This window comes from Phascolarctos cinereus, unplaced genomic scaffold, assembly GCF_003287225.1.
Source record: "Phascolarctos cinereus isolate Bilbo 61053 unplaced genomic scaffold, phaCin_HiC Scaffold_3;HRSCAF=262, whole genome shotgun sequence".
Classification (NCBI taxonomy): domain Eukaryota; kingdom Metazoa; phylum Chordata; class Mammalia; order Diprotodontia; family Phascolarctidae; genus Phascolarctos; species Phascolarctos cinereus.
Genome location: NW_027555736.1, coordinates 186,499,075 through 186,620,970, shown reverse-complemented (window position 1 = coordinate 186,620,970; position 121,896 = coordinate 186,499,075). Strand labels below are relative to the sequence as shown.

Here is a 121,896-nt window from a genome sequence, read left to right as displayed (position 1 = left end):
GACTGGTGACTCAGTAGGGCTTGAACCAGATGACCTCTGAAGTCATGGAGTCATAACTTTAAAAGCTAGAAGACACGTTAGAGATCATTTCATCAGAGCCCTCATTTTACAGATCAGGACATTGGAGTCCAGAGAGGTAAGCAATTTGCCCAAGGAGAAAACCTGAGGGGCCAGGATTTGGCCTGAGATCAGAGAGCCAGAGATTTAGGTCCAAAAGGTACCTTAGAGGTCATGATGTCCAACCCCTTCAATTCTATAAATAAGAAAAGTGGAGCCTAGAAAACTTAAATGATTTATCCCAAAAGGCACAAGTAACAAGTGGCAGATCCAGATTTGAACCCAGATCCTCCAACAGTGTTTTTCCCCCATTATACCAATCCCATCCAACCCTAAGACCTTATACCTTGGCCATTACTTCCTGTTTATCTCCTTGCTTAGGAATAGCCAACATCCTAGGAACAGAATTCCTGAACACTTACTCCCACACTCCCCTGTCACTACCACTGACATCCACACCCCCTCCCCCTCAACGGGAAAGGGCAGCACTGAGATCTAGGCTGAAGTGAATGTAAACCATAAGCTCAGTAATCCTTACAGAAAAATGGGATCATCTTTAGGTAGCTAAGAAGAAAATGGTTATACTATAGTCTTTATCACAGGATACTAGAAGTCATAGGTCTGTGCTCTGTCTTAGCACCAACAAAAATTAATAGGATACATGTCTTAGGGCTTTGATTCTTTATATCAAATATAGTCCACCCATTCAGAGGAACCAGTCTGTGTTCCAACTGCTTTCCTCTCATCCTTCTTCTCCTATCTCTCCATCCTTCTCCCCAACCCTGTCACATGCACACACATGCATATATACACATACATACATACATACATACACATGAATACATATGCACAAACACACACGGAGACACTTCCCAGATGACCTCCCACCACAACTGGTGAGTGCTATGGGCTGTCTGATCTGGCATTTCACATTCCCCAAGGAAGAAAACAGGGGCCCAAGCCTCCTGCCCTCTCCATGGAGGGGCACATGAAAATAGCACAGGATGCACAGCTGCATTGGGGTTGCTGTCTTTTCTTTTCCCTGGTGGTTCGAACAGGTATTTTTGATAAGGCGTGCTCCCTGGGTCTTCATTTCTGCAGCACCCTCCCCATGGTTCTCCAGAACTTCTTGCTGAAAGTGGTAGTAGATTCAGAAGCAAGCTGACGTGGACCTCATGTCTAGGACATTCCCAAGGTTTGGCCACAGGGTATAAGAGCCAAGAAGGCCTCAACTAGATGGAACTTGGGTACCCAAGAAACCAAATCAGTCCCCCCACCTTTGAAACTCTGGAGTGCATGAAGAAGTCTGCAGGTTGAGGGAGGTGAGGGGGGAGGGGGTGTAGGATGGCAGACCAGAAGTCCAGTTCATCTGGTCGCAGTGGTCCGAAGCAGCTGACCTCCCATCATGACTGCCCCTGACCATTCCGCTGTCTCCTCCGCTGCACGGCCTCCCCAAGGGCCTGAAGGAGCCGCTCTCGATTGTTGCAGATGTTATACCGGGTGAGGCTGAGTAGTTTGTCCACATCCTCCTCGCTGTACGTCACCTTCGTGTAATGATAAGGGGAACCAGAAGAGGTCAAGTTCACCTCCCCTGCTGCCAGTTCCTCAGGCTTCCGCTGGACGCCTGCAGGGAAGGGACCACCATGATTAGCGTGGGAGAGGAACATTGCAAAGGAAAGGGACACAAGAAGGGGAAATGTGTGTGGAGGACCACTGGGGAAAAGGATGGAAAAGGAAGAAATACCTAGGGCCAGGAGAAGACAGGAAGAAGTGTTGGGGCAGTGGGTGGGTGTTACCGAGGATGAAAGGTTCCAAGAAGGTGCAGGGGGGTCTCACCAGGAGCTGAGTGATGCTGAAAGGAGTCATTGACCAAGGGGAAGTGGAGCACAACAGGGGCAGCTAGAGACTCAGGGTCAGAAAATCTGTGGCATTCCTGAGGCAACTCCTGGTCCTCCGGACTCAGAGTGATGGGGGGAAGGGATCCCCTGCTGCTGGCAGTACCGGCTCACCAATTCCAACTGCTGTTTGAAGTGAGCCAAAAGTCAGGCACAGGATGTGACTTACAAAACCTCGGCAAGGCCAGGGTTGGGTTAGTGAGAAATGTGTGGTGACAAGCTTCACGTGCTAAATACAAGCTCAGATAAAACCGAAATCCAGACAGGGGACGTCAGGCTAAACCAGCTAGTTTTAAAAAGTAAAAAGAGTCTTACGTTTTATTTGGGGATATTTTGAAACTGACCACCCCACAGGTAGAAACTCTGTGAGTCTAAGTTGACTCAGATTATCAGAGGTGGAAGAGACCTTTGTTGTTCAGTTTTCAGCCGTATCTGACTCTCCATGATCCTATTTGGGGTTTTCTTGGCAAAGATACTGGAGTGGCTTGCCATTCCCTTCTCCAGCTCACTCTGCAGATGAGAAAACGGAGGCCAACAAAGTTAAGTGACTTGCCCAAGGTCACACAGTTAGTAAGTGTCCGAGGCCAGATCTATACTCAGGAAGATGAGTTTTTCAGACTCATCCACTGTAGCTGCCCAGCAGCCCAGAAGGGATCTTTGGAACCAATTTAGTTCAATGTAATCATTTTACAAATAAAGGGACTGAGGGCCAGAGAGGCTGTGAGTAATCACACATTGAGTAAGCAACACAGCCAGACTTCAAACACAGATCCCTGACTTGTTCTTTCCTCTACACCACAATGGGAAACACCAAATTATGAGCCTCTTCCTAATGCTGATGTTGGGATGTTGAAAACTGTAAAGGGGCCTGGCGGATATAGCCAGTCAATCAATAACATTTAGGAAGCACCTACTGCATTCCAGGCACCTGTGCTAAGTGCTGGACATACAAAGGAAGAGTCTCAAGGATCTCACGGTCTAATGGAGGAAACACAGGCACACAACTGTGTACAGGCTGTATCCAGGATGTATTGGAGATGATCATCAGAGGGAAGGCACTAGAACGAAGGGAGATGGGAAAGGCTTCCTGGAGGTGGGATTTTTGCTGGGACTGGGGGATGCCAGGAGGCAGAGTTGAGGACAGAGAGAGTCCCAATGTTACCAGCAGTCTAGGTCCATGCCAGGGACCGTGACTGCTAGAGGGGCCAGGATTGTTGTTGTTTGTCCTTCATTCTTGAAAACGAATCAGGAAAAGGATTCGATGTCATGCAAGTGAATTGGATTTCGTGAGGCAGGGCTGTGCAAGGTCACCAGCCTTACTGTCTTCTCCAGAGCCATCTGGGTCCAGAGGCCAGGTAACATATCAGGATGACTGGAGATGGCCCCGGATGTAGTGGGGAACCTTGGCCTTTTTAGGTTGAAGATTTCCCCAGGTCTCAGTTTGTATGAAGCAATGCCCATACAGCAATTAAAAGCTAAGTGAGAAGAAATGAGGCAAAGAATGATCTTTTTTTACCTAGCCTAAAAATAAAAAAATCAACCTAGGAGGGGAAGACCCTGGGAGGGTTTCTGGCCCAAGCAGAAACAATTGCTATTTACACTCACTCTGAGCCATGGGAGCCCAAACAATAACCAAATGAGGCTTGGGCTGGGATCTGCTGCTGGTTAATCAAGGGGAGCCAGAGTGATTTGGGTTTAAGGCACGGTCCTTCAGAAAGAAATCTAGCCTGCAAACCCCAAGGTATCTTCTGAGACTTCAGCGACCGAAATTTATATTCCTTTGAGTAGAGCACCCGCAGGTAAGGGTAGGATTCCCTGTAAAGGGAGAGGAGGAAGGAGGAAGAAGGGAGGGAACTGCATTGCCCAACTGGACCTGGCCAGCTGGATTCCCAGTGGGAGCCAGGAAGTCTTGAAAGCAAATACCAAGAAATTACCAGAACATTCTCCTCTCCTCTCCCCAGGAGAATTAGACTACGCCTTTTTTTTTTTTTATATGGGAACGCCCTTCATTGATGCCTATCAGCAGCTCTTAGGTAATTAATAGTCTTAGGAGCTGCCTGGGGCGCTGAGGCGTTAAAGTGACTTAATGGTGATCACACCGGCCAGCAGGTCTCAGAGGTAACACTAGAACCTGCATCTTTCTAGCCCACGCTGGCCCCTCCATCCATGCCGACTCTGTAGACAGAGGGTAAAGGAATGAAATGTACTCCCATGAGTTTTTATGTGCCCTGAGTGAGGTCCAGCTACAGCTTTTGTCAAGGGCAACCTCAGTCAAGGTGGGGATGCTGGGTAAAGGGTGCCCCATCTGATCTGGCCAGCTGATCTGGGTTAGCCCCAGGAGGAGCAGCAAGGTATAACTGTGGCTAATTGCCACTAGGTGGTGCAACGACTAGAGGTCTGGACTTGGACTCTGGCAGACCTGAGTTCAAATTCTACTTCAGATGCTGAAATAGCTGTGGGACCCTGGACAAGTCACTTTCAGCCTCAGCTTCCTCATCTGTAAAATAAGGATAATAATAGTACCTACCTCACAGGATAATTGTGAAGATGCTTTGCAAACCTTAAAGCTCTATGTAAATGCCAGACATTATTACTGTTGTTGTTATTAGACTCCCAGGCCTTGTCTCCCAGACCTTCTCTTCCCAGGAGTCCATCTGTCCCATCAGTCCAGTCCCACTGATGGGGATGAGGCGTGGCTCTTTCCTTTCTAACCTGAAAGCGGCCTTGGAGGTTGTAGTCTAATGACAAGATAAGGTCCACTTGGCGGGTGGGCAGCAGCAGAGGAGGGCAGCTGGTGTTGATGAAGTAGCCGACGTCCAGCAGGCAGAGGTGTGGCTCCACAGGCGTCAGCTGGTGAGGATGCCCATCCAGCTTGGTGCCTGGGGTAAAGAGCAGAGCCTGCTTACAGCCATGTTACGGGCACCAAAACCCTCCCCCTTCACAGGGATCGTCTATCACAAGGGGAATGAGAGTATCTCCATGAATACTCCAAGAGAAAGTATCTCTAGGAGGATCCCAGATGAAGAGTTGGAAAGGACACTAAAAGTCACCGAGTCTAACCCCTCCTCCCTTATTTTACAGATTAGGAAGCTGAGGCTAAAAAGGTTAAGTGACTTCATCAGATGCAGGATCTGAACCCAGATCTTCCTGAATCCAGGACCAGCCTCCTATCCACTATACCACACTGCCTCTCAAGAGCTGGCCCAGAATGAATCAGTCAGTCAACACACATTTATTATGTGCCCACTTTGTGCCAGGCCCTGTGCTGAACACTAGGGAAACAGCTATTTTAAATGACGCAGTCCTTCCCCTGAAGCTCCTCCATCCCAGGGCAGGCCTCACAAAGAGCAGCCGTCACATAGATCAGGTGCAAGAGAAGGGGGAAAGCTCATCCTGATCTGAGAAGAGAGAGCAGGGAAGCCGGGACCTTTCCAGGCAGAGAAATGCGGGTGCTTGAAGTAATCCCTGTGGAAATGCAGCCCATGCAGGAAGTTGTGAGAGGCCGCAGCCAAGGGGCGCAGGGTTAAAAGGTCCGTAAAGAATTTGGCAATTTTGCTTGTGGTGGAGGGCGGCTCTTCCATCTTCAGAGAGGGTGTTCTCTCCTTGTCTGCACATTGGAAGCAGAAGGAGGTCCTCAGGAAATGGAAACTCCCAAGGTCTCCATGTGCTATGCTAGGAGCTCACTTCTCTCCCCCCAACTCCTTCCCCAAGAAGAAAGGGGGATGGGAAGGACTGGGACCAGGACAGGGTTTGGAGAGAGTGATGGTTCCTAAGGGCCACGGGTCTTCTCTTCACAGGGGCCTAGATAAGCTATATCTCACTTCTATCTAAGTGCCGACCCAAAGAATGCAGAACTTACCCAAGGTGACTTGATCCTGAGCCCAGCGATCCCAGAATTGGTCAGGCTCTGAGGACCAGTATAGGCTGTCTTGAAGATTAGCTGCATAAAGGTTGCTCCAGATGCCTGTGTTTGTAGGAAGGAAGGAAGGAAGGAAGGAAGGAAGGAAGGAAGGAAGGAAGGAAGGAAGGAAGGAAGGAAGGAAGGGAGGGAGGGAGGGAGAGAGGGAGGGAGAGAGGAAGAAAAGGAGGGAGGGAAGAAAGAAGGAAGAAAAGGAGGGAGGGAGGAAAGAAAAATGAAGGAAAAGAGTAAAGAAGAAAGGAAGAGAGAGGGAGGGAAGAAGAGAGAGAAGAAGAGAGGGAGGGAGGAAGGAAGGGAGGGAGGAAAAAAAGATCTCCATTTATTAAGCATGGTGCTAAGCACTATGGATATAATAGAGAATAGAAAAGCAAAGGCAGTCCCTCTCAAGAGGCACAGATTTTAAAGGGGGAGACAACACATTAAAGAGGTTTCAACTGCAAGGCAGCTGGAAAGCCCCATGGTCCTTAGGGAGCAGCAATAAGGCAGAGGGTAATGTCATTTCTTTAATGCCATTTCCATTAACAAAACCCTAAGTAAGAGAACCATAGGAGGCACTGCAGACGCCCCAGACAAACTTCGACCCTTTCCATCTGCCTGAAGCCCAGGGAGCCCACAGGGATGAGGAGCAGTTCCAGAACTGGTCCCGACAAAGAAGGACCAATGATCTCCCCCATCCCAGCCCCAATCTCTCCTGTACCCCCTCAATCTTCTCGATTCCCTGGGATTCCCTTTGTTGCCCCTTACCTTCCAAGAAGCAGATCCGGGACTCAGGTAATCGCTTCATCAGTCGCCCCATGAAGAACTGGGAGCCAAAAAGCTCAGCAGGGACAAAGGCACCGTATTTGGGAAAGCCAACCTCATATGGGGAGAACTCCACCCATTCTGTGGGAAAGGCAACATCTGCACTCACCCACAGTGGTGGGAGGTGAAGAACTGCCTGAGTGAGAACCGTAGTCTTGTTGGTGGGGGATGAGGGCAGGGAGCCATACGACCTCTCCCACAGAGAAGACAGGCCCTGCTCCAGGGCCAAGCCAGTCTGTCATGGGGCTGGGACTTAAGCTTGGAGTACAAAACTGTCAGCAGCAAATGGGTGGCAGAGGGTAGACTTAGAGAGAGAGTCTTTTTCTTTCTTTCCTTTGGACCCCTCCACCCCACCCCCAGTCTGACAGAGCCTGCTGTCTCGCTTCCACCTACCTCCAAACTCAAAGGTGCTCAGGCTCTTCTCCTTGGTGTTGAGGGCACAGTAGATGGGCAGTGGGTTCTGACCATGCTCCAGGGCCTCCTGCTGGTCTGACAGCTTGTAGTCATGGGGCTGGATGGAAAGATTACTGGGGCCTGAATTCCATGTCCTTCTAACTACCCAAAGCACTCATCATCTTTCTCCCCTCTCCGTCCCATAGATCCCTATCCCCCGTTGACTAAGGGCTGGGCTCATTCTCCCCGGTACCCTTCCCTACCCTGAGCCGTGGGCACCCCTCACTGTCCCATCCCCCTCCCCACCTCATCATGTAGCAAGGCCTCATTAAGTAGGGACCATAGGTTAGTAAAGCAGGCAGGGTAGCCCTGCTGGGCGCGCTCCTTTAATTCCTGCCGATACTGCCGTAGCCGGGAAGGGGCCAGTATGCTCAGTTTGCTCTTGGTCACTTGTGCCCTCACTGCTTCTGTAGGCCCTGCCAAGTCCTTCTGGGACCAGTCTGGATCCTCATATAGGTTGGCCATGGCCCTGTGAAAAGACAGAGGCACGGGGGAAATGGGGGGCTGTCATCTCAGGACCACATACAAACCTCATGCCCACCAGAGAAAACAAATATCTGCTCCCTTCCCTGGCTAATTCCTCCTCTGAGGAAAAAGAATGGTAGAGCATAGACAGACACTTTGAGGACAGGGATTGCTTTGTTCTGGTCTTTGGATTCTCTGCACCTACCATAGGATCTAGGACTTGGTAGGTACTGAATAATGCTCATTGTTGAATGAATGAATGAATGAAAAAATGTATTAAGCTCTCAAATTTTTGTTGATAATAATATCTAGTGAAAGGAAGGAAGGATGGAAAGAAGGAAAGCAAGAAAAGGAAGAAAAGAAAGAAAAGAACAGAGGCAGCTGGGTGGTGAAATGGATAGAGCGCTAGGCCTGGAATCAAGAGGCCCTGAATTCAAATCCGAACTCAGACACTTACTAGTTGTGTGATCCCTGGGCAAGTCATTTAAGCTCTGTCTGCCTCAGTTTCCTCAACTGTAAAATAGGAATAATAACAGCATCTACCTCCCAGGGTTGCTATCAGGTATCAATGAGATATTTTTTAAAGCACTTTACACAGTGCCTGGCACATAGCAGGCACTTAATAGACGCTTGTTTCCTTTCTCCTTTTCTATTAGTCTGTGCCAGGCTTGTGTTAAACACTGAGGATACAAATACAAGCAAGCCAGGACCTGCCCTCAAGGAGCTTACATCTGAATGAATGAAGCAAACTTTCCTGGATATGAAACCCCACACCTCCCCTTCTAACCAGTTCTAGCGGAGGACTAGAAGTATTCCAACAATCTTGTAGGGTCAAAGAGATCTGAGAATTTCCCAAAGGTGATGTGCCTTCTTATGAGGCAGCAAACTCCCTGGAACATCCTCTCCCTATAATGTGCATGTTCTCAGTTCCCCTGGCCTGGGCAGGAAGCTACATTCCTGGAGGGTGTTGAGATAAGCCAACAAGATAAACCCCACGGGGCTGGCCTTGCCCAACCCTCCCAGGTGCCACCCAGGCTAATTCCACCCAACCCAAACCTTTGGCTCACCATGTGGAACCAGAGGCTCCAGTGATGTAGGAGACACAATCCAAAAGTCCCAGCTCCTTCAGACCTGAGAGCTGCCCATACAAGGAAGTCATTGCCCGGATCCCTCCGCCTGTGGCCATGATGGCCACCACTGGAATCTGAGAATGGAAGGAGCCCTGGTGAGGCCTCTGAGGAGCAGACTCTGAATTAGCCCAGTCCAGCCACTCAAAGAGCCCTGCAATTCACCACGGAGCTAGGGCTGATGGGATGAGAACTGCAAAGAACCTCAGAAGTTATCTAGTCCTACCCCCTCTTTTTACAGATAAGGAAACTAAGGCTCAGGGAGGTAAACACATCTTGCTTAGAGTACCCAAGGTAGTAAACATCAGAGGTGAGATTTGAACTCAGGTCCTCTGACTCCAGAGCCAATGATTTCCCACACAAATTCCAATACAACCCTCCAGGTTCCCATCTGATTTGGTCCTTCCAGGAGAGAACTGGGAGGATGCCGAGGTCAGCAGGAACTCCAAAGGGTTTAGACCAGCCACGAAACTTCCCTATTCCTAAGAACCCTACAAAGACCAAACCAGGATGATGTCCTCCTTTACCTCCTCTCACCCTTGCCCCACATAAAGGGGGCAATCTTCTGCAGTCTAGAATCCCCAGACTCACCTGCTGGTCCACTCTCAGCCTTCGTGTGGAAAGGTAAGAGCTGGAACTGGTTTTATCCTTCTTAAGAGATGACCCAGAATTAGCCCAAATTTCCTGGGACAACTCCCTATGGAAAAAAGATCTGCACCCTCAGGTGATTCTGGGATTCATTTCCAAAGTGGATTTCCAATGGGATTCACTGTCCTCAAAGCAGTAGAACAACTACTTAGCTGCTCTATTAGGAACTCCAAAATGGAATCTTATAGAGAGGCATCAGATAGGACACAGGGATATGAAACTGGAGTTGGAATTGGCAGGAAAGCTATGTATACTGTGGCTTCCCAAATTCGGGGTGTGTGGGGGGGAACCTATGATTTCATCATTGCAGCGAATCCCAGTGTGGGAATTTCCTCTGCTGAGGGATGAGCTACCAGCCAGGACCCCCCCATCCCTTCCTTTCTCCCACCTACACCCCAGCTGGGTGAGTGGGAAAAGTGGCATGTTTGCTCATACCACACGGATGAGCTGGGAATAAGACGCAAGCTTCAGGAAAAGGGAGCGCTCTCTGGCCTTGCTCTCCACGTTGTCTTCTTGGCACTGTGCCCGGACCATACCACCTGTCCTGCTGCCATGCCCTCAGATCCCCAGGGCACTGACACCTGGCCCGCTGATGGATCTGCTGCTATTAGCCCTGCTGCATCGAGCTCAGAGCCTCTCCCCAAACTCTCTCGGGTATGTGTCATCTTCCCCAATTACAGTGTGAACACCTTTCCAGCAGGGAAGCAGGGTCGGTCTCACATTTTCCTATTTGTAAACCTAGCAGTTATAGTAAATACTTAACAAATGCCTTTTCATTCATTCATTCATTCCCATAGATCGGCTGCTAGACTTTAGAGAGCTGCCTGGGATACTGAGAAGGTAGTGACCTGCTAGTGTAAGTCAGAGGAAGGACTTGAACCTGGGTCTTCTGACTCCAAGACTGGCCCTCTCCCCATTAGGCCATCCTGCCTCTCTCCTAAATCACAACCTCTGAAAAATCTCTCAGGTGCCTCAGACAAAGCCGTGTGCTCATTAGGCACTCGACAAAGAGGGGTGGGGATAGGCTGAGACAGACAGAGAGCCAGGGAGCCGGCCCGACTGGCAAGGAGGTGCCTAATTTGGTTACAGTTCTGCCCTGCAGTTCACTGGCCTCGAGCGCAGGGAGGATTTGGGCTTGGTCAGGTTCCAACATTCAGCCCTGGTGCTTCAGCCCTGGCTCACACGGCCAGGTAGGGCCCCACCCCACCTCCATGCAGGCCCAGCCCTCAAACCTCATCCTCCTGCAGCTCTTCCTTTAATTGCAGGGCTTGTTTCAGGGCTTTGGCCACCACCTGCTTCCTCTTCCTCAGGAACACCCGCTCCTCTTCACACAGCCCAAAGTCCAGGCGCACTGCCAGCTCCTCAGGGCTACGACAGGCAGGTATTGGAAGGCAGCACGTCAGTCCAAGTGCGCAGTGTCAGTGGGGGCTCTCTGAGTCCCTTTCTCAGGGAACCTCACACACCTTTGAGAGAGGGAAACTGATACCCACTCCCCAGCCCCGGTCCTACTCTATTTCCTCACTCCTTTCTTCCTTCCTCAGCTCTCTTGCTGGAGACTGTAAAGTCATCTCTGTAGATACAGACCCACACTCCATAACAAATGGCACCTTGCAGGGCTGGGAAAACACTGCCTCTTCTCCCTCCTAACCCTCCCCACCCAGGCTGACTTCAGAATCCTCAGTCATAAACATACAAGGAGGTAACTCACCCCCTTCGCCCCCCCTTCTGACCCTACTGTGCACTGAACCAAAGAAAAAAAAAAGAGAAAGGCCAAATATTTCTCTTTAGATCTGGGGTCCCCAACCTCTCTGAGGTAAGGAGCTTCCCTCCCTACCATCTGAAATGCTCATGAGCTGTAGAGAGTCAGATGTGGTGATGACTACTGGTCAGTAACCAAGCGCATCAGCTTAAGAATCAGACAGTTCAGCTCAGGGACCTGGGCTTTCAGTAAATGTGATGTAGGATTTACTGACCGTGCCTGTTTTGTGCTAGCTGACTGCAGGTGTCTAGATAGCAGAAGACGGGCCTTCCTAACTGAATTCTGTGTACAGTAAAGGATCTGGTAGCTGAGAGGTCCTCAGTATATGCTAAATGATGGAGGGAAGAAACCAAAAGGCTGTTTCCTCCCTCCTCTGTGCCTCAGTTTCTTCCATCTGTGCATGCTTCAGATGCCCCAGTAGGAATTTAGGCTCTATCCTGGTCCTTCCTCTGTACCTACTCATCTGTCTTCTTTGTATCCCTGTTCCAACTACTGCTAGAACTCAGAGAAATAGAAGACAAGAAGCTTTAACTACCACAGGTCGGTTAGAGTCCTTCCCACATCCTGTGGACAGAACGATTCATACTCTTTACTAGCTTTGAGAGCTGGCTAGACATTAATTTGGGCTGTGGCAGCCTCCCCATCTAACCGTGCTCCTCCCACCTTGATGACTCTCCATTGCCCAAGGATTCCTCTCTTTCTCCCCAAGTTCTGTTTCCTTTTATCTCCATTTCCTCTTGCCACAGGCAACCAACCACTCACCCTTTCTTGGCTTTCAGCTGCATCATCAGTTCCTGAAAAAAATATTCCCATCACATACTGTTGATCGAACTCAAGCTCCAGCATTCCCACCCCTGCCTCCCTTTTTATGGCAGCCCTGAAACGCAGTCACAGAGCCTTACACCCTGACTTCCCCAAAGCCCAGCACACCACCTTCAGGGATGGCCACGGCCTGGGGGCTGATGATCAGGGCTGTTTAGAGGACACTCTTCCTACAAAACCAGGGCCCTGGAGATCTACTCTGAGAGTACTGTCCCGTGGAAAAGAAAGAACACACAAAGAGAGCCAGAAAACAAAGTAGGTGCCCATAGACTGAGAATGGCTGAACAGACTGGCATAATGAACTCAACGGAATTATGGAGCCACTGAAAGTGACAGATACCAGATATTCAGAGAAACATGGGAAGACTTGCATGAACTGACTCAGGGTGGAGAAAGCAGAGCCAGGAGAACAAGATACACATTAAGCAGGACAACAGTAAAAGCAAGCTGAGGTCAGATTAAAGGAAAAGAACCATCTCCAGGCAGAGCTGGGGCGGGGCGGGGGAGAGAGGGGGCACAAGCGGGAGGGGAGAAATAATGGGTATGGAATGCTGCATACATGGTCAGATGTGGTGACTTTGTTGATCTGTTTTGCTTAACTGTTTCTCTTAGTTACAAGAGAGAGTTCAGTGGAGGCAGATAGAGGGGAAGCAGAAAATGCAGAGGAATGGGTCAGGACTAAAGCATGCAGTAAAAAGCCAAGGGCATAACCAAAACTTTACAGAGAAAAAAAGAAAGGCGGCTAGGCCTTCTGGGGCCCAAGCAGATCATCTTTTGTCACTTGAGGGGAAACAATACTGGGGCTCCTACCTCTGTTGTGGGTAAGGAGACCCTCACCGCGTGACCGGAAGGTAGTGACTTCAATGGCACCTTCAGCGCCTCCTGAGAAGTTCCCTGAAGGAAGTAAGGATGAACTACATGAAGGAACAAGTTATCACCTCAGCCCCAACCTCATTCCAACCTGATGGAGGATGGGATGGGAACACAGTAGAAACACGAGGAGGAAGGACTAGGGGAGTCACAGAGCCATCAAGAATGGGTGATCCTCTCATTCTCTATGATGGGGAAGGGCAATGGGAGGGGAGAGCAGGCTAGAGAAGAGGAAGAAAGAACTGGTAGTAAGGCTGGGGCAGAGGAGGGTCAGGAGACACCATCATCCCCAAAAGCAATCCTTGCAGAGATATGTCTACAGGTACTGCAGACCCCCCACCTCCTCTGCAGCCTTAGCCATGGAAAACCTAGAAAGGAACATTCCCACCACCAAAGTCCTTTGTACCATGAAATGGTTCAACATCAGAAGCCCTTGTGGTTTCACCAGTGGAAATGACACTAAAGAAGATGCATTACCATCTCCTTTGCTGCTCTGCCTGAGGACACTGGGCCTTTCCAGCTGACCTGAGGCTAAAACCTCCTGTAGATGTCATCTACCCCCCTTTTAGATTGTGTGCTTTTTAAGAGCAGAGATACTCTTGATTTTTTATTTATGTCCTTGATGCTTAGCATAGTACTCTGCACATAGTAAGCACTTAATAGATACTCATACATACATACATAAACACATACACACACACACACACACACACACACACACACATGTTCCTGTCCTCCTGGGAGGTTGAGAACATTACCTGGAGCTTAACACTTAGCTCTGACTCCCAGCAAGCTGGAGAGTGGAAGCAGATGGGGTTGCTGCCTGGGGTGACAGTCTGGCTGCCCTCATAGGACCCCAACACTAGGGCTTCGACTCCACCATCTGACTCTGGAACACGGAAAACACAAGGAAGATTGGGGGGAGAGGTGAGATGATTTCAATCCTCCCTCTCCCTAATGCCAGGAGCTCAGGGGGTGCCCTGGGAAAGCCCTGTTCACAATGGTCTTGGTCAGCCTGCTGCCAACATAGGCCAAGAATGAAGGGCTATCCACCAGTAGGAAGATGAGGGCTTTGCAGTAGATGGATGACCACATTCCCCAGCCCCAGCCCCAGCCCCTCTGTTCCTAACAGAGAAGGGGAGACACAGGCTACAACAATCTAGATGACTCTGGGAGCCAGAGGCTGCAAGCCTGACTCTTCCTAGGATCAGAGATTTAGAGTTGGAAGAGACTTTAGAGGTCACAGATGGATTCTATGATTAGAATCCAATCTCCCCATTTTTCAGGTGAGGAAACTGAGGCCCAGAGAGATTAAGTGATTTGTATTATGTGGCAGAGTCAGGATTTGAACCCAGGTCTCTTTCCATGGCACCATGCTGTCTGGGTTCCCTCCTAGAGATGCTGACTCACAAGGGTTGAGAGTAAGGGTTAATGGAAGCAGGGGCTGTATCCCTAGGGTAAATAAAGGAGGCTTACCTGAGTTATCTTGTATGCTCCCCATCTTTTCTAGCTGAACATCCAAACTGGAAAGCTCTCGGGCCTGAGGTAGAAACAGAATAGCTCAGATATGAATTCCGAATCCTTCCATGCTTCATTCTCAACCAGCTCATTCCCATTCCTGATCCCTATTACTATACTATCCTTGCCTGAAGGTAACTAGGGACCTTTTTCAGGTCCTGGATGGGTGTAGGTTTTGAACCAAGAGCAGGGAGGGTAGGAGGAGCTATGAACCATCTGTGACATCCCTGGACCCAGCATATGTGAATACCTGTGGCTTTGGGACTACATCTTCTCCTTTTGTTCTTTCTTTTAGTAAGACAGAAACTAAATGCTGAACTAGGAGGCCTGGTACACCTCTCTATCCTCTCCCACCCCATCTCATCCCAACTCATCCTATCCCATCGCCTCTCATCCCTTCCCACCACAAATAGGGACTTGGACCTATGATGTCATTGATAGAGGGAAGCCTCATTCTACCAATGTAGGTTGGTATCTTCTCTGCAACTTACAGCCTTAGAGAGTCAGAGACAACTTGGAGGGCTGTCTAGAGCACTGAAAAGTTAAGCAACTTGCCCAGGGTCACCCAGCCAGCATGTGTCAGAGGCAGGATTCAAGCCTGGATCTCCCTGGCTCCAAGGCCAGCTCTCCCTCCACTATGTTATGCTTCTCTGGGTCCTCTCTCAGAGGCAACCTCAGGCAAGGGGTGGTGGGGAGGAGGTGACAGGGAGGAGGAAGGGAAAAGAGTCCTTAGGAGTCTCAACCCTTCTGGCCTTGAAATCAGGAGGACCTGAGTTCAAAGCCTCAGATACTTGACACTAGCTGTGTGACCCTGGGCAAGTCACTTAACCCCATTGCCTCACCAAAAAAAAAAAGTCTCAACTCAACGTACTTGGACAGACACTTACCACAAGGACACCATTGGTGATGAGCTGTTCAGGGCATGCTGGCCTGAAAGGAATAAAAGATCTGATTTCTAAACCTGGCTTTGCCACTAGCTTTCAATGCAGCACCCTGGCCAAGCATTTCATTCCCTCTTAAATCTCTTAAGATCCCTTTCAGCTCCGATTTCTATGATTTAAGAAATAGCCCCATAAAGGTTCCCCTACTGAGACTCCATGCTCTCATTCCCAATGATCAATGTCCCCTCCCTATAGAAAAAATCTCATATAGTGCGTGCCAACTCCGGGGGTGGGGTGGAGGAGGGCCCTCTATCTAGTGACAGAACTATGTCAGCCAGGTAGCCCACGGGGCCTTCCCAGGAAGTCCTAGCAGGTCAGTGGCTCCAGGCAGCTCCAGACTCACAGATTTTGTAGCCAAAACTCCACCTCCAGCTCTTCCTTGCCCTTGGGAGAGAAAAAAAAGTCAGTTGGGAAAGGGCAGGGTGTGTGTGTGTGCGTGTGTTTGTTTTGGGGAATGGGTTTGACAATCAGAATCAGAAGTTTACTCCATCACTGGTTTTGATGGAGAAAATGGTCTGGATGGAGTTCCATGTGGGTAGAGAGAAGTGAATAACTTTCTTTTTTCGTGTGTGAGGCAATTGGGGTTAAGTGACTTGCCCAGGGTCATTCAGCTAGTAAGTGTCAAGTGCCTGGTCTGAGACTGGATTTGAACTCAGGTCCTCCTGACTCCAGGACCGGTGCTCTATCCACTGCACCAGTGAATAACTTTCTAACTAATTCTCTCTATCTTTCCCCCTGATGCTTCCAAGTACAGCTGCCCCTTGAGCACAAAAAGAGATGGACTTGGAGAAGGGCTTCCCTACTTACCACGAAAGCCCTGAACACAGCCTCACCTGAGGATTAAGGGTAAAGCTCTCCCGCTGGCTCTCCCCAACTTTCAGAGTCCCCACATCAAAGAGCACAGAGAATACGGGGTCATCTTTGGTCAAATGGTCCTGGTCAAATACTTTCAGCTCCAGCATATTCTGAGAACAATAATCACACTTAGATAGTGTTTTAAGATATTAAAAGTGCTTTACACACATCATCTCATTTGACCCTCACAAGGACCTTATAAGAAGTAGGCTACTATTAAAGCCATTTTGTAGGTGATGAAACTGAGAAGGGAGGTAGGGAATAAATGAAAGGGTTCAAAGAAAGGGTCTGGGGTGGGGGAGGCAGAGGAGAGAAAACAAATGAAAGAGAAAACAATGAAGTTTGACAGGAGGAAGACCAAGGAGATTAGGAGCTTGCAAATGGGTAGAAGGAAATGTTGAAATAAATGTTTACTGAATGAATGAAAGAATGAATGTTGACCCCTTTCTTCTTTGCAGAAGTCAGGAACTTACTGCATATACTATCAAGCTTGATCAATCTGTGAAATCAGTGTTGCTGAATTGCTCTCTCTCTCCTTTCTCTCACCCTCCCTCCCTCCCCTTCTTTTCCCCCCCCCTCCTCTTGTCTCCTTCCCTCTCCCTGTCTCTCCCTGTGTCTCCTTCTCTCTCTCTCTCATCCTCCTATCTCTCTCCTTCTCCTTCTCTCTCCTTCTCTGTCTCTCCCTTTTAATTCTTTTTATAAGAAGTAACTCCCTGAATGGGGAGGAGGGAAGGGGGGAAGGATACATTTTGAAATGAAGATGACAAAATAAAGATAGCAGTAAACCAGTGTGTGTGTGTGTGTGTGTGTGTGTGTGTGTGTGTTTAAAGAGAAGGGCATGTTGAGTGGGGGCACTGGGAATTGTCTGTGGCACCTTGACGTGGTGATGGATCCGGAAGCAGAAGGTCTGGTTCCAAACAGGGTTACTGCAGTTCCTTACTGTACGTGTCCGAAATTCTTGACTTGAAGCTGTGGGCAGCCATAGGCTCACATAGCTGTCAGAGGGGGTTACTACAGAGGAAGAGGGAACACCATTCAGAAAATCATAGGATCATAGAGCAAGGGCCAGAAGGGTCCTAAGAGGTCATCTAGTCCAACCCCACCTTTTTTTTTCAGACTAGGAAACTGAAGCTCAGAGAAGTTAAGGGACTTGACCAAAGTCATATGGGTATTAGACGGCAGAGGCCAAATTCAAACTCAGTTCTTTGACTCCAAATCCAGTACTCTTTCCACAATGCCTTGATGCCTCCATGAAGTAGCAGTGCCTCTGGGATCATAGGTTCCCATTTCTTCCCTTAAAGAACCCAAGTCACCTCCCTCCTGATTTGTCAGAGCACTGGGTTCTCCAGAGACCTATGGACATTTGCAACCAGAGCCAAAGGGAGAAGCAAGATCAGCTGAGGCCAAAGTTCCAAACGTCCACCAGCCTGCCCTGGGAGCATCCCTTGCCTGGCTGCCTCAGCCCTCTAGTCTCCTCACCATCCCTTGGCCCCAGTCCTAGTCCTGGCCCCCAGGTGGAGTCAGGGCCATCAAGCAGACAGGGAAGGAAGGGGCTAGGAAAGGAATTCTGTACTCACATATGTCTTTGGATGGAAAGCCATGGGCCTTTAGGACCCGAACAGAGAGCAGACTGCTACCAGGGGTGGGCTAGGAGTAAGAGAGGTAAATGAGCAGTTGTATGATTATTGGAGGTTGATGTAGACTGGGGTGACCCCTTGCTTTTTTCAGCCTGACACCAAAGGAGTGTACCATAGGGGACACACTCACACAGGTATTCAGTCATTGCCTTCCCCTTGGACAATCCTGAATTGGGAATGGAGATGAAGCTGTTGATGCAGAATCTCCACTGCCTTCAGTATAGTTTGTTGTCTTTCTTGTTTTCTTTCTTCCTTCCTTTCATATCTCACTCATCCTCCTTTTCTCCCTCCTTCCCCTATCTTTCATCTTATAACTGAGCCCAGATTATCTGCTGGCAAAATTAAGGCTGATCTGGTTGTGAGGGAGGCAGGGAGGATTTGCTTTGGTGGTAAGACAGAAAGAGTAGAGTGGAAAAGGTTATGTCAGATGCTGGCTTGGCCCTGGGTCCCTAAGTCAAATTAAACGGTTAATTGTTAGTGGTGGTCCTTTTTCCCTGACCTTTGGCCAGATTATAAGCCAAGAAGAAATGGATTCTCTCCTTGAGAGCAGGATAGCTTCATTCCTTGTATTTGTATTCTCAGTGCCTAGTAAATTCTTGTTGATGGATTGATTCTGTCTCTGTTAGAGGGATTCCATCTTCCCAAGTTTTGCATCTATAGCTTCTCCTGCCTCATTCAATTACCTTCTGCCTTTGTGAGGCTTGCCTTGGGAAGGAGCTTCCCAACCACAAGTACCCCCAGTGGTATATCGCCTGCCCTGATATGCCCAAGAGGTGCTGGGGTGCTACCTACCCCTCCCTCTTATCTTTAGACTACCAGTGAGTGACAGCAGGGACAAGAACTCCCTCTAGAGAACAAAGGAGGTTTGGCCCATGCCAGCCCTAAGGCCCCCACACCCCCAGGAGTTGCTGAGTCACAAAGGATGATCTCTAAGGCAAGTCATTCACTTCCTTCTGAGGCCCAGAGGCCTCAGATAGCATGGAAACCAAGTAAGTCTGGTCCCAATAAGCTCTATCTGGAGTCTGCTTGTGGATACCCAAAGGCCTTTCTAACTTTAAGTTTGACTCAGGGCATATTCTGGAGCCCCCCCACACACACACTTTGTACCAGACACTCAGAATCCCCGATTTGGAAGGGTCCTCGATTGCTATCCAGTCTGAGTCATACCCCCAAAGAATCCCCACTACAATATATCTGACAAGTGGTCTTCCAGTTTCTGTTTAACAGCCTCCAGTGGCAGGGGAAACCTACCCCATCCTGAGGCAGCTCATTCCACTTTCAGAGAGTTCTAACAGAACCACTGAATAGCTAATATCAAGACTAAATGTATATCTTTGAAATTTCTCCCATTACTTCCAGGCTTGCCCCTCTGAGGCCAAGCAGAACAAAATCTAGTTTTTCCACATAATGACCTTTCAAATATTTGAAAAATCTTCCACATCCCCCTTGAATCTTCTCTTCTCCAGGTTAAGTTTCCTTAGATCCTTCATTCCAGCCTCATATGGAGAGTACCTGACTCTCCTCCTCTCCCCAAACCCCATCTCCTTCTGTAACAGTACTCTTGACCCTGGGCACAGGACCAAGAGAGAGCTTCTCCTCCACCTAGGGAGGCAGCCTCTCTAGTTACTCCTGGTCCAGTGAGGAAGAGAAATAGGCTTATACAAGGTCATCCCTGGAGCTAGAGAAGCCTGGCAGTGCAAATTGGTGTGCCAGGACCCTGAGCCCAGCCACCAGGAGCCCAATTCCCTGATGGGTCCTTACCAGAGCCATGCCTTTCAAATCCTGTGGAACGCCGGGGAAGATGTAGTCTCAACCACAACGAAGCCTATGTATGCAGGTACGCTGGGGCCAGGGATGTCACAGATGGCTCAGAGCTCCTCCCACCTTCCCTGGCCTTGGCTCAAACCCACACCCATTTCTGAAATAATCACCTGCGCTATGAATGAGGCAGGCAATACACACACACACAGAGCTGAGCCAGATGCCAAGATTCCTTGTCTGGTTCATCCTGGTCCTCCACTTCCTGGATCTTGGTTTCCCAACAGATGGGAGGCTTATGTTCTATCTAAGGCTAAGGAAGCTGTCCCCTTCCCCAGCTGAGGTTGCTTCTTTGTACAGATCCCTCCCTATCTCTGCTAGCAAAAGGCCAAATGTCCAGGAGTTTGGAGAAGATACTAGGTGGCACTTGAAGGAATCAGCAGGCCAGGAAGGGAACTCCAAAAAGGACACATAAAAAACCCAAGCTCCTGTTGGTATTGATAAGAGCCTATGTTTCACAATCTTCCTGTGCCAGCAGGACAGGAATCCCCAGCCCTAATTGAAACAGCTGATTTGAGGCCCATCTAAGAAGAGTGTGTCAGGCCCAAGTTCTCCCATCTTAACAAAAAGGAAGAGCTTCAGCTTGCTGAGGTAGGCGGGAAATGGGCTGTGTGAGGTCTTCAGGGAAAATAAGGCAACGGATTCAGGCATCTTTGCAGCTGCAGACAGATGCTGGAAAGACTTAATGTGATGAACCCAGAATGGAGGTAGGGTCTGGGTATGGTGTGTGGGTAAGGAAGAAGTAGAAGGATGGACAGCATGACTGTGGAGTCCAACTCCTTCCCAGAATGTCATCGTCATCAGGCAGGTGTCTTCTGTTTGTGAAGAATGGCTCTGGGAGGTTGGGAACAGCTTCTCCCAACACCATCTCACTCCCTCTGCCATCAGCCCAACCCTAGAACCCAAGACCATATCAGATGAAGTTAAATAGGGGTTACCTGAGGGCTGGCTCCATGTCTCTGAATGCTGTCATGTGGAAGAGAGATTGGATCTGTTTTGTTAGGTCCCGTGGAGCACAACCAGAAGCAGTGGGTGGAAATGACAAAGACTTGGATGTCGGGGAAATCTCCTCACAACTAGAGTCATCAAAATGAGCATGAGCTGCCTTGGGAGATCTTTGTTTCCCTAGGCTGGATGACTACTTGTAAGGTAGACTAAAGTGGAGATTCTGTTTTGGGTATGAGTCAAGCCTCCATGGAGGCAGCCGGTGGCATGGGGGTTAGAGTGCTGGGCTTAGAATCAGGAAGCCCTGGATACAGATCTGGCCTTGCACACTAGCTGTATGATCCTTGGCAAGTCGCTTAACCTCTAAATGCCTCAGTTTCCTAAACTGAAAAATGGAGATAACAATAGGACCTATCTCCCAAGGTTTTTATGAGGATCAAATGAGAATGTAATTGTAAAGCACTTAGCACAGAGCCTAGCCCATAGTAGGTACTATAAAAATGCTTATGCCCTTTGCTTTTCTACCTGGCGGCTGAGGTATTCTTTAACTATAAATTCCTATGTGAACATGACTGTTTTGAGATTTTGTGTCTTTGTTTTCATCTTGCTCTGAATTCATTCAGAAGGTTGACCTTCAATCTTGTCACCTTGGATGAATTAAGAAAAGGAGGATTTGCTGATGTCCTAGACTGAGACCAGGGTCTCCATCAGGGCTCCTGGGAGGAAGGTTAGGCAATGGCTCTGGAGATCAGCAGAAGAAGCTGAGCCCAAGAGCCTAGTAGTTCTTCAATGAAGATGGAGCTAGGGAGAAAGCTGTCTCTTTCCCCATCTGAGGTTGCTTCTTTGTACTAATCCTCCGTAGCTAGCAAAGAGTCAAATGTGCAAGTGCCCCACAGAGCTCTGTAGGGTTAATCTGCAGCATCAGTCCTACCTTGCTGACAGTGGAAAAGAAGAAAGAAGGAAGACCATGTGACATCAAGGCTAACAACAGATTTATAGGAACTCAACCAAACAAGTCCCGGTTAGAAGGCTGCAGCTGAGGGCTTCACAAGGCAAGGGGAAAGGGCTGGAGTTACTGCCATTCTCAGAGGAATTTGGTAGCAGGAAGGTTCTCACATGTAAGTCTGGTCCTAGCACCATCTCCCCTCCTCCTCCCTCCAGCCAGCCCCTTGAACATCTCCATCAATCCACAGCCCCTCACCACACCTGAGATGACTTCCCACAGGTCCTTTCATGTCTCTGGCTGGACTGAGTTTAGATCAGCTTGGTCCTGGCTCATTCCTGGGTCCAAATGCCATGCCTGTTTGGCAAAACTGTTCTAAATGGAACCCTATTCATACCCTGTGTTTATCTAGGAAAAGTCCTTAAAACCCCAGGGGCTTCTCTGGACTGTCTTAGAGTGACCCATCCAGTGAGCTCACAGAGGGTCCATCCTAGCAAGATCGGTGGCCTTGGAGAGGGAGTCCAGAAGCTGGTAGTAGCTGTACTTGAGGTCATATTCCATGTCATACCAGAAATTCACTGTGGAGAAAAGAGGATCTGATCCAGCCACTAAATCCTCTCCACACCTAATCTGGACCCAGTCCCCAGGTCCCTGCAAAATCCCAGTCCTCCTCGCCCCTACCTACCCTTGGACTCCTTACCAGCAATACAGCCATGAGACTGGCGGACGTGATGAAACCAGAGAGCCGGCAAGTAGAACATTTCTCCTGCTTTCACTGTGCAGTGCAGGGGCTGGGCCCGCTTGTACAATGGAAATCGGACCAGGTCTGGAGCCAGGGGATCTAGTGGGATCCAAGGTATCTGCAGGGAACAGTAATTACCACGGGACAAACACCGCAATCCAAAACCTTGCCATCCCTCCTCCCGTCACCTGGATATCCAGCAATCTCTCTGACCAACGAGGCAGGAGATGAGGCAGGAATCATAATAGACTTGTGCTCTCCAGGACAGAGCCCTGCCCTTCCCATTCCTATAGGTCAGGAGGTGTGTGGTTGTATGTGTGTGTGTGTTTTGTTTATTTATTTGCCTTCTTCCCATGACCAGTCCCTCCCCCAAGCCTACAGGCTGGATGCAAGACAGGCACCTTCTCCATGGCCTCCTCATCCACCATCTTGAAGGAGCCATCCGCAGACATGTGATAGGTTGCTGGCGTATACAGCTCTACAGCAGGAAGGATACAGGGTTAAGAGGAGAAAGGCAGGGTCAGAATGAGGCAAAGTCAGTCAAGGTTGAATAACAGCTACATCCACCCAAATCAATCAATGCTCCCTACCTCCTTCTCTCACATCCCTGTGTGGGATCCATTTTCCCATCACCACCTCAGGCTCAGAGTGTCAAGAGGATGTGAGCTGCCCAGATAGATAAGTTGCAGCGCCCACCCTTCCACACTTAAGACCAGAAGTATTAGGATAGCTCCTTACTGGCCAATACATCACCACCCTTTTTTAATCTTAATTCTGAGTCTCCCCACAATAGTCTCATTCTGCCACTTCATGTACCATAAGGGATGAAAGGTCGGTCACTGGGAGGGTGTAAGAGGAACTGCTTCTCCCCAGATATCACACAGTACAGGTTCTCATAGTGATCCTTGTGCACTGAAAAATACAGGGAAGGGTTGTGGGGAAAAGGTTTAGAGTCAGAAAGAAGGCCTCAGAAGAGAAAAGATGGGTCCATTTTGTCACATGCTGGCACCCCGCCCACTCCATCGCTGGGCCTGCGGAATAAAGCCTTTCCTTTTCATGACCAAGAATCAGAGGCCATGGGAGGCTGGGGACAGCTTCTCTCCACATCTGTCTCACCCCCTCTGCCACCAGCCCAACCCTAAAACCCAAGACCATGTCAAAAAAGATGAAACAGGGATTAACTGAGCGCTGTCTCTGTGTCTTTCAATACTGCTTTATGGAAGGGAGATTAGGTCTGTTTGGTTTGGTCTCACAGATCACAACTTGGAGCAGCGGTAGAAATGACAGAGACTTTGATTTAGGTGAGTCCAACCTGTCCACCAGAGTCTGGTCCCTTTCCCATCCTGGCCTCAGCTTCTTCATTCATTGGCCACTTACTCCCTGACTCTCCCGGTACTTACAAGATGTCACTGCTGCTTCTTCCCCCAGCCAGAAGTTCACAGCATCAGGCATCTTCCCTAGATAGAGAGACATTAAATATGTATGTATGTATGTATGTATGTATGTATGTATGTATGTATGTATGTACGTACGTGTGTATGTATGCATGTGTGCACGTACATATGTGCACACACATATATACACATGTATATCTGTATGAATGTATGTATGTATGCAGACATGCATATATACATATATACATATACATGTATACATATGTATATGTATATACATAGACACACACATACATACACACACACACACACACACACAAACATGTATGCATACAACTTACTTATTAAGTGTTTACTATGTGCTGAGCACAATGCTGAGTTCTGGAAACGTTAATACAAGCCAAAAAGGCAGTTCTTGCCTTCAAACAGTTTACGTTCTAACTGGAAATCCAGAGGGAAAAAGAACATGAACATGGACTCCCTTCTTCCCCTGCCAAGGGCAGATGTGGGAATCACTTCCAAAGAAGAGTGGGATAGGCATGACCACACACAGCGTGAGCTAGGACAGCAGATGAGGGTAGGATAAGGGTCTGGGTGGAGGCAGGGTCCTGGTGGACAAAGAGGCCTGGGCACTGGAACTGGGGACAGCAGGAAGAGCTAACAATCCAATAAGGCCCTTACATAGAAGAACCTTACCTACAATTGATATCACAAGAGGGCCGGGGAACTCGAGCCTCTAATAAGGAGGGGTAGGAGTGGGCAGTCATTGCTCAGACCAGACTTCATAAGGCCAAGAAGGCGGGGGCCATAAAAAGCCAAATTTACATACTACTTTGTGTTTGCTGGGCACCTCCTTCACCACAGCCGTGAGGTATATGGGGCAAGTATGACTATCCTCATTTTACAGATGAGGAAACAAGCTCAGACAGAGGTTAAATAACTTGCCCACAGGTCATATAGTTAGGAAGATCAGAGTTAGGACCCAAACCCAGGTCTTTCAAGTTCGGTCCCCCTTCCTCTCTACCCCATTGCCTCTCCATTCCCACTGAGTAATGGAGATAGCAGGGAACGGTGGAAATAGTTCCGGGTTTGGAGTTAGAGGGCCTGGGTTCAAATCCCAGTTCTGTTACTTATTACCTGTATGACCTTGGGCAAGCCCCGGTCTTCAGTTTCCTCATGTGTAAGATGGACTAAGTGGCCTGGAAGTCCTTTCCACCTCTAAAGCCTACCATTTCTAAAGGGTAGAATGTCTTCTATGAGGCATCAGCGTCTACCACTAGTCTTATAGAGCTAAGCGATGAATAAAGGGTCAGGGTCCTGAATATCTGAGTTCCAATCATGGTTCTACTTTGTTCTCCCGCTGATTCTTCTTTCTCCCTAGATACTTCTCTACTCTACCCCCACCCCCCAACTACCTCAACTTACCCAGTGCTTCGCTGGCCCAGGGCACATGGGATTCAACATCAAGCAGCAGCTGGGGCAGCTCACAGGAGAGGTTAGAGCATTGCTTCTGCACATAGAGCACCCCAGGGTGACAGGCTTTGCCCTCCAGCACATCGATCACTGCTCCCAGAGGCAGCCGCCGCTCTGCAGGCATCACAAACCGGTCCCCACGCACTGCATCCGCATAACCATCTGGCGTCACAGCGACACTCACCTCCGTGCTGCCCACGGTGGCCCTGCAGGAAACTGACGATCAGTCCCCGGGCCACGGCTCAGACTTCCCAACACCTAGTGGAACAGTGTCCCAAACCCATTACAAAAAGAGGCAGCTCCCACCTGAGGTAGGAGAACGTCCACTTCTTAAGGGCGGGCCAGTGTTGCAGGGCATTACGGATGATGCAAGGCCTGTTGGGACACACCCAGTCTCTGCAGAACTGGAGAGGAGTCGGGGGCCCTTCCAGGTAGGGCACAGCGAACGGCACGTTGAGCTCTGAGAACAGACAAGGGCTAAGACATCGGGGGTCGGGGACTCTGACTTTATTTGCTAGGAGAAGGAGAACGAGGAGCACTACCTTGTATGGTCTGCACTGTGTCCCCCTGGCCACCTGTCCTGAATGCCCAAAGGGCCCTACCCTGGCTTGAATATGGGGAAAGGGAGGCAAATCAAGGTAAAGGACAAATGAATACACCTGTTCAAGGAATCGAGAGGGTCACTCATATCCTGGGGCCTCCTGCCCATTTGATCCAAAGGCAGCTATGTGGCACAGTGGACAGAACACTGGGCCTGGAGTCAAGGAAGACCTGAGTTCAAATCTGCCCCCAGCCACTTACTAACTGTATGACCTTGGGCAAGTCACTTAACCTCTGTTTGCCTCAGTTTCCAGCACCTACCTCACAGGGTTGTTATGAGATATTTATAAAGCACTTTACCCAGTGCCTGGAACATAGTAGATGCTATATAATGCTCATCCTCTCCTTCCCTCCCTCCCTCTTTATGGATTTGCATAGATTCAGTCATACATATCAGCCTCAGTTCTTTCTGTCCCAGCCTGACGCAGCCTCCTGGCTCATCAGGATTGCTCTCAGTGACCAATGCAGTGTTGAGAGCCTTGAAGCTAATGACAGCTCACACTCAACACAGCACTTTGAGGTTTGCAAAGCACTTTAAATGCCTCCTCTCCTCAGAGCCTCACAGCCATTTAGTGAGGTAGGTTACCATCTCCCAATTTTACATTTGAGGACACTGAATCTGGAGAGGTTAATTGATTTGCCCAACTAGTATGTAATTAAGCAAGGATTCAAACACAGGTCTTGCTGACTCCAAGTCTTACGAGTTATTAACTAAGCAGTGTAGGTGCATTTCCTGTGGATTCCATCAAGGTACCAGTGCCGTGCTAGGTGCTGTGGAGACATTAAAGAACCATTAGAGAACAGCCCACAAGGAGCTGGGTGGGGCAGGGGTGGAGAGTGTGGGGATAAGCCACATACAAAACAATAATAATCAGAAAACAATGCAGTCCCCAAAGCTATTAAGTCATTCTTACCCTCTGAGTCTGCAATATCACAGGCCTGCATAAAAATCAGATCAACAAGGTGATCAATGAATAAAGTAAGGCATTTATTCAGGGTCAAAGAATTGAAATTTGGAAAAACCCCACTATCTTAGATGGGAAGTTCAGTGAGCAGAGTCACAAATAAGCACTCAGAAGGAGGGCAGCTGGGTAGATAGATGGAACAGTGGTTCACAAGTTACTCTTTGCAGGGTTATAGCACTTTCCCAGAAAAACCACAGGATTGGGTTTAAGGTTTCTAGCCAATAGAGGCAGGCCACTGACCTGGACCCTAGCCAGGGTAACCCATAGGGTCATCAAAACAGCCAAACTGTAGGAAAGGAGGGGTTGCAGAAGTGTCCCAGACTTTCCCAGGGATTGGTGTCTATAACCCAAAGAGGTCACAGAAGAAAAGGACCCATACACACAAAAATACTCATAACAGCTTTTTGTGGTGGCAAGGAATTGAAAACTGAGGGGATGCCCATTCAATGGGGAAGAGCTGAACAAATTAAGGTAAAGGAATGTATTGGAATACTACTGTGCTGTAAGAAAGGATGAAGAGGACAATTTGGGAGAAACCTGAGAAGATTTATATGAACTGATGCAGAGTGAAAAGACCAGAATAAGAACAATTTATATGTGCTCTGTGTGTGTGTGTGTGTGTGTGTGTGTGTTTGGACATGGCCAATTCAAGAATTTGTTTTGCTTCTCTATACATGTAATTGGTTTAGTTTTTATTGCTTTCTCAAAGTGGGGAGTGGAAAAGAATGCAGACTTAAAGTAAAATTGAACTTAAAGAGAAAAGAAGACAATTCAGCATTTCTCTGTGGAAATCTAAGTATCACTATAAGGGCAGTGATTTCTGAGGAGAGAGATCAGTGTGAGCTGAGAGATCAATTGCAGAAGGCTTCATTCATAGAGGAGATAAAGACTTGAGTTGGGCTTTGGAGAACAAGCAAAATTTCGTAGAGGGGAGAAGGAGCCGGGGAACCATTTAAGCAAGGCCATCTCTATTTTGATGTCCCACTATCACCTCAACCTCAGTATGTCCCAAAGAGAACCTAGCTTCCACACCACCCCCACCCCTCCAAAAAGTTTCCCTTCCCAGCCATCTCATTTGTAGTCCCATTCCAGTTTCCAAAGCTACGAATTTTGAATTCATGTTTTACTTCTTCTCTTCCTTCATATGGGGGGTGGGGGGCAAAAGTCTTAGGCTTAACAGCTTTAAACTGCACTTAAGACTTTGGGGACCCACTCTATAATGTCTCACCCAATTTCTTCCTTAGGAGCATGGACTTGGAACGGAAAAGGACTCGAGGTCATCGAGCGCAAGCACATTTTATAAAGGAAGAAACTGACAGCCAGAGACACTGTATCTGGCCCAAGGTCGAGTAGTAAGTGGCGGGATTTGAAGGCTGGTCCTCCTCCGACTCCAGATCCGGTACCCCCCCATTCCCAAACTCCCATCCCAGCTGGTCGTCACTCCGCCCCTCCCTCCGAACCATCCTGTCCATCATCATCACACAGCTTGCCTTCCTCGGGTCTTGGGGAGGCCTGGGCCGATCTGAAAGGCCCTGGAAACTGCGGGGATGGCTGGGATTGGGCTCGAGGTTCCTTTGGAACTTGTTTCTGGAGAGTAAACTCCATGAAGGCAGGGCCACCGTCTTTCCGACCTCTCCCCAGAACACAGGGAGGGGCTTACGCAATGATTGAAAACGGGTTGTTTCCATCCTGCACCCTCCCCCCCAAGTCCTCCAACTTCCCAGCCCGTCTCCCAGAAAACAAAGCTCCCACCTCCCCCAGGCCTTCAGAGCCTGCACTGCTCTATGACCCGCAAGGGCTACACAACTCCCAGGATGCACTGCGCCTGCACCCTAAGAGTCCACGGCAGCCGGAACCTTGCGGGGGGTGAGGCCCACGCCCCAGGACTACTAATCCCGGCGTGCACCGGGTCCCTGTCCTGGGCAGGACTACAGAAGGCCGCCGTAGCCTCGTAGTAAACCCCACTCACCCCGCGCAGCATTTGGAAATTCTGATAAATGCTTTCGCACGGCGTCCAGCGCCGCCTCCGCCATAGCCACGCCGGGCCCACGAGCCCCTCCCAGCCCCGAAGCCGCACCCCCGGGCAGGAGCAGGCCCCGCCCCCGAAGGCTCCTGGAGCCCGCCGCGCCCCACCCCCCACCCCCCGGAGCGCCGCACACAGTAAAGCCGCTCGTCAGTAACAAAGGAGCCGTGTTTTATTGACTCATTCGACACGGATACAAACGGAGACGTTAAAAAGGACCCCAGCCCCGCAGGGAAGCACAGGGAAAGGGGGGGAGAGCGAGGCCTGGGGCCGGAGTATAAAAGTTATAAATAAGGGGTGTTCAAAATGTCAATAGACAAGGGGCAGTGCCAAACCTCGGGCATGCAGAGGCGCCCGGCCCAGCTCCGGCCGCGGGCCGAGGGCGGTAGAGGCTGAAGACTACAGCCTTTACTTAGTAAAGTGATAAGTCCCTCCTCCTGGGAGCGGGGAAACACAAGTGGGAATGGAGGCCTCCACTGACCACGGGGAGGCCCCAGGGAAGGGCAAAGGTAACTCGAGGTTCGCGGTCTGGAATTAACTGCAGCATTGGACCCTGGCTGGCCTGGTCTGGGAGGCTGGAGTGAGGCTTCGGCGGGCAGGGGCAGCTTTGGAGTGAATTTTGGAAATGGGCCGCTGCGGTCATGCGTGGCAATCCTTCCCAGGTTTCTGGTCTCACTGATGTGTGGCACACATGCCACAAGGTTTTCCTAAGGGTGGCTCATGCTGATGTCAGTGCTCGGGATGGTGGGGAGGGGAGATGAGCTTGTGGGAACGTGGAAGTGAGAAGATGCAGGAATAATCAAGCACAGCTAAGCCCCAGATTGTCCCCAAGTCTTCTGCTTAGATTGACCAGGATTGCAGGGCCTTTTTTTTGTTAACACGGGGAAGCACTCTCTACACGGAGCTCCTTCTCTACAAGGAGCCAGCAACAGAGGTCCCAGAGACAAACTCTCATAACCCTCAGTTCTTATATGAAACCTACTAGGTCCTACTTTTACATGCCTGCCCTTCTACTTCTCTCACCTCCACTCATAACCTTCCTTTCTAATACTCAGCCCCCTACCCTACACTACTATTTCTAACCTCTCTCCCCTAAACCTGTTCCACTTACCTTCTTCCCAAAATGTCTCTGAGCCATTGATTAGATTCATAGCTACCTAAGCCTCTGTCCCCTCAACATCAGAATGTACTAAGGACCCAGTGATGGCTACACAACACTTCTGAAGAAGGCCTGCTTTCCAGACTATATGGCTTTAAGTGAGATCTCCTGTTGTCCTATGGGAGCCAGGGAGCCCATCCTGTAGCTAGAGCAACAATTCTGTCAAATCTACCACACAGAGCTCTGAGCCCACACCCTTTCATGTGCCACTTTAAGTTTCATCAGACAAAATGAGGAAGATTGCGTTGAGAGTCAATGCAGGGGGCAAAGCCAAGGACTGCAAGGGCAGTAGCCACAGTTGGAAGAATGAGTAGTGGGGAGGAAAGGGGATCATAGTATGAGGTTCCTGCTTCTGAAATCCTTGAAGGAAGATGGACAGTTATGATGGGGCTAGCACCTTAGAACTGCCCTTCAAAGGCAGATGGGAAGCTCCAGCCCTCATCCCCACAGACTTTGACCAAGCACCGAAGTTATCAGAAAAAGAGGATATGCTTGGCTTCTACAGTCTAGAATTCAGGAATAATATAAAGGAGGAAAAGTGGGATGGGGGATGGGGGGAACAGAAGAAGGAGGAGGAGACCAGAACTCCATGGTACATAACACCCAGCCTGAAGACCTTACTGACCTGCAGTAATAACGCCTCATAGAACTGGCCCCACATACTTTGGGAGATAGGGAGAAGAACACTTCTTCCTTGGCGGGGAATGTAATCAATGTTGGGAGAAGGGCCCTTTGAAAGGGGACAAATTATAGGGGAAGAGGTATCACTGACCTGACCATTCTTGTCCCCTAATGGTTGAGTACCATAGATAATAGGTCCAGAGGATTTTGCATGTCTGAACTGCAGGGGAACAATGGTGACAGTGCCAGCCACTGGGACCTTCTACTCATGCACTGGAGAAGCCTAGCTAAGTTTCAGGGCACGGGGGATGGAGGCAGGACTTCCTGCCATTGGTGAGGTGGGGCAGGCACTAAGTGCCTTTACCCCACTGAATACCCTGTATTTGCTTCAGCCCAGGGAGCTGATCCCTGCAGTGTTTCAAATGGCTTCAAAGAGAGGAGGGTCTAGGACCCCTCCCCAGTTCCCCTGAACCCAATGGGATGAACTGCTTCCCAACTCCCCACAGCTTCCATGCAGCACCAAGAAAACTTTGGGCAGTCTTCAGACATGCTCCAGGAACAAGCATCTGGAGGCACTGTGGAGGCAGAAGTCAAGAGTGGGACAAATGTCAGGAAAATAAATTAATAAATAGGTCCAGGCAGCACTAAGGAAAATATGGGAAAGCTGGGTCCCCCATTTTCCATCTGAAGGCTGCCCAGAGGGTAGACCCCTCAGGTTTCAAGAGTCTTGACACAGGTCTATGGGGAAGAAGGTGAAGGGGGGACAACACCCCTTTGGACAGGTGCTCTGGGGCTCAGTGCCTTCGCTCCATGCGTCGTTCCACAGCCTGAAGCAGCAGCTCTGAGTACTGCTCCAGCAGTGCCTGAGTCTGCTCAGCTCCCACAGCACTTGGGCTCCCACTCGGGCTGGCTGTCACCACGCCGACCAGGGCCTCCAGTTCCTGCCGCACCGAAGAGAAGGTGTCACTGAGGATTTGGGCAATTTGACTTTGCTCAGCTGAAGGTGTCCTCGTGCTGGCCACCTGCAAGAGGAACAACCAAGAATTAAGTAATCCAGGTCACTGGGGGTAGGGACCGGGGTGGGGGAGAAAGATGACTCCCAGGCTACAAAAGGGAACACATGCACCTCTTCCCTAGGTTTTTCTGTAGCTGGATGAGGTGTCTCTGCTAGATAAGCTTTTCTTAGACTCTAAAGGCAGTCCTGTTGCTACCACCACCACACTTGGCCACTAAGGGTGGAACCCCCCCACGTCTACTGAACAGGGGTACATGTCTGTTCCCTCTTCAGTGGTTTACAGCAAAGCCAGAATCTTAAAAAAAAAAAAAGCTCTACTAAGAAACAAGGAAAAGTGAACTAATGGAAAAACAGAAAGGGATGGATTTACAGGACGAAGTTCAGATTTCTTAGCTTAACTGAAGTCCAACCATAGACTGACTTCCCCACCACAGATTATAAAAAAACATAGCCTGGGTTTCTTTTCGTTTTCTCATTCCTATATAGGTGAAATACTAGGAAATTTGAGCCATATAAGTATGCAGGAAACATGTTGGAAAATATGGTTTAGGATTAAGAATGAAAAAGATCAAAAACTTGTGGACTACTTAGAAGCCTCTTGCTGATAAATTATGAATTTTTTTTAAATCATGAATTCTTCAAGGAAAGAGAACAAATCAATAAGTGTTTACTAAATACCTACTGTGATCATTACTTAGGAAATGACTAAACAAATTACGGTGGTAACGAAATATCGCTGTGTTCTAAGAAATGAGGAACATGATGAATAAAGAGATATGAATTGATGCAAAGTGAAGTCAGCAGAACCAAGAAAACAATACACATGATGACCACAACAATGTAAATATAAAGAACAGAACACTTGAAAGTGAATGCTGTTTAAAAATGAATGCTGTGGAATTATAATGCACAAACATGGTCCCAAAGAAGAGATATCAGAAGACACCTGCTCCAACTCCTCTGAAGGAATGGAAAGTCGATGAGTTTGGAATGCTGCAAGTTCCTCATTATGATACTGCACAACTATCAGACTTCTGTTGTGTTGGTTAGTTTTTCTTAACTTTTTTCTTTTTTTTTCTTTCTTTACACTTTAAAGGGAATATAGTGAGAAATACAAGTGATATAAAGAGCAATATATCAACAAAAATATATTTTAAAAATCTAATTTTTGCAAGGCAGTGCTAAGGGGGAGATACAAAAACAAAAGTAGAACAGTCTCTGCCCTTAAGGACCTTATATTCCAAAGGAAGAGACAACATATACACATACAAATATTTATAGAATATATACAAGGGTAAGTTTGAGGAGGGAGGGCACTAGTACCTAGGGAGGACATCAGAAAAGGCTGAATGTAGAAAATGGCATTTAAGCTGAATTTTGAAGGAAACCAGGGATTCCAAAATGCAGAGGTAGGGAGGGAGTACATTTTAGGCATGGGAGAGAGGCCAGCATGAAGTCCTAAAGGAGATGGAATGTCCTGTGTGAGGGAAAGCAAATAAGCCAGTATGGGAGTAATCTCTAAGAAGACTGGAAAAGTAAAAAGTGGCCAACCTGTGAGGATCTTTACTCTCTCTTGGTTCTCTTCCTACCCATCTGACTGCTCCTCAGTCTCCTTTGCTGGGTCCTTCTCCAGATCATGCCCTCTCTAACCATAGGTGTCCCTCAGGGGTCTGCCCTGGGTCCTCTTCTCTTCTCCCTTTACTCTACTTCACTTGCTGGCCTCATTAACTTCCATGGATTTAATTATCATCTCTGCTGAGTCTCAAATCTACCTATCCTGTCCTAACCTTTCTGCTCACCTTCAATCTCAAATCTCCAAATGCCTTTCAGATTATCTTAAACTAGATGTGCAATAGACATCTTAAACTCAATATGACCGAAACCCGTTATCTTCTCCCCTAAATCCCCCCCCCCACCTTTGTTTGAGAGCAACACCATCCTCCCAGTGCCCCAGGCTCACAACCTAGGAGTCATCCTGGACTCCTCTCTATCTCTCACACTCCACCCCACACCCCCACCAATATCCAAACGGTTGCCAAGGCCTGTCAATTTCACCTCTGCAACATCTGTTGAATGTGTCCCCCTTCTTTTCCTCTGACATTGCCACCCATCTAGTGCAGGCTCTTATCACCTCATACCTGGAGTACTGCAATACTGTATTTCACCGCATAATCATCACAGATTTTATGCCAAAATTGGGGAGGGGGAGGGTGAGGGTGGGACCATTATGTGAAGCTTTTTTTTTGTAACTGTGCTGGTATTACTTAAAAATCATTTATTACTAAGCTGTCTTTCGTGCAAGATTAGGATACAATACTCATGAATAAACGTTAAAAACGAATACTGACAATGCACATGTGTAAAAATTCTAGGCTTGTGGCTCACATACACTATATTCCCTACCACATATTCTTCAATCTAGTGACTCTACTCCTGGCTGTTCCATGAACAAGACCCTCCATCTCTTGGCTCTGAACATTTTCTCCGGCTGTCTCCTAAGCCTAGAATACTCTCCTTTCTCATCTCTGCCTCTTCACTTCCCTGGCTTCTACAGGAAGCCTTTCCCAAGCCCTCTTGATTGCAATGCCTTCCCTCTGTTAATTCCTTCCTATTTATCCTGTTTACGTAGCCTGTTTATGCACACATTTGTTTGCATGTTATCTCCCTTGTCAGACTGTGAGCTCCTTGATGGCAGAGAGGACCTTTTGCCTCTTTGTCTATCCATAGTGCTCAGCACAATGCCAAGTGCATGGTAAGCACTTAAATGTTTACTGACTGACCAAATGAAATACCAGGCAGAGAGGTTTATGTTTGATTCTGGAGAAAACAGGGAGCCACTGGAGTTCATGGGGGGCAAAACCTATGCTTCAGGAAAGTCCCTTTGGTTGCTATGTGGAGGATAAATGATTCCATTAAAATGATCTTATTAGATCTGTTTGGTCTTTTCTAGCCTGAGAAGCAACATCATGAAAAGAGTGCTGGCTTTGGAGTCAGTAGCTCTAGGGCAGAATTCCAATTCTGCCACTCACTAACTGTGCTACCTTTGGTGAGTTGCTTATCACTTCTACGCCTCCATTTCTTCACCTGTAAAAGGATGACATCAAACTACCTAAACATTTTAACTACATAACACTAAATGTGTTTTGAACCCTGAGGCCTGAGCTGAGAAGTTTCTGTGCAGTCAACAGGTGGCATTTCTAGTACATGCACACAGTGCTAACAGGAATGATGCTATAGGCTTTACCTGTTCATATTTGAGTGAGAGCAACATCTGCTAATTAAGTTGAATTAATTAACAGGAATCCAGGCCAAAGAAAAAAATACTGCAAGTAGCCAGAAAGAAAGGATTTAAGCTAGGGAAGAAAGATGTTAAAAAATTAACAGCTCTGAGCAAGAGGTTCAAAACCTTATTCAAGAAAATAACTCTCTGAAAATCAGAATTAACCAAAAAGAAACTAATGACTCCATGAGTCATCAATAAAAATGAAAAAAAAAAAAGAAAAACTTAAAAGACTGAAAAAAGAGAACAAAATTTGTGTTATCTCATAATAAAAACAAATAAGCAAACAAACAACAAAAAAAACCTGATCTGGAAACAGACCGAGGAGAAATAGTTTAATAGTCATTGGAATATCTGAAAGTTAACACCAAACAAAATGGTCCTGGCATATTTTAAGAAATCATAAAAGAGGGCAGCTAGGTGGCACAGTGGATAGAGCTCCGGCCTTGGAGTCAGGAGGACCTGAGTTCAAATCAGGTCTCAGACACTTGACACTTAGTAGCTGTGTGACCCTAGGCAAGTCACTTAACCCTGATGCCTCACCAAAAACAAAAACAAAAACAAAAAAACCCTAAGAAATCATAAAAGAAAAATGTTCATCACTCTCTGAAGCACAGGACAACACAGAAATGGAAAGAATCCACAGGTCACCTCCCAGAAATATTATGTTGCCAAAATTCAGAAGTCCCAGGCCAAAGAAAAAAATACTGCAAGTAGCAAGAAAGAAAGGATTCAAGTACTGAGGAGCCACAGTTAGGCTCATACATGAGTCAGTAGTTACCATTAAAAAGGAATGGAATGCTAGTCCCAAAGGCAAAAGATATAGGCTTACAACCAAGAGTACTTTATTCAGAAAAACAGAGTATCATCCTACAGGGGGGAAAATGGACCTTTAATGAAATAGAAGACTTTCAAGCATCCCTGATAAAAAGACCAGAGCTGAGAAGATAATCTGACAAACACAGGAGTCACAAGAAATATAAAAACGTAAATATGAACTAGCAATCATAAGGGACTAAACAGATTTAAACCGTTTACAATCTTGTATGGGGAGATGATACGTATATCGCCTGAGCACTCTATCATCATCAGGACTCATAGTGTCTGTGAACAAACAGAGGGCCTGGAAATGATTCTGTTATGATATGATGATCTTAAATGAAGAACGGAAAAGGGTGGGGAAAAGGAATACACTAGGAGATCTCAAGAAACAGAAAAGGAAGAATAGGAGAAATTACCTGACATAACTGGGGTGGGGTGGGGTGTGTGTGTGTGCGCGTGCGCATGCGCACGCAAGTAGAGGTCTACATAACAAGGAGGAAGAAGTAGAGGGGTAGGGACTAGACTAAACTTGGACCTCATTCTCATCTGCACTGGTCAAAGGAGGAAGAATACACACATACACACACACATACACATACACACACACACACACACACACAGAGAAATGTGTACTCAAATTCATTTCACTAACAGGGAAACAGGAAAGAAAGAATTCAGGCAAAAGGGAGAATGAAAAGGAGGGAATTCTAAAGACAAGATTAATCAGAAACAAAACAAACTCTTCAAGAGGGGATGGGAAACAAAGAGAAGGAAAAGCATAAAAGAAAGATGGAAGATAGAAAGAAATAAAAGATGGAAGGAAATAAATAATTAGCAATCAAATCTATGAATGAATGGAATGAACTGACCCATAAAATGGAAGATAGCAGAATCAATTAGAATCCAACAAATGTTGTTTACAAGAAACACATCTGAAACCGAAAGATACATACAGGGCAACAATAAAGGGCTGCAGCAGAAACTATTATGCTTCAGCTGAAGTAAAAAGGCAGGAGTAACAGCAAAAATAGACTTAATTAAGAGACAAACAGGGAAACTACATTTTGTTAAAAGGTACCACAGACAATGAGTTAATATCAATATGAAACCTATGTGTACCAAATGGCAGAGCATTTAAATTTTTAAATTCAGACTTTGATGAATTTAATTAAGAAATAAACAAGAACAAATGAAGGACCTAAAGAGATGTTTAGACAAGTTAGATATGATAGTCCTCTGAAGAATACTGGATGGGAACAGAAAGGAATACAATTATAGCAAAAAGACAAAAAAGAAAAAAAGAAAGAAAGAAATGGAAGAAATAAGCATAAGCAAAGAGGAAGAAAAACTATCTTTTATATTTTTGCAGATGATATGATGTTTTATTTAAAGAACCCTAGAGAGTCAACTAAAAGAACTAATTGAAACAATTAACAACTTTGCAGGATATAAGTTAAATCTACACAAACATGCATTTCTGTATATTACCAACAAAATCTAAGATAAAGAGATAGAAAAAAAATTTCATTCAAAATAACTACAGATAATATAAAATATTTGGCAATCTACCTAACAAGACATACATAGGAACTTTATGAACACAATTACACAAAGGGAAAGGCCTAATAACTGGAGAAATATTAAATGCTTGTGGGTGGGTTGGGCCAATATAATAAAAATAATAATACTATCTAAATTAATTTACTCAATGCTATGCCAATCAAACTACCAAGATTATTTTATAGAGCTAGAAAAAAATAATGAAATTTATTTGGAGGAAGAAAATGTCAAGCATATAAAGAAAATTAATGAAAAAAAAGTGGGAAGGAAGGTGGCATAGTAGTACCAGATCTCCAACTATACTACAAAGAAGATATATTCACCAAAACACTTTTGTATTAGGTAAGAAATAGGTTAATCAGTGAAACAGATTAGGTATGTAATACTCAGAAGCAATGTTTGATAGTGTATGATAAACCCCAAAATCTCAGCTATTAGGGCAAGAACTCTTTGACAAAAGCTATTGGAAAAACTGGAAAGCAGTCTGGCAGAACGAGGCCTAGAGCAGTATCTTACACTGTATACAAAACAAGCTCCAAAAGGGTACATGACTTAGACATAAAAATTAAAGGAGCACAGAGGAAACTACCTGTCAGGTCTATGGATAAGAAGAATTCATGACTGAAGAAAAATGGACACTAATTAATTATATGTAATTTAAAAGTTTTTTACACATAGCCAATGCCGCTAAAATTAGAAGAGAAGCAGGAAAGTGAGGGGGTAGGGTGGGGGTGGGGTGGAATCTTTGCATCAAGATTCTCTGATAAATGACTCATTTCTAAGTTACATAGGAAACTGAGACAAACAAGAATAACTGCCACTCTCCGTATTGATAAATGGTCAAAGTATATGAATAGGCAGTTTTCAGAGGAAGAACTCTAAGCTATCAATAGTCATATTAAAAAAACACACACTAAATCACTAATAATTAGAGAAATACACATTAAAACAACTCTGAGGTATCACCTCATACTCATCAGATTGGCAAAGCTGACAAAAAAAAATAATTACAAATGCACTAGAGAGGCTGTGGGAAAACAGGTACATTAACATACTGTTAGTAGAGCTGTGAAATGCTCCAGTCATTCTGGAAAGCAATTTGGAACTATGCCCCAAAAACTATTAAAGTGTGCACACCCTTTGACCCTGTGATTCTGCTACTCGGCCTATAACACAAAGAGATGAAAAAGAGGAAAAGAACCCCTTATTTATTTTATTTAATATTTATAGAGGCAAAAAATGGGAAACTAAGAGGGTTCCATCAATGGGGAACAGCTAAATAAGTTATGGTACATGAATGTAATGGGTTACTATTGTGTTGTAAGAAATTTTGAAGGGGAAGGTTGAAGAGAAACACAGTATGAACTGATGCAGAGTGACATGAGCAGAACCAGGAAAAAACGGATACAATAACAACAATATTAGATGAACAACTTTAGAACTCTGATCAACAGAATGACCAACCACATTTCCAGGAGACTTATGATAAAACATGTTACCCACCACCAGAAAAGAAAAATGATGGAATCAGAGTGAAGATGGGAGGCATCCTTTATTTCTATTTTTTGGAAGGGGGAGAGGGGGCAGGGGAAACATGGCAAATGCAGGAATTTGCTTTGCTTGAGTCTACATATTTGTAACAGGTTTTATTTTTCTTGCTTTCTCCATGGCAGGGGAAGAAGGGAGAGATTTTGGAACTGAAAATTAAATTAAGAAACAAAACAACAAATGCTTGTTAACTGAAAAAAAAACATTAAAAAATTAACGTGCTTTGCATTTCACTGTGTGTATAGTGAAACAGAACCCTGGATTTAGAGAGGACCTAGGTCAAAAAAATCCCTGTCACTTTTTTTCTTCTGTTTTTTAGTGAGACAATCAGGGTTAAGTGACTTGCCCAGGGTCATACAGTCAGTAAGTGTCAAGTGTCTGAGGCTGGATTTGAACTCAGGTCCTCCTGACTCCAAGGCTGGAGCTCTATCCACTGCGCCACCTCGCTGCCCCTCCTGTCACTGATTTTTGAGCTACCTCTGTGACCTTGGGCAAGCACGTCTCAGTTTTCTCATCTGTAAAATGAAAGCATTGGAACAGATGGCCTTGAAGAGCTATTCTAGCGCTATGGTGCTGATCTTAGGAACATCTGCTATGGTGTGTCACATCAAGACCTCCAACCTGACCCATGAATACCTTGAAGGGTCCCATTATTCAACTGTTTCAAATCCACCTGTTTCATTGTCTAACGTATATCTCTCTATCTTGTCTAAAAGCTTAGTATGAGAGATTTTATCAAATGTTTTACAGAAATTCAGGAATACAGAATCAGAATAAGAACCACAGAATTTTCAAGTTGGAAAGATCCATTGGCTATTTAGTTCAATCCATATCTAAAAAAGAATCCTTCCTATGACATACTGAACAAATAGTCATTCAGCCTTTATTTGAAGATTTCTGTTTTAAGTAAGGCAATGGGTGTTAAGTGACTTGCCCAGAGTTACACAGCTAGGAAGTATTATGTGTCTGAGGCCGGATTTGAATTCAGGTCCTCCTGACTCCAGGGCCAGTGTTCTACCCACTGTGCCACCTAGCTGCCCCTATTTGAAAATTTCTGATGAAGGGGAATTCACTACCTCCCAAGGCTAGCTAGCCAATTCACTTTTGAAAAATTCTCAATTGTTCAGTTCTATGTAGGAAGTCTATCCTTACATCAAGCCTAAATTCACCTCTACTCTCTCACTTTCTCTCCCCCAGCTTTTGTTCTCTACATGTATATAAACAATCATACACATTAATAGCTAGCATTCTTTATAGGATCCTTTCTTTAGTTCCGGTCAACATTTGTATAAGTGACTTGAAGGCAGAGATGGCATGGTTGCCAAATTTGCGGATGATACAATCCAAAAAAGATCTCAAGAAGATTATAAATTTACAGTTAGAAGAGGCCTTGGAAATACAGTCTAATCCCTTTTCTTAAACTGTACAGTAGTGTACAGTAAAAGATCAAAATGAAATATATTAGCACCACTAATCTGTAGGATGTGAGCCAGTATTTTGTCCAAGAGTCCCTCCTGGCATTCTTTAACCAGTCTATTGACTCACCCCCAACCCTAGGAGCTCTTAGGTAGAGTTCAGATATGAGCATCCCAAATGCTAGATTTGGCAAACATCCTTAAAGCTTCCCCCGTCAGAATCCAAGCATTTCCTCAGTGGCCTTCTCACTCAGGGAAATTTACAGAGGTAAATGTGTATCTAAATTTGTAATAGTTTTAAGGGGCAGTGAATAAATGGTGACTAAGCATTGGCTTTGGAGAAAGGAAGACCTGGGTTCAAAGCCTGCAGCTGATACATCTTGGTTGTGCAATCCAGGGCAAGTCACTTATTGTAGTGCTCAAAGCCAAGTGGCATCAACCTCAAAGAGAAATGGATACCAACTGGCCATTTACTGAGTTAGAAAACCACAAATGAACATTATTTATGTCGCAATGTATTTCTATTTATTTTGTACATTTCCATATTACATTTTCATCTGGTTTGGGCAGAACTCACACACACACGTATATAAGTGTATATACAGACAGCTCTCGCTTCAGATAAATGGATCGCTCTGCAGACTTCCCCCTCTCTTGGGGGCCTCCTCCTCTCCCATGTGGCTTCAGTGGAGTGGAGGACCCCTAGGCCACAGCTGCACTGGTGCTGCTGGCCTCACTGCACTGAGCAGAAGCAGGAGTCCTAGCTGGTGCCTGCCCCTTGACTCTGCATCATGTGAATTTACATAAAGCAAGAACTGTCTGTACATATGTATACACAATGTGTGTGTATATATGTATGTGTGTTATGCATATGTTTTACATACTTACATGTTTGTTATATACACACAGGAGAGAGACTAGAAATGTTGTACCGAGAAATCAGCGAGTTGAGATCCAGGTGTAATTTAAGATGTGGATTTATTAGCGCGCGGCTGCCAGGGGTATTTACATCTAAATCAAGCAGCCCCCATCAGGGGTCGAGCTAGGGTTTATATAGAAAACAGCATGGGAAAGAAATGCGAGAACACTGATGAGGTAATCCAAAGATGCAGGTGTCTTTGGGGCTATGGATGGGAAAGTACAGGGAGTATACAGGACAGGGAGGGGGATGGATCTTTGAAGTCTGGCAAGAGGAAGAGTTCTTGGGCTGGTCAAGGACACCCCTCTCCCTCTGTCTTGATGAGAGAATGCTCTGCAACAAGGGAAAGCTTTCTCACAACACAGGAACTTACTGAGGAATTGGGAGGCTTCCAGAGACATGATCTGAGGGCTGGGGCCTGAGCAGCCCAGCTCTGTGTAGCTGTACCAGGGAGAGAGATAAGGGTCATGCTGAGGCCCATCCATGAATAACTGCTAGGCACAGCGTCCTTGAGCTGGGAAAGGGTTGTTAGAGACAGTGTTTCTGAGACTAGGGAGAAATTGGGGCACAAGTACAAGCACAAGCACCCGAGCACCCCATTATTATGGGTCAGAGATCACACAAACCAGACCGGGTGTCCTGGTCTCTGGTATAAACATAATTATCTAAAGCAATTCTATTGCAAGCTTTCTTATCCATTTGCATTGGAGCTACGGCTATGCTGAGCTATGCAAGAGTACCTTTCACTATTGTTTAGATTTGGGAGGAAAGAGGTCTGGGGCAAGATTAAGCACCAACTTTTGCTTTCCATGGCTTAAAGGGCCCTACTACCTAAATGGCAAAATAATGTTCTGTATTACAGTTACACTGTCCAAAAGGATCATGAAGTTAAGACTGCATGACCTGTTCTTCATTCTAACTACTGTTACAGGAGAAATACATTTGTCAGTTGAAAGTAACACCTCTTCAGTGGAAGAAGCTGTGATACGTCCCATCTCACCACCCAACAGCTAAACAAATACATATACATATCTACATAGACGTGAGTGTGTGTGTGTGTGTGTGTGTGTGTGTGTGTGTGTGTGTGAGAGAGAGAGACAGAGAAAGAAAAAGAGAGAGAGAGAGAGAGAGAGAGAGAGAGAGAGAGAGAGAGGAACAGGCACAACAGTTAGAGTATCATCCCAACTGTGGGATGTGTTTACATCCCAGACAAGAATTCAGAGGGGGACTAGGGACTGTATTGTTTCTTTATCCTGGTGTCACCCCCAGAGCTCAGCATAAAGCTTTATGCACAGAAGGTTCTCAGTAACTTGTTTTGTTGCAGATCAAGAGAGGACTTGAAAAACAAAAGTTATCTGCAGAATGACCCCGATAAACCCAATAGCCAAATAAAACCTCCATAAAATCCCTTTGATTTGGTTCAACAAACACTGACTCAGTAATTGCTCCATCCCCTAAGGCCCTTGGCAGGGTACAGACAGACAAGTCAACACAAAGTAACTCTGAAAAGACCTTGTGTGAGAGGTAGTGGTATCTGAGCAAAGCCCTAAAGGAAGCGGGTGGGGGGTGCAAAGAGGTGGAAGTGAGGACCTAGAACATTCCAGTACAAGAGAAATCATGTACAGAGGCTGAGGTGGGAGATGGTGTGATGTACAGGAAGAGCGAACAAAGGAACACAGAGCAGATGTGGGGGTGTGATCAGGTATGATCAGCTGGGAAAGGCAGGAGGCCGCAGACAGATTGTGAAGGTCTTTAAATACCAAACAGAGGAATTTGTATCTTATCCTAGCAGCAACAGGGAGCCACGAAACTGCGGGAGCAGGGCAGTATTAAGGTCACACCTATGCTTTGAGAAGATTTTGGCAGCTGTGTGGAGGCTATAATTGTGAGAAGAAAAAGACTGGAGACAGGGAGACCAACTATTATAATAGTCCATGTTAGAGGTGATGAGGACCTGAACTTAGATGGTAGCAGAGTAAGTGGAGAGAAGGGAATGGACCAGAGAAAAATTGGAAAGGCAGAAAAAACCTGTTGGGATATGGAGAGGTGAGACGTGGTCAAGAGTCAAGGATCATGCCCAAAGCTGCAAACCAGGGTGCCTGGGGGAAAAAGCAGGGATAGGGTTGAGGGCATAATTAGAGGGAGGGACTGGTCTTGGCAAAAAGAGTGGCCACCACTTCAAGAGAAGCTGGAGCAAAAGTGGAGAGAATGGAGAAGTTTCTGAAGCGGACTGGAGCTATTCACATGTAGATTTAGATGACGTTAATGATGTCATTGAACTTGTTAGCATTTACCACCTGGTGGAAGGGGCATCTCTAATGCAAAGAACGCACAATGGACTGTGTAGCCAGCAGAGGACCAAAATGGCAACAGAAACTTGTCCCACTGCATCAAAGTGCACAAACTCATAACCACATTAGCTACTCAGAAAACGGCTACTCTCTAGAGCTAGAGATAATGTGTACTGGGCAATGAGAGAATGGGTCACAGAGTACAGCTTCAGGAAGAAAGTGGAACGCTAGGAAAAAAAAAAGAGAATGAGAAGGGCAGCAGCACCTGTCCAGTGGCAGCATGGGAATCTCAAACAAGATAAAATCAGGAGTGGAAGAAAAGCTATAGGAAGCTAAAGGAAGGCCCTAGAAAAAACAGAATCTGAACAATCCAGGAGACGTGGAGGTCAGATTTGCATGAACTTTCCCCCTTTCTGCCAAAGCTAAGCATTCTAGTGGAAGAATCTATTAAAATGCCACACCTGATCAATAATAGAAAAGACTTTAGGCCAGGGGTGGGGAACCTGAAGCCACATGTGGCCTGAGGACCCAGGCTCCCCACCCCTCCTTTAGGCAAACTTTGTACTTCCCTGAGAAGTTTCTTTGGACCACTTTTACACCATTCTGGCCCAAGTTTTGTTTTTTTTTAAAAAAGGATTTGTTTTCATTTGTTTTTCTTATTTCAGCACTCAAAAGTCTCCACACCACTCCCTTCCCAGAAGGCAACGTGGGGTTCTTTTCCAGGGTGGATGCTAGATTAAGCTACTAGCTTAGCACTGCTGATAGGTCAGACTTATGGCATATATTCAAATTCACACTATTTGAAGTTATAATTATGTAAAATAGAGCAATTGGATTCAATCTAGCAGACCTATGCAGCGCAAATTTGACTATCATGACCTTTTCATGATTTCAGGGATTCATTATTCACACTAATTGAGGCTTGCTATAACTCAAGCTGTGCCCAACCTCCACTCAGAAGTTGCCCTGGCCCCCCTGAATCCTGCCCCGATCCTTGGCTCCATGGGTGGGGAAATTAGTACCCAACTTCATCGCTTAAGACTCTTGTCTTTCCAGACAATTCAAATATCTTTTTCAACTTAATCCAGGACGTCCTTATTGCCTGACTCATTCCTCTGTCCTGTTCCATCTTTCTGAAGTACAATTACTAACCAGTTGTAAAGACCAATAATATACATCACTCTGCCAAAAGGAAGAGATGTGTAACCGCTCCCTCCGCTCTCACTCACCAAACGGTATAGTTGAACGGCTTGGTGCACGCTGTTCCGAAGCTCTGCCACAAGGCGCTCACACTGTTCCATGCTCACCATCATCACCGGCTCTGGGAGGGACAGATGCTGCTGAGTGAATCCCTATAAACTTTCCCTCTAGGCCTCCCACCCACAGGAACCCCAAAGCTGAGAGATTCCAGAGCTGTACCCAGTCTTTTTGCCAATCTCAGCTGTCTTCTCAGGCTCATCACCAGGGCCATGGACCCTTTTGGGACTGTTTCCCCACTTAAGCCACCCCCACATCTACCCCCACCCTCGGTAAAGAGGCTTATGTGAAAGGGGCCAGTCCCAGAGTTCAGTTGGCACTGAGGTGGACAAGGCAGGCACAGGGAGAACATGGTGTTCAGCAGGAGGGTCTCACCATCAAGGGAGTGACTTATGGAACGAGACAGGAGCAGACAGGACGAGACACAGCAGAGGCTGGATGCACAGAAATGGGATGGAGCCCGAGAGTGGCCAACAGAAACAAGAGAAGGGGAAGGGGACAGGAGATGAGAGGTGAGGAACTATGCACACCTGAGTCCTGGCTCAGGGAAGCCCCTGGCCTGGAAGGTTCCATGGGGCTGGGGGTCTTCTCTGGGGATGGGGGCTGCAAGTTCTCAGGACCTCGGGGGAGGCATGTGGCTGGTAGTTCCTGGGCACAGGAGCTTTGGGGCCCAGGCTGAGCCCGGAACTCTGTCCTGGGTGTGAGAATGGTGCCCTCCCCCAGACAGGCCCGCCCCTCTAGTGTGGCAGACTTCTTCCCCAGGCCCCCTGGGGAGCCAAGCGGTTGAGCTTCACAGAGGGCCCGGCCTTTTGCCCCAGGGGAGAAAGCAGCCAGGCTGGGCCTGTCTGGCAGTGGCTTGGGAATGTCCAGGACAAGGTGAGCCCGGCTTGGCAGGGCTGGCTTGCTGATGGATGTGATCCTGATGGGGTTGGGGACCTGAGTTTCAGCCAATTCCCCCTGGCCTAGGTTTTCCCCCACAGAGGTGCTACGAGACATCTTAGCCATGGAGCTGGTGGTGGGGTTCAGGTAAGAACGGGGCCGAGTTGGGCGACCATCAGCCTGGGTCAGAGAGCCCAGTCCTTCTTGGACGTCACTCTGCTGTAGGGGTACTGGACCAGGTAAAGGTGGCTCATCTGTAGAAACATAACTAAGGTCAAAATGGAGAAAAGCTACCTGAAAGGTCATGGCTTTGTGCCCAGGGAACATCTAGGGGCTTGGAAAGACTCAAGGGCATGTACAGGAATAATCTCCAGTGGACGTGTCAGATTCTCCCACCCCCCCGGAAACCCCTAAGCTCCAGTGTCCAAGAGGGACCCACACCAAGCTAGGCCCCTCACCTTGTGACGCCAGGTTATGCACGGACTGGGCTTTCTGGAGGCCGCTGCCGGAGCCAGGGAAGGCAGCCTTTTTGTGTGTCCAGCTGCTTGCCAGGTTCAGGTGGCGCCGTCGGAGAACAGGGGCCACCGGCTGGGGGTCAGAGCCACCAGGGATTGGCTCGGCCTCTGGTGAGACTCCTGGGGGGCTGATGCCTCTGCTGGCAGGCTTCTCACTGGGGGCCTGAAGTACCCGGATGGGTCTCTGTGGTAGTACTGGTCTCAAGGAAGAGAGAGACAGATCCCTAGAGAATGAGATGGGACACAGCCAAGCTGAGAAAGTGAAGAGGCCTGAATGGCCTATCCCTGGATGTGCCCGCCTTAGCCACACACGCTCCTCCTACCACGTCCAGCGGCCACTCAAGCTCCATTTTTACTACTCTTTGGGGGACAGCAGGGCAAAGGGCAAGACCTCTTCTTTGCTGATGAGAGGGGCAGGGTAGCATAATTTCTCCAAAATTTCGAGCCAAAGAAGCAGCAGATGAGGTTCAAGCACGGGAACACAGAAGCCTACGGTGCTGCAGAGATGCCTGACACTAGCCTTGGGGGAAGGACTGGCTTGTTTCTAATCACTTCCTAAGTGGAGACACAGACAGAGGTGCTCACTTCTCTGGTTCTAGGGCCAGCAAGTGGATGAAGGGATCTAGGGCTCCAAGCTCCGAGTCTGGGCTCCTGTAAATTGGGAATGATGTACCTGAGTGTGGGAGTCTGCCCCTGTGACAGGAATCGGGATGATATGCTCAGAGGCTCCATCCTTTCCTGGGCTCGGCCTGGGCTACCTGACATGGAGACAGACAGCTAGTCCGTCAACAAGTACTTCTTAAGCTCTCACTCGGTGCCAAAACCCTGATCCCACCAGTGAGAGCTGGGCATAGACCTGAGCACCACTCCCCAGCCCTCCGGACCCAGAGTCAACCCCAGGACCAACTCCCATCTACCCTGGGCCCCTGCCCTAGGAAGGCCAGTCCTAGGACATGCTCTGCCCTTAGGTCTTTCTTTCTTCCCTTGAGCTCTCCCTCTTACAGGTAGACTGGGAACGGATTAAGGGTTATTGTGACCAGGGCCCTGGCCCTCTGGCCACACCTGGAGCAGCCCCATTGGCCAGGGTCTCAAAGTGCCGTCTGAGGAACCGTTCCTGGTCAGGAGTACGGGGGCTGCCTCCCGGTAGCCCACCAGAACCAGTTCCTCCTTCCTCCTCTTCTTCCTCCTCTTCCTCTTCACCCTCAGCTGGTTCTTCAAGGTCTGAGGAGATTCCGTCCACTCAGGGGCTCTGTGCTCTCAGAGTCTAGGGAAAGGAGGTGGGAGTGAGGGGAGAGGACATACTACACCCATATCTTGCTTCAATTCCACCATTCAGCCCTCCCAGGGTGGTCCTGGCCCTAAGGCATAGCCTTTTTTCCATCTGCATGTTCCCTCTGCCCATCAAGGAAGCTCTAGGGATGATAGGGTCTTCTTACCTTCATTGGGATGCTCTGGGCTGGAAAGGCGGCTGCTGCTATAATCCACAGAGCAGGCACTGTCAGGACTGTGTTTCTCAGTGCCTCTGTTACTTGGGTACACTCTACCCAGTGGACCATAGGGAAGGGCCTGCACCTGGAACTCACTGCCAGGAGGGCAAGACCCAGCAAGTAGAGAGAATAAGGAGAGCAAGGAAAAAGAGATTAACTGCTTTATTTGACTGCTAATTTTCTTCCTCGTCTCTGGGAAGGTGGCAGACTACCATTTGGGCCTATTATTTTGGGGAGATATAGGTTTGGGGAGAACCAGATAGAGACCCAAGCTCCCACGTCTCAGTGAGAAAGTACACATCCGGAACCAATAGATTCCAGAGGAGCTAGAAGGGCAGGGATGGCACAGCCCTGCAGGGACTGGACGGGGCAGAGTGGGGTCCTTGCCTGGGATCGAGGGGAGGGCAATTGTCTGGCTCTGGGTAGACAATGCCATCTTCATTGTTCATTGGCTCCAACTCTTGGGCAAAGACCCCCTCTTCCTGAGAAATCATTTGGATAACTTGAGAACAGGCACAAGGCTTGGAAGTCAGGGACTGGGGAACACTGCCACTCTGGAAACATATGGAGAAGGCCACAGGTGAGTTTCCTGATGTGAAAAGAGGTCCTCAGAGAGGGATGGAAGTAAGGTTGGGAAGAAGCTTGGACCATACTAATCCTGAAGAGAAGCTGAGCACCCCATAGTCCTGGATAAGAACCGGAGTCCAGGGCTCTCATTGCAAATCTGGAGAGATTTATGGATAAGATACCATTTATCTGTATAGTTTTAAGCTCCTGGAAAAACTGCACTCTTTTATATCCTATGGATGCCCATCCCCAGTCATTACTTATTATACCTTATCACTCAGGGGGCTTAAACTGGGACAAATGCCACATTTGTTTCACCCTAGTTGCCAGACCAGACCCAGATATATTCCAATCTGAATCTGTAACTCAAAAAAAGATGAAAGAGCCCCAGATTTCAGGTGTAAAGTAAGGCTGATTTGGATTTTGGTGGAAGTCACCTGGAAAAGAGACCTCACCTGACCGGGATGGGCATCCACAGGAGCCTGTTGGCCACGTTTCTCAGGCTGGGCCTGAGTCGGCAGCTCCTGTGCCAGAGAGTCCTGGCTGGGTGGCCGAGGTGCTGAGGACAGTGTCTCTAATTGCCGAAGGTCTAACATGGAGCGGACGCTTAGCTCTACACCTGGCTGGGCCCATCGTCCTCGTCTTCGGGGACCTTGGCTGGCAGCAGGAGCTGGGTCCAGGAATTCTACTCCCTCCTGAGACCAAGAAAATAGAGCATAAGAACGAGAGTCAGGGAAGGCTTCGGTCAGCCTCCACTTACTATGATGGATTACTTGGGGGACCTCAAAAACTAAGGATGGTCCTTAAGCAGCTAGGTGGCACAGTGGATAGAGCGGAGTTCAAGTCTGGCCTCCAACACCTACGAGCTGAATGGCGCCACACAAGCACCTAATCTCTATTTGCCTCAGTTTTCTCAATACTAAAATAGGGATAACAGCACCTACCTTGCAGGGTTCTTCTGTTGACCAAACAGGGATATCTGAAAAGCACTTAGCATAGTGCGTGGCCCACAGCAGGTGCTCTATAAATGTTTATTCCCTCTTCCTCCCCTGAAGCATATCAAACTCAAGAGCAAACAATGCCTCATTTCCATCTTTGTATCCCCTCCTTGTGCCTTGCGTGCAGCAGGTGTTTCATAAATGTTTGCTGTATGGAATACCCTGAACCCCGCAGGAGCGCACATATCCAGCAGGGACCCCAAAGTCTCTCCAACCCCGAAGAGGTATCACTGCCATCTCTGACCTGAAGAACTTTAGTCCTGAAGTACGAGATGAATTCCCATAATCCCATTTTACTGGACCTTTCACTGACAGTAAAAGGAACTAGGCCTTTTCCATCCTGGGACAGTCTACTAGAAGGAGGTGGTTTTGCATCTTTTAAATAGCTATAAAACAGCTATAAAAATCCTTAGTCTCTTGAGGCCAATGCTAAAGCAATACACAATTTACAGGATCACAGGACCACAGATTTAAAGCAGCAAGGGAGATGACAGGCAATCCAGTCCACTTCCCACATTTTATAGATGAGAAAACTGGGCAGGCCCAGAGAGGTTAAGTGACTTGCCCAGGGTCACAGAGATAGTAAGCATCAGACGTGTCCTCAGACTGACTCTAGCACTTGTCCCCTGGCCACACTGCCTCCCAGTTTCCTGGCCTTGTCTGCAGCCTGGCTTCAGGTTTAATTCTGCATCTTGCCACAGGAAATCTGGACCTTGAGTTTTTACTAAATGCTCAATTCTCTAGGGCTCTTGGAGCTTGTGACCCACTTCCTGACTGACCACTTACATCTCGTGCCCTGGCTGGTCAACTAACTTCCAAACAATGATGAAAGCAACTTTGCTCTTGCTCTTCCAACCCTACTGGGCACCAGAGCTGATTGTGCCCAGGAGGAAAATGGCAAAAGGAAGGTGGGGCTTCCCACTTGGAACTGATTCTTATTCTCAATCTGTGATCAGTCCTGTTGTAAATAAACATTAGCAAGAGGTACTCACCCGACTCATTTCCCAGTGGGACAGGCTTCGGGGTAGGGCTGGACCTCGGGCTGAAGCTGTCATAGGGGAAGAATTACTGGGAAAGGGATCTGGGGGATGCTGAGTAAAGTCAAGCTCAACCAACTTTCTATCCCAACTTTGACTTCTCCAACCCCAAAGCAGACATCCCATTTGCTTCTACATCTTGATCCTGAGATCTTTCAGCTCATCCTGATGTCCTTGTTCCCCTAACTTCAGGACTCCCCAAATTTTTCTGGGCCCTGTACCCCTTTCCTTCTAGTAAGCCTTGTGGTTCCTAGTCAATATTAAAGGAAATAAGTTGAAGAGTTAACCATGCATATGAACATAAGAAACAAAAGTGATGAATTTCAATAGGATAACATAATTAGTTACCAAATAATCATCATGTCTCCTTGACAAGCTTCTATACTCCCGGGGGTGTGTAAATCCCAGGCTGGGAATCCCTGCATTACTTCCTCTGAGCCCTTTATATGTTCTTCCTTTACACCAAGGAAACACATACCTGGATCTTTCTTGGTACCCTTGGCAAGAATGGGCAGGGCTGGCAGCTCTTCTTCTTCAGTGCCTTCATCTTCCCCCTCTTTGTCACTGTCTGAGGAAAGGGCTGGTACTGGAGAAAGCACTGTAGGGGCCTCTCGGCTAAAATCAACAGGGATCCCAGAAGTAGGGACAGAGACAAGGGAAGGTTGTTAGTGGACAAACTGATCAGTATTGGAGGAAGTAAATTAGAGGGTCGGGGTCTTAGAAGGAGGTGTTCACAGATGGCCCAGGCGATGAGATGAAGGCAGGAGTCCACGCGAGCAAGGTCACAGAGAGGCTAAAAGCAACTCCTCAACACATGCCTTTCCCCTGATCCTTACCGGTTGAGCCCAGAGGCTCTTCGAGGGGGCGATGGCCCCTGCTGCTTTCCCCCTCGCTGGCGCTGCCGAAGCTCAGCCAAACGTTGCCGCATGCTGATGGTCATCTCAGAGCTCAAACGCCATACAAAGATGCAGCTAAGGGCAGAATTATAAGAAGAATCAGGAGAGACAGAACCTAAAGGATAAGCCGCATTATCATGATACTCCCTCCCTGGGCTGGTGGGCAAGATGGCAGCAGCTCAGAATAGGGCTGATGATCTCAATGATGATCTCAATCTCAACCAGAAACCCTTGCTGAAATTCACCAATCAATTAACTTTCAGAAAGCATTTAGGAAGCACCTGCTACAATCCAGAAAGTGTGACAGCACTGGGGCCACAGAGGTAAAAAGTCCGCGTTCTGAAGGAACTTGTATTACAAAAGAGGAAACAACAAATACATACGTACGTTTATACATGACAAACAAAATAAATACAAGCAAATTTAACGGGGATGGGGAAAACAACAGCAGTTTAGGGCCCCATCAGAAGGCAGCTGAACTTTGAAGGAAACAAGGGATTCTAAGAGATAGGGATGAGAGGGGAAGTGTGTTCTAGGCAAGGACAATAGCCAGTGCAAAAGCACGGAGAAGAGAGATCAAGTTTTGTGTACGAGAAACAGAAAAAACCACCCAATGCTAGAAGCCCATTCATACTAACAGATAGTCAACGTAAAAAAGTCTTGGTCCAGAACCTTTCAGAAGAGAAGCTATGGTGGGAAATGTAGCTCCTTCTCCCAAGGGAGGCTTCTCCTGCTCACCTGTCTCCTGATACAGAGATGAGATGTTTGCAGTCATTGCTGAACTTCATGCCAGTGACAATCTCTGGAGAAGACACAGAGTATAGTTCATGAGCCTCTTATAATCCCCACCAGGAGCCTGTCCAAACTAGAGGGGAGCTGATCAATGGTTAAACAAGCCCTATTTAGATTTAGGGCCACCTGGAGGAGAGGAAGAACTCACCTGAATGACCATACATGGTAGCTACACACTCTCCTGAGGAGAAATCAAAAATGGAGAGGTTCTTGTCTGAACAGCTGGTAGCAATGTAGATGCCCGAGGGGTCCGTCTGAACCTAAAGGATGAGGTATTTGATAGGGGGAGGTGAGAGGCAGGCTGGGGCAGAAAAGCACTCAACACTCTATTGAAAAGGGATCCCCACCAACCCTTGCACCGCTACCAAACCTGAAAGGTCTCCTTACCTTGATGAGGGTCCCATCCTCACCCTGTGACCCTTTGTAGAGTTTCTTCTGCTTCCCACTGCTGATATTAAAGATCCTAAGGAAAGACAGGAGAGGATTTACTTTCTTTGGCCCACACAGTATATCTACTGTGGGAGGCAGTGATCAGCACTTGGCTGGGTGATAGATGAGTCTTTACCTCTCTTGCCCCTCTCCCCCTACCCCATCCCAGACAGGTAACACCCTTCTGACAACAGTAAGGATCACAAGGGAGAATTCTAAACGTCAAAACAGGAAGCATCAAGATCAACACAGCCCTGGCCTCTGGTCAAAACCACAGCTTTCTAAAGCTGATGTGTATATAACTGGTACCTTGGGGAGTAGGAGAGCAGAACTGATCCATCTCAGGAGAGGATACCTACCTAATATTTCTGTCTTGGCAGCCAATGGCTGTGTACTTCCAGCTGGGTTCCACATCCATGTCATACAGGGTTGTCTTTCGCACCACATGGTGCGTCCGTGTAAATTGCACCCCATCTCCAGACTGCAGGGGACACAGCATGTGGACAGGGCCCAGACTCAAATACTCGCCCCTTCAGAAACCCTCCAGCCCTAGGAGCCTTCACTCCCATCTCCCTATAACACTTCTTAGGCAGATGGAGGCTCTCTGTGATAGCTATCAAGGCCAATTCTCCATCTTGCCCCAGGGTCCATTACCTTCTGTGCAGTACGGAAGTAGATGCTCTTGTCTGCTCCACAGCTGATCATGCGGACCTGCCCATCACTTGCTACAAAGGAGAAGGCTTAGTTGCCCTAGCTGTCTCTGCGGCAGGAATTCCCTTCCTTTGCTTTGTTCCCATTTCGAGTTGTAACCAGTTAATCAGACAGCTCACAATCTTGACAGCCTCAACACCATCAAATCTGTACCATGCTCCACTCCTAAATGCAGCCCTGATGCCCAGCACTCCTCCCAACTTACAGGAAAACCCTTATGGCCCTGGGAAGCAAGAGGACTATCAGGACGTGTCTTAAACTCCGTAGTCCTCTCCTCCCTTGAACTTTACCTGCAAACTTGACTGAAGTGATGGAGGAAGAATGTTCATCCAGTGTTTGCTGCAAACTATATTCTCGTCCAGCATCCAGCACGTGGATAAGACGGTCTCTGCTTGCTGAGGCCAGCAGTTTTAGGCCTGTGACCAGAACCCAGAGGAATTAATCAACCAGTAGATAAAAACTCAGGAGATATTAGATCCCACAGTCTGGATCCAGTTGGCTTGTGAAATGTGCACATATGGAGGGGTGGGAGGAAGGGTAGAAGATGGCAGTAAGAACAGAACCCCAAAGCACTTCAGGGAGAATAGTCAGGGATAGGGAGTGCTCAGAAATTCACTCTTTTCCCCATTTTGAAGGGGGAAAATATTGCTCTTCTCCAGACCAAATCAGTAGCACAGGCCTGGGCCAACCACACAGGGCCATCCTCATTCACCTGTGTCTGGCTTGGAATACTCCAGGCATAGAATCTCTGAGTCATGGGCCTCAACCCGCAGCATCTCACTCAGGGACTGCAGCTCATGTACCCTGCAAGGATGAGAGTGGAAATAGTTTGCTTCCAGAGAATTTTACAAGAGAATAGAAGTCCCTTACTCACTGGCACACTCCCTACCCCCACTCTTTCAGGCCACAGCCCTTCAAATCTGATATTCACCATGGAACCAGCTCCCTCCGGTTATGCTGTGACAATGAGGACAGTGGTCATACCTTAAGATGAGACTCACCTAAGCGTGCCTACCCGGTCCCCTGATGCCAGGTGCTGTCCATTAGGGCTGATGCAAACAGAACGGATTCCCACACGGGTATCTACCAATGACCCATCGGTTTTGTCTCCACCCCCTGGCAGCTCCATGTCCAGCAGGGCCTGGGTGTTCCCATCCACATAGATTATCTTGATCAGGTCCTAGTTGGGGGTAAAAGTTGAGTGAGGTAGCCATGATGCCCTCATACCAAGTACAACACAGCTAGCTAAAAGAAAGGGAGAATTCATAGAGCCCATAGTTGTGGGGATGAGACACACAGATTATGAGAAACAGGCTCTTGGACATAAGGGAGCAAACTAGAGGTACGAGTGGCCCCCAATTTGGGGCAGGATCCTGAGAATCCTGGTCCTCACATTGCTAAGGATGTTACGGTGCAGTGCAGAGCCGTGGACGCCAGAGCTCTCAGTGTTCCATAGGCGGATTGTGTTGTCTGAGGAGCAGGTGATGAAGGAGCTGGGGGGCAGACAGGCCTGGTTACTGTCCTTTACCTCAGGGTATACCTAGGAGTGGAAGGAGAAGAGACAGGACCTAGAGGTACAATTCCAACTCTGCCCAAGAATGGGTATACAAGGGGTACATGGGAAGGGATCTGAGATATAGGGGGACTGCAAATTCAAGTTCATCCATTGAGACCTTTTCCTAGTCCTTAATATGAGGCCTGTCTTGGAATACCAGGAAGTAGCATGAAGAAAGTGCCATCACCGGTACATCCTAGGGCTCCTGGCTTTCTTTCAAGAAAACAGAACCTCCCTCTCACTACATACCTCCACACTCCAGACGCAAGAAGAATGGTAAAGGGCTGAGTACACTTTGCCCACTTTCTTGGGGTCCCTTACATCCCATACATAGAGGCTATGGTCATTGTAAACGCAGGACAGCCACTGATTAGTGGGATCAAAGGTCAGGGCGATGGTGTCTGGATACTTGGCATCAGCAGTACCAGAGAAGAGGCGGCTGTGAGGGAAAAGACAGGGCAACCAGGTAAGGAGGAAGCTGATAAAGGGATAAAGGGAATAAAGAAACGGGTAGTCCAGGAAAAAAGGAGCAGAATGAGGGGATCTCTGGTTCATTCCTAGAGGCCTCCAACTGAAAAGGCCAAAGAAGCTGATGTTCTCCTCACTTACTATAAATTAACAGAAGATGAAAGAAAAGGGGGGAGGAAGAGAAGTGGCAAAAGAGCATACACAACTCACCTGGCCTCAGTGATGCTGGCAACATCAGTTCCCAGGGCATGGGGCCTGGGCAGTGTACTGAGGAAGTGAAGATTCGAGGGGTTGAAGAGACGGACGGTCCCGTCCGCACAGCCACAGAAGATGTAGTCTGGGCTCACTGAGATGCAATGGGCCACTGTGGTCTAGGGAGAAAAGGTACTCAGTTATAACCTACTTTTCATGAAGAAAGGCAGAATGAATAATGTCCCCCTAATACTCCCCCTACTCAGGTATATGTGTCTACCATAGCTATGTACTCCTACACAACTGCCCCCATCATTCCCTCTTCCCTTTGCTTCCATCAACCAGTCACTTGTCTACAGGAGAAAATGGCAAAACCTGGGCAAGGAAAGAAGCAAGCATGGTTGCTGCTGCCCAGAGCACCTCTGGCTGCCTTCTAGCAGCTGCAGAGCAGCAGTGACTAGGGAGGACAGGAAGAGTGGGAGGCACTCCCTACAGGGCTACCCAAAAAACCCAGAACACACAGGGAACACTCGTCAAGCACCAGGAGTGGTTCTAGGTAGAGTAGCAGGGGAGCAGGGAAAGTGACAAGGAAGATGAAGCAGGAGGGGCTAGGCAAATATTCAAAAGAGCTATAGAAAAAGTGAGAGAGAAAAGGAAAGTCTGGGCACCACTTACTGTGAAGCTGTCTGTATTCTGGGTAGAGGAAGGGAAAAGCAGAAGGAGAGAGCAGAAAGGAAGCAGTTACACAGCTAGCCAGAGGCTCTGTGCTGAGCCAGGTTCCATCTCCCTGGGTCTTGCTTCCTCGTGGAAGAATCCTATCCCACACAAGGCCTCTCTCCCTTTCTTGCTGGTTGTCAATGGGGTCATAATCTTCAGGGGCCCCTGGTGAGCTGCTCTAGGCGCTAGATTTCCCCATGAGCCAACCAGCAGTCCTGCCTGGGACCCTTCAGTGATCAGACCCACACTTACCCGAAGTTCCACCCATTTGTCCAATAGCCTTCGATCACTAAATTCACACAGCAGTCCAGAAGAGGTGATACAGAAAGTGCTGTCTGCTTTCTTTCCTCGGCCACATGCCACATCAGTAAAAAGATTGTTCCGAAGCTCCCCCAACAGTCCTGAGCGGCCTAGCAAGGGCACTGTGGTATTCACCTATGGGCACATATTGCTAATGCTCAACCATCCTAGTCACATAGGAGAGGGTGAATAGGCTTTGGGCAGGAAGGGAAGATACAAGTCACAGATATCTAGGACTCCTTGGCCTAAGCTGTGGCTAAGTCTGGGATAGGGGCTTTCCCAGTAAGTATGACTGAAAACCAGATGTATGGAAGAATATAGAGGGTAAGGGCTTGTAGGGGCTGGAATTAATGGTAACCCCTGACATGGCAGCCACTTTCAACATCACTCTCACCTTTGAAGTCTTGCTGTCATCCAGGTACCAGAATTTGATGTGCCGGTTGCCAGCAGTGACAAAGTAGCTGCAGTCCTCAGAAAAGGACACAGCCATCACTCGACTTGAAACCTTATTGGAAGCTACCACAATGTTTTTCTGGGGAGATAGCCAAAACAATAATTAGGAAACTTCTCTTCCAGGCCTAGAGTAGAGCTTGCAGAAGGTTTGAGATTCTGAGCCTAGAGGAAGACTGGCTAGGATGAGGATCCCTGATCAAAACAGATAAACATTTCCCTCTGTGTAAGGCTTAGGAAAATTCCTTCCCACAAGGATCTCCTGATGATATCCCGACAGCTCCTTCAACCTCCAAAGCTGGCTATATCACTACTCCTTTCTATAGGGCACATCATTTCTAAGAATGTGGCTATGAGCAGCAGCATGGGGGCAGAAACGGACCAACCAACAGAATCAGCTCCCCGTCCTTCCCCAACCTGCCTCTGGGGCTGTTCTTTGTCAGGGTCCACACATTTATCCCCCTTAGCTTCCCACTCACCTTCCAGGACCAGACATTGACAATCATGTCATGTTGATAGCCCACAGAGACGATGTACTTGGAGCTGGGGGAAAAGGCCACACAGGCCACACCATACTTGTGCTCTTGTAGTTCTGCCACCTGGTTACGCTCGGCCACGTCCCACACACGTACAGCAGGCATGTGCCCACTCTAAGGAAAGCATTGAGGAAGCTGCAGGTGCCCACAGTAGCCCCAGACCATCTTCTACCTTTGCATGAGTTACCTGTGTACTAGAAGTCTCACAGGCATCCCTACACTCATGACGCTTACTTTTCATCTTCCTATACTCCCTGAGTTTAGCAAATAACAATAATGATGATAACATAACAACAAATAACATTTATCTAGCACTAGAGAAGGAGTTCAATAAACGTTTATTGAATGAATATTAGAGTATGTGACAATAACAATGCAGGGAGCGCCTGACTCCCTGACTTCTATGGCAATAGGAATGAAGAAAAGGTAGACGATAGGGGATGCACATGATACTCTTCTACAGTGCAAGTCCCTGGCTCACCACTGCTTCCTTCCAGCTACACCCCAACAGGAGGCAGGAAGCATTCTGTCCGGACCCAGCAGGGGGCCCTAGAGGGCAAGATACAGTATCCAAGGACAGCCAGGAAAGGGAACTAAAAGAACCCAGCAACAGGCCAGGAGGGTAAACATCAAAGGGGCCCAGGACTAGTTCATGGGGAGAGCCAAAGAAACCTTGTCCTGGCCTAGTGTTACTGGCTCCCTCCCTGTCACTCACCTCTCCAGTGACCAGGTACTTGCCATCTGGGGAGAAGGCAAGAGCAGTGATGGTTTTCCTACAAAAGAAAGAAATAAGTGGAAGCCAGGACAGGTACAACTGGATATCTGTGTAGTTACACCTGGTATCCAGACAACCTGGCTAGGCTAGAGCAATAAAGGAGGCTGTGTGGACAGCCAAAGGAGGCCCCGTGACAGAAATGCAGGTTTCCCTCATCCCCCAAAGAAAAAAGGTCACTGAGGCTGTCACGAGGTCAAGAGACAAGGACAGGTCTCTCCACCAAGCCTACCCAGATAAGGAGAAATTAGACCAGCCCAATCCCAGGGCGCACATGCAGGAAGGTTCCCTGGAGCTCAGTGCTGACTTACCTGGAACTGTTGAGGATGTGGTGCTGTTTGTGCTTTCGGGGATTGAATAAAACAACTACACATCTGGAAGAGATAGTACAGGAATAATCAGGGAGATTTCCATAGCTGACCTCATCCTATAACTTCTCGAAATTCATTTTTTCCCCTTTCCAACCTATCAAAATATACCCCCAAAAACATTTCTCTTAATTACACAGAGTTCTGATTATATCATCAGTCAACCAAAAAAAATCATTATTGCCTCATGAACCTAGGCCTTCTGGTAGGAAGCTGGACTGGTTGGAAGTTTCCGGGAGCTTGAGGTAGCAACTCTGAACTAGTGCATCAGAAAGAGAAGAGCCTGTGGGATGTGAGCTCAAAGTTACTACTTACATTGCCCAGGAGTGTTTTCTTGAATTTGGGCCTGGAGAGTGAACTAGTTCTGCTTCTATCCTATAACATGTTCCTCATATTTTCTCTCAAGTACTGTTAGATAAGAATATGTCCCTCTAGTAGTGCTTTCATACTGCCTCCGCTGAAAGTGAAAGAGCTTCTCTGGAGCCCCTGTCACCAGCCTGCTACTAAGAATCAGTCCTGCTTCTAATTCTGCTCATGTCCCCTAATCAATGACTGGATAAGTCCCTTTCCCATGCACCTACCCTACTAAGTAAGAGAAAAGTATATGTCACAGGGATAACTGAACACACATCATCTCTCTCGGCCTGTTCGATCCACTCAGCTACCAATGTAATAGCACATGTCACTTCACTACTCAACAGATTTCTGTGGCTTCCCATTATCTCCAGGATTAAATATAAAGAACTATTGTTTAGCATTAAAGCTCTTTGTAACCTAGCCCCTTTCTGGTCTTCTTACACTTTCCTTCCCTCCATGCACTCTGTAATCCAGTCAGGCCTTGCACTGGCTATCTCTATCCCCGCAATGGTCTTTCTCCTTACCTCTGCCTCTTAGTTTCTCTGGCTTCCTTCAAGACTCAGCTCAAACTCTACTTTCTTCAAGATGCCCTTCCTAGGTCTCCCAGATGCTAGCGCCTTTTCCTATGAGACTCCCTTCTACCTACTCTGTCTATATCTTAGGCCTATCCAGTTATCCATGTGTTGTCACCCTCTATTAGACTGTGAGATCCTTGAGAGCAGGGACTGGTTTTGTTTTTCTTTGCATCTCCAGCATGGTGCTTGGCACAGAGGAAGAGCTTGAGGAATGCTTGCTGACCCCCTGACTACCTCAAATGGCCATCCACCCACATGCTTCCACATGGCAGGTCCACACATTTACCAAACAGATGTAGGCACGTACTTACTCTACGTACCTAGAAAGAGGATGGGCAACCACTACACATGTTCTCCTGTGGCCAAGGAAAGGCAGAACTAATAAATGGCTCATCAGGAAAAAAGGACGGGAAGCAAGAAGACAGAAAAGGTTACCACTTGCCTGCTTCTTGATATGTCTCTGCTATTGTTGTAGCTCCTAAGATTCTAAACAGAAGAACCTGTGGCCCCGTGTGGCCCTAGGTAACCCCAGATAAAGATTCATGCTATCTTCAGTGGTCCAGAATAGGACTAGACATCCTTAACAGTGGTAGAAGCATTTTTTCTAGCCATAGAGATATAATTTCTATGGAGAAGCATTAAAACTTGATGGAACTTGGTCTAGAGAAATATTCCAGAGCCCCAGGGACTGGGACAGTAAGGCAGGAACTTCTCCTTAGGCAATCAGGGAAGTTTCTCTGACTTCTTGCTGGATCCTAGGACCCATTATGTCTTCTTCCTCCTTTTGTCATCTAATTTGTAGCTGCAGGGTCCCCAGAACTGGTTGACAAAAATGAACGAAAAGCCTGCAGCACCAGGAATGGTGGGGAAAAAAACAGTGGGAATCCCTCCTAGGACTTAACCTTCATTAATGAGGAAATTCATTAATTAGGGAAGCCAACCGGAAACTGTAACAGTCCAAAAAATTAACATCACTTCTGTTTGATGGGAACCTAAGCAGATAAAAGTTTCTATCCAACACTATTCACTGTTCAACACCTTTTTAAATGGATGCTTCTAATCTAAAGGCCAAATTAAGCACACTGGAAAAACCAATCTGAAGGATAATTGAAGACATTTACCTCTAAAAGGTAACTTTCTCTAGCCAGGGGTGCTGAGATTTATGGTCTGCATGGGGGAGGGAAGAGGGGAGAACAAACTTGTATTAAGCACCAACTATGCTTTACAAGTACGAATTTGCCCAGAGTTGTCACACTGATTAGCAATGACTTAAAAATCCTGAGTCACATCATCACTCTGCCCTTGTCTCTTCCTTCCTCATATGGCTCTCTCCATTTGTCTTTTCTTATTCCCCTATCCTCATTCTCTTTCTTGTATGTCTTCCTTCCCTTTCAGTCACCATCATCGCAGACCTGTTCCTCCAACCATTACACCACACAGAAAGATCTGGTTCAAAAGACGGGGCTAAAGAAGAAACACTGGAGTAGGCCACCACATATACATTCTGTATAGGATGTCATTCTTCCCAAGGTTATCCCAGGTTGTGAGAATCTAAGAAAGCAGCTCCTGGCACCCTTACTAACTAGCAGGTTTGGTTCTCTCCCCTCCCCGCCAATACCTGGAGTGATAAGTGTTATCAAGGTAACAAAAAATAAGCAATACTACAAAGAACTTAGGATAAGTCAGTACAACAAGGTGACTGACAGAAACCTTCCTTTTCCGCTAGCTTCTGGCAAAGACAGTTTAGGGAACTGGGGACTATGCAAGCTCCAGAGCAGATGCCCTTAGCCCTGCTATCTCAGCTTTTAGTGTACCTGCAACGTCACTTCTTTTCCTTCCTCACAATATATCTATTGGAGAAGGAAGAACTGAAGTACTGTGAGGTTATTGCTGGACAAAAAGGAGAGGTTAGAAAGTAATATGGACAACAGTCCTAAATCCCATACGTTCTCCTTCAGGAAAATGGCAGCAGTGGAAAATATGTAGGGTAACTGGCCAAGGGTCTCTTCCTCTGGAACAAAACTAACAACTCTTGCCATATTAAGGTCAATAGTCAAAAGTTTCAGGAGATGGTAAGAAAATAGGATAAACATGCAGATTTTTTTTTCTCTTTTAATTACTTTTTTTTTCTAATAAGGTTATTTTAGTGAGATACTGTTCAAGGAAAATAGTCAATTGGTCATACTTAGAATTATTCAATCCAACAGGCACGTATTAAATATCTAGCATGTTCCTGGCACTGTTTCAAACAATGGACATACAAAGACAAAAATAAAAATAATCCCTGCTCTCAAGAAGCTTATATTCTTCATATACCCAAGCAGACCAACGATAAAAAACAAAAGTCTCATATACATCAAAATATTTATAGCAACACTTTTTATAGTGGCAAATAACTGGAAACAAAATAGATACCCTCTGACTGAAAAATAGCTAAACAAATGATACATGAATCCAATGAAACAATACTACACCATGGGAAACCAGGAATTTGAAGAATACAGAGCAGTATAGAAAGACTTAGATGAACTGATACAAAGTGAAGTTAGCAGAACCAGGAAAACAACATACAATAATATAAATGGAAACAACAATAATTTGCACAGAATACTCCAAGATTATAACCATCAAGTTCAGTTAGCCACAAAGGAAGATATGAGAATACACTTCCCTCACTACTTTGCAGAGGTAAGAAACAATGAGTGTTGTGCTAGGGATAATAACCTAAGGTCTCACTCTTTTAGGTTAGATTAGTTTTTCTTTAAAAAGGGATTGAAACCATGTTCAAGATTTAAATGGCTCAGGGGGACTAAGGTTCAGGCTACTGAAGCAGCTTCCAGATCACCTAAGTACAAAAACAACTAAGATACAAGGATCCCCAGCTCCTCACTCATGTTTCTGAATACAGACCAATAGCATGATCAAACTAGCACAGGAAGGGCACGCTCAGCTGAATGTAGACTGTATCTTCAGTGAGTATCCTCTCTCTGCTCTGAACGCCCTTCTCTTGCTGGAGCTAAGAAAACTGCCTTTTGCTAACTGTCAGATCAACAAGTTTCTCATTTTGTTCCAGTAGGGAAACTGAGGTATCCAAATCACCTAAACGGAACCTGGCGGCCCGGTCATCTTATTATAGAAGTGAAAGACTTCATATAATGTCGGAATTAACTGATGTTATTGGTCAGTTTTGCTGAACCATTTAAAAATAGTTTTTCTTCTTTTTTATTCCTTGTAAGAATGGCTCTGGGAAGGAGGAGGAGAGAAAATAGATAATATTGGGAAATCAAGGTGATGCAAGAACAAAACTTTTATAACTCCCATCTCACTGGGGGAAGGGGAACAAGTTGTACACAGATAAATAATTCAAAATATATACCAAGAGAAAACAAAGTAATTTGCTGGGAAACACTAACAATTGGAGGTTATAAGGACAGGACTCATTCAAGAAGTAGCATTTAAACAAACCCAGGAACTCTATGAACACAATTACAAAACACTTTTCACACTAATAAAGTCAGATCTAAATAATTGGAAAAACATCACTTGCTCATGGGTAGGCCGAGATAATGCAATAAAAATGACAATTCTACCTAACCCAATTTACTTATTCAGTGCCATACCAATCAAACTACCAAAAAATTATTTTATAGAGTTAGAAAAAATAATAACAAGATTCATTTGGAATAACAAAAGGTCCAGAATATCAAGGGAACTAATGAAATGAAACGCAGGGGAAGGTGGCCTACCTGTTCCAGTTCTTAAATTGTATTATAAAGGAACAATTATCAAAACTACTTGGTACTGGCTAAGAAATAGAGTGGTGGATCAGTGGAACAGGTTAGGTATACAAGGCATAGTAAGTAGTCAAGGACTATAGTAATCTACTGTTTGATAAAACGAAAGGCTCCAGCTTCAGAGATAAGAACTCACTATTTGACAAAAATTGCTGGGAAAACTGGAAAACAGTACGGCAGAAAACTAGGCATAGACCAACATCTCACACCACATACCAAAATAAAGTCAAAATGGGTTCATGATTTAGATCCAAAGGCTGATGCTATGAGCAAATTGGAAAAGCAAGGAATAGTTTACCTATCAGATTTATGGAGAACAGAAGAATTCATGACCAAACAGGAAACAGAGAACATCATGAAATGCAAAATGGATAATTTTTATTACATTAAATTGAAAAGTTTTTGCACAAAGCCAATGCAATCAAGATTAGAAGGAAAGTAGAAAATTTTTACAACCAGTGTCTCTGATAAAGGCCTCATTTCTAAAATATATAGAGAATTAAGTCAAATTTATAATAATACAAGTCATTCCCCAATTGATAAATAGTCAAAGAATATGAACAGGAAGTTCTAAGATGAAGAAAAGTAAAGCCATCTACAGCCATATGAAAAAATGCTCTAAATCACTACTGATTAGAGAAATGCAAATCAAAACGGTACCACATCACACCTATCAGATTGGCCAACATTGACAAAACAGGAAAATGATAAATGTTGGAGAAGATGGTGGGAAAATTGGAACACTCATGCATTGTTGGTGTAGTTGTGAAATGATCTAACCATTTTGGAGAGCAATTTGGAACTATGCCCAAAGGGCTATAAAAATGTGCATACCCTATGACTCAGCAATAGCACTTCTAGAGCTGTATTCCAAAGAGATTATAAAAAAGGAAAAATATTTATTGCAGCTCTTTTTGTGGTGGCCAAGAATTGGAAATTGAGATGATGCCCATCAACTAAGGAATGGCTGAACAAGTTGTGGTATATGAATATAATGGAATACTATTGTGCTATAAGAAATGATGAGCAGGCAGACTTCAGAAAAACCTGGAAAGACTTGTATCGACTGATGCTGAGTGAAGTGAGCAGAACCAGGAGAACACTGTACACAGTAACAACCACGTTGTAAGATGACTGATGTTGACAGACTTAGCCCTTCTCAGCAATGCAAGGATCTAAGACATCTCCAAAGGTCTCATGATGGAAAATGCTATCCACATCCAAAGAAAGAACTATGGGGTTTAAATGCAGATCAAAGCATACTGTTTGCTATTTTTTTCTTCTGTTTTGTTTTGTTTTCTCTTTCTTGTGGTTCCTCCTATTGATTCTAATTCTTCCTCACAACATCAATACTGTGAAAATATGTTTAACAGGAATGTATACGTATATCCTGTATCATATTCCGTGCGGGTTTGGGGAGGGAGGCGAAGAAAAAATTAAAACTCAAAAGCTTATGGAAGTGATTGTTGATAAATCAAAATAAATCAATGAAAAAAAATTTTTTAAAAGAAGCAGCATTTAGACTGAACATTAAATGGAAACAGGGATTCCAAGTAGGGAAGAGTAAGGAAAGAGGATATGGAGGACAGACTGAGCTGAGCAGCCTGCAGAGGGAGAAATGGAATACCATGTAAATAAACTAAACAGGAAGTAATCAAAGATGCCTTCCTGGAAGAAATGGGCTTAGAAGGAAGTGCATGGGGATATAAGGAGTAGAAGACAAATAAGAGATCACAAACTTGACAGTTATTTGAAAAGCTAAAAATATGTAAGTTTAGGGAAGTAGAAAGAACACAGGCTTACATATTAGGAAATGATATAACAAATATTTGTGCTAGCACTGCATTAAGCCTGAAGTAAATAAAAAGTTTAGCACAACAGGAGATATAACACAAGGTCCCTTCCTTCAATGGGCTTCTAATCTAACAATACCAAAATAGTGGATTATGTTCCTATAATCTACTATAGTACAGGTTTGCCTTAAGACAAAAATAGAAGAAACCCCTTGAAAGTGGTCCCAACAGTCCTCTCAGTTACTCTGCTCTCCCTCATTTAAAAGCCACAGAACAACAACAACAAAATATTCCCCCAAGCTTACCTGCACCGGGACCAAGTTAAATTTTTTTTTTAATTTGTGGGCTTCTCTTAGTTCCCACCAGAGAGTTCATTCAGATGCACGAATACTGGACAATCTGCCTGGTATAAAGAAAGGCTCCCTAGACTCCCACAGGCTCTTTACTTTGAAGATTAGACCAGTTGACTCCTTTAAAAGCAACCATCCAGTTCTTCCAGAACATTCTCTCTTCTCTCCCACATCCTATGTGCCTCCAACAGGTGGGTAAACCCCCTAGGGCTCACCACATGCATGGACCATTCCTCCAACTTCCCCACTGAGCTATACTCAATAAAGAGAGGTAAAAATAAGAACTGTCCTAATTAGAGGCCTCTCTCCCACTGTTTTAAACCTTTAGTTGGAGACAAAGACAAAAGTCTCACATGTTATTGACTGAGGCACATGAATATAAATACACAATGGCAATATTACTTAAAATAATTTACAGATTTAGCACCATGTCAAACTATCCATGGGGTACTTACAGAACTAGTGAAAATAACAAACTTCCTCTGGAGAAACAGCAGGTTCCTCCAGATCTCAAAGAAAACAATTAAAAAGGAGGAATGAATGAAAGCTAGTATTACCAAATTTCTAACTATTCAATTAAGCAATGATCATCAAAACTATTTGGTACTGGTTAAAAAAACAGAAAAGATGAACATTGAAATAGATCTTTTAAGCAAGATCCAGAAGCAATCAAACATACTAGCTTAGTGCTTGATAAACCTGAGGGACATTAACTATTGGGCTAAGGACTGACTCTATAATCTGACAAGAGCTCCTGGGAAAACTGGAAAACAGTTCAGGGAATATCAGGTTTAGACTAACAACTTATGTCATATAAACCACATATAGATACATGACATAAATATCAAAGGTCACATTGTGAACAAAATAAAATAGAAGAATGGACTTTGTACAACAATATATGGGGGAGAATTCTTAGCTAAACACGAGAGAAAGATAATTGAAGATAAAATGGAGCATTTAATTATGCAAAACTGAAAAGCTATACAAACAATATCAATGAAGCTAGAATTAGAAGAGAAACTGCTAATTGTGGAAAAAAATTCTTTGCAGCAAATTTCTCTGATAAAAGTCTAATATCCAAGATCATGGAATTGATACAAATATGTAAGAATAAGAGTCATTCCCCAATGGATAATTAAAGATTAACAGGGAAGATCTCAAAAAAACAGAAACAATCAAAATTTATATGAAGCAATGTACCAAATCACTAATAATAAGGAAAGTGTAGATTAAAGTAACTCTGATTTCATCTCATATCCATTAGATTGGCAAAGAAGAAGAAAAAATTATAAATGCTGGAAGAGCTGTGAAAACATGAGCCCACCAATCAATTCCTTGTTTGAGAGATTGTGACCTGATTCAAGTATTCTGGGAGACAATTTGGAATTATGCAAAGAAAGTCATTAAACTTGTGCAACAATAACACTACTAGGCATATATTCCAAGGAAATCAAAGACACAGAAAAAGGTCCTTGTACAGGATACAAAAATATGCATGGTAACACTTTTTGTAGTAGTAAAGAGCTGAACACAAAGTAGGTGCATTGAAATGGCTGAAGGAACTGGTACAAGAACGTAAAGGAATAGTAATATTAGTAAATAGTAATATAGTAAAAGAATAAAAAGGAATAGTACTGCATTGTTAAAAAAAAAAAGATGCTATGAAGGCTTCAGAGAAATTTGGGAAGGCTCACATGAGTGAAGTGAGCAGAACCAGGAGATCAATTTCTTTTTTTTTCCAGTTGCTAAACTTATCAAATGGTCTTTATTTGACCTAGAAATTCTTGTTTGTTGCATTACAAACTTGGTACACTACTGAAGAAAAATTTCACATTCTTATGATCAGTTCTTTGCCCTGATAGCTAGAAGATCAATAGTAGAAACAGCCAAGTGCAGCAGCTACAAAGAATAAATTGTCACTCATAAAACATCATGAGTGGGAAGCAGAGACAAGCTGGTAGAGCATCAATCAGGAAGAAGTATTACAATGTCTCTACCATCTAACCCCCCCAAAAAAATTCCTTAAGGTAGCTGAAGAAAATGTACCAAACCAAATTCTGACAGAGAAAGCCAGAGAAGTCACAGTGAATCATCTGTCCAACCCAGGTCAGCATAGGATGTCAGAGAAAGGGAGATCCGGGTCTGGCCAAGAGCACACAGGAAGCACTCCAGCACCCAGAGGGAAGCTGTGAACAGGGGGCAAAAGAAGTTCCCAGATTCATATTGGAGGAAGTGCAGGGTGCAGGAACTGATGCCAACCAGCAGCTTCATTGTCCACTTTCCAGTTCTGGGTCACAGATCCAGGGAGGGCTGGAGAATAGACTGGCATCCAGGGGTGGTGTACCAGGGTAAGGGGTGGTTACAGGCACTAAGCAGCATAACAATGCAAAAGCAAATTCAGACATGGGCAGCAGCAGTGTGGCTTAGACCCCGGGGAGCAGAGAAGGGTCTCTATTTCAGTCTCCAGCCCAGTCTGAAGCCTGCAGAGGAATAGCCAGGGCAGGAATACCTGACCAAAAGGGAGCCTAAAATCCCATCGCTGACTCAGCAAAACTTCTCAGCCAGCTTAGAAGGGCTGAGTCTAGCAGGGGTTTACTGTTACTCAGACCTAAACCCAGGTCAGAAATTTTCAGAGCTCAGACCAGGGGGCAGCACTCAGACTTTGCTCTGGATTAGACTACTCTAGGACTGAAAGCTTGCAGGTCTCTGGCCTGTCTCTGAAATCATAGAATAACACAACACTCAATATCCCAAGAAGGAAACAACAGGACCTGCTCAGACCTTCCCTCCAGAAGTGCACAAGGTCCATCCTGTCTCAGTCGGGAAGGAGGATGGAAGAGCAAGCAAACAAAAAAAGAATCCCACCATAAAGAGTTATTATGGTGGCAGGGAAGCTAAAGGCACAAATGCAGAAAAGGAAAAAGATTCCAAAACATCTAGAAACAAAGCCTCAGAGAAAAACACAGATTGAGCACAAGTTTCTGGAAGATTCCTTGAAGAGATGAAGCCAGAGGTAAAAAACAAAACAACAACAACAAAAAAACCCGTTTTTAAAAATGAAATGAAATTGCTTGATGGAAAAAAATGGGAAAGAAATGAGAGCTATGGAAGAGAGAATTGTAAAGGGAATTAACAGCTTGGAAAAAGAGGTATAAAACCTTGCCCAAGCTATAAGTCTCTGAAAATTAAAATGGGCCGAATAGAAGCCAATGACTCCATGAGACAATAAGATGTATTTTTTTAAAAATTCAAAAAGCTAAAAAAAAAAAAAGAAAAAGAAAATGTAAAGTATCTTACAGCAAAAACAAATGGCCTGGAAAACAGATTGAGAAGCAAAATTTTAAAATTATGGGATTATCAGGGCAGCTAGGTGGCGCAGCGGATAGAGCACCGGCCCTGGAGTCAGGAGGACCTGAGTTCAAATCCAACCCAGACACATAACACTCACTAGCTGTGTGACCCTGGGCAAGTTACTTAACCCCAACTGCCTCACCAAAAAAAAAAAAATTATGGGATTATCTAAATGCCATAACCAAAAAAAAAAAAGAGCTTAGACATCATATTTCTAGATATTTTAAAAGAAAACTGCCCAGAGACAGAGCAAAGATGGTAAAGAAAAGGCAGTGACTTGTCTGAGCTCTCCCCCAAACCCCTCTGAACACCTTTAAATAATGCCATGACACAATTCCTGGAGCAGCAGCACCTACAAAAGAATGGGGTGAAATAATTTTCCAGCTAAAGACAGCTTAGAAGCTCGGCAGGAAAGGTCTGTCACACTTGGGTGAGAGTGGAGCACAGTCTGGAACAGGCCACACCAGCACAGACCCAGGCCCAGCAAAGCAGGAGCAAGCCTTAAGAAGCACTGAAGTACTTCCAGAGCTCTCAGCCCACAGACTAGGGATCAAACAACTGGTCACAAGGAGATTACACAAGTCTCTTTGCTAGCACTGAGGTAGGACCCTGTTGCTTTGCCCATATGCAAATCTGGGTCACAGTCCTGGGTGGCAGTCCCAAGACAAGGAGGAATATTAGCATGCCAGAGCTAGTGGCTGCAGTGGACCAGGGACCCTGGTCCCTGAATTCCAAGGCAGAAAAGAGTACTTGTGGTTTCTCACAGACCAGAGCACAGGCCAGGAGAGTAGTACACACACCTCTCCTTAGATCATGCCACCCTGGAAGACTTAAAAGCTTACAGGTCTCTAAAAGTATCTCTGAAAACAGCTGCACAAAACCCCTGAAGCTTGGGACAATGCACCCTCCACCCTGGAAGCAGAGTCCTACTTTAACAAACAGTGAAAAGTGAAGAAATAGGCTGGGAAAATGAGCAAACACCAGGGAAAAAAAAAATTCTGACCAAAGAAAGTTGACAATGAAGATCAAAATACACACTTGAAAGAAGATAATAAAGTCAAAGCTTCTACATCCAAAGTCTCCAAGAAAAATATGAATTGGTTTCACACCATGGAAGAGCTCAAAAATGATTTTGAAAATCAAGTAAAAGAGAGAGAGGAAAAATTGGGAAGAGAAACGAGAGTGATGCAAGAAAAACAAGTCAATAGCTTGTTAAAGGAGACACACACACACACACACACACACACACACACACACACACACACAATACTGAAGGAAATAACACCTTAAAAAACAGACTAGGCCAAATGGTAAAAAAGGTACAAAAAGCCAATGGGAAGAATGCCTTAAAAAGTAGAATTGGCCAAATGGAAAAGAAGGTACAAAAGCTCACGGGAGAAAACAATTCCTTAAAAATAAGAACTGAGTAAATGGAAGCTAATGATTTTATGAGAAATCAAGAAACAATAAAACAAAACCAAAAGAATGAAAAGATAGAAGACAATGTGAAATATCTCATTGGAAAAAACAACTGACCTGGAAAATAGATACAGGAGAAACAATTTTAAAATTATTGGACTACTTGAAAGCCATGATTAAAAGAAAAAAGAGCCCAGACATCACCTTTCAAGAAATTATCAAGGAAAACTGCCCTGATATTATCAGAGGGTAAAGTAGAAACTGAAAAAATCCACTGATCATCTCTTGAAAGAGATTCCAAAATGAAAACCCCAGGAATATTATAGCCAAATTCCAGAGCTCCCAGGTCAAGGAGAAAATACTGCAAACAGCCAGAAAGAAACAATTCAAGTATGGTAGAGCCACAGTCAGGATAACACAAGATTTAGCAGCTTCTACATTAAAGGATCAGAAGGCTAGGAATATATTACAGAAGGTAAAGGAGCTAGGATTACAACCAAGAATCACCTACCCAGCAAAACTCAGTATAATCCTTCAGGGGAGAAAATGGATATTCAATGAAATAGAAGACTAAAGCAGTCTTTTTTTTTTCCCTTTTTCAAGTATTCTTGATGAAAAGATCAGAGCTGAACAGAAAATACGACTTTCAAATATAAGACTCAAGAGAAGCATAAAAAGGTAAACAGGAAAGGGAAATCATAAGAGACTTAATAAGGTTAAACTGTTTACATTCCTATATGGGAAGATGATACTTATAACTCATAAGAACTTTCTCATTATTAGGGCAGTTAGAAGGAGACTATATAGACAGAAAGCACAGGTGTGAGTTGAATATGAAGTGATGATATTTAAAACGATAAAATTAAGAGGTGAGAGAGGAATGCACTGGGAGAAAAGGAAAAGGGTAAGGTAGAATGGAGTAAATTATCTTACATAAAAGTGGAAAGAAAAAGCTTTTACAGTGGAGGGGAAGAAGGTGGAAGTGATGGGGAGTGAGTGAACCTTATTCTCACTGGAATTGGCTCAAAGAGGGAATAACACTCACACTCAACTGGGTATAGAAATCTATCTTACCCTTCAGGAAAATGGTAGGGAAAGAGAACAGGAGAAAGGGAGAGGTGTGATAGAAGGGAGGGCGGATTGGGGGAGGGGGTAGTCAGAAACAAAACACTTTTGAGAAAGGACAGGGTGAAAGGAGAGAGAGAGAGAATAGAATAAACAGGGGTGGGGGGAATAGGATGGAGGTAAATACAGTTAGCAACAGTAACTCCGAAAAAAATTTTTGAAGCAAATTTCTCTGATAAAGGCCTCATTTCTCAAACATATAGAAAACCAAGCCAAATTTATAAAAAGAGCTACTCCCCAACTGATAAATGACCAAAAGATACGAACAGATATGTTCATATCAAAAGATATGATTAGATGAAGTAATATCTATTAGACTGCCTAATAGGACAGAAAAGGAAAATGACAAATGTTGGAGGGGATGTGGGGAAAATGAGACATTAATGTACTGTTGATGGAGTTGTGAAGTGATTCAACCATTCTGTAGAGCAATTTGGAACTATGCCCAAAGGGCTATAAAACCATACATACCCTTTGAGCTAGCAACACCACTACTAGGTCTGTATCCCAAAAGAAATGAAAAACAAAAAGGAAAAGGACCTATATGTACAAAAATATTTATAACAGCTCTTTTCTAGTGGAAAAGAATTGGAAATTCAGGGGATGCCCATCAACTGATGAATGGCTAAACAAACTGTGGTATATGATTATGATGGAATACTATTGTGCTATAAGAAATGATAAGTAGGATGATGCTCTCAGAAAAGCCTGGAAAGACTTACATGAGCTGATGCAAAGTGAAATGTACTGTGTACAAAGTAACAGGAATACTGTAGGATGATCAGCTGTGAATGACTTAGGTATTCTCAGCAATACAGTGATCCAAGACAGCTTTGAAGGACTCAGGATGAAAAATGCTATCCAACCTCAGAGAAAGAACTGATGGTGTCTGAATACATACTTTTTAACTTTATTTTTCTTGAGGTTTTTTGTTTTTTTCTTGGGGGAGGGGTCTATGTTTCCTTTCACAACAGGACTAATATGCAAATGTTTTACATGACTACACATGTATAACCTATATAGAATTGTCTGCCTTCTCAGTGGGGGGTGGGGGTGGGGAAAGGAAGAAGAAAGAGAATTTGGAACTCAAAAGTTTTAAATACGAATGTTAAAAATTGTTTTTACATGTAACTGGGGAAAAACAAATAAACAAATCTTAAAACCTGCCCAGACTGCTTAGAAACAAAGCGCAAAATGGAAATAGAAAGAAGACCTAGTCTCATCTTAAAACAAACCTCCAAATGAAAACTTCCAGGAACATCCCAGCCAAAATCCAGAGCTTCTAGGTCAAAGAAAAAATACTGTAAGCAGACAGAAAAAAAGAATTCAATTATCAAGGAGCCACGGTCAGAATCACATACAATTTAGCAACCACTACTAGAAAAGAATGAAGAATTTGGAATAGGATATTCCAGAAGGCAAAGAATATAGGCTCAGAACCAAGAGTAACTTACTCAGCAAAACTAGTATCCCTGATGAAAAGATCAGAGTTGGGAAGGAACTTTGAACTTCAAATACTTATGGGAAACATAACAAGAAAAACACAGTTGAATCAATCATAAGGGATAAACTGTTTACATTCAAATATGGGGATATATACGTGTGTCCCCACTGATGAGACTCCATCATCAAGGAGCATAGGGGGAGTCTAATTAGACAAACACTTGGAGTGGCTGTTATGTCTTGAGGATCTTAAGAGAATGGAAAGAGAAGAGAAGAGGAATACACTGGCGCTGGGGGAAAGGAAGGTTAGGGAAAATTATCTCATATAATCAGGGTACACAAGCAGACATCTATCTATACAAACAAGGAGGAGAGGTGGCAGGAAGCAGCTGACACTTCTCAACTGTGTGGGTGTGGGTGTGGGGGGGAAGCTAGGGTGAAAGGAAGAGAAGGCAGGTTTTGCCAAAGGAAAATAATACAACATAATTTTTTAAAAGCCATTATCATGCGTAGTTGTCCGTATCAGCATCCCAGAAACACTGACTAGGCATATTTACTCCACCTATTTGTTCTTCAATCACTACTTGCACCACTATTTTATAAGGTTCAAATATATTCTCTTTTAATTTATTTTTGAGGTTCTCTGATAAAAACTTTGTGAGGGCAGACATCCTACCTGGCTCATACTTAGTAGTTGCCAGTTCTTTAGTAGAATGTGAAAACATGCTTTCACCATGCAGAGTCAGAACCTCTACTGGAAGACGGGCTGTAGGAAGGAGGTGTTCTCCAAGCCCATTGCGGATCTTATCCTTTTCGATCACAGTATGCTGGAAGCCACTACAGAGTACTCAGACACTGTCATTCTGAGTGGAGGGCCTTTAGCAAGATAGAATAATTTACAAGATGACCACAATAACATAATGGAAAACAACCAGGAAAAACTTCAGACCTCTAATCAAAGCAGTGATCACTTGTGACTGAAGATGAAGAGGACTAATGGTGAAGCACATTTCCCATCTCTCTACAGAGAGAGATGATGGACTAAAGGTGTAAAATGAGGCATATGTTTTTCAGATATGGCCACTGTATTTGATTTGTTACAATGGAGGGTTGGGGAAAGGGGTGGAACAGAAGTCAAAAAACATAAACTATTAAAGAGCACAAGTAAAACACTTAAAAAGAAAAAAGTACACTAGAAAGTCACAACATGGTACTTTATAAGGTCAGAAAAGGTTTCCTGGAGGACACAGTACTTGAAATGGTCTTTAAAGGACAGGGATAGCTTTCCAGACACTGGCAATAGTGAAGCAATGACACAGAGATATGAGACTCCATACAGTACACTTTAAGGGGCTGAGTCGTTCAGTTTGGCTGTGGCATAGAGCACATGCGGTTGAAAAGAGTAGGTCAACACCATGTTGTGGAGGGTCTTGAATACTAGGCAGAAGAGTTTGAATTTTACTTTATAGGCAACAGGAGCCACTGAAACCAAACTATAACCACATCTATGTCTAAGAAAGACTATTCTGGCTGCAAAATGAAGGATGGGTTGGACAGAAAAAGAACAGAAGCAGGAAGGAGGTTACAAAAATAGTCCAAGCAGGTAGTAATAAAGGCCTGTACTACAGTAGCAAAAGCGGGAATAGAGAGGAAAGAATAGAGTGGAGGGGAATGGGTTCTAGTCTCAACTCTGCTATTAACTTGCTGTGTGACCTTGGCACCTGCATGCTTCTGTTGCATCATCTGTAAAATGACGAGGTTGGACCAGATGATCCATTTTTGGCCTTGTCATCTCTCTATACTTTGTCCCTTTGAAATCTTATTTATTCCTCCACTAGAACTACTCTTTTTATGCTAACGGTTCTCAAACTATGGCATCAAGACCCCTTTACACTCTTAAAAACTGTTAAGGACCCTCCCAAAGAGCCTTTATATGGATTATACCTATTGATATTTACCATATTAGAAACTGAACATCTTAGTACAATTGTGAAAATAAATTTTGACTTTGCAAACCCCCTAAAAGGGTCTCTCAAACACCCAGGAGAGAGGGGAATTCTCAAAGCACACTTTAAGAACTGTTCTGAAATTTATTATCTACATCCCCGATCTTTCTTCTAAGCTTTAGATTTGTACTTCCAACAACCTATAGGACAACACTACCAGGATGTTTAACTGGTAACAAACTTAACACTTCCAAAACCAGAATCATTCCTTTCCCCAAAATCTGCACTTCTTCAAACTTTACTGTTTCTATCTGCAGGACTATTATTCACTGTTTTCCATACTCAAAACATTAATATTATCTCTGATTCAACCCTACCATATCTAGTCATATCAAGTCCAAATCACATCAATTCAAGCCCCAAGAGATCTCTCACTTATGCCTACTATCCTAGTAAAAAAAAAAGTCTTTATTACCATTCACCTCCACCACCAAAAACTCCCTACAATCTTCTAACAGGTACTCCTCCCCTTAATCTCTACCTCTTCTAACCCAAAGTAATGGAGGCAGTCAAGTGTAGCCAAAAAAAAAAAAAGTAATGGATTTTAGAGCTACAGGACCAAGTCGGCAAACGCTGTATCGTAATCTCTCTGGGTCTCAGACTACTGATCTCTCAGCCTCCTTCCAGCTCTGGGTTTACGCCCCTATGATAAAACCTACAAAGATCCATCTGGTCATAACAAAGCTCCATCTAGTCATATCAGCTTGACTGCTCGAAAACCTTTAGTGGTTGCCTCCAAGTAAAATTCAAACTCTTTTTCCTGGCATTCAAAGCTATCTATTATCTAACATTACTTTCTCTTTCCAGTCCGTGTTGTTTAGTCATTTTTTTTAGTCATGTCCAACTCTTCATAACCCCATTTGGGGTTTTCTTGGCAGATATACTGGAGTAGTTTGCCATTTCCTTTTATAGTTCATTTGATGAGGAAACTGAAGGCAAACAGGGTTAAGTGAGTGGCCCAGGGTCACAAAGCTAGTAAGTGTCTCAGGCCAAATTTGAACTTGGGAAGATAAGTCTTCCTGACTTCAAATTCAGTGCTCTACCTACCATGCCACCTACCTGCCCCTAGTCTATACTAATCCATTCATGTCATACAAACTCTAGCCAAACTATACTACTTGACTTCCTTGAGCATGGCCTGTGCTTTCCTGCCTCCTCACATGTGTTTGCTCACATTTCCCTTCCACAGGTGAGAACCATCTCTGTCCCTTACCTACTAAATTCCTTTCCAGTCTTTGAAGTACAAATCAAATGCTTCTTCCTCAGTAGGACTCTCCTGAATGCCCCAAGCATCAATGTCATCCTTTATTTAGTACAACTTCATGAAGACCTTTTTTTTGCACATTTCTAACGTACTGATTATGTACCGTTCTCTATTAGAGTTACTTATATACATCATAACCCTTTAGTAGGCTGTTGTGTGCTTCAGCAAGGCACAGACTACATCCCATCTTTGTATAGACCACTATTTTCCCAGAATAGTGGTCTATACAAAGTAGGTACTTACTAGATGTCTAATGGAACTGAATGATGCCATGGAATAAGATATTTTGGAACTGTTATTTTAGATCAGAGTTCTAAGACTGAGAGTATGAAGAGGGTCTTCTACTTTGTCATCCTACAGAAACTAGTCAAATTCTCTTTACATGGCAGACCTAACCAGATGAGACTGGGGAAAAGAAGTAAAGGGAAGTTCATTTGTTTTTGCTTTTTTTTTTTGCTTTTAGGCAATTGGGGTTAAGTGACTTGCCCAGGGTCACACAGCTAGTAAGTGTCAAGTGTTTGGTCTGAGGCTGGATTTGAACTCAGGTCCTCCTGACTTCAGGGCCGGTGCTCTATTCACTGCGCCACCTAGCTGCCCCTAGGGAGGCTTATTTGACTAAGGCAAATGGCATACAAGAGGGAAAATAAAGGGCAAAGAATGCCACAGACTCCAGAAAGGTTTAAAACTCAGGACAACCATAATCTTGGTTTTTGGGGGGTTTTTTGTTTGGTTTTTTTTTGTGAGGCAATAGGATGAAGTGACTTGCTCAGGGTCACATAGCTATTAAGTGTCAAGTGTCTGAAGCCAGATTTGAACTCAGGTCTTCCTGAATCCAGGGCCAGTGGTCTATCCACTGCGCCATCTAACTGCCCCGACAACTATAATCTTAATGAAGAAGTTACAGAGAGCAAAGGTATTTATGAAGAGAATGAGGGGGCTGGACTCAGAAAGGAAAGATGATTTAGGACACAGAATCAAGAAAAAAATCAGAATGATAGATGAGGAAAGGAAAAATACAAAATTTTAGAGCTTCAGGAAACTTCATCTCCCTTATATTTTAGGTAAGAAACCAGAAGCCCAGAGAGACTGTCTGGCCCAAAGTCACATAGATATGAAGTGGCAGAATCAGGAACAGAATGCAGATCTGTGGACTCCCTTCTAGTACTTGTACCAAAGACTTAATGTGATAATTCAGAGTTATGAAAATTTGATTTCACATATGCACTTAACAATATTTAATAAAAATGTTAAATATTTAGATTACAAGCTTATTTAGATTTAAAGGCTAGGTGGGGTTTGTAAAGAAGGTATATCCTCTAACTTTGTAGTTAAAAAGTTCCAGGTAGTTTGTGTTTACTGGGCTTCCTGCATACATCTAAACCGACCATACACAGGGGGCCCCAGTGAAGACTTATCTGAACAGCAAAGCCCTTGGGCCTGTGTGGCCTGGAATTAGGAGCATCTCTTATCAGCTACAGATAACAATATAGGCAAAGAGCTTTAGATGAGAATTGTATTTATGTAAAGTCAAGGCAGAAAAACTTAGAAATATGGGCTTCTTGTTGTTGTACAGCACACCCAAAGTGAAGAGTTAGTTTTAACCGCTCATCTGGACTGACTGCCTCCACGCTGGCATTATACGGCCCTTACGGAGGAATTCAGACACTTTTATCCACGGCAAAGATGCCTTTTTGATGTGTCATAACCATCTTGGTTTTCTCACTCCCCTTTGGTATCCACCTGTGGTCAAAGGAGGAAGACAAGTCAGATTTGTTTATATATAAAAATCTCAAGGGGGGTGGGGGAGGCAGAAGGGTTGAGGAAGGTAGGTTAACAGATGTCCAGATAGGAAAAAGAAAGGTTTTCCTTCCCCTTCTCATACTCAACTGTATTCTGAAGAGGTAGGGGAAGGGGAAACCTCACAGGTACATGAAGGACTGAAAAGTGACAGCCATATAAACTCTTCAGATTGGTCTTTAAGTTACAGTGTGCTCTCATCTCCAGACTTTACACCACTAAAAAGAAATGTGAGGCCATATTAAAACATTCTCATTTAGGACACAAGGGCTATGACTCTGTCGATGGTGAGACAGGTGAGAGAAAGATGTAGCAATGGTATGGGAAAGAACTTCCTTCTCCTCTAGAGGTACCTTTTCCTACCTAGACTATCTTGTTCACTTCATCTTATGAGAAGAGAAATCTACTGATGGCAGCTTAATGTGCTTCTACATCTTCACGCTGATTTAAGAGTTCAGTAAACCTTATTTGATGACCTTTGACCGATATCCTCTGTTAGAGGAAAGGAGGGTGTGGTCCCAGTTTGCATCATTTCTGGCCCTGAGCCATGACATCTACCTGGCCTTGCCAAGCTTCTTGGGAAGTCATCCTCACATGGGCCCTTGTTTCTCTAGCAATGGTGGCTTAGGTTCTCTTTCCAATGAGGGCAGAGTCTACAAGTTGAGTCCTTGTTCAAGGAGCCCCAGGGTATAAAGAGGTCCCTGGTTCCTGCAAGGCCGGTTATCAGGCTCCTGGCATTTGTGGTCTTAGTTCTTTCTTAAAGGAATCACGTTGCAGGGCCTGAAGCCAGATAACTTGGAGCCACTGCTCAGATGATGCCAAATTTTCTTCAGGCTTCCCTGAACGGACAGGCCCAGGCCTGCTATTACATGAAGTCCAGTATTCCCAGATGTTCTACTCTCATCAAGAAGAAGGTATAATCCAATGCTTCCTAGGAAGATCAATAACCTAACTCCATGGACAGGTAATCAGGAACCTTAAGAGTCAACTCCTAGTTTCATTTGTCTCTTCCTCAGGGGCTGAGCCAATTCAAAGAAAATGGTTTAGGAGAAATTGGGTGAGTTGGAGTGCGGGACGGGGATATAGGACATGGGACAGGGGGTGGGAGCACTGTGGACTTGTCCTAGGACCAGTTATACTCAAAGTCTTTCTCCAGTAAATTAGAGCTAAAAAGCCTCATTCCTCATGGAATCATAGTTTTAAAGCTGAAAGGGGCCTTAGAAACCATTGAATCTTATGCCTTCATTTTACAACATGAAGAAATTGAAGTCCAGCGTCATACGGCCAGCCTCGGAGGCATGATTCAAACTCCGGTCCTCCTGAGTCCAAGCACAGAGCTAGACACACTGTGACAACTAGTGGCCTCTAAGTACTTCCTCTGGTACTCCATTGGGTAGCTGAGACTTAACCAGGTCACAGCCATGAAAAATAGGTTCAGCAGATGAAGCCCAGTAAATAAGTCAATGTTAGGCAGAAGGAAGGACAGAAACAAGCATTTATTAAGTATCTACCATGACGTCTTGTAAAGCGCTTTAAAATATGATCTCACGTGGTCCTTACAACAGCCCTGGGAGCAGACACAAAGGAACAAACCTTCCACCTCTGGGCTAACATCATTTCTTAGATTACTATAATGTAACGGAAACAACTGGATTTGGAGTCAGAGTACCTGGGTTTAAATCCCAAATCTGCCTGCCTTTCATCACTTACCCCACTCCAGGCCACACTTTCCTCCTATGTAAAATGTGGGAGTTGGACCAGATAACCTCTAAGGTCCCTTTCCAACTCTAAATCTTTATTTATGTTTATTTATTTATATTTATTTACCTAAATTTGGATTTAGGGCTATAAGCTCGTTAAGGATAGATAACATGTTGTACTGATCCCTTATTTATTTCTGTATTTTCCCTATCACTGCCTTCACCAAATCTCTACTCTAGTTTTGTTTCTGTTTCTCTCTCTTTTTTTAAAATTTTTAGGCAATTGGGGTTAAGCGACTTGCCCAGGGTCACATAGCTAGTGTGAAGTGTTTGGTCTGAGGTCACATTTGAACTCAGGTCCTCCTGACTTCAGTGCCGGCGCTCTATCCACTGCGCCACCTAGCTGCCCCTTGTTTTGTTTTTCTGAAGCATGCAGGTGATTCTTGATTTTTGATGGTATCATTAATAGAGACAATGCTCTGGCAGCGCTGTCCTACTGGAAAGGATTTGAGTCTGGGCTGATGCCAGGGTCTTATTCTTTTAACCCAAGTTTAGCCTAGTCAGTTTGATGAGACTCAGCATCAGGTTGGCCTTAAGTGATTGATTCATTATTCACCCACTGCAGTTTTCAAAGATCATGTACTGAATGGGAGAGGAGGTACAATTTGTGTTGGTAGCAGGGATATCCAGAGTGATGGGATCACAGATCACTGAAGTATTCTCTTATAGCCCAGCATATAATTGATGCTTTATGACCCCTAAAGACCACTACACCACGAATTCATCACTAAGCTAATTCTTTTTTTCTCTCACAAAAACACATCTGACTCCTTTTTTTCCTTTTCTTCCTTTTTTATTTTGCATCACTATTGCTCCTTCCCTATTTCTCCTTATTCTCAACCCACTCCCCCCCAAAAGCTCTTTCTTGTAACAACTAAGTTTAGTCAAGCAAAACAAATTCATACACTGGTTGTGTCTGGAAAGTGTACATTTCAGTCCATACTTCCAGCCTATCACCTCCCTGCTAAGAAGTATCAAGTATGCTTCCTCATCAGCATTCCAGGGTCATAATCAGTCATTACATTGATCACAATTGTTTCTCTGAATCCATCTTTTTTTTTTTTGAGGCAATTGGGGTTTAATTAAGTAACTTGCCCAGGGTCACATAGCTAGTAAGTATCTGAGTCTGGATTTGAACTCAGGTCCTCCTGATTACAGGGCCAGTGCTCTATCCACTGTACCACCTAGTTGCCCCTTGAATCCATCTCTTTCAACATGTCTTATGGCAAAATAACATCCAGCCTTTCTTTCCAGATGTGTCACAAATTACTCTCCCTTACATACTCTACGCTCACACAAACTGGTCTACATATTCCTTGTACATATTCCATCTTTGCACAAGCTGTCCCCCATACCTGAAATGCCCCTTCTTCCCTTCAAAGCTCTGCTCAAGTGCTACCTCCTTCAAGAAGGCTTTCTTGATTCTACAGCATCAGTAATGAAGCATACTAGCTACCTCCTAACAGAGGGTGTGATGGATGCAAGTTGAAGAATGAAATATACATTTTCAGACACAGCAAAACTTGTTTTGCTTGACTATGTATATTTGTTACAAAAAGGTTTGTTCTCCTTTATTCTCAAAGCAAAGAGGGGAAGGGCGATATAGAGAAAGGGAAGCTAAGAATAGGTTGCCAAAAAGAAAAAAGAAAGAGGGTCACAAACATGTTTTTGAAATGGATTGAACAGAAGAAATCACAAACAAGCAAGACAGCTTTGAAATCTGCATTTTAATTTATTATATACTTAACAAAAAAGCAAGTTGTACATAATAGAAATTTGCATTTTGTGCACAATTTTCTTTCTGTTCTACTGTATATAAGGAAATGTTCATTTTAGATAATATTTAAGTACAAAATTTTTTTAAAGGGGAGGAGTAAAGAAGACAAGCAAACAAAAAGTGGAACACTTTGAGCCCTCAAGGAGCTTACATTCATTCTTCAAGGGTAACACAAACTGTTCGCAGATAAGTAATCCAAATGCATTTTCTCCTCCCCTCTTCTAAGGCCCAAGATAAACCTGAGCACTAAGGTTGGAATTCTCAGAAACACCACTCCCATTCCCTACCAATTTCTTCTATTCTTTACCCTTTAAATCTAACTTAATGGAGTTAATCCATTTCTAATCTTTGCTCTTGCCATACTGACTTCTATAACCCAGAAATTTATAAGAGTGGTTATTGGGGATGGGAACAGAAAGCTGCAGCCTTTCTTTAGTCCAACACTCAGGGAAATCAATGTTAAGAGATTTTTGCTGCAAGTATCTAGCCTTCAAGAAGCCAGGAAGGAAGGCAGTTACAATCCAAGTATTTATGATTCCTCTAAATACAATGACATAGCAACTTTAAACAGGACACTAAACTCCTTAAGCTTTGACACCCAGTTATGCACTATTCTAATAATACTCTCTCTCTGACCCCACAGGAAAGAGAAAGTGTTTACCTCTTTGTGTTCTACAGATCAAAGAGGAGCCAAATACCAAAAAGGGAGATTTTCTGTCTTCACACCTCACACAGTGAGCCTGCGACCCTTATTTCCAATGATGTGATAACACTTGGTTACAGTATTAATTCTCAGAGGTATATAATATAGCTTAGTTCAGAATCAAGATGTGCTGAATTATTGAAGATACATAAAAACTTTCAAAGAGCTGCCATACACATAATGTGGAAGTCTACTGTATGCTGGCTCATACTATCTTCTTTCCTGGGACCTCTCCCAGTCCCTTCAGAAGCGTAGCTACTTCTAGGAGAAAGTTCGTTCATAAGAGCCTCCACCTAACCTCAGGCCCTACTACTATCAAGTGTGAGGAACAGGAAGATTAATTCTAAACATTTAATGGCAATAGAGAACAACAGGATCTATAGTAAATTCCAAAGCTTTTGAATTCTGTGAATCCACTCAATCAGGAAAAGGGCAAACTGACTGGGGCCTAAGAAGACTGTAGAAATCCACCTTGTTGAACTGAACTCAAAGAAGACACGTGGTCACTACCCTGGTCTCCATGAACAAGTAGGGCACAGAGTATGACAATGAGGGAGTCAGTTTGCTACAGAAAAGTCAAGGCAATAAGGAAATACGGGAGGAGTGCCAAAAACCAATGCAACTAAGTCTCCAAACAATTTTTTTAAAAATGAGATAATGGCCATATAAAGGAGCCTAACAATGAGCCTAAACCTCCTTCTGACTGCTTTATATCCCTTTCCTCCAATCTCTAACTCCTTGTGCTGTTCCATTTCCTTTTAGCAAATTTTGTTTTGGTTTGATATTTGCTTCTTGGCCTCTGGGAGGATTTACTATGCTTTGTTTCTCTTCTTGTTTCTAGGATACCTGAGCTAGCTTCTACAGGAATAAATGCAATGGAAGCAAGAGGGAGAATGGCTTAGAATCATCAAATAGGGGAAAAATAAAAGGGAGAGAAAGAAACAGCCTGTTCAAGCAGACAGAGTTTGGTACCCTCTATACAGTCCAATGGATCAGAAAGAACGATGGGTCAGAGGGTGAAAATCGAATCCAGCTTAAAATATTTAAAGAATATCCACAGCATTTAGAAGGAGCAGCTTTAAACTCTAGGAAGACGAAAGGCCAAAGTGTAAGCCAAGGACACTGCCCAGAGCTGACTCATATTAAACATTCTCAGGCCAATGTAGGATGGCCACATTAGGGTACCCTGGGTTCCTTATACTCCTCATGGAAGGATGATGACACTTGCAATTCTCCTGGGGCCCCAATGGCACACAAACACCCTTCAAGGCACAAGGCCTTGGAACAGTGCAAGCAAGAGAGGGGAGAGCAGGACTCCCTGTACTCCAAGGACACAGAACTTATGAAGATGGCTTTTCCTGCCTGCCTTACACCTCAAGCAATAATATAGACAAAAAGGAACCACACTTCTCAAATAAAAAAAGTCCCCAGTGGAATCTACATGAGATATCCCATAGGGAAATCCTCCAACTCCAAAGGTCATCTGTCACTATTTCTAAAGGATGAAGAGACTTAATTGTCTTTTTCTTCAGAGACAGCTACAGCAGCTCACACAGATCTTTGTACAAAAGAAAGGAGAAGGACTAGCTCAGAGGAGAGAGACCAAGAAGCACATTGAAGTACCCTGCCACAGAATGAGCCCTCTTTATTTTGGGGTTTCTACTGCTCAAGTGTCTGACAGATGGACAGCATGGGAAAGAAATGAATCTTGACAGCAGACACAGCTCCACACAAAGAGCTCGGGCAAACCTAGCAAATCATACACCTACCTGTTAATACATTTAAAAGAACGGCTACAGCAACTATAGCAACCGTTCAGCTCTGCTGTCTGGGTACCAATGTGGATGTACTACAAAATCCCTGAGGGTCATGTGTTAAGGAAGAAGCACTAGTACCACATGCACAGGTCCTCTGATGAAGAAGAAAAAGGCAGTGAGATGGGAAAGAACAGGCACAGCTCATTCTGCTTTCTTTCCCTACCACTGACACCTCTCAAAGTGGCATGGATTTGGTTCTAGAAGATGGGCTGAGAAGCCCTGTACATCGTGGAATGTGTAAAAGAGAACACTCATTCCTTTCCCCACCTCTGCCCTTCAACCATACTCTTATCTGCACCTGCCCTTATATCAATTCTACAGGAAGTCAAATGAAGGTCTTAAATTGAATATACCTCTCCGACAACTTGGTAACTTCTTTCCCCTAGAAAACCAAGAAGCCTGTGCCTACTCTCCACTGGCTTCGAGTTCCATAGCTGGAAATTCCCTTGCTACTAGATCCCCTCCCAGAGACTTACCCAGCTGGGTATGCAACCAGACCTGAGCGGGGGTCACAAGCCAGTCCTCTGCCTCCAGACACTGTTATTCCCAGCACCTTCTCCAAGGTTACCTGATCAAGGAAATACAACAATGAGACAAGGGAGAAATACGTTAACCGACGTTTCTACATGGGGCTTAAGAGTTGTTTGTTGGAAATGAACTTGCCCATACTCTGCAGTGCTAGTTGCTTTCAAAACTAGCCAGCAACCATGACTGGTCTCTTCTGGGAGTCTACAAATCAACTGGCTTCTCTACTTTTCTGTAGAAAAAAAGCCTGATTAGAAGTTCTGCTGAGCTTCTTGATCACACAGGAATGAACTTCTAGGCAGTGCTTACCTTTAAGAGGGCTTAAGTCTGCCAACTCAGGCAGGAAAGAGTATACAAGTTAGATTTCATTCACAACTCACAACCGTGGAAGGACAAGTGGGTAGCCTGACCCAGGGTTAGTTTCTACAGGACAAAATGACAAACTGGACTCCTATCTCTACACTATCCTACTAGGAAGTAAGCCTCTCTTTTGGTGTCTCATCTCCTCACCTATAACCCAAGGAAAAAAAACACCCAAGAACTAGAAGGCTATCTGGATTTGGTAAATTCTAACACTCACATCTCTTCATTCCAGTCATTCCCTTATTAAGAGAGCTCCAAACTCCACAAATCTCTCAGTCCAGGACACAATATAAGTCCAGGAGACAGAAACAGAGCCTAACTAATAGTGTGTTTTGTTAGACAATAGTGCTCAGTTACACTAATTCTTATTATTAGGCTAATACATTCTTGCTCCTCTCAAGAAGATGGCAGGAAAAAAATATGTCAAATGCTTTAATTAAGATCCCAAGAAACATAGGAAAAACATAGCTATCATCATTATTCCCATAGTTTTCCCAAAATCATCAGGTCTTCTCTCAAATAAGCAATAACTACAGCTACAATCAATTAGGCTACTCTCTTCCTGCCACACAATCATATGTTCAATGCCTAAAGTTTCTCTCACTTATGTCTCCACTCCACAAGGTGCCCTTGCCCATCTACCCACCTGCCTTATTCTAGCTCAGTAATGCTCTCTGCTTCACTCAACCTAACAGGGATGTGACAGAGAGGAGTGTTTAGCTGCTCAGCATCCATTCTCCAAGGTGGTGGGGTTTTAGAATGGCAGCAATAAAGGATTAGGATGCATCATACTATAAAAACCCCCAAATCAAAGACATAGTTCTGAACCATGTCTTAGGACCACAGGGTTTCTTCCCAAGCCCCACAGAATCTCAGAGGACATCAGGGCATCCAGGATGTTCCCTCCACACTCCCCCCCACCCCCCATGATTTGCCCAGATCTAGAAATTCTAATAGTATTGATTGGAACTTGATTTGAATCTCAGAATAGAGATAATATGTATTAGGAACACACTCTCTGTACTAACCATATAATACCAGAATAAATACCCCAGAACTGTTTCACTCCAAAATCACACAGTAAAGAGGTCCTTGGAGGAGCTTTTGAGTTTCCATAGACCGTAAGCCAGAATAGTGGCCAATTTATGTTTTTTGGCAATGAGTGCTTTAAGTAGGGGACTCTAATACCCATCTGGCAGGTACTGAGAGACACTTCAGGATTTAGGTAGGAGACTTCAATGCCAATCTGGCAGGTTTAGAGGCACTAGCCATTACATGGCCTAAATAAGAAATTGACATCCATTAGGGGGATAAACCAACCTTGGCTTTTTCCAAACCATTCTTGGTAGTTCCCCCCCCTCCCATGAAGTGAACCTATGCCAAGCCTCATTTCAAACCCTAGTTACTTCTCATTCTGCCCCTCTCTCAAATAAGGTACAGTCCAGAGAGCCCAAAATACATGGGTAAATCAATGAGGAAATTCACCTAATGCAGTGGTTCTATTCCTCTAACCTAAGGGTTATTATTAGCACATTACAACACCTGTGTTACATAAGCCTGTAAGTTAAGAATAGTTTTCACATTTCAAAATACAGTAAAACTTTATTTATAAATGAAAAAATCATTCTTAGCTTGCTGGGCAGGGCTGATTTGGCCCACAGGCTGTGGTTGGCCTACCTGACCCCTGCCTAACCTCCCCACTCTGGAAGAATGACAAACTCTTCCCTCAGGCACTAAGCCCAGAACAACCCCACAGAAAGCCACACTTGAGATTTCCTACTACACCAGCCTTCTGTTATAGGGAAGACACAATTAGGCCCCAATTAGTGTAATAATGAATTCCCCCTGAAGTGGCCACATGTATTCAATTCAAATTTGAAGTTAGAATTATGTAAAATACAAGTTTCATATTTCCAGTGGAAATATGTAGTATGAATTTGAATAATGATAGTAATAACTGAAAATAACCATTTCTGGGGATTACCAGAACAAACAGGGACCTATTGTTTTGACCAGGGGTGGGGAACCTGTGGCCTTCTGGCTCCTTGGGTGAGGCCTTTTGACTGTGAATCCAAACTTCACAGAACAAATCCTTGAGGCTGCCGATTCCCCAACCCTGTTTCTGACTATATCTCTCAAATTCAATCTAAATTAGTCCATCCCAGCTAGTTGGCACAGTGGATGGAGGGCTCTGCCTGGAGTCAGGAAGACTCACCTTCATGAGTTCAAATCTGGCTCCACATACTTACTAGCTGTGTGACCCTGGGCAAGTCACTTAACCTTTTCCCCCTCATTTTCCTCATCTGTAAAATGAGTGGGAGAAGGAAATGATAAATCACTCCAGTATCTTTGCCAAGAAAACCCCAAATGGGGTCACAAAGAGTTGGACACAACTGAACAAGGCTCTTTAGCTGCAATCCTTTACAATTCAGGGCTTTTATGAGACTGGATTAAGGAAAGGCATAGTATTAGTTCTGAGGCATCCTACTCTCTGACAAGATTTTGGTGGGCCCAGGGATGCATTTCGATCTGGAAATAATTTTATAACTATTTTGGATTTGTTGGCTAGCACTCCAAATCCAAACTTCTTCAAGGTCTTTGAAAGGAAAAAGAGGACCCTGGGATTATTTAGGTCTAAAGAACACTACAACCTCTTCCAAAAAGCAAAGGGAGCGGCAGACTCTAATCTTTGAATGCCCTACAGACTTAGTCATTTTCCTTCCCATAGCTTGGGGATAGTGGACCATACTTCTGGCTGGGAAAGCCCTGGTAGGCAGGAGCCTGGTTCATTTTCAAAGGGTTTGTAGAGTTTGTTTTTTTGTTTCTCTGGATTTCTGGCTGGCCTTTATGAGGGGAAAGGAAAGCAGAGTTATTTCCCTTGGCGGTATGGAGAGGGGAGGGCAGGGAAACCAAAATCAGAAGCATCAGCTGCTTTTTATTTTATGTTCTTAACTCAAACCAGCTTCCTGTTTGCAGGGAGGTTCGGGTTGGACTTCACTTTTGGAGCAGCTGCTGTCCTGGGGCTGCGGCTCAATCTCAACCACTTGAGCCAAAGGCTCTGTGGGGCCTGAAGGCCCAGGCTTCAGCAGTCCCTATCACCACCCCTTGGTAGAAGTAGTACAGTTCCTCTACACTCGTAGTTGATAGCCTCAGTAGATTCAGAAAGTTTATCTACAAGAAGGTTTTGAGCCCAGATAGAATCACAGCTCCTCCCAAGCACAGTACCAACATTTGATCACTCCCACTCTTCCTATCAAGGCACCCCAGGAGAGCATCAAGGCAAGCAAAGAAAGCCAAGTGAAGAAACCCTTCAGCAAGAAACCTAGAGAGAAAGACCTAAGTCCTTTTGCTTTCCACAGCTCACAAGCAGCTGGACAGTACACATCCTTTGTAACAGGATTTAGACGGAGCCTAACCTCAGAAAGGTGGCAATCACTGTGCCCTACTCCCATCCCCCAGTTTTTTTCTTCTGCTCTTGTAAGATTCCATATGAGCGGAAAACAGAGACCTGGGTCACCACAGCTGGATGAAATGGGGTTTTCTGACCCAACTTTGAGCCAAGAGGCCCAGGTTCTCAGAGAAATAAGCCCTCCCTACCAAAGTCCCTGCCAGCTGCTCAGTGACTACCCAGATTCTGTCCATTATTGTGCAAAGCACTACACAGAAACAGTAGAGAATGGCTAAGCACTACACAGAAACCCAAACTGGCTGTGAGTAGAAAAGCAGTGGCTTAATAGTTCTGCCCTTCCCTATCCTTCCCTTATGTCTGATTTCTTCAAGCTACTCCATTAGAATTCACCCAGCCAGCAATGGCAGTGTAGAGAACAATTAGTAAATACGACTTGTACTTTTGCTCATAATTAAATACACACAAAGTAACAGAAGCACAAGATCATTCACATAATGCTGCAGGAAATGTTATTCCAAGTGCAAGAAGGAACCTGATTAAGAGCCTACACCAGTAGTTAGTTACCCTTGAATGCCTGCCCGCTTTCTTACTGTCACTCCCTTTCCCAAATCCAACCCTGTATTAGTCCCCATTATCTGAGTTCTCCAGTTCCAGGGCTGCTGAGCACTGACGGAGTAAGTTGTACAATCTCAATGACTGGGTCCACTATGAATTAATATTCAGCAACCTCAACCCGGCCTTTACCAAAGCACAACAACACTTTGTTCAGTCTTCGCTGACTATCTCAACTCCTCAAAGTAACTACTCCAGATGAAGCCACCACCACTTCTCTCCTTCCTTTCAGCAGAATAGCTTGCATACACACTTCACAGGAAAAGCCAAGGCACTGGGTCATAGGTTCCCTCTCCTCCTTGACTCTACAATTCAAAAACCCAACACCATTCCCCATTCCCTCCTTTGCTCCATTCTAGGAGGAAGAGTTGGTTGGCCCTCCTTGCCAATACCACCCCCTAGATTTGTGTCTTTGATCCCATGCTGTCTCCTGCAGCTTCCATCTTTATGCTCTGCATTCTTGAGGCCACATGTGGCCCTCTAGGTCCTTGTATGTGGCCCTTTGACTGACTTAGTCCCTGCAGCGCTCCTACCGACTGGTTCCTTCACAGTAACCTTCAAAAGACCACAAGATTGCCAACATCCTTTACTTGATCCTAGCATTCCTCAAATTAGCATTCTACATCTCTTTGATTTCACATCCAAAATCCTAAGAAGATCTGTCTACACCGTCATAGTTGCCTCCACTTTGCCAGTCAGCAAGCATTTATTAAGCACTTAGTATGTGCCAGGCACTGTGCTAAGTGCTGGTTCTTGCTGCCTAGTTCAGCCCCTTGAAATCTGGATTCTGTCTTCCTCCCCTCCTCCCCAAACTCATTCAACTGAAATTACTCTCGTTAAAATCGCCAATGGCCTTTTTCTCAGTCCTCATCCTTCTTAACCTCTCTGCAGCACCCAACGACTACTGACCAACCCAGGATATTCTCCCTTCCATTGGTTTTCATCACACTGATCAGGCTGGCTTTCTTCTTCCTAGCTGGTAGACCAAGTCTTTGCCCTTTTCTGTCTCATCAGAATCATCACGCAAATGATGCCCCTTTCCTGTGGGTATTCACCTAAGCCCCCAGGATGATGAGCCGTCCTCTCGGATGATATAATCAGTTCCCATCTATTCAGCTATCATCTTTATGCAGATGATTCCCAAATCTAATATATCCAGTCTTCATCTCTCTCTCTTGATCTCCAGTGCTGAATCTCCAACTATCTGCTGGACATCTCATCATAAGCACCCCCAACTCCACATGTCCAAACCAGAACTCAATAAATCTTTCTCCCTAAAGCTACATACCTCCTAACTACTTGCCTATTTCTGCCAAGGGTGGGGAGGTAAAGGAGGAAGCAAACATTTATTAGCCACTATGTGCTAAGGCTTTACACATTTGATCCTGAAAACAACCCTTGGAGATAGGTACTATTATTATTCTCATTTTACAGTTAAGGAAACTGAGACTTTGAGAAGTTAAGTGATTTGCCAAGAGTCACACAACTAGTAAGTGCTTAGGTCTGATTTCAACTCAGGTCTTCCTGAGCACCAACATTCTTCCACTCACCCAGGCTTGCAGTTTAAGAGTCATCCTTGACTCTTCACTCTCAATCAACTTCCTAGTCTCATCATTTCATCTCTTCAATAGCTCTCTTCTCCACTCCCACCACAACCATGCTAGTCCATACCCCTTCATCACAACTTTCCTGAACTACTACAACAGCTCTCTATGGTCTCCCTGCATCCACTCTTTCCCATTTCCAATCTACCTTCAACACAACTGTCCAACTGACATTTCCTACAGCACCAGTCCATGTCTCATCCCTGCTTCAGTGGCTCCCCACTGCCTTTAGGACAAAATATAGGCACCACTGCTTAAAACCAAAAGCCTTCCACAATCTGGTTCCAATCTACTCCTTCTAAGTTCACTCCTTCGTGCAAATCTATGATTCGTGACCTATTTATTGCTGCCCACGAATGAATAAATAAAAAGCATTAAGTGCCTACTAAGTGCCAAGCATTAGGGTAAGTGCAGAAGAAACAAATACAAAAGCAAAGACTGACTTTGTTCTCAAAGAATTTATATTCTAATGAGGAAGAAAACTGGCCAAGGAAGAGTTTGGTAAGTGGAACAAAACGGCAATGCACTGCACTCCCATTCCAGAGACAATGGTACTGTCGATTTGATTATTACAGTTCTCCAAACTAGAGGTGGAAAGGGAGTGGAATGGGACAGAATACCTTTCTGTTGGGCCAGAGGTGGAAAGGGAGTGGAATGGGACAGAATACCTTTCTGTTGGGCCAGGGTTAAGATGAGGACTCATGGTCCTCGGTGGTACAGAGCCTAGTAGTGGCTTAGCTCCTCTCAGGCATGATGTCCAGTGTGGAAGATGGGGCACAAGGGGCAAGACAGAAAAGAGCCAGAGTGAATACAAGGATCTTTGCACAATTCTGCACTTTTGCTAAGGATGCAGCCCAAAGCCTAGAATATATGTTCCATTTACCTCAAAGAAATGCTAGCTTCCTTCAAAGATCACATGATATGCCACCATCTACAGGGACCCTATCCTGAATACCCCCAGTAGCTCATGCCCACCCCCCAAAATATCTGTATCCACTTTGTATATATTCTATACTTACTTTTCTGTGTACATTATCCTCCCTCCTCTCCTCACCCTCAATGGAATGTAAGCTTCTCAGGAACCAGGCTTGTTTCATGTTTGTCTTTGTAGCCGAGTACCTACCACAGTGCCTGGTACATAATATACACTTAATAAATAATTGTTGAATGAATTAATTAAAAGAATAGTTTCAGGGGCGAGAGGAACTGAAACCAGGGAAGGGCACAAATGGAAATATATGAAGAAAGTCTGTTAATCTAAGTCAAGGCCTAAAAGCTGATGTCAGAACAAAACTCCAGGCACAAATACTCTATCATACTCCTTGAAATGCAGCTCCCACCAAAAGAAATCAGCCTGAGGGGCAAATGCAATTAATAGCATGGAAGGCCACAGAGAACAGGTGCTGCAGGCAGCCAAGTGTTTTGCTGGTTTTTGTTTTTTGTTTTTTGTGTTTTTTTAATTCTAGCAACAGTATTCACTGCAGAAGCAGAGACTCAAAACTGAGAAATGAGCCACTTTATGCCCAATAACAATGTCCCTTATCACCAGGGCTAAGCTCAACATTACGGAGAACAACAAAGCACCTACAGCCTCTGCTTTCGTAGGTATACTGCACTGTGATGGGAGAAAGACTACACTCACATTGAAACGGGTGTCATCTTTCCTTTTGCAATGTAGCTGCTGGACAGAAGAATTGCTACAAGCATAAGACGGTGATGCCAACATCCCTCACACAATATAAATTAGACATATTCTTTACAGGTCCTAGTGGTGTGTCGCTAAGAGAGGGAAAGGAGGAAAATCCTCCCATCCCCTAATGATATAACAAAATATTTTCAAAACAGTCCAAACTCCCAATGTATATCCCAAAGTACACTTTGGAACACTTTGTGAACTATGCATTAAAAACCTAAAGGCTTTGTAGGCCCTAGCTGAAGTGGAATGAGGGGGAAAACAGGTAACTGGAGGTAAAAAAGAAGGGGCATTCATTCAAATATTTATTGAACACCTACCTAATATGTACAGGGCACTGTAACACAGGGAGAAAAAGATGAATCTGAAACACGGCTTCTGCCCTCAAAGAACTTATCATCATGTAGTAGGAATGTAGTAGGAGAGTTAAGGCACATAAATTACTATAATCAAAGTAATATGTAATATAAGCCACTAGAGAGGCACAAAGTAACCAAGCACTGGAGATATGAGTTCAAAGACAGAAAGAAAGGCCTCATGCATACTCAATATTCACAGCAGCACCCCTTTTTTGGCAGAAAAACCTAGAAACGAAGTGGGTAACCATCAACTGGGGAAATGTCTAAACAAATCCTGGTATATGAATATAATGGAATATTATTGTACCATAATAAAGGACAAATATGAAGAATCCAGAGGAACATGCTTAGACTTGGATACATTGAATACAGATTAAAGAAAACAGAGCTAGAAAAATATATACAAGACTACAATAATGTCAATAAAAAAGAACACTAAGAGACAGCTGAACCAAAATGAAAGGAAATAAACATTACTGGTTCCAAAGAACAGCTGATGAAATATATCTTCTTTCCTCTCAGTAGAAAGGTTAGGATTACACGATAACTGCTATATATGCTGTGAATGTGTTGAGAGAGAAATAGAGAGAGAGAGAGAGAGAGAGAGAGAGAGACAGAGAGAGAGAGAGAGAGAGAGAGAGAGAGAGAGAGAGTGTGTGTGTGTGTGTGTGTGTGTGTGTGTGTGTGTGTGTGTGTGTGTTTTGCTTTGTAACAAGGAAGGATTTTTTTTTTTAAAGAAATGTCTAAAGTGCCCTAGGGGTTCTATGAAGTAAAGAGTCACTCACACCTGATAATGCAAGGCTTAGAGGGGAAGGTAGATTTTGGGCCAGGCCTTTAAGGATGGTTAAGACTAACAGATAAATGAAGCAGGACTGGATTCCAAGATGAAGAAGTGGCATGAAGCCAAGGAAACAGGTAAGAAAATATAGGGCACGTGTAGGCAACAGAACATTTAGGGCATAGACAGCAATGGCGTCTGGCTGGGGCAAAGAGAGATAATATACCATCAGAGTGAAGCCAAAATGGGCTTCAACTGTGGAAGAACTCTGGAGGGGTTTGAATTTTACCATGTAGGCAAAGGAGAACCAGTAGGCTTTTGAGCAGAAAAGTGACATGGGCAGGCCTGTTTTTCAGGAAAATTAATCTGGGGAGAAACAACATGATGTAGTGGACAGAAGACTGACCTTGTGTCAGGAAAAACTAGGTTCCAGTCTCCATCTGACATTCTAGCTATGTGACCATGGTCAAGTCATCTAATTTTTCAGTGTCCCAGATGGTGATGGGAGTTTCCTACACCAATGAAATCACAAGTATGGATGAAACAAAAACAAAATAATTAGAGTGGGAAAAGACTGGAGACAAGGAGATAAGTTTAGTTAGTGGTTACTGCAGCAGGCCAATCAGGACATAATGAGGGTCACAGAAGACAGAATGGAAGAAAAAGGGATAAGATGCAAGAGACATGGAGGTGCAATGGAAAGAACTTGGGGCCTGAGTGCACTGGGGGAAGAGTAGGGAATTAGGTTTTAGCCCAGGTAACAGAAGAATGGTAGTGTTGGGGGTAAAAAGGAAGTCAGAAGTAAGAGATGGTTTTGTGGGGAAGATGCTGAGTCTAAACTATTGGTGCATTAAGATTGATCTATTAGCATGCAATTGAGACTGTGGGATTGGAGCTTATAAGGGAAGTCAGAGCTACAGACAGAAGTCTGAATTATCTACACCAAGGTGATAGCTGAAATCAACATTAGCTCAACTAGTTAGGAGAAATAGGGTGAAGAGAGAAAAAGGGGCACAAGGATAGGACCTTGGTAAACTACATTTAGGGGATAGGAAGAACAAAAGGAGTCAGTATAAGAAACAAAGTACTCAAATTAGGGTGACAACCAGGATAGCTAATGTCACAAAAAAGAAAGTAAGAAAAGGTGAGGATGGATGGTCAACAGAGCCAAACCCTGCAGAGATGTCAAGGAAGCCAAAAGAGTAAATAAAGATCTTCAGAGTTCAAACTCACGAGATATTCCAATAAAGTTGGTCCTATGGTTCCAGGAGATCCCAAGACCTGCCCATAGATTCCTAAACATGAGCCTAGAAAAAATTCTCAGCAATGACTTTCTGGTCCCCTAATCCCTCAGTCATTCCAACAGTCAAGGGAATGTAAAGAGGAAACACTGAAGTCTTGCCTGAAAACCAAACTGCTTCCCTCACTCTTCGTAAGGGATCACAGAAGAAAACTGTAATATTATGGAAGCAGCTCCTCCCCTAAGATTTAGTGAATAGTCAAAGCCCACAAAAGGCCAGAGTCACCTAGGGCTGGATGACCTCCGGAGTTCATATACATCAGCAGGAGTGAAGAAATCCCAGCATCTGGTGGGAGCTATCCTCTGCAATGGCTGCAATGAGAATACCAGCTTCCCCTTTCCTCCTCCCTCTACTTCTCAGCCCCCCCAAAACCAAGTTATAAATACCTGAGATATAAATCATCACCAGCCAAACCATGAGTTGGCTATTTCTGCACACAAACATGTCTGAGACCTGCCCTCCCTTCCCTCAGGTCAAGAATAACTAGGCCTTTCTCCTGCACATACTGCTCCAATTCCCTCACACATATCAGGGACTGTCAGAGGTTCCTACTTGGTATACTCACTAACTTCTTTAGAAAGACACACACACAAGCTGCTAGATAATAGCCCTAATTTAATGAAGGCAGATCAGATATGCATTGACACATCAGAAAGGACCTTGTCTCCTCACTCTAAAAACTCTGCCTGGTTTCACTGATTGATAGTTTTTCTGTCTTCATAGCACAAGAACTCTGACACAAATAATTCCAAACAAGACAAATATCAGGCTCCCCATTCTACTGTCCAAGTATCTGGAACTGAGTCAGTCTCCTTCGCTAGGAAGATGAGAATGTCTTCAGCTTCTCCAAATGACAAACTTAGAGAGCATCTAGACCAGTGGTCTCCAAACTTTTGATCACACCCCTATAAATAAAAACTTTTGAGCATGCACCCCCAAGAGCATGCAGCCAGTTGGCACAGTGGACACAGCACCAGACCAGTAGTCAGGAAGACTTGAGTTCAAATACAGCTTCAGACACTTACTAGCTGAGTGGTCCTGAGGAACACTTTAAGTACCGTCTGCCTCAGTTTCATCACCCATAAAACGAAGATGATAATAATAGCACCTACCTCTCAGGGTTGTTATGAGGATAAAATTATATCTTTGTAAAAGCACTCTGCAAACCTTAAAAAACAATATGAATGTTAACCATTATTATGTGTTTATTTATAAATAATATACACATGCCACTATGCTATTATGTATATTATAAAGTCAAAATGTAAATTAATAAAGGACGAAATAAAGATAAAATAACATTTGACCTAAAGGTCTCTGAACTTAAGAAACTTTACTTTGGTAGCTATGTGGATATAGATTGTTAAGACCTGAGTCAGAGAGACAAATTAAGAGGCTATTACAAAAGTCCAGGAGAGGTTATGAGGGCCTGAACTAGGATGGCGGCTGTGTAAATGGAGAGAAAAGGACAGAGATGCAAGGATCAGTGCAAGGGAGAAGTACAGCATCACACGAAGAGCATAAACTTGATGACTGAAGAGGGATGGGTTTGGAGGGGAAAGAAAAAATAATAAGATCTGTGATGCAGAATGTAATCCAATCATTGGATTACAGATTTAAAGGTGGAAGGTATCTCAGAGGCCCGAAGAAGTTGGGGGTTAACACAGCTAGTAAATGTCAGAGGCAGGATCTGAACTCAAATCTTCCTGACTCCAAATGCTGCTCTCCGTCCCTGAAGCCAGAGGCGTCAAACTCATGCAAAACTCTGCAAATGAGCCAAATTAAAGTGTAATTGGGAGGTTATGCAACACAGATAACGTTAATTTGTGGTTTTCTAATTCAATACGTGGCCAGCAGGGATCTGTTTCTATTTTAAATTTGATATCACTGCACTAAGAAACCTAGTTGTCCACTCACCCTGTTCAACTCACTCTATCTCACTTAAAATAAATGGGGGGGGGGGAAGCTCTCACTAACTGACACTTGCCCCCAGCACAAATGGATTCCTAACATAGCCCTGAGGTGATCTGGGGTACGTGTATGCTGAGGACAAGGCCAACAGCAGCTGTGCAGTTGCTAGTTCAAGATGCCCACATTAGGTTATAATTGCCCCTATGGGCACACAACAGGGTAGAAAGAGAAAGAGGCTGGAGGCTTACAAACCACTGGAAGGGGAACAGGAAGGGAATATGGCCGTGTTGGAGACAAGCCCCAGGATTGGCAAAAAAAAAAAAAGAGAGTTCCTTTCATTTTTATACCAGTTCTAAGAAGTCAAACTGCAGTTCCACCTGGTACTTAGAAAAGAACACAACACCAACAAGTGCTCACTCAAGACTGCCCATGCCCACAGCGGAAGTACAAGGGTACTTGTATCAAGGGCATACTTCCCAAGCAACCTCAACAGTATGAAGCAGGAGAGTTCAAGTGCTCTAATGCCACTAATGGGTCCCTGGTTCCTGAAAGAACAGCTGGGGAAGTGATGAGCTGGGCAGCCAAGGTGGCCTTAAGAGTCGTGGCAGCAGGAGACACAAGACGGGAATAATCTGCTCCTACAAGAGTAATTCAGGAATAAGCACTCTTATTTAGCAGCTAAAGCAGGGCCCAGGGAGGAGGTAAGCACTTCCTCTCCCCACTGAAGAGAGGCTGAAACTTCAAGGCAAGGGAGAGTGGAGAAGGCTTATGTTCTTCAATGCCCCCAGGGAACCCCACGTGGTTAGAGCTCACCCACACTGTGCCATACTGGAGCTCACCAGACTGACTTGGACTGCTGACAGCAGTTTCCATGGCAATGTATAATGAATATTATATTGTCACAAGCTGAAGAATCTGATTTTGTATAGAAGGAAGTAGGAGCCTCACCATCAACGGGGAAAAGAAAGAGGGACTAGCTAAAAGACTAAGTTGTAGGATAAATGCCAGCACCCATCTGGAACAGAAATGAGAGAAATAAGAAAATGGGCTACCTAGAAGTGACAAGAATCTCCTCTATCTGCCCATGAATCTGGAACCTAAGAACTTCCAGTATAGTAGTCCTAGCATTATTCTTATAATCAATTCCTTTTCTACAGCTATTAAGAGGGAGAAGACAGAAGACAGAAGATTTCTGGATATCTCTCAGGAACCCCAAAGGCTGTTTTTAGGGAGGCCTCAAACCATTCTTTTCCCCATCCTACAGCACTTCTCCATCTCCAAGCAAATAGTGTTCAAGTCCTCTCTGCTCGTCTCCTTAACAAAATCAGCTTTCATAAGTGATCTGATCAACTCACTCTTAATGGTATTGACATTTTAACTCCACAACACTAAGTTTTAAAAGTGTAATTTCGGTAAGGCAGTAGACCAAGTGTTTTTGGCAGTAGAAAAAAATTCTTCTCAATGTCCATTGAATCATACCACATAGACCCAACTCCACCTATTTATAAAGCAGGCATTAGGATGGAAGATTGGGCAATCCTATATTTACTTTCTTCAAAATGCCAAAGAGTTAAAAAAAAAACTATTACTAAGCATATTAAAGAGCACTCCAAATCATCAATTATAACAGAACTTCAAATAAAAACATATCTAAGGTTTCACCTCATACCCTTCCAGGGGACAAAAACCAATGTTGGAGAAGACAGTCACATGAGTCATTGATAGTAGAGTTATGAAATGTCCAGCCATTCCAGAAAACAATTAGAAATTAAGTTTAAAAACTGACTAAAAGTATCATTGCTCCAGAGATCATAAGGTATATATTCAAAGCAGGCCAAAGAAAGGAAGAAAGGTTCTAGTCATAGCAGCACTTTCTTGTGGTAGCAAAGAACTAGAAACAAAATAGATGCCCATCAACTGGGAAACAGCTAAACAAATTATGGTAACTGAACAAACCATAAACTAATGTACTATCACCATGAAATGATGTGAAACTCAGAGAAGCATGTCAAAACTCATACGTACTGAGATGAAGCAAGCTGACAATGTAAAAAGAACAAAAACCAAATGAACCATGAAAGCTATGTAATTATAATGACCACGACTGGCCCTGGGGAAGTTAAGGAAATGCACCCGCTTCCCTTCTTAACAGATTCATGAGTTAATCATCTACTGTGAAACTCGAATACGTGGAGTTTGTTGAAACTGCTTGTTTCCCCTACTTCCTCATCCTGTATCTGGGCTTCATGTTCGTGGGAGCTGCTAAATGGTAAGGAGTCTGGAGCAAGAGGAGCCAACAACCCAGATCTGGAAGAGATCCTGACCCATTCAGAGGTGCACCAAACACTAACTTTGCCATGCACCCACCAGCAGCTACAGAAGGAATCAGAATAGTTTGCAAAGCCTGCGGACTTCTGTTGCTGGTTTGCTTTCTGGAAATAGAGAGAAGGTGAAACTCTCCCTAGCTGGAGTAGGGCAGTCCCTCAGCTGAGGCTTCTAAAGGAACAAACATTTACTATTCCTTCCATTTCCACACACCTGCCCCCTGGTAGAGACTCCCAAGTAAGGGGAAAGAAATCGTGGGGCCAGGTAAGGGAGAGTGGGGGAAGGGAGGAGGTGGCACAGGACAATTTTTAAGATCACTCCTGACAACAGAACAAGGCTGTATGCAAGAGGGTATAACCCCTTAGACATCTTACTAAAGATGATCCTAATCCATGATCAGGATCAATGACTAGGCCAGAAGTGTCCTATAGACTTGATGTTCTTTTTTTTTTTTTGGCAATGGGAATTAAGTGACTTGCCCAAGGTCACACAGCTAGTAAGTGTTATGTGTCTGAGACCAGATTTGAACTCAGGTCTTCCTAAATCCAGGGCTGGTGCTCTGTCTACTATGCCACCTAGCTACCCCTCAACTTGACATTCTTGGTACTGCTCTCCTCACCTGCTCACTGTCATCACTTTACATCAGGAACGCACTGTGAACTGCAAGGATTTGGTACTTATCACCCACCGCATGGACCAGATCATTAATATCTGGACTCAGTCCTTCTAAAGGGTGGAGGTGGGGAGTAAAGCCTGGGATTCTGGTCTTCATTCTCTTCCATATTTGGTCATTCCCTCAGGAAATCATTACATTGCTGCTGTCTTTCGGTTTGAGTTCCTGCCTCCCCCATTTGGTGCTGCTTATGTCAGCTTCTTGCATCCTTGGGGTCAGGGCTGCTCTGTAATGGCTCTAAGGCTATTTAAGAGGTGGAAGATTTTCTAGAGGGCCTTTACAACCTTGCCATGAAGGAATGGGATGGAGTAGAAGCAATATTCTAAAGTTCTAACCCTGAAGGCTCAACTAGTTTTTCCTTAAAAAGGTACTAAAACTGTCAACGAAACTTAACTAGCCCAGGAGACTCAAGTTTGCTTGAACCACATAGCTACCTAATGGCATATGTAAAAAAGGCAGCCAAAAGGAGTGGAGTCTTATTAAGGCTTCTGACCAGGAGACCAAAATGACCACAGAGACAAAGTCCAAATGAATTAATTTTGTATTTTTCCATTCTGTGGTTATAAGTAAATCTCCTTTTGTTAACTATCAGATGGTCTTTGAAGGTCTTGTTTTCTTCCTGTCTCTAACTTATCAAACCAGCACGAAACAAATATGACCTACTACATTCTGTTGTTGTTCAATCATTTCAGTTTCCTTCTCCAGTTCATTTTACAGATGAGGAAACTGAGGCAAAAAGGATCACACAGCTAGTACATATCTCAAGCCAAATCTGAATTCAAGTCTTCTCGACTCCAGGCCCAGCACTCTATCTACTGTGCTACCTAAATGCCCAGCCTGTTACATAAGCCTTCCCCATTTTCTCTGAACTCATTATATATTCTTCATTAGCTCAAATAACCTATTACATTCATAGACTACAATTTGTTCAGCCAGCCAATCCCTAATTGATGGATACTCACTCTCCTTCCAGCTCTTTGGTACTACAAAAAGTTGCTATAAATATTATTTTTGTCTGTAAGGGACTCTTCTATCTCATTGGAGTATATATCCCTAATAGTAGTATTAATGGGACTACTTGTCCATTTCCAAAACACATGATGTCCTTTCTCATCATTTTCTGTCCTTTCTCACCTTTTGATCATGCTAGTTACCTAAACAATGGCAGGGGAAACTATGGACTATCAAGGGGGCTCAAAGCAAAGGCTAAGATTATTGGATTTTTAAAAAAATAAACTCTCACATGGATATATCTACTTTTTCAATGAAAACAAAAGAAGGAATTCAAATCCAAGCTTAAAAAAAAGTGAGACAAAGCCAATGAATGTACTTCAACTGGCAGAGGCTGACAAAAATGAGTAGAACAGGCAGTGGGTGTGGGAGTGGGCAGAGTGAGGAGACTCTCCCCTCACCTCCAGCCCAGGGCATTTATATCCTCCTTCAGCTCTAGACAGAATTCCCTGAAACAGGAGGAAAAGGCCAAGACCCTCTCTGGGAGGGTCATGGTGGCAGTGAGCACTCTACGTGAATGTCTTCCACCAGCCAACAGCAATGGGAGGGAACCCAGCGTACTCAGGGGCTGATCCCTGAGAGACACTGCTCTAAGAAGCTCACCTGAGGCTTGCCATTCCTGTTTCAGATCAAAGAGGTTCTCGGTCCAGACTATAAGGGGCTCTGACAAGAGCTCCTTGACTTTTCCCCTTCCAAGGTCTCAGGTATCTGTTTTGTCCCTGCACAGAGTTTTAAAATTTAAAGGTAATCTCAAGCTTACTGATGTACAAAGACTGGAACCATCCACTGCTTTCCTATCTTCCCCTTCTCCTGTGAGGGCCAGGGGGAGGTTAAAGGCTGAAGCCCAGGATGCCAATGCACCCCGTACTTCTGCTCACTTGTTTGGTCTGGGGCAAATCTCTCAACTTCTCTTAAGTCTCCATTCCCTCAACTACAAAACGAAAGGGCTGGACAAATGACCTTGAATAATAATACGACCTAAAATAATTTACAAAGATTTTTTAATGAAAAATGCATTGGGAGAAGCAACAACTTTTCTTTTGTTAAAAAAAGTTGTACCTATATAAAATTTGGAAACCACTGACTTACACCAATCCCTACAAATGGAATTCTCTTCCCCACTATCTCTGATGCCTGTTAAAATCCCACCCATCCTTCAAAGACTGTTAGTTCTTCCCCCAGAAACTACTTCATCTTTACTTTGCCTAGATGTATCTGTTTACATGTCCTCCCCCAGTGGAAAATAAGTTCCTTAAGGGCATGAACTATTTCATTTCTGTCTGTAATCCCAGAGCCTATCACATAATACATACTTGTGGACATACTGATTGAACTACCTTCAAAGGGCCTTCTCTAGTCTCTCTTCTTCCTCTCCACTCGTCTTTGCAGAGGAATAATCTTGTGTTACCTTGGACTGTAGATATCCGTGTATGTACCCTATTTCCCCTACTAAATTCTATATTCTCTAAGGGCAAGAGCCATCTTCTAACTCATGGATGTCAAATAATCCCATAACTTTTTAAATACAGCATCCATTTGAAAGTCCAACAGCTCTGTGAGGTAATCAGGGCAGGTATCAATATCCCCATTTTACAGATGAGGAAACAGAGGGCTGCAGCTTTGGGTGGGGAGAGAACTCAGTAAATGGCAAAGTTGTGTCTAGAATGCAAATCTCCAAAATCTCTATTCAGTACTCTGTTATAAAAGGATGGATTTTTCTCATATATTAATCTTTTTTTTTTCAAATGTTTAGGGATAACGCTGGCTGCCACCCTACTCCATTCTGCTCCTAGGCTTCTATAAAGTTAACTATAGTGAAGGGAGAAATTTTATCACTCAGAGAATGTCACCAATACCAGCCAGAACCAAAACTAAGGACAGGACAGAAAATAGGATACAGAATCACACACCCGAGAGCTGGAAGGGCCCTCAGTGGTTCTAGTCCAGTTCAAGCCAGACCCAAAAGGAATCCCTGCCCTAACACATCTGACTGAAAAAAGCTCCTCCATCCTGTCTGAAGACCTGCAGAGACAAGGAACCCACCACCCCTTCTGGAAGCCTCTTCTACTGTGGGACAAATATACTGCTTAGGAAGCTTTTCCTGACATCAAGCCGAAATTGTCTTTTTGCAACTTCCACTCACTGCTCCTGATTCTATTATATATGGCCCTCTTCTGCACACCAGAACAAAGTTATCACATCCCCCCCCCCCCCCCCCCCCCGCCTTCTCTTCTCCAGGTTAAATACCCCCAGTTGCCTCAACTGACCCTCCTGTAATCCGAACTTTAGGCCTTTAATTCTCCTGGCTGCCCTCCTCTGAATGCTTTCTAGCTTATCAATACCCTTCTGACAACTCAGCACCCAGAACTAAACACAATACTCCAGATGTGGTCTCATTACAGCAGAGTAGACAAGACCTACACCAAGAAGTTATGCTTCTCAATGTAGCAGTTTTTGAAGTGGTCACATCGCACTATGAAAAAGTCATAGTTTACAGTATACTAAGCCTCCCAGAGCTTTGTCAGAAAAACTGCTGCTTAACCATGCCTCTCCCATCTGTATTTATAATTCTGTGCCTTCTAAAAAGCTATAAATCTTTTCTGAAGGTAATATATGTATGTATGTATTATATATAGTATGTATATATAGTATATATATATATATATATATACACACACCAGTGTATGTGTGTGTATTTTTTTTAAACAACAATGATTTGCTTCATTGTTTTTTTTTCCAGGCTAACGTGCATTTCTCCATTAACACAACTTCATGGTGTAAAGGCAACCCAGTTCTTGAAAACTATGCCAATAAAGCACAAGCTCTGACAGGTATAACCAAACTAAAAAGGCTCTGAGGGTGATTTTGGTGATAGCTTATGTATCACGTGAGGACCAGCCACACCAACGCAGGTGAAAGATACTCATCAATAGGCTGGCCCCAAGGTAATGAGTTTTTCAGCCACAGCTGCTCATCAAGCCCACCTGCTAAGGGGCAGAAGAATCATAATTTGTTTTGATGGAAGGATGACCCACACTGACAAAAATGATAGAGCTTAAGTACTGAAACAATGTGCAAACTGGTGCACCAAAAAGCCAAAATTGTGCCATTTTGTTTACCAAAGCTAACTGAAGCAGATTTTTGTGAAGTAAGTGAGAAGTGAATTATTTTCAAATAGGTTAACCAGGTATTTTTATCATGCTGCAGGAAGAAGACATCAACAGGAAAAATAAATTTAAATTCCTCAACCAGCAAGCTTCTTAAGTTGGATATACTTTTTCAACCAAATAATTACAGCTGTAAATTATAATTTAAATAATTACATTCATGATTGTTTTTAACCAAAAATTTATTTTTAGCTGAGTTTAGCTTTAAATGTGAAATATGACTTGTCCTATTTTTTTTTTAGTTTTGCTTCTGCCTCCTGTTTTTTATACCACAGTAATTCTCCTATGTCCCCTCCCTGCCCCAAACACCATTATCTAAAGAATCCTGTAAGAAATAAAAACATCTTCGCAAAACCAATTGGGTCTGACGGCCTATTCCACATTCCCTGCCTGTATTCCTCCACCTCTTTACTGAAAAGAAAAAAAGAATAATCCATCATCTCTTTTCTGGGATTGAGATTGGTCATTACAATTAATGAATCTGACTGCTTTTTAGTGTAATTTACCCTGATTTTTAAAAACAAAAAATAAAATATTTCATTCAGCTCAATATGAGACACATAGACATGCCGACTCAGTATTCTCTTTGTTCATCCTGTTTATTACAAGGTTGGAAGAGAGCTTTTGACTTTTTAAAAGTTGACTTCTTAATTTAATATTAATTATTTCAAAAGAAGAAACCAGTTCTTCCTATACCTACAGGAGCTGTTGCTGTTAAAAGGTAAATATTATTTCAATAGTCTCTGATCTATCCAGGTGTTTAAAACACTTCTATCAGTTTGCTAGTGTGGTTTTGTTTGAAAAGTTCATGAGCAAATATTTTCTGAATGGTTCACCCTTGGCCCTGGAATTCATTCTATATTAGCTGCTGTTAAAAAGAGATATTAACTGTTCATCTTCAACAGTTAAGGTCCTGAGCACTGGAACACTGGCAAGAAACTACCTGGAAATAGGTCACTGCTATTTGCAGACAAAAGCACTGAGAAAATGAATAAAAGTTGGACACAGAAAGGCATCAACCTGTTATAATCAGAAGTCTCCAGGGGGGAAAAATACCACCAGAGCAGGAAAAAGTTCTCTGATAGTATAGAATCTAAAGGCAAGGAGGAGAAAGGTAGCTTATGATCCCACTGAAAACCCTTCCAAAGGCATCTGAGAAAAAGGCCTTGTGCCCAGCCACCACTGTCATGGCTCTGGAGGCAGAACATAGCCCTTCCTCTCCAAGCTCCCTTCCCATACCCAAGCAATAGCAAAAGGAGTCAGCAGGCCCAACAGCCTTTTTCCTGGCTGAAGCTGGAGCAAAGACAAACTTCTGCACAGTAGGAGCAACCTGAAGCTGCAGTTTCAGAGCTCAACTTCTCCCAGTCTTATTACCAGGGACATGCCTGGAAGAGGAGCTAGTTCAGTCCCAAGTCCAAGCTCCAAAGCCAGCAGCTACCAGGAAAGTCTTAAAGAAATAGCTGACATTAAGACTTCAGAGGCCCAACGAGACCACTGAGGAGAAGATGAGAATAGGTCCTAGTCTAGATAGGCTAATCACACTGGCTTCTTTCATGCTTACCTCTACACTAGGTGGGACACCCTGTAGCACCTCCCAACCTTCCTGGGTCTGGCATACCTTGAGGCTCAGCCTGGCTTAGGGGGGCTGCCCTCCTCATTATTTGGTAGGACTGCTCCCTAGGGAGGACAGGGAAAATCCTATCACCACCCCTATAGTGCCTTCTCTGCTTATTGGAGCCATGACAAACGAAACCCAAACTACAAGTCTGATGAGGCAAAGAGCACATAAGCAACCCAAAGGACAAGGAGGTAGGCGATGTAGTTTATGCTCCTTTTCCTACTCCCTAAAACCCCAACAATCAACACTCAGATCACCCTTGGCATGAGACACTTCAGCTCCAGTTTCCATTATGGAAAATATCTGCTGTTTGGACACAATTTATGTCTCACAGGAATTAAAATGGAAGCTCTGTGCTCTTTCTTGGGTACAAACAAAAACCGAGAAGGACGGAAGGTAGGAGAGGCCCAGAGAAGAAGGGCAGAGCAGCCCTGACAGGGGTGGGTGCTTCACTTCCAACCTGGCTACTGAGGGACAGCAGAGTTCACAATTATCAGGATACACACCAACTATGACTTCTGTCCCTGTTCTTAGGACAGGGAAACAGCAACTGGTTGTAGTTTATGGTCAGCTGGAAATCACACAGCTGCACTATGTTAGCATGGGTCTCAAGTGCCCACACTCCACAAAGACCCTAGCAGGCTGCACAGGACTAGATACGGGGGTATTAACTAGGAAGACAAGGAGTTGGGGGGTGGAGAACTTGTTGGAGAGGGAAATGAAGAGTGGATAATTGCTTTAAAAGTTTTTAAAACTAATAAACAAATCAAAGATACTTTTTCTTTATTTTTCTTGGTTTGGTTTTTTTTTTTTGGTCTGTGTTTTCTTTCATAGTATGACTTACATGGAAGTGTGTTCTGCATGACTACACATGTATAACCTTTGTCAAATTGCTTGCCTTCTCTATGGGGGGGAGGGAGAGAATTTAGAACTCAAAATTTGAAAAAAAAATGTTAAAATTGTTTTTACAAGTAATTGGAAAAAACATTAAATTTTTTAAAACTAGCAAAAATCATCTTTTAAGGGGTAATAACAGGAAAAAGGGAAAGTAGATTAGTCAAGGAGCTGCCTGGGTTCTTCAAATCCAGTTTGTCAACAGGATAGCAGAACCAGAAATTGCATTCTCTTCACCAAAGAGAGATTAGGGAATCGAGCAATATCAGCTGTTCTGGTGATCAGTACCATGACCTCCACACATAAGTCTGCAACTTATTAAATCAATTCATTCAATGTAAATTTATTGTGCTCCTATTACATGCAAAACATTATGATGGGCACTAGGGGAGATTAAAAAAAAAAGGTTAAATCAATTCCTGCTTAATGGAGCTCTGTCTCACAGGTAAGTAACACTCACATATAAATAATACATAAAGCACACTGAAAATCACAAATGAAACACTAGGTAAAGTCTAGGTATAAGGAAAAGACCACAGCTAACCTTTTCTTCCCCTTATCCCATACAGCAAAATTCTTATTCTCACTGCACTGCCTCCTACCATTCACATGCACATACACCCTGTAACCTAGATAATTTGTGATCCAGAACACTGAGGTACGCCCATGTAGACTCCTATTCTCCAAAAAGTGACAGTAATTCCAATATGGCCATCTGGGTCCCTAGAAATTCAGACCTCACTGAGGAGAACTGGGAACCTGGCCAGGGCATTTAAGATAGCCAGATGGAAGGAAATTAGGTAGTCTAGGGAACTTGTATCAAGTAATTCTTTTCCTAAAGCACAGGTCTGACCACGTTACCCCCCCTGCTGAATGAAACCCAATGGTTCTTTACTACTTCCAGGATCAAATATGAAGCCTCTATTTGAAGTCCTTCCTACCTTTTGATCTGCTTTCAAATCTTTCTCTCCTCCATGAACTCTACAATCTAGTGACATTGGTCTACTTGCTGTTCCTTGAACCCTTTGGCTCTCTTTTCCATCCTTGTGCACTGGCTATCTCTGCCTGCCTGAAACACTCCCTTTCTCAACTCCACCCCTTCACAGCCTTGGCTTCCTTTTAACACCTAGCTCAAATGCCCTCTTCTGCAGTCTCCTAAGCCATTTACGCCTTCCTCTCCAAGGCTACCTTCCTCTTACTCTGTACATATTTGTGCATGTACCTATTTACTTACATGTTATTTCCCTCATTAGAATGTAAGCTCCTTGAAGGCAGGAACTGTTTTTGTGATTTTGCCTTTCTCTGTATCCTGAGTATTTAGCATAGTGCCTGATAAATAAATACTTGTTTATTGTTTGATATTCAAATCTACAAGCACATAGGAGCCTTCAGTATCAAATATGTATGCCAAAATTTCTAAGAAAGAAGACTGTAAGACCAGAACTTGGTCATAAAGCACCATGAAAGATCACTCTAAGATCTTCAAGTGAAGGATTTCTTTTTTTTATCTTTTTTAAAAAAATTAATTTATTTTGATTTATCAACATTCACTTCCATAAGCTTCTGAGTTTTAAATTTTTCTCCCTTTCCCTCCCACCATCCTCCCCAAGATGGCATATAATCTGATATAGGCTATACATATACATTTCTATTAAACATATTTTCACATTAGTGATGTTGTAAGGAAGAATTAGAACCAATAGGAGGAACCACCAGAAAGAGGAAACAGAACAAAACAGAAGAAAAAAAAATAGCAAATAGTATGCTTCAATCTACATTGAAACTCCATAGTTCTTTCTCTGGATGTGGAGATGTCTTAGATCCTTGCATTGCTGAGAAGGGCTAAGTCTAACTAGTTGAAGTTAGTCATTGCACAACATGGCTGTTACTGTGCACAACATTCTCCTGGTTCTGTTCACTTCACTCAGCATCAGTCCACACAAGTCTTTCCAGGATTTTCTGAAGTCTGTCTGCTCATCATTTCTTATAGCACAGTAGTATTCCATTACATTCATATATCACAACCTGTTTAGCCATTCACCAATTGAGGGGCATCCCCGCAGTTTCCAATTCTTTGCCACCACAGAAAGAGCTACTATAAATATTTTTGTACATGTGGGTCCTTTTCCCATTTGTATGATCTCTTTAGGATACAGCCCTAGAAGTGGTACTGCTGGGTCAAAGGGCATGCACATTTTTATAGCCGTTGGGGCATAGTTACAAATTGCTCTCCAAAATGGTTGGATCATTCAAGTGAAGGATTTCAGTAGAAATGAAAGGAACAAGGGAGACAAATAACAAAATATTCAACTTCACTCCAGCCTTGGTGGTGAAGATAAGGATTATCAGGGCAAATACAATAACTGAAGGTTAGAGAATTCTCTTCTCTACAGGAACTGAAAGGGAAAGAAAGAACTACAGAAGTTCTCTCTGAAATGGAAGGGATAGAATTTATTGCTTAGATGGTGGCAAGAACTTAGTGATTACCCCAAGTGCATTCTTTAAATGTCCTTCAATACCAGGGGAAAATATTGTGGCCAATACCAGTAATGAAGACCTTGCCGATACAGTCACTGGCAAGAAGTAAACCAAAACTTGGAAAATCTGAACATATGAAAATACCAGTCCCTATGGACCCACACAAGATCCTATTTCACACATTCACCACTTTTCTAAGAGGGAGAAGTGAGAAGGATAGGGTTGGAATGAGAAATAATATGCATATTTCTCAAATCTTCCCCTAATATCCTACTCTGAAACATAACAGTATTCTGATTTGGGGCTATGTTAGTAGAACACAAGTTCTGGCAGGTCCCTACAAAGGTGAAAAGGATGAGTACAAGTCCAATGACAGACCTTATATCTGTAATCTGTAGACTAGTTTACCTAAATGTGGTAGGTGTTACCAGCAGATTGATTGCCAAGGGACAAATTTTTCTCATACCTTAACTCTTAAAGTCTAAATTCAGGGCCACCCGTGGGGAACCTGCAGCCTTGAGGACACATGTGGCCTTCTAGGTCCTTGGGTGTGGCCTTTTCATTGAGTCCAAGTTTTTCGGAACAAATCTTTTCATTAAGGGGCTTTGTTCTGTGAAGTTTGGATTCAGTCAAAGGGCCACACTTGAGGACCTACAGGGCCACATGTGGCCTTGAGGCTGCAGGTTCCCCACCCCTGGTCTAAATTGTAGAAAGGTTATAATATGCCTCAGTGGAAAGAATCACCACATCAACAAGTTCATGAAAAGGCACGTTAATCTGGCAGCTGAAGTCCGAATGCAGATTCAAATGCGAATGCAAACTTCCAAAAAGATGATCCCACATCCAAGATGCTAAGAACCGTGTTATTATGGAAGAAGACAAAGAGTCTAGAAATGCCAAGTAACAGATTATGGCACCTGGAGAAACAGGGCATAGGGCAAGTGGTACAGAGCAAATGTAATTCACAACACACACTGATAGCATTTCATTGTTTTCTGTCTTGATAACTGTCTGAACACGAAGTGAAACCAAGATGTCTTCTATGGACAGATAGAAAGATAGGATCCCTTGGAAGGTTTTGAATTAACACAAGTCCTGAATTTCAGGCCTACAGCAGTTTTCCAAACAAAGGTAACAGTAACAAGTCTAGTTTTGGACTAGGAGGGGCGTTTTCATGAGTGTGCAGATGTAGGTAACTAATGGGAGACAGAAATATCGTAGTCCCCAAAGATATCAGAAATCTCTCAATAGGAAACAAAACTGACACAAAATGACCCCTAGCATTTGTCCTAATTTACAGTGGGAAATTTGGAAAAGAGCAATGCTGTTAATTCCTGGTATGATAGAAGCCAGCAGACCAGGGAAGGGTTTATAAGCCAATTTGTGACTCTACATGCCTGTGCTATTTTAGGTAGCAGAGGAAAAGGTATTAAGTCCTAATGGAAGAAAAGGAGCCTCTCCACTCTGCAGAGATTCATTCTAAAGGCTAATCAAGACGTTAATTAAAAGGCCAAGAAACAATTTCCATTTCATAACATTTGTTCTGAAGAGGTTAAAACATTCTACAAGTAAATGTTGGATTTTTTTCACTGACCTAGTAAAGTAAATATATATTTAGAGACGAGAAACAAATTCAGAAAGGGCTTGTCCAAGGTCACATACAGAAGAAATTCAGAGTCAAAGCCGCTAACAACAGGGGTCTCAACTTTGTTCCCTGTTCTACTCAACAGAGTAAAAAGGCACGGGAATGGGTCCTCAGTGGTAGACACAGAAAACTACCAGTTCCTCTGAGTCCCAAGGGAATTGGGTAGCAGAGCACTGCCTGAATCAGCACAGTGATAACTGAACCTGACCAAAGGAATTATTGCAGAGTTCATTATTCCTATCCCCCAGGAAGCTTTTGCTGAATTATTAAGTCTCCTAGTGCTAGATCTGAATCTAGGTCATTCAAACTCAAATGACCATCACATCCTCTAGACCAAGAGTTCTTAACTGGGGGGTCTGCTGATACATTTCAGAGGGTCTGTGAATGTGTGTGGGGGAAATATTACATCTTTATTTTCACTAACCTTTAGTTTAGAGGGGAAGGGGGAAAGGAATAAGCATTGATTAAGCTTCTACTAAATGTCAGGAACTGTGTTAAGCACTTCACAAATATTATTTTATTTGAACCTCACAACAACCCTGTGAGGTATGTACTTAATAATCCTCATTTTATGGCTGACAAAATTAAGGCAGACAGAGGTTAAGTGGCTTGCCCTGGGTAGCTGGATTTGAACTCAGGTATTCCAGACTCCAGGCCCAGCACTCTATCCACTGCACCTCCTAGCTGCCTCAGAGAAGGGGTTTTGAGGCTTCAACAGACTGTCAAAGGGGTTCACAACACAAAAAAGGTTAAGAACTGTTGCTTCAAGACCTATCGCTGTCATAGGGGTTTTCCAGAGTAGTTACAATCACATCCTGTAGGACAAATGCCAACAGTCACATCGTGATGTAGTGAACAGTACTGGATGTGAAGTCAGAACACCCGAGTTTAAATTTCATCACTAACACTGATTAGCTGTGTGATCAGTCAAGTCACTTAATCCCTCTTTGTCTGTAAAATGAAGCTCTAAATCTATGATCTTCATTTTACAGGGGTTAATAGTACCTAAGGGGTTAACAGTACCTAAAGTATCTACCTTCTGGGTTGGTATAAGGCTTAAATGAGATCATGTACATAAAGCGCTTTGCAAACTCTAGAATTTTATACAGTATCATTCTGATGCCTCAGAGATGACACAACTTTGATATAGATACTCCAAAAGAGAAGGATTCTTACTAGGAAGACCCACTAAGGAAACTCCAACTATGGACCCACGTGATAAACCAGTAACAAGCAGAACCCAGCCCTCAGGAAGTTGACAAGGGCTTTGAAGATTAGAAAGTTTCTATCACCACAGAGCAGTAAGATTCCATAGTCTCATTAAGAGTTATAAGCAGGGGCAGCTAGGTGGCACAGTGGACAGAGCTCCAGCTGTGGAGTCAGGAGGACCAGAGTTCAAATCCGGCCTCAGACACTTCCCAATAACTAGCTGTGTGACCACGGGCAAGTCACTTAACCCCGATTGTCTCACCAAAAAGCAAAAAACAAACAAACAAAAAGGAGTTGTAAGCATCAAATAATCAATAATAACCTAAAGGTATTTCAACCTTTCTTTTCTATGAAACTCTCAAAACCTTGAAGATGTGACTAGGTTTAAATACCACCCTATAACTCTGGGAAAAGTAATACGTAATGAAAAGGTGAAGTTTGGTAACAAGATTCTAAGGTCAGGGGATATTACTTAATTTTCCTATCTCCAGGAGGGATAGCATTTAACCTAAGCCAGATTAATAGTATTTTTTTACACATTGCTCTTCTCTGTATACTCCACAGTGCCTAACACAACAACCTGAACATAACAGACATTCAATAAACTTGTTCAAGTGAATGTTCTAAAGATACCTGAAACTCATTATACCCCAAAATGAGCTCATCATCTTCCACCCTCCACAAATGTCCTTACCCCATTCTTTGATGACCAGTAATAGCTACACAGCAGCACCTAGGCCCTCTTGGTTCACATTCTTGAATAAAGTTTCTGATTCTTCACCTCCACTTTGACTCCCACATCCAAACCACATGAAAGTGTGTAGATCTTTCTCTGGAATGCTTCTTAGATCCTTTCTTTCCATTTTTACAGTTAGCACTCTACAGCAAATCCTAGTCATTTTACACCTGGATTAGTAAGTGGAAAAAAAAGTTTTCTAACCATCTTCCTTCCCTCAAACATCATTTTTATTATATCATACAAATGGCCATGATCCATTGTCCCTAATTCCCTACTGCAGGGGTAGGAAACCTTTTTTTCACTAGAGAGCCAAAAGTAATTACAAAAAAAGTTCCCTTCAGGCCAGCAGCCTATGTAATTATATGCACAATAATAAAAATCAAAATTCCAGTTTCTATTTGTCTAGATATGTATGCAAAGTTTATACTAACATGCCATAAACTGTTATCAAGGGTTACTAAAAGGAAGGTTTCCCATCCCTACCCTACTGAATAAAATTTAAATGCTCCACCTTGGCGAAGAGTCTAGAAGGGCCCTCTATTCAATCACCCCTTAATTCCTCCCCACAATTTCAACAACTTCATTTTTCCATTATTCTCCTACAAAGATACTTCCTTCTTCCCAAGTTAATCTTGTTATCCCCTACCCATAAAACTCGTCTGTTTTCATCTCTGTTCTGTACATGGCTTCCTTTTTTCCTGGAATGCCCTCCCCACTTTTATCAACCAATGTCCTTCATCTCCACATAATCTTTTTCAAAACTTATTCTCCTTGAAGAAGCTTGCTATGTTTAATACTACCTAGCTTCCATTTTCCTTAGTATTCTTCCAACCCTGTACTCATTTCCATTAACTGATACAACTAATACATCTGAAGAACACTTTTATAATCTTTCTCCCGTGTATCTTGTCTTCCTGACTAACCTGGAAGCTCTGAGGATGGGGCTGCTAGATCTTCTATTCCTTTTGTAACACCTTCCAGTGCAAAACATGCAGTGTCCAGGGGTGGGGAACCTGCAGCCTAGAAGGCCAAATGTGGCCCCAAGGACACAAGTTCCCCACCCCTGGGTAGGCACTAATACTCTGACTGAGCCCAATTAGCTACACTGACAACTTAACTAAGAACATCAAAGTCTTCAGTTCTAATCCATATTATAACACCAACTCTGAAACTGTGAAGACTTTTCAGCTTTCAGAAGCTTTTACAGGACCCACACAGGTTTCTCCAGAGTAGAGCCATTGCTTGGCATCTCAGCTTTCCTATCAAAGAAAACTCAGAAGCACGTGGCAATATTTATTCTCTCATATGTTGAATTCTCTGTATTTAGGTGGGGCCAGGGACCAGAGAAAAGATTCCCCGGTTGGATCTGCTTCCAAAGTTGAATATTACATTCAAGCTTCAGATAAAGTACACCCCCCAGATTCTGCAAGAGGCTGGATAAATCCAACAGGAGATAAATCTATATCACACTGGCTCTTTTGTTCACTCACCAATTTTCACCTGTCAGTGGGCTGACTGTTTCTCTAGTGTGCAGATAAGCATAGGAAGTAGAGAATAGTCTCCTTCAGCATTTATTTCAAAACCATTTAAAATCCCACTTGGGCTGACCTATGCAATGCTACAAAATAGCTATTGTCACTGACTTACCAGGGAAGCAACATGTGGACAGTATATTCCTTCTCACCCTGAAAAGATGATATTATAGGGGCCCACTATTCCCATCTTTAAATTCCATTTCAGAACTAATCCCACAAGCACCACTAGAGTTCCCCCAGCAGTCAGTCACCATTAACACCTAATACCACTAGCTATCAGGACAGGTCACAAGCTCCAGGATTTCAGAAGCTGTTTGGATAATCATGAGACTCCCAAAATAAATATGGGGTTCCTAGTCAAATTTTTTAAAAAGTCTTAAGCACTGCCTGAGCTAAAAGGCTGCTTTTCATCCTCAAACCAGCTGGTGGACCCTAATCTTTTGTAATACAATCACATAAAAGCAGCTACTATTCTTTTAGACACTAAAGACCTCTCCTAGAATCCCTGCTTACTTAGAACATGGCCTCACCCTTTCTGGTCAAAGGTACAAAACTTTACTAAAGTCTTTCCATCATTACACAGCTCTAGCTTAGGGAAAGCTACAATAAGATTCCTGTTTTGAAATGTAGGTTTCCAAGATCTGTATTAAATTCTCCTCCCTGAAGCAGAAAGCTTCAGTTTGCACAGAGCTTCCTAACTTCTAGGGCAAAAATGAAACCAGCATCACACTACTTCCTGACAAACGTCCCTTTATAAAGTCCTCCAAATTCCACCATTATCAGCCATCACATACAGGGTAGGGACACATTTATAGATGTTGATCATTTCCAAGCTACCTACCACAGATCTACACCAGCATTTCTGAGGATAACCCAACATTCACAAAAATCCAATCTAAACAAGTAAGCAAACAAGATCATAGGACCATACAGCTAGAGGAGACCTCAGAGGCCACTAGTCCAAGCCCTTCAATTTACAGATATGGATACTGAGGCTTAAGGAAGGTTAAGTGATTTAGTCAAAGGTCCTACAAAGTAGAGTCAGTGAGGATCAAATCTATATTTCTACTGACTACAGCAAACTGCACTGAAGGGCCACAAATCCCAAAACTACAGCAGCATGGAAACTTGGGGTCAGTTTCAATCCAGGGCAGTTTCTTTGCTAGAATACACAGAAAGGCTGTTTACCCACCGACTAAGTCCAAGTAAGGTTCTCCTGAGGCACAGGGATCTGAACAGAGCTCTCTTAAAACTCTACCACACTGGATAGTAGAGCACTAAATCACTGGCTGCCAGGTTTGCTCACCCAATGAAGAGATGCAGGCAAAGCAATAAAATGTAGCTGTCTCAAAACGCCTCTCCCTGTGGCAGTCCTCTACCTCACAGAGCTGTTGTGTTTACAGGCCTAATAAGACACAAAAACCTCATCTGATCCTGTGCAACTGAAGCTGTGGTTTCCCTCGGGGACCAAACTTCATTCGACTTTGGCATTCCCAGAATCGTGGAGTCCAGCAAATGTGTCCAGCACATGAACCAGAACTCAAAACAAAAGGAAAACAGAGGGAAGAACTGGAAAGGACTAACTTGAAGGCTTAACTCCTAGGATCCTTTTGCAGTCAGAGATGTTGCCCATTCAGGAACTGCCCTCCTCCAAGCTTTGAAGTGAAGTAATTACTACACTTTGCTGGTAGGTAGCAAGGGGCTACATCCAGTTTCTGATAGGCATCAACCCTATTATGCCAGCCCAGGCCAGGCAGACCCCTGAATATTTTCCTTTTGTTCAGAACTAATAAAGCTGACCAGTTTTGTTCATGCTTTACCATAAATAAATTTGCCTTGAGCTCTGAGGATGTTACCAAGAAGAGCACCTGAAATACAAGCCAAACCCCCAGGCTAAATGTTTTCATAATCCTCTTCCTGCTGCTACGAATTCTCACCTGCTCATCAGCAGCCCTCAGGGAGGACTCAGCATTAGTCACAGCTCAGTTTCTAAAAAGGCACACAAGCTACCACTATGCCCTCCCAGGAAGGGAAACTGAGTCACAACAGGACAAGTAGCTTACCCAAGCAGAGTCAATCTGTAGCGAGGCTCTGACTGGAAATCAGGGAGTTTACTCCCACTTATCTGTTCTGACCCTGTCTCACAGCCTCATCCCCCCCCCCCGCCCCCCCATGCTCTTCTTCCTTGCTCCAGAAACTGAACCAAACCTCACCTTGGTGCTGATGTCCTCCCTCCGGCCACCAGCCTTGCTCCTGCGCAGTTTTATGGATGGGGACCTGAGCAGGTTCTTGATCCGGCTGGTTATGGTGGAGCCTTCCACAGACATCATGGTGAGGGATCCCCAAAAGGCGCAGGGGCTCAGGCGGATCCCCGGCCTCGGCACGAGCTCCTCATTCCGTGGGGTCTTCCGATCCGCCCCAGCACCGACCTAGATGGGCGGGGGTCATTACATCAGCCCGGGCCGGCCTGGCTCTGCGGTTCTTACTACGCTACACCCCCGGCCCCCGTGGGCTGCTAACACTGCCAGGAACGAAGATGGGGAGGGGAAGGGGAGAAGCCCCTACACTGCGAGTGGGGGGGAACAAGACGTCAGGCCCACCCATCCATCCGTGCGACAGGGAAGGGAGCGGGTGACACCGGCCCGGCGGGAGCCCGGGGTGATTCCCTCTAATGTTCCCATGGCAACGCGCTGTAGGGGGTGGGGCGAGGGGGGCGCGGAGCTGAGGGGTGGGGGCGGCGGAGCCGGACGCCACAGCCCGGAGATCCCGGTCCCAGCTCTGGCCGCTCTCACCTCGGTCTTCAGTTTCCACACCGCCCACCCCCCCCCGACCCGGTCCTGCCCCTTCTCCGCCCCCTCTCCCCAGGCTTCTCCAGAATCCCCGGCCTCCAGTCAGCGGCCCCCACACACACCCCCACTCCAGGGCCCCGCCTCACCAGCCCCAAGAGCCGGAGACCGTCCCGTTCGTAGGTCCCTCCGGCATCGCGCTCACAACTCCAGCTTCGCCGCAACTGCGGCTACAGGCAGCTATGGCGGCAGGGACGGCTCAAAACGCGAACGGCGGCCGCGGCCGCGACTCCTTCCCCGGGGGAGGGGGCTGGCCGCCGGGACGGGGCGGGGCCACCAGGGAGGGGAGGAGCCAGCGTGGGGGCGGGGCCACATGGGAGAGGCGCGGTCTTCTCCTGGCGGGAAGGAGGAGGAGTTGAGGAGGCGGAGTTTGAGAAGAAACCAGGCTTGAAAGGGCAGAGCAGGAGAGAGACTGGACCCTGGGAGCGATGTGAATAAACCGTTCCTGGCGAGTCTTATATCAGAGAATTTAAGAGTGGGAAAGGACCTTAAAAGTCCATCTGGGCATATTCTCTTATTTTATAAGGAGAGAAACGGAGGCCTAGAAAGTAGATAAGTCTGGGATTTGAACAATAAACGGAAAGATACACTATCTACGCCCTGCTGGGCACTGAGGTCACAGTTCGCTCACACGTAGGATGCACCTTGAAAGCAAACCCCTCCTTTCTTCATCCCACCACCCGCGAAGAATGCAGCGCGTGGAGGGGCAGAACTGATCCCTAGGCGCGGAATAAGCTGAAACTGGCAGTCCAGTTGTCAAAGGGAGGGGTCGTAGGGTCCTTGACTTCTGGGTTGAGGGGGAGGGGAGCTGGAAGGAGACTTGCTATCAATGTAGTAAGGTCAGTCTTAGTGGTAACGGAGGAATTTTGCACCCCACGTGTCCGGGCTGCAGCCTTGTCCTTGAGATTTAAAAGAGCTGTTTCAGAGTCTCTTGTTCAATTTGGGACTCCAGACTGAAGCAGTTTTCGAGCCAGTAGTACATGACGTCATAAGACGACGTGGAATGAAACTCTTGTCCTCCTCGAGTCGCTTACTACCGAAAGCTGGAGGTTAAAGTGCTTGGAACAAACCCAGGAAGGCCCACAGCTTGCCTCCTCCGCTTTGATAGTTCCTCAGCCAATCAGGATCCGGTTGATTTGTTGTTATTTGCATAGAGCCTGAGGAGAGGCCAAAATGAGGGACTACAGAAACTCTTCGTCATCATTGGCTCTTTGGCTGTGAGATTTAATTGGCTTACCCGCCTGGATGAGTCTAGGAGTCCCTGTCCCTAGGGCTGGGGGGCGGGGCGCGGAGTGGAGACTGGCAAAAAATTTATTAAGCCCTGCTAGGCTTCTTTTATTTCTCTTTCTCTTAAACAAGATTGACTCTAGGCAAAATTAAGCACTATTTGCTTTCATACCAGTTTTAGAGGTTCCCAAAGTGGGCCATACTACAACCTGAGGGGTGGGGGGAGCTGGACTGATGGGTTGCAATTGGGGGTATTTAATAAAAATAAGGGGGCTGTGAAAGCATAAAGAAGAGGAAATTTTAAAAAAGCTTTCGCACATGTTTCATCTGTTGTGTAACAGAATTAAAGTCATAGTGATTACACCATTTTTCAAATAAACACATAAAATACAAGCTAGAAGGGATCAGTGGGCAAGTGCCCCTACAGGTCTTAACAAGTAAGTGTTGTCAGGCAAGCTGGCATGTATGGGCAGGAATATGTGCATGTAATGACTTGTTTATAATAAGATAGGATAAGGTTGCATGATGTAATTGCATCATCAAAATTTCAATGCAGAGAGAAAAACCCACAAATTTACAACTAATTATTAAATTTAAGATATGCCATTTTAAAAAATGTATGATTTTTTGAAAAAATGCAAATTTTTAAAAAAGTCAAGAGTTAAAGAAAGCAAATTTCTGGGGCTGAGTTTTTTTTTTAAAACGGGGCGGTAGGCCAAATAAGTTTGGGAACCTCTGAGTTAAATCAAGGAATAAACATTTATTAAGCATATTTATATGCCAAATACTAGATTGAAGACAAAAGGAAAAGGGGACGGTAGGGGACCAAATGGATATATAGTGTCATGGAAACAACAAACATGAACTTGGACAGACTTCAAGGGACAGTGGAGGATAGAAAGGCCTAATGTGTTATGGTCCGTGGGGGTCACAAAGAGTCGACATAATTTAACAACAACATGTCAAGTACTAGAGATTTTTTAAAAAAACATATATATACACAAAAGAGAGACAATGGAGAATCTGGTGAGCCTCTGTCATACTGGGGGTGTGATCCCAGGCCAAGTCAACGTCTCCCCTGCTCTCAGACTATAAATTGCAGAGACTCCCTAAAAAAGGTAGCACTTGAAAGAAGCTAGATTCCTAGAAGCTTGAGGTGATGAGGAAAAATCAAAAAGCCTTTATTAAACACTTTGTGCCAAGCACTGAGCTAAGCCCTCAGGGAAACAAATTTTAATGGGAGAGGCAACAAAAATGGGGGAGTGTTGACAAGGGAGGGACTGGGGAGTAAATCCACACACTCTTTCTAGGAGTAATAACGAATTGATTTGTTTTTCATTTCAGAACTGGTAAAGTGAGGCAAGACTGGTATGCTCATGAGATTGCCTGTCCTAAATGTAGTGGGCAATTGAGGCAATCACCAATTAGTAATCACTCTCCAAGGCATGAAAGGGTCAAGTCCTGCAGTGTTTGATTTCTGAGCTGGACTACCCGATGGCTTGAATGTTGGCCTAGGGAGTAAAGTAAATGGAAGGCATTCTAGGAACAGTCTGTAAAGGCACAGAAAGAGACAGAATGGTGTATCTAGGGAATATAAAATATTATTTGGCTGGAGTATAGAGTTTGTAAAGGAGAGGGACAGAAATTGTCTGGAGAGAAAATATGGATGCATAGGAAGCTCACCATATTTTAAAAGGATATGTTCAGAAGATGGAAACAGGAAGGTAACATTAAATATAAGATTATGGTGTGGTCCTGTAAAGACCTGGTAGTAGTGTTCAATCTCAGAATGAGCTGAGGCAGGTTAGAAAAAATAAAGATAACAAAAAGATGAGTTTTTAATTTTTCTATTTTTTAATAGCTATGCTGAAGAAAGGACAATCATACAGTGGGTAGGACTTCTGGTTGGGGTGGATGGGGCTACTCAATACTTCATTTGCTTGTTTTCCCTGCCAAGGAGAATGACCTTTGTGTTGGTCATAACAAAACAAAAATAACAGGAAGTTGATAGGCATGGGGAGAGAGTAAAAGGCTACCTAGTTGTCTTTGATGAATTCAGGTCACCTGGAATATATGAACTACATACTCAGGTACTTAAAGAACTGGTGGATGTGATTTCTGAAAGATCATGGAAAATAGGAGAAGGTACCATGGCCCTAGAGAAAGACAAACGCCTTGATTAAAGAAAAACAAAAAAAGTTAAAAGACTAGGGTCTGAATATGTGCCAGTGACCTTGACTTCAGTTCCTGGGAAAAATCTAAAACAAAGAGATGGTTAATGAAAACCCAGAAAAGGAAGCAGTGATTACAAAGAGCTCATGTAGCTTTGTTAAGGTAATGCCAGATTAAATTTTTCCTTTTTTTAATGCTGTTATTAAACTTAGGGGCGGCCAGGTGGCGCAGTGCATAGGGAAGACTCATTTCCTGAGTACAAATCACCCCAGACACTTACTAGCAGTGTAGTGTGATCCCCGGCAAGCCATTTAATACTGTTTGCTTCAGTTTCTCATCTGTAAAATGAGCCGGTGAAGAAAATGGCAAACCACTCCAGTGTCTCTGCCAAAAAAAAAAAGAAAACAACCCCAAAAATAAATGGGCTCATGAAGATGGACGTGAATGTGTTTGTGTGTGTCCCCAAGTGTACAGAGAGATTTCATACCAACTCTTTATCCAAGTATTTGATTAAAAAAAATCTCATTATTTCTTGGGGAGAAAATGGGAAAATGTGGACTAAACAATAAAACAATTAGATGGATTCAGAACTGGATAAATGGCTGGATTCAAAAGTAGTCAATAATAGTTAAATATCAATTTGGTAGAAAGTCTTTAGCACAGTGCCGTTTAACATTCTTATCAATGACTTGAATAAAGGTAGGAATGGAATGGTTGTTAAATTTGCAGATGACACAAAGTTGGGCTTGATAAACTGGTGGATGGTGATATCCAGAAGATCTCGACAGGCTAGAGCACTAAGCTGAATGTGGTAAGTGTACAGCCTTAGGAGCAGATTCTAAGGTAAAAGCTACCGTAAGCCAGACTTGTTTCCCAGTGGGGGAAGCTTCATTGTCACGGAAACAGAACCAGGCAGCGTCAGGAGACTGGTTGGTTGGTTAGATGTGCAGAGAGGGGTTTTTATGGGTAGAAGATCAGGAAGTGGGAGACTTGAAGCCTCCCGGGGAGGGATGAGATGAGATGAGGATGGGATCTGGGCCTGCGTGATGGTGTGATAGCAGCAACTGCATGCCGGGAGGGCTTTGATTTTACATAAATATTAGTGGATATTAATGGGGGCTTTGATGTCACATAGGTTACTATTGAACAGTGAGAAGTCTCACAGACCACAAGGTCTTTGGTGATAGGGTGGGCCACAAATGGAGTGGGTTTTCTGCCCAGGATGTGGGGAAAAATATAGAGCCTCCTTGCTCTGAGGAAAGGGACCCTGCTGCTCCTACTCTACTCCCCACTTCTTGTGTTATGGGAAATAGGACAAAGGCCCAAGTCATCATTGGCTGCTTCAAGCTGATAAGGGGCTAAGGTGGGGGTGTCAAGGCAGGGTTACTGCACATGAGCAGCATGGAAGGAGGCAGTGGAGACATCAAGGGAAGTGGGATAAGGAGCAGCTGTGAGGATGCCTGGCAAGAAAGAGGAGAGACAGCTAAGGAGGGGTGGCCCAAAGAAGAGGACCAAAATTAGTTCAAAGAGTAAGAGAGAAATGAGCCAGGTTTACCCGGGGGGGACAGGAAGGAACTGGAGGAAGCAGAATCTTGCTCTCATCAATGCTGGTCATTCTCTTTGGCTTTTTCAGTGTTTTGGATTTTGCCTGACTTATTCACATAGAAGCAGCACTCTTCCCCAAGGAACTCACAGAATCCCCCTTGGGCTGCTGTGAGAGCACCCAAGGTGCATCGGTCTGGGAGCACGACCTCAGAGAGGTCCTCATGGTGGGTTTCAAGTGCCTCAAGGGAGGCAATGAGATGTTGGTTTAGTTCAGAGATTCTTTTGGATAAAATGTCATAAGGACACTAGGTGAGGGATATACCACCCACCCCAGTGCATAGTGGCAGAGCCCATGGGGACCTATGGATGGGCTGGTGGGAGTTCTAGGGAAGGGACACAGGCTCTGAAGAGTTCAGAAAGGCAAAGGGATGGATAGCTTGCACGAGGGTACAAGTGCCCCCCAAAAGGGGGTAAGGCTGCAAACAGGCCTCTGCTGCACAAGAAGAAAATCCCCTGTGGGGCTAGAATGACAAATTGCAAGGTCCCAGCAACTAGAGTACTAGAGGACCTATCAGCAGGGATATCAAAAGAGAGCCAATTCTGAGAGAGTTGGAAGGCCACGGAGGGATTTGGGGCTGGGTTGCTTGTAGAGTTAGAGTTCCAAAAATAACGCTGGGTGGAGTCATACACAAAGGTA

General features: G+C 44.5%; 3 protein-coding genes across 3 annotated transcripts; all 3 read right to left on the bottom strand.

The window, feature by feature from the left end:
* Positions 1 to 279: 279 nt before the first annotated feature.
* On the bottom strand, positions 280 to 21,439 carry PLA2G4B (phospholipase A2 group IVB). Its single transcript, XM_078151354.1, is given in 21 exon segments — positions 280 to 1,681; positions 1,894 to 2,033; positions 2,035 to 2,078; positions 4,665 to 4,831; positions 5,380 to 5,559; positions 5,812 to 5,916; positions 6,616 to 6,753; positions 7,066 to 7,183; positions 7,372 to 7,594; positions 8,658 to 8,794; positions 10,598 to 10,733; positions 11,887 to 11,918; positions 12,757 to 12,840; positions 13,575 to 13,705; positions 14,293 to 14,356; positions 15,222 to 15,264; positions 15,619 to 15,659; positions 16,109 to 16,240; positions 17,005 to 17,141; positions 17,708 to 17,777; positions 19,529 to 21,439. Coding segments are annotated over 21 exon segments (2,352 nt in total). The 5' UTR covers positions 19,538 to 21,439; the 3' UTR covers positions 280 to 1,460.
* A 66-nt stretch (positions 21,440 to 21,505) lies between these two features.
* On the bottom strand, positions 21,506 to 28,712 carry JMJD7 (jumonji domain containing 7). The gene is made up of 8 exons (XM_078151355.1): positions 28,617 to 28,712; positions 25,389 to 25,542; positions 25,035 to 25,288; positions 23,616 to 23,672; positions 23,032 to 23,127; positions 22,617 to 22,693; positions 22,174 to 22,333; positions 21,506 to 22,051 (listed from the first exon to the last, which is right to left on the bottom strand). The coding sequence occupies exons 1-8, from the start codon at positions 28,678 to 28,680 to the stop codon at positions 21,948 to 21,950; spliced, it is 966 nt and encodes a 321-aa protein (XP_078007481.1). The 5' UTR covers positions 28,681 to 28,712; the 3' UTR covers positions 21,506 to 21,947.
* A 108-nt stretch (positions 28,713 to 28,820) lies between these two features.
* Positions 28,821 to 116,516, bottom strand: MAPKBP1 (mitogen-activated protein kinase binding protein 1). Its single transcript, XM_078151353.1, is given in 32 exon segments — positions 28,821 to 31,472; positions 44,530 to 44,621; positions 45,088 to 45,690; positions 45,895 to 46,175; positions 46,625 to 46,709; positions 47,014 to 47,192; positions 47,194 to 47,215; positions 47,388 to 47,533; positions 47,826 to 47,992; positions 48,461 to 48,700; positions 49,996 to 50,051; positions 50,519 to 50,655; positions 50,877 to 51,011; positions 51,675 to 51,738; positions 51,877 to 51,988; positions 52,116 to 52,191; positions 52,517 to 52,638; positions 52,812 to 52,882; positions 53,159 to 53,284; positions 53,581 to 53,672; positions 53,870 to 54,048; positions 54,262 to 54,408; positions 54,673 to 54,862; positions 55,102 to 55,262; positions 56,053 to 56,235; positions 56,495 to 56,632; positions 57,030 to 57,200; positions 57,802 to 57,859; positions 58,170 to 58,232; positions 84,037 to 84,128; positions 115,623 to 115,838; positions 116,345 to 116,516. Coding segments are annotated over 31 exon segments (4,533 nt in total). The 5' UTR covers positions 115,740 to 115,838; positions 116,345 to 116,516; the 3' UTR covers positions 28,821 to 31,244.
* Between the last annotated feature and the right edge of the window lie 5,380 nt (positions 116,517 to 121,896).

Excerpts from the sequence above, each read along its gene's own strand:
- JMJD7 (XM_078151355.1), bottom strand. The coding sequence starts at position 28,680 with ATGGCGGAGGCGGCGCTGGACGCCGTGCGAAAGCATTTATCAGAATTT. Across the intron at positions 25,543-28,616 it reads ATTTCCAAATGCTGCGCGGG|AGCTCAACGTGCCGTTCGCT; the intron begins GTGAGTGGGGTT and ends GTCTGTTCTCAG. Across the intron at positions 22,334-22,616 it reads ATGAGGAGGCCATGGAGAAG|ATACCTTGGATCCCACTAGA; the intron begins GTGCCTGTCTTG and ends TGTTCCCTGCAG.